The sequence below is a fragment of the Amblyomma mixtum genome, chromosome 8 (genome assembly GCF_055824585.1).
Source record: "Amblyomma mixtum isolate Tamu chromosome 8, ASM5582458v1, whole genome shotgun sequence".
Lineage (NCBI taxonomy): Eukaryota > Metazoa > Arthropoda > Arachnida > Ixodida > Ixodidae > Amblyomma > Amblyomma mixtum.
In genome coordinates, this window is record NC_143019.1 from 127126207 (window position 1) to 127235922 (window position 109716).

General features: G+C 46.4%; 1 protein-coding gene and 1 pseudogene across 1 annotated transcript; one reads left to right on the forward strand and one right to left on the reverse strand.

The window, feature by feature from the left end:
• The first annotated feature begins 10165 nt into the window (after positions 1-10165).
• LOC149334262 (wee1-like protein kinase pseudogene) lies at positions 10166-10782 on the forward strand (annotated as a pseudogene).
• A 21027-nt stretch (positions 10783-31809) lies between these two features.
• LOC149334263 (cytochrome P450 4c3-like) lies at positions 31810-95917 on the reverse strand. Its single transcript, XM_089555099.1, has 12 exons — positions 95742-95917; positions 79761-80049; positions 73688-73800; positions 70950-71035; positions 67575-67768; positions 62437-62506; positions 59958-60084; positions 53703-53891; positions 51485-51658; positions 42075-42141; positions 38092-38271; positions 31810-33486 (listed from the first exon to the last, which is right to left on the reverse strand). The coding sequence occupies exons 2-12, from the start codon at positions 80032-80034 to the stop codon at positions 33329-33331; spliced, it is 1632 nt and encodes a 543-aa protein (XP_089411225.1). The 5' UTR covers positions 80035-80049; positions 95742-95917; the 3' UTR covers positions 31810-33328.
• Positions 95918-109716: the final 13799 nt, after the last annotated feature.

Consider the following 109716-nt stretch of genomic DNA (forward strand, 5'->3'; position numbering starts at 1 on the left):
CGTTCCTTCTTTCGTCCGCCGTCTATTTGCGCTTTCTTCAAAGATGCAGTACCAACTACCACAACCGCCCTTATTGATACACATAATGGGCTCCCTGTGTTTTCCAAACATTCTTTTTTTGATTTCTTGATTGCTCTTTGTTGCTATACAAATATACGCAAACACTGCTCGGACCCATAGCCGACGGCTAGTAATGGTTCCAATAGAAAAAGGTATACATGCATGCAGGCAACAATATACCAAAATAAAGACAGAGTAAGTTAGTATACAGAAAGCTATACATCACTCATAACACTTGTATGAGCATCAAAAAAAGAAACACATATTGCCACCTATCATTGTAGTGTTTGTTCGTTCACGCTCAAGGCTGCAGGAAAGGGTTGTTATCACTTTTGTTCGTGACGCGAGAAGCGACCAGACTAATCTCGATTGTTCGCAGCCATGAAAGGCTGCATCTAGGTTTTTCCAGATTACCGTAGATGATCTTGACCTGTTATCTGGAAGTTTCCTTGCCGGCTTTAAATTGAGGGATGACGCGAGCGACGGACATTCGTAGTTCGACGACCGACGAGCACGTTTGTTGCTTACGCCGCCGCCGAGTGATTCAGTTCTTTTACGGGCGCAAGTGAGCCCAAATAAAGAGCCTCGCTTCCAAGACTGATTGGTGTCTTCCTGACCGCTGGACTGCCGTCACTACAACGTGACAATATTACAGATTATATAAACTAAAACTTACAGATCAAACAAAATGTTTAACACTTGCACAATAATTAAGGCATCACAAAAAGCCAGGGGAAAATAGCCAGTAAGTCTTTTCAAAGCATCACAAGGGTGCAACACACGAGTAGAGGATAAACAGAGTTCGCTGCACACTTTTTAATTACAAAGCTTTTTATTGCAAAAGCGATATTGCTAGCCCTTTTCTGCCGTCGGCGTAGGTCGTTCCTTCGCTTTCACGTGGCACGACCACGTGACAGCATGACGTCACGACCAGAGGAGAGAAGGGGCCCCAATTCGTCTCTTCGGCCGTAGTCGTTCCTTCGCTCGGCGCGGCGGCTACCACGTGACGGCCTCCCCGGCCCGCCGCGTGAGGGCGCTCGCTAGGAGAGGATAAACTGGGCGCCGCAGGCGCGCTCCGCTTAGTCATGTCGGAGGAGTTGTACAAGGCGGTGCTGGAGAGCCGTGCTGCGCGGAAACGCCGGCGCCGTGCCGAGGAGACAGGTGAAGAAAGAGAAAGGCAAGAGCGGTTGGCTAAACAACGCGCCTATGCCGCAGAATGGCGAGCCCGGCGGCGTTCTACAAGTTCTCTTTCTTTCAGTCGCAACAACAAGGCATCGCGCCGAACGGGTGGTGGCGTTCCTCCCTTCCTTTACGGTACGGTTAGGGTGTCCACCGAGATGACAGAGAATTACTGCGCAATAAGAGAGTAATTACTCATTGGCATCAACCCGAGCGCAGCCATACGGCTACAAAGGAAAGCTATACAGCTTTCTCAGAAACGTCGTAGTTAAAGAAAAATTCGTCCTGGTCCGGGGTTCGAACCCAGGACCACTGCTTCACCAGAGCAGTCGCTCTATCAATTGAGCTAACCAGGACGGCAAGCTTATGGTAGGACGAGAGCTAATTGATCAATAACTCGAAGTGGGAACTATGTTGGTCAAACGTTTAGGGGAATCCCCCAAGGTGGAATAGATTTGTCCTGCCGGTGCGCACATCGGTCGCGCACAAAGCGCATTACACTGCAAAAGACCTCATGCATCTCTGGCAGTCAATACTTTTCATAAATATGTACGAACGGCCGATTCTTTCGAATACATTTGCTTTATTGTCATAGATACATTTTATTTTCATAGATCAGGGATGGCAGCATTGAGTGTCACGCGTCATGAGCCTTTACAAGTTCTCGGCTGCTGCGCTGCTATTTCTATTCCTCTGGTAGGCACAGAGAAGTCTGCAATGAGGTAGCTTCTTTTATTTAAACCTTCTGTGCTGGTCTCCTTGAGCATGCGATTGTTCGAATATTTCCTGCGACTAAATGAATGAGCTTGGATCGAGGGTCGATGATCGTCTGTTGCTTATCTATAAAATACATGCCCAATATTACGTCGCGGGAACACTGCTGAAATACTACGCAGGTCGCAGGGTAGGGATCTCTCTGGACAGTCATTTGCGCTGTGCATCTTCCTGGTGGCGTAATGAAACGTCCTCCTGTGGTGCGAATTTGTGGGACGTCCCAAGCGGTTGTGATTTTCCGCAATTCAGCAGCGAATGTTCCATTCATCACTGAATAATCGGCCACTGCGTCGACTAAGGTGGTAACTTTCAGGCCGTCAATAGCCGCCGCTAAATTAGATCCCCTGGCTCTGGCGTTGCAGGTCGCTGCAAAGGTTGCGCTGTGTTTTTTGTTGATGTGCTGGCGTACATTCTCAACCTGGGTTGACCACAAATGGTATTCTCGGAAAACTGGAAAGGCAATTTTGGTTACGCAGGTGCATAAGGGTGGGACATCTCTTGGCGTTAAAAACTACTGACTAGTCTCCTTCATTTGTACCTTCGCGAAAATATTTGAGATTCTCCTCCTAAGACCATTTGCTTTGTACTTCGAGAAAGAGATACCGACTTTTCAGCATAGCTTTCCGAAAAGAAGTAGACTGGATCTAACCTGGTGCTCTTTCTTGCTCACGAAACTCCCGTAGTTACAAAAGCAGGAAAGTTGGCTGTATATTTCGATCTTTGTAAAGCTTTGGATTTAGTAAATCGCTTTTTAATAATAAGTAAATTTGTAGCTTACGCGTTAAGTGTCTCTGTACCTTTTCTTAAATATACCTGCATGAACGCAAAAATTCACTGAGAGCACTGTTATCTGGGCAGTGGTGGAGGTTGTTGCGTTCGCCGTTCCCCATCACCGTGGACCTTCGCAATCACACCATCCCGATGGCCAAGACCAGTCAATAGCCCCCCCACCGTTGCAGCCAGTCATCTGCTCCGGTGCCGTCCGGCAGCGCGACCCCGCTGTTTTCAGCGGCCACAGCGACCAGGATGTGGAAGATTGGCTGGAATCATACGAACGGGTGAGCCGCCATAACAACTGTGAGAAGACCACCGCGGCCGCAGGCCTATGCATATGTTCCTCTTGCGGTGCCTGTTGTTTCCCGACAGCGTTTCGCGCCCGCTGCCTACAATCCTTGGCGCACGGCTGACAACCGACCGATCTGCTACGCCTGCGGTTTTCCAGGCCACGTCGCTCGTCTCTGTCGACGTACTCTGCCTGCGCCTCTCCACCCCCTGCCGGACTACCGCGATACGGATCGCACCTTTCGCCCACCTTCCGAACCACCTCATCAGGGGACCTCACCTGACCGCGCGCTTGGTCGCCAGCCCTACGTTTCCCACCGCTCGCCCTCCCCTCGCCGCCACTCCTTGTCGCCCATGAGGCGTCGCCCCGTCCCCGCCGATTCGGAAAACTAGCCGCCGCAGTTCCTGGGGCACGAACTGCGCTATCACCGCCCTGCTTAAGTCCTCGCCTTTCACCGCCGAATCTTCTTGAAGTGTTTGTAGACGGCGTCAAGACACTTGCGCTTGTGGACACTGGGGCCACCGTTTCTGTCATTAACGAAAACTTCTGCCGTTCGCTTCGAAAAGTTACCACCCCATCTTCTGGACTCTCCCTCCGTACAGCTAGCGCCGAGCCCGTTCATCCTTCTGCCGCTTGCACAGCACGCGTAGTCATCGCCGATGTTTTATATGTTGTCGAATTTTTAGTTCTTCGTGCAAGCTCCCATGACGTCATCCTTGGCTGGGATTTTCTATCTCGTCACAGCACCGTCATTGACTGCGGCCGTGCGCATGTCGTCTTTTCTACGCTCTGTGATACGCCCTTCGACGAGCATTCGATTCGCCGTGATGCTAAGCTTGTTGTCGCCGAGGACACTCACATTCCCCCTGACAGTGCCGTGCTTGTCCCTGTTTGCGCCGCCTCTGTTTCTGACGCCACCGTTCTCTTCACGCCTTCCCCCATCCTTGCATCTCGCCGACGCCTCTCTATTCCCTTCGCCGTCATCGACATTCAACACGGTACTGCCGCCATCCTCGTCTCTAACACCTCCTTCTCCGCGTTCTCCCTGCTGCGTGGCGAGTGCCTTGGCCATTTTGAAACCGCCAACTTGATCATTTCCTTGGACACCGATGTGACCTCCTTCAGTCCCGACATCGCTTCCCTCACCCCACGTGGCGCTACTCCCGATCGCCCACTGCCTTCGGACATTTTCGACCGTTCTATTGACCGCGCCCTCGAAACGGCTCAACACGCGCAGCTTCTTGCCCTGCTGAACCAGTTTCGCTCATCGTTTAACCACCAGTCCTCTTCTTTGGGCCGTGCGACCACTGTCGAGCACCACATCGAAACCGGTACCCATACTCCTCTCCGCCAGCGCCCCTACCGTGTGTCACTTCCCGAGCGCCGCCTCATCGGTGAGCAAGTGGAGGACATGCTGCAACGCGGCATTATTCAGCCATCTGCTAGTCCTTGGTCATCCCCAGTTGTCCTGGTGAAGAAGGATGGCTCGATACTATTTTGCGTGGACTATCGCAGGCTCAACAAAATTACGCGCAAAGACGTCTACCCGCTACCCCGTATTGACGACGCCCTAGACTGCTTGCAAGGTGCCGAATTCTCCTCTCTGGATCTCCGTTCCGGCTATTGGCAAGTCCCGATGTCTGAGTCCGACCGTCCTAAAACGGCATTTGTTACCCCTGACGGCCTATATGAATTCACCGTAATGCCATTCGGTCTCTGTAACACTCCCGCCACGTTCGAACGAATGATGGACAACATATTGCGCGGCCTCAAGTGGAACATTTGTCTCTGCTACTTGGATGATGTTGTTGTGTTTTCGCCCGATTTTCCGACGCATCTCCAGCGCTTGCGCCAGATATTGAGCTGCCTCACCCGTGCTGGCTCTCAACTTAACCTCAGGAAATGTCACTTTGGCGCCCGGCAACTGACAATACTCGGCCACCTCGTATCCAAAGATGGAGTCCTACCTGATCCTGACAAACTCCGTGCTGTGGCTGATTTCCCTGAACCGACCTCTACGAAGCAGGTGCGCCGATTTGTGGGCCTCTGCTCCTATTTTCGGCGCTTTGTCCCTAATTTCGCCTCTATCGTCGCGCCCCTTACGAAACTCCTCAATGGTCCGGCCGACCTGTCTACGTGGGACTGTGCCTGCGATGAAGCTTTCGCTGCGCTCCGTCGTCTTCTTACTTCACCCCCTATTCTGTGGCACTATGACCCCAGTGCTCCTACTGAGGTGCACACCGACGCAAGCGGAATTGGCCTCGGTGCTGTCCTGGCCCGGCGCAAGCCCGATTTTTCTGAATACGTTGTTGCGTACGCCAGCCGTGCTCTCACCAAAGCAGAGTCGAACTACACCGTGACTGAAAAGGAGTGTCTGGCCGTAGTATGGGCTCTCATGAAATTTCGCCCTTACTTATATGGCCACCCGTTCACCGTCGTTACTGATCACCACGCCTTGTGTTGGTTGGCCTCCCTGAAAGATCCCTCAGGACGCCTTGGCCGCTGGGCACTCCGTCTTCAGGAATTCGATATTACCGTAGTCTACCGGTCGGGCCGCAAGCACTCCGACGCCGACGCCTTGTCACGCTCGCCGCTGCCCTCTCCTGCGCCATCTTCCCTGGTATCTGATTCTCTACTCGCAGCGCTCACTACTATCGACATGCCCAATCAACAACGCCAGGATCCATGGATTTCTTCCTTGCTCGATGCCCTTCGTGCACACTCTACGTCCTCCTTCCCTCGGGCCCTTCGTCGCCAAGCTTCCTATTTCGCCATCCGCGACGATCTCCTGTACCGCCGCAACTATCATCCGGACGGCCGAAAGTGGCTCCTCGTGATTCCCCGCCATCTTCGGTCTGAGATCTGTGCGCACTACCACGCCGCCCCGCAAAGCTCTCACGCTGGATCGCTAAAAACCTACGAGCGGCTACGCCAGAGGTACTACTGGCGGGGCATATACAACTTTGTTCGTCGCTACGTTCGCTCCTGCACAGCCTGTCAGCAGTGGAAGTCGTCACTTCAACCCTCGACTGCCCCGTTACAGCCATTACCGTGCCCGGCTCGCCCTTTTGATCGCGTGGGCATCGACCTATATGGGCCGCTCCCCATCAGGACCGCCGGGAATCGATGGATTATAGTCGCCGTGGACCACCTCACTCGGTATGCTGAGACTGCTGCCCTACCTGCGGCTACTGCTCGCGACGTCGCCTTCTTCCTTTTTCATCACTTCGTCCTCCGTCACGGTGCTCCGCGAGAACTTCTCAGTGACCGCGGCCGTGTTTTCTTGTCGGAAGTTGTTCGCGAGCTTCTCGATGCGTGCCACTCAGTCCACCGTACCACTACCGCTTACCACCCCCAAACCAACGGCCTCACCGAACGATTCAACCGTACTCTTGGGGACATGATCTCCATGTACATTAGCTCCGACAGCTCTAATTGGGATCAAGTCCTTCCGTTCGTGACCTATGCGTATAACACCGCAACTCAAACAACCACCGGCTTTTCCCCATTCTTTCTTTTATTTGGACGGGAGCCTTCCTGTCTGCTGGACACAATTCTTCCCTACAACCCCGACAGCTCAGAATATACTTCCCTTTCTGACATTACCCGCCACGCTGAGCAGTGCCGCCAGTTGGCTCGCTCCTTCATCGCCGAACGTCAAGGGCTCCAGAAACATGAGTCGGACCAAGACACGCCCGCTACACACTTCTCCACTGGATCATTGGTCTGGCTCTCTGTTCCGGCTGCGTCCAAATTTTCGGCCAAGCACATTGGTCCTTACCGCATCTTAGAGCGTACGTCACCAGTGAACTATATCATCGAACCGGTGACACCTTCTTTGGACCATCGCCGGCGTAGTCGCGACGTGGTTCATGTTAGCCGCTTGAAGCCTTATTACAGCCCTCTCGTCGTCTCCTCGCCTTGAGTCGCCAGGATGGCTCCCTATTTCCGCCGGGGCAGTTGGAATGAAGAAGATGGCTCATCACCGCCACCAACGACGACGAAGCGCTAGCGCCGCCCGTAAAAGGCTCGTGCTGGCAAACTGCCGCTTGTGTGTGCCGGGTTCTCGACTCGCTGGTTCCTAGACGACTTGCGCCCGGGTCTTCGTTGCCAGCGCTTCAACGTACCAATAAACCACTCTACAGCAGCAATTCTTGTTTGAGTAGTAGCTTTTACAGAAATTTGGTTGAAAAGTGGCGAACAGATGCGTGTGCCTGGATATACTCTACAAACGAGCTGTAGGAACTCTCTATCTACAGGATGAGCAGCTCTCTTAATAAGGCCCACATTATGAGACACGACCATTACTAACATATCACTTTTGTAGCGGTATACTAGTGGCCGTGCTACATAGGCAGCCTTGTTGTAACTGCTTTCTATTTCGCGATGACATAGATGAATTTCTTATATATTGTCACAGAAGCAGGTATGCAGGTTTATATTTTCCACAACGTCCAAGCGCCAGCGGAAACGGCCCGGCCGGCTCACCGACTAGCCAGCGAGCTCTCGGGCGAATAAGAGCGCGCGCCAGCCTCCTGAGCGCGACTACTAGGCGGCGCCAGTAATGTGTTGCGGCATTGCCCCTCTCGGTGGAAAAAGCATCGTCCCGATGCTGCGTCGCGAGGTCAAGCAGAAGCGTAGGCTTGACCTAGCGGGCGTGGAAGGGCTTCATCCGGTCAACGTGTACGAATTCCGACTGTGTTTGCCGTCGGGACGTGCGAACAGTTCCTTGCGGAATCACTTCGTAGGTGACGTCGCTGAGTTTGCGCAGCACTTCGTACGGGCCGAAGTAGCGGCGCAGAAGCTTCTCGGAGCGACCCCGCTTGCGAACAGGAGCCCACACCCAGACTTGATCGCCATGGTTGTAAATGACCTCCCTGTGACGAAAATTATAGCGTTGAGCGTCTTTAAGCTGCTGCGTCCGGAGTCTCATTAGAGCTAGCTGACGGGCGGCCTCAGCGTGCTGGACGAATTGGTCAGCGCCGGCAACTGATGGGAGGGCGACATCGGGCAGTAACATTGCATCCAGCATGGTAACGGCTTCGCGACCGTACACCAAACAAAACCGGCTGGAGCGGGTCGTTTCCTGGACTGCGGTATTATACGCAAATGTTGCATACGGTAGTACCTGATCCCAGTTCTTATGGTCTTCGTCGACGTACATTGAAAGCATATCGGCGATGGTCTTATTGAGCCGCTCAGTAAGGCCATTCGTCTGAGGATGGTAAGCTGTTGTTCTGCGATGACAAGTGCCACTGAGCCGCATAACTTCCTGGGTTAGAGCTGAAGTAAATGCAGTGCCTCTGTCAGTTAAAACGACCGCAGGGGCACCATGACGAAGGACTAGGTTAAAGATGAAAAAGTTCGCAATATCAGTAGAAGTGCCGCTGGGAAGAGCTTTGGTTTCACAATAGCGGGTGAGGTAATCAGTGGCGACTATAATGTAGCGGTTGCCCAATGATGACGTAGGAAACGGCCCGAGCAAGTCCATACCGACTTGGTGAAAGGGTACTCGAGGAGGACCAATAGGCTGCGGCAGACCGGCCGGCTTGACAGGCGGCGTCTTCCGACGTTGGCAATCACGGCACGTCTTAACATAGCGCTGGACAATAGCAGCAAGCTTGGACCAGTAGTACTTTTGTCGTACGCGAGCAAAGGTCTGTGAGAAACCGAGATGGCCGGCAGAAAGCTCGTCGTGGCATGCCTGCAAAACGTCGGGACGGAGCGGCGTTGGGACCACCAGCAGGTACTGAATGCCTGTGGAAGCGTAGTTTTTCTTGTAAAGGACGCCGTCCCGCAAGCAGAACGACGACAGGCCACGCGTAAAAAGGCGAGGTGGCGATGAGGCGGTTCCCTCGAGGTAATCGATGAGGGGCCGCAGTTCGGTGTCATCTCGCTGTTGTTGAGCGAGATCAGGCGTCGTGAAAGCGCCGAGAAAAACGGAGTCATCTGTTTCAAGTGAAGAACATGGGATAGGCGCTCGGGATAGACATTGAATAGGTTGGGGCAACCAAAAGGAAATAAAAATAATAGGCCCCTGCCTGCACCGCTTACACACAACAGGCTTAACCCAATTGAAAAATAAATGAGGAGGCCCGTAGGCAAGTTGACACAGTCAGCGTCACTGTGTTTCTTGCCGGACTTGTACACAATAGTGACGTCGAACTCCTGCGGCTAAGCGGGCTAAGCGGCCAGAAGGATCTTTAAGGTTTGCTAGCCAGCAGAGAGAGTGGTGATAACTGACCACTCTAAACGGCCGACCATACAAATACGGCCGAAATTTGGTCACCGCCCACACAATTGCAAGGCACTCCTTTTCGGTAGTAGAATAATTCGCTTCGGCACGAGAGAGGGTGCGACTGGCGTAAGCAATGACCCGCTCAGCACCATCTTGCCACTGAAGGAGAACTGCTCCGAGGCCAACGTTACTGGCATCGGTATGCAATGCTGTATCCGCCTCCTCGTCGAAGTGGCCAAGTATGGGCGTTGCTTGAAGGCGTGTGCGAAGCTCCTCGAAAGCCCTTTGCTGCTCGTCGGCCCAGATGAAAGGTTGGTCGTCCTTTGTTAGACGAGTCAGTGGTTCGGCTATCCGGGAAAAGTCATGGACAAAGCGTCTGTAATATGCACAGAGGCCAAAAACCGTCGAACAGAACTTTGATCAGTAGGAGTCGGGAAAGCAGCTACGGCAGCCGTCTTCTCTGGATCAGGGCTAATACCCTCAGCGCTGACGACATGGCCCAGAAACTTCAGCTGTTGGAATGCAAAGTGGCATTTTTCCGGTTTTAGTGAGAGGCCGGCCGCGCGGATGGCATTTAGGACGGCCGTCAAGCGCTTCAGATGCTCGTCGTAAGTCGCAGAGAAAATGACGACGTCTTCAAGGTAGACGAGGCACGTCTGGCATTTGAGGCCGGCTAGGACAGTGTGCATCATTCTTTGGAAGGTCGCGGGGGCGGAGCACAAACCAAAGGGAAGCACCTTAAATTCGTAGAGGCCGTCAGGAGTAATGAACGCCGTCTTTTCACGATCACGTTCATCGACTTCGATCTGCCAATAGCCACTGCGTAGATCGAGCGATGAAAAGTATCGGGCATGGCGGAGTAGGTCGAACGAGTTGTCGATTCGAGGCGGTGGGTAGACGTCTTTTTTTGCAATTTTGTTGAGCCTCCTGTAGTCGACGCAGAATCTGAGGTGACTGTAGGTACCTGTCCAAGGAGGTGCTCCGTGAGGACTACTCCAACCTGCCCAAAGCGGACATCTTTGCGCTGGGCCTGACTGTTTTCGAAGCGGATGGTGGTGGTCCGTTGCCCAAGAATGGCCAGGACTGGGTGGCTATCCGCAAGGGGAACCTGCCAAAGCCTGACCACTGTTCTCCTGAGTTCAACCAACTTCTTTGTGAGATGATCCAGAAGCCGGCAACCAAGCGTCCCTCTGCGGCCTCCCTATTGCACCACCCCGTACTGGTCCCCAACGCATGCAAGTCTCGAGCGCAGCTTCGCAAGGAACTCAATGCCGAGCGGTTCAAGAACGAGCTCCTCTCCAGGAAACTGGAAGAGGCCTCCATGTGCCTCCAGGCTCTCCCCATCCTTCCTTCGTCCGTGGAGATTAGCAGCAGCAGCAGTGTAAGCAGCAACCGGGGCCGCAACAACCGCATCCACCGGCTCATCGGCAAGAAGGCCAACCGGAGTCACAGCGTGACCAACTTCTAAAGTCGATGCAACCGCTGCTGTGACAGCTGCTCCACTACCCTGTGTCCATTCCACATCTCGGTTTCCTTCCCTCTTCTTTGTTTCACTCATGGCATTCTCCATTCTGCACCACCACCACCACCATTACTACCCAGCACCTCCACCAAAATGTCACAGAAGCAGGTATGCAGGTTTATATTTGCCACAACGTCCAAGCGCCAGCGGAAACGGCCCGGCCGGCTGACCGGCTAGCGAGCGAGCTTTCAGGCGAAGAAGAGCGCGCGCCAGCCTCCTGAGCGCGACTACTACGCGGCGCCAGTAATGCGTTGCGGCAATATATATATATAAAGTGAGATATGCATTTAGTAAGTGTAAAAAGCATCAGGCGTGTATACTCTGAAGCCTATACTGTAGAAATATCAGTGTCAAAGTGTCCTGTTATTAAAACAGGTCCTTTATGGTTAGTATGTGTATGTATACCGGGTGTCCCAGCTAAATGTAACCAAACTTTTAAAAAAGGCGAAGTGTCCTAGTCCAGTGAAACCAACTCAGGGTTGTTCATAGTCGCTGTGCCTAATCTTGAGTATTTTTTCGATCTTCAAAATTAATTAATTAGTTAAGTTTAATTAGCTAACTTTTTAATTATTGACTTCAGGAAGAAAGTGTCAATGCAAAAGTTTTGAATCACCTCGAAAAACCGCTAGTAGTGATGTTTCCGTCAGGTTACGATTTACGTAGCTTCATTTTGGCCTTAAAAGAAAGTTGTCGCGTGACCAGCTGCTCGCTCACTTCTCTGCCCCAATGTGCACCCAAAGTCTCATCGAGGAGAGGACTTCAGAAAAAAAAAACAGATTTTATTCTTTAAGGCGCGTCTTAGGACGTTGAAGTGGCACAATTGACATGTGGAAGCTTTTTCTTATTGTGCGGGTGATGGTTAAAGGCCGGTAAAAAAACTACTTTACGTAATTATTACTTTGCTGCAAATGTCTCAGTAAGCTTTCTCAAAGCGATCTACAACTTTTCCATTGACACTTTGTTCCTCAAGTCAATAATGAAAAAGTTAGTTAATTAAGCTTGACTAATTAATCGACCTTGAAGAACGCAAAAAATACTGCAACTAGGTCACGCGTCTCTAAACAACCCTCATTTCGTTTCAGACGGCTAGGACACCCCGTGTTTTTGAACAGCTTGGTTACACTTGGCTGGGACACCTGGTATATATATATATACATACTAAACATAAAGGACCTGTTTCAATAACAGGACACTTTAACACTGATATTTTTACAGTATAGGCTTCAGAGTATACACCCCTGATGCTTTCTTACACTCTTACTAAATGCATATCTGAACAAACTCGAATCATGGCTACATCGGCCGCAATTTTATACCATGTTTTGTGCAACACTGGCGATATACCTCCCGGAGTCTATAACGTGCCTTCATAGGACCCTTTACAAGAATTTCCTTTTCTTCGCTTCGGAGTAAATGTTGCCAGTCGTGTACCGCCTTCCCGAAAGCCTACACTCAACTACAGCTGGACCGCCGCGGTGGCTCAGTGGTTATGGTGCTCGGCTGCTGGCCCGAAAGAAGCGGGTTCGATTCCGGTCGCCGCTGTCGAATGTCGATGGAGGCGAAATTCTAGAGGCCCGTGTAGTGTGCGACGTCAGTGCACGTCAAAGAACCCCAGGTGGTCGAAATTTCCGTACTCCTTCACTACGGCGTCCCTGATAACCTGAGTCGCTTTGGGACGTTAAATCCCATAAACCAAACCATCAACTACAGCTGGTTACGTAATAAAATCCTATACATAAAATACAACTGTGCCTTTAGGGACGGCGTTAATGCTCATATTTTCGAAGTTGACTACAGGTTTAAGTTATTTATTTACTCGCTCCTACGCGTACCCTAACCACAGATATAGCGAGCCAATATCCTCTGGATGACTACCGTGATCCTTTACTCGATAAAAGAGGAAGACGCGTGGTTCCAAAAACTGAAGGCACGAACAAACTTCGACGTGCAAATATTTCGTGCTACAAGGAGGAAAGTGGTTGCTATGCTAAGCAAGAGGAGAAAAAGAATTCAGTATTTCACTTATAGAATAGGCCAAAGGAAATATGAAAAAAGACGCGGGAGGTTGTTGATTGCAGTTAATTAGTGAATTTTAAAAGCTACTTCACAAATATAGAAGGAAAACTAGCTAGCCCGGTGGCCTTGTATAGGGAAGTCTCAAGCGCTGATGCAGCAAAACACAATTTTGAGCTTGATTCCTAAGATACTTTCGAGTTCACCACAATCACTTCTAGCTTGGTAAGTCGCAAAGCTCCAAGATTTGATGGCATAAGTGTAAAGGTTCTCAAGAGCAATGTTGATGTGCTGGCGCCAGTAATGGCAAAGTTTTTGAATTTTACTGTGCAACTTGGTGAATACCCGGATAGTTTGAAATTAGCAAAAGTTACCTCAGCGAATAAAATGGAGGTCTGAAAGGCCCGAGCAGTTACCGAACCACATCGGTGTTAAGCACTGTCCATACTATATTTGAGGCAGTAATATCCGTGTGGCTAGAAAAATCTCTGCATTAATGTATTATAATTACGTGTTCCCAGCATGGTTTCTGATCTCTAAGATCAACGGCAACTGCGGTGATGGAACTGACGCAGTCTGTTGGCTCTTCATTACATAACTGTAATAGAGCACTAATTATATTTTGACTTTAAGAACGCTTTTGATACCATTGCGCATTCAATTTTGTTGGATAAATTGCAGCAGTACGGGCTTACAGGCAAAAACTCTTGGATTTTTCACTAGCTAATCGACGAAACAACAGTACGTCCGTACAAAGGAATCGTCATTCTCAAGTCTCAGAGCTTTGACCGATATACAGGAGGTTTCTGTTTTTGTTCCCTCTTTAGGTTGTTAAGTTGCCCTCAATTACGCGGGCATCTAAAACCATCATGTATGCTTATGATAAGTCCTGTAATAAGGGCATTTCAAATGGTGAACACCTTTCTGTGGAGTTCAAATTATTTAAGCCTCGATAATTGGGAACTCGCTGTTGTGACACTAGAGCAGCTGGGAATGAATGGAGCTCATTGCGGCCCACATACTTATATTCAGTATTTAACATGTAAACCAGGCGAATAAAATATTGACAACAGAAACAAGACGCTACAAGTAGAGTGGAAGAGGAGCTGAATGTGTAACGAAAGCAATTCATTCCTGGCTCATCTTCAGTTACACTTATATCTAGAGTACAAGGCGCATCGATCCACAAGTGAAATTTTGGCGCACGTGGACTGCTCCGCCATCCAAACGCCAGGCACAGACCACTCCTGCTGTTCGCACGCTTTCTCGCTGCCAGCACGCTATTTCGTTTGGTGCATGATTCGCCGAAAGCCTAGGCTTCTTCGAACATCTTGAAAATTCGAGTTGCTGGCGTGCGGTCGTATTAAACATACGGAAAGAAGCCGCTCAAAGCCAAAAGAGCAAAACTACTCGCAGTCAGCTGGGCTATTCTGAAAACAGCGCACGGGAAGAAAAAATAGCATGTCCCTCAAGAATTTAGCGTTGTTGGGTCTCGGGTGGCTTGGTCCAAGACCGGGATCAAGCCTAAAACCTTAACGGAGGTGTAGAGCCGAAATCCTGCGAAAGCAACAGCCGCTTGACGCCAATGGAAAACCCCCGATGTAGCAGCAGAGCAGTGAGGAAGTTATCGCGATAACAAAAACAAATGCGAAACTTAACATAGAATATCAAGCGACGCGACCAAATGAGCGGTTTTCTAGAGGCCGACGCGCTGCCGCATGAAGCTGAGGTAAAATGCTATCCCGAAGCGCTCCCACGTTGCGAATTTAATGCACAAGCATTTTTAGGCTATGTCGGCGGGGTCGTGTCACCAAAACGTGTCCGAAAGACGTGTCCACAGCAGTTGTGACATTCTCAAAAAAGGTAGCATCGAATCAGTGGTTGTAATCGAAAGAGGATAATGTGCGGATGCTGGGCAAAAAACGTTATGCCGATAGATAGATTAGTTATTTAATTAGAGCATCGATAACATTGCTAAAGTGACTGGACGGAAAAGCAGCCGTGGAAGACAAAGTAGTGGGAAAATAGGCAAAATAGTAGTAGACACATAGGCAAGATAGTGAAAATGAAGTTTGAAATGAATTGAAATGTATTTGATGTGTAATAATTAATCGAACAAAAGGTTTCTTTGACAGATATTAATAATTATTTATCAGCAAAAACCACTGGACGGTCGAACAGGCTGAACTGGGATACAGTAAGTGGACGGAAAAGCAACCCCCGTGCCAAATTTGAAAAACCAAAATTTCTGATTGAGATAAAATAAGGTACAATCACAGTAAATAAATTGATCTTTATATAAACCATAAAATAAATACGCTAATTCAGTACTTAAGTAAGTAAGAAACATAAAGAAAATGAACCCGCCGTGGTGGCTCAGTAGTTACGGTGCCCGGCTGCTGACCCGGAAGACGCGGGTTCGATCCCGGCCTCGGCGGCCGAATTTCGACGGAGGTGAAATTCTAGAGGCCCGTGTGCTGTGCGATGTCAGTGCACGTTATAGAACCCCAGGTGGTCGAAATTTCCGGAGCCCTTCACTACGGCGTCCCTCATAGCCTGAGTTGCTTCGGGACGTTAAACCCCAACCAACAAACAAACATAAAGAAAATGATGGAGATAGGCAACGGGTCGCCGCAGTGATCTCCAATTTCTTTTTTTTTTGACACGGAGACAGCGCACAGCCTGAAAGATTAGCAGCACGGCGTGGCCTCTTAGGCGGCTGGTTAGCGGTATGGCCCAGGGATCCGGTGCACTAGACACGTGCTGCACCCGCATGCACAGCGACGGAAAGCATGTACCCGGTCGGAAGAGGCGCCTGAAATTAGCTACGTATTGAAACAGGACTTCAGTTTGAGCTAGTTAGTGAACAGGAATACAATGGCGCTAGAAAACGAGGACAGAACACGCAAAAGACAGGACAGGCGCCAACTGCCAACTGATCTCATTGTCTCGAAAGAACCGCGTAAAACCGCAAGATAAGCACAAAATTATACAAAAACATCCAAAAAAACGGAAGGCGTTGGAAGGGATAAACAGATAAAAAAAACTGGCATAGAACCGCGCTGAATTGGAATCTCTTTGTCTGTTAAGGAAACAGATGGCTAAGGTCAATGTAGTTCTGTCTGCGCCCTGTATGTTATCGCGGATTTGCAACTTTAATCAGAATAAACGTCACAAACAACGTCGCAAAAAGCACGAAAAGATGCTCACAAAGCGCATAGCCGATGTTGCTATGTCATCCCTCTGAGCTGAGGCCCGGAATATATCGGAAAGGCTTGCCAGTGCTTCAATGATCAGGCTAGAGAGCACAGAACACATGTCAAGACCGGATATGGTAGCGGCATGGCGACACCCTGCCGAAGTTGCAAATACTGTCCTGCTTTCAATAAAACCAGGTTCATCCCTGGGTCAAAAGGTAAGCTGGAAATAGAAATAGTTGAGGCATACCTGGTTAAGCAGCAGGGCTTCCCGTGCGTGGGCAAGCCGTCTGTTTCTTTATCAGACGAAGAGATTGCCTTCTGCGCGGTTCTATGCCAGTTTATTCATCTGCTCCTCCCTTCCCACGCGTTCTGTTTTTTGAATGTCTTTTGCATATTTTTGTGTCTATCTTTTGGTTATGAGCGGTTTATTTTGAGTTAATACAATCAATTGGTGGTTGGCGCTTGCCCTGCTTTTTGCATGTTCTGGTCCTCGCTTTCTTGCGCCGTTGTATTGCTTTACAATAGTTCCGTGTATAGTCGGCGATTGTCTTCGGGGATCCCCGTTCTGAAATTGTCAAACTGGTGCTCGGGCGTAAAAATGAAAGCGATGAAGTTGCAACGCAGTATTCGAATGGCTAACAGTTGGGAGCACACAGAAACGAATGATAGAATGTGTATCCTACCACTTAGCATTGTACGTTACCTCTTTTTAGCGAGCTTTTACGCTCTGCGGATGCAATAGCTGTTTCTGATCATGTACGCTGAGCAAGCAGTAAGGGAAATATTATTTTTTTCCGAACCTAGACAGAGTCAGAATATGACATGCCAACACCCAGTACGGAGAAAACATCTCTTTTGTTGCAATAGCGATTAGCCGGCCCTGCACTAAGGCGATGTTAAAATAAAAACTTGTTCTTGAACATGCATGACACTTAACTCTTGCGAGACAGAGGAAGGCCGAAAGCAAGACGTTGGTCGGTGGCCCGGGCTCAAGACACTGTTCTGCTAAGTCCAAGCATCCAATGGAACGCCAGCCGAGTGGGTCGCTTCCCTCGTACGCGACCGCCAGGAGTGTCACGCTGAGTCCGCTGATGGGTCGTGTATCTAGAAACTCGGGCGTGAATTGTTCGCAGTGTGTGGTCGTGGCGTCATGCGAGAAAGGGCCTTTATATAATTGCGAAGTGCCGATCATTAAGAGCGCAACGCCTGTATATTACGGGAACCCCTCTCCGAGTATTGTCAACGTTGCGGAAGCTATAGTCTATTGCATCTGGCCACACAAAACCTGTTTCACCTAACAACCTTCAACCTTGCCCGCAATTCTCTGCTGAGGAAAACAAATTATCATATGTTTTGGGACGGTCCCAAAAAGCGTTCCGAGCGTGTCGCGACTTTTTACGCAGCGAATACCAGCAAGAAGAGCGAAAGCAACGGCCTCGCGAATGTGGTGTTGGCGGCAGCCCAGTCTCTGCTGTAAACACTGCAGTGAACCTTTTGTACTGTTTACTTTGTTGCTTACACCTAGACTCTGGCACGTGCACGTGATTTGCCTTAGCAGATCTCCGATTTCTCTGGAATAATTGTAGACTGATGCAACTGCTTCTATCGTGTTCAAGGTTATCGTTGGTGTTTTTCACTCGTTATCCTGAAAGCAATTCCTCGTCTTTAAATTGAGCGAGGCCGCGTCCAATGGCGGTTCTAGTTTTCGAATACCGCTAAGCACCTTGCTGTATCCCCCCCCCCCCCCCCGAGTTGCGCGTTTGCGGGTGAAGGGCAGTTCAATCCTTACAAAAATGCAAATTTAATTGCAAATCAACGGCTATACTTACAGAGTTTCTAAAAAGTGTGTTAGTACTCAAATCCTACCGAGTGTAGTCGTTTAAATTCCAGTTTGTTCTTAACTGATATCACCGAATAGAAAGTTGACTGGGGCTTAATTAAAACTCAGGCTGTTGTAACGAGACGCCGGCCAGGGTACGGGACGCTTTATTACGAGGCGCTCACTACCACCCTCGAACCAACGACTCCTGTGCATGGCGTCCGCACGGGGTTAAATACATTCGGTGAGACGCCGGCGCATGCGCAGCAAGGCATGGCGGATGCGATAAGCCACGAGCAGACGCCGCGATACGACACAACACAGGCAACATAAAATCAACTTATAGCGAATTTCTCACTGATTGCAGTACCAATCACAACCATAACACAAAATATTCTGGCCTCAGCTCAACAGATTTTGTTACTATTGTATCAGGTATAGTGAAGAGGCCTTCAGGTCAAACTTAGCTGCGACTTTAAAAATACTGCTCACATAATGCTGAAAGTCGCCCGGAAATGTAAAATTTAATTTATCACCGAGCGCAATATTCGCCTATACATTCAAGGCAGAAACAAGGTATGAAAATGAGCATTCAGGATGGAATTGCGTGAAGTAGCGCAAAGATAATTTCTTTGCTTTAGTTAATGCGACAAAACATTGCTCTGGAGGCAGCAGCCCTGAATATTGTTTGGTGCATGAAGGAGTACAGTATATATTGTTTCAAAAGGACCTTGAGAGAAATATAGAATATTCTGCACATTTAAACGTATGTGTACGTATCTTCTCATATCAATTAAACACGAACATGGAGATGGAAGTCTATAATCTCACCATGTTGGGCAGCTGAGGTGATAGTAAGTGATTATATCCATACATATATGCATTATATATAGGCAAGTAATACCTCGAATCCTGGAATGTACCTGGAATCGTAGGGCGGTGGTGGATTGCTTAAACGATACACCACTACGTCAGGACTGTTATGATAACTCCCTGGGAACTATGAATGTAAATTTGAGAATGACCAGCTCCGCCTGTATGGACATTAATTAACCATTTACTCTGGACGCCAATCTCTTAACGCAGAGCTTTAGTGTCCTCGCCAATTTTATAGGGATACGATAGTATCAACACTCGAAAGAGTTCCCTTGAACACGCATTACGCTTGAGGTCCCGGTCATAACACCGCCGCCTTATTGACTTCTCTTTATGCCTGCATGCGCTTCTCAGAATGTCGATCTGAATGTTCGTTGCGGAGTGCGCTGGTAGTACTAGATAGCATTATGCGGCTTAGTTATATGAGAAGTTATTCTTTAAGGTCTCCTGCAGCAGTTTTTAATAAGGAGAAAAGGTCTGGCAAAAGTTAAATACTCTAAGTCTTTGGGAAACAGATTTGCTCTGTTTCGTTCTATTCGATGTCCTGGTTCGAGTTCCGCTAGAAGCAATAGTATAGTAACTTTTTTTTTCTACTGTATGCTTTTCGGAGAAAAATTCCCGAATACTTTAGCAACGTACGGCTTCATGTTAGGTTTCGTATTCGGAGTCGTTTACGTCCTCAAGTTTGCTACTGTTCTGAATAGATGTTCGCCTCAGTTTACCAAGATTGGGAAGTTGAACGTGTTTTAAGTTTAAATCGGTTCAAGCTTGTTTCACGGGGAAGAGCAGCTAGCAGACAATTGGGAAAACAGTGATCAATGTTCAAAAGGGTTGAGGATTGGGCGAGTTGGTACGAATTCATACTGCTGTGGCACCACAAGGACAAGGACGGAGACGCAGCACTTGTGTTGTCGTCACTCCGTCTCCGTCCTTGTGCTCGTGGTGCCGCAGCAGTGTGATTAATGCTAAGTGAAATCGAGTGAAAATGAATAAACGTTTTGTCTTCATAATGTAGGACTCTTCTTGAACATGTGAAATAGCTGAACATGTGTTATTGATTTCAGACGCAGAAGTTTAGCAACCTACTAAATAAGCTGAGGGTACACCACTATCATCATGTTTTTCCTCGATCAAATCTTTCATTGATTATTGCTTACCTTGCACTCGTCAGCATGTTATAAGCCAAAATAGAATTTCGAAGAGAGCCCTTTATATGTCTCTAACAATTTCCATAGCCACCACTGGTTATCATCAACTAAATAAAACAGATAAGAAATAGCACACGTTTCAGAAAACAAATATTCTTTTGTGTAGGTCTTTGTTTGCATGCTATAAGTATAGCGTGGTAGCGGTGAACTTTTGGAAACAAAAAGAGAATTGTCAGGCTCTTTAATATTGCTAAGCGCGGAATAATGTCCAAAAACAAGTTTGTTTGTTTTTTTTTTCAGGTGCACGACACCACCACGTCCATCGAAGCACGATTAAGGTGTGCACTGACCCAGGGAGCCAGTTACGCGCCTTTCCTGTAATCCAAACTGAGTGTGTCTGCAATGTGGGCGTGGGTGCAGGATCGTTGTGCGGCTCGCTAACAAAATGCGTTTGTTCGTCCAGGTAGCAACTTACCTTCAGCTCTGTGCGAGACCTGCCGCCAGCGTTTTCCAGGTCATGAACGTTCAATATTTGCGTACCAAAAAATTTAACAAAGTGTGTATATTGCTGTTCTCACGCCCGGGAGTGCTGTTGTCGTCGTTTGCTCAGTGCTTTGATGTGGTCAGTCATATGCTTTTGCTGTACGGGGATGTCGAGCTTAACTCCGGTTCTACGAATACGCAGTCTCAAGAACCGGATGGTGCCAGTAGAGCTTTGCAAATGAAGCTCAATGAAATGTTTTCCCTGTTCGAAGGCGTCACTCACGAACTAAAAAGATGGAAATGGAACAGTGGTTTGGTTTATGGGGTTTAACGTCCCAAAGCGACTGAGGCTATGAGAGACGCCGTAGTGGAGGGCTCCGGAAATTTCGACCACCTGGGGTTCTTTAACGTGCACTGACATCGCACAGTACACGGGCCTCTAGAATTTCTCCTCCAAAGAAATTCCAGCCGCCGCGGCCGGGATCGAACCCGCGTCTTTGGGGTCAGCAGCCGAGCACCATAACCGCTGAGCCACCGCGGCGGCGGAAATGGAGCAGCCTCAACTGAACAGCTCTGTTACGGGCATTAGGAAAAGTCAGGAGACAATACAGACTAACATCGCAGATATTGAGAAAAGGCTGTGTGCCGTAGAAACTAACAGATTTGGTACTGATGTCGCAAATCAAGAATCACCGAACCTTCATCAGTATGCAGCTCGAGTGATGGAAGAAAATTCAGCCTTACGTACAGAGCAGGCAGAGCTGGAGGATAGTCTACATCGTGACAATTTTGTATCTTACGGTTTGCTTGATAGTTCTACGGAGACATGGGACGAGATAGAGGAAAAGGTGCTGCTGAATGGACCTTTGAGTCCTTCAGTTTGGGCATTACAAGTGATTAAATCGAGCGCGCTCACAGACTCGGCGTATTTTCCGATAACAAATGTAGGCCAGCCACTGTGAAGTTGTCTTTCAAGACAAAACAACAAATTTTACTCGCATGCCCAAAGTTTAAAGGGAGCAGTATCTATGTCAGCGAAGATTATCCTTTAGTAGGCCGCCAGGCGAGGAAGGGTTTAATCGAGTTTGCCAAGGCACATGATTTTAAGTTGAAGCTTCGGTACCATAGACTGTATGTTGACAAAAATTACTACGTCTATGACTTTGCCAGCAAATATGTCGTTGAACATGCTAGTCCCTACCAACGTCTATTTGAACATCAGTCTTCCGCTGGTCAGGCTACGACGCCAGAAGGTGACGCCCCATAGGGCCGTGTGAGGATCGACATCTGTGGCTGCGCATCGCATTTCGGTTCTTTACACAAACATACGAAGTGTCTTACCGAAGCAGGATGAACTTATCTCCGTTGTTGATTCAGCTGACGCTGATGTAGTGTTAATAACAGAAACGTGGCTTTGGCCAAAGGTCGATAACAGTGAACTTCTCATTTGCTAAAAAAGATTTAATATCTACCGCTTTCATAGAGGGCAACGATGGGGCGGAGGTGTTAAGATTGCAGTTGCTGATCACGTTGTTTCGTCATGTGTAGATATTTTGACCGGTTTGTAAAGGATATGGGTCAAACTTCGTGTGTATATTAATTAACTGATTTTGGGCATTTGCTACCGGTCACCATCGTGTGGCAGTTCTTTTGTAGATGAACTACATGATGCTATCAATATGATTGTTGTACGCTTTCCGGACGTTCCTATCATTTTATTCGGCGATTTCAACTATCCCTCCATCGTGTGGTTAAACTCACCTGATTATCCTAGCCCTTTCTCGACCGAATGCAGTAACTTTCTGCACCTGTGTGCAAATTTTAATCTATCACAACTTATCACTGGACCAACCCGCACTCTGTCATCATCATCCAGCGTGTTAGATCTAGTGTTAACTAAATCTCCTGACTTCGTCACTTCCGTTTCATACCTTCCCGGGTTAAGTGATCATTCATTGCTTCATTTTGAACTAAATACTTCTGTTCCTAACCGTGATAAACAAATTAAACGGATCAGGGATTATAAGAAAGCTGATTTTGTCACGATTAACCAAGAGTTATGCCTTTTTTAGATCATTTTTACCAGGGTTTACCGAGCGCTCTGTCAACGCGAACTGGAATCTTTTGAAAGAAAAGGTTGCTTCGCTCACCTATGCATTCGTGCCTCTAAGAACCGTGGCGACTAATAAGCAATAACCTTGGTGTACGCAGTCAATAAAAAGACTTGCTAGCAAAAAAAAAGCATCTATTTCGTTCTGCTAAGCGATCCAATTTACATCATCAATGGGAGGCGTATCTTATGGCAGCGGCAGTACACCGAAGAGCCCTAAAAAGGCTAAGGACTTATTTTTTAACCAAACTTCGCCATCATTACTCAGGACTAATGTAAAGCAATTTTGGAACGTAGTGCACAGTAAAGATGCATGTGGCCTTTGCTGTCTTTCCCTATCGTGCCGAGTACTTTAGAGATGCCTTACGTCGTGTCGTCGATTTAAGTGAAATCAATTTCGTCGGTCAGCTCCAGATGTCGCACATGTGGCTAGTAACTTGCAAGAAAGCGTTTGCCAAAGCTAAGCTGGTGAGCTACAAGTGAAAAACTGCTGTTGTCTGGTCATTGACCCAGAACCGAAGACCGTGAAGCTTAAACTTCTTTGGCTGGCAGAACACACAGGTGTCTACATCTGTGACTCCCTTCGAACTTGCGGAAAGGTTACTTCCATCACAGTGGAGCATTCGAGGGTTTCAAAAACAGAGGGGATGTCTACTTTGAATAGAGACATCCCACTGACTCTTAATCAAGGCGTCACTTCCAACTCCAACTACGTGCCTCATCTCTTGACAATTTGCGGTCTACAGAGACTGTTTTTAATTCCAGGCAGGCCACCCTTGTGTCTCCGTTGCCACAAGGTTGGGCATATATGCCGTCACAGCCGTACTTCCCGGTGTCATTATTGTTGCCGATTTGGCCATACTTCAAAGGAGTGTTTTGTGTCTTATGCCGATAAGCACCGCAGTGGCACCCGCAGTGGCGTCAAGTGACGCCTACACCCAGAGCAAGGAACATTGGGACAAAGTACTAAAAAGTGCTTCACTTCACGACCAGCTTCGGGCTGTCCAGGAGGCCCACGCGGCGGCGGAGAGCTTCGGGCTCTCTGTGCCTACGTGGGAGCTGCCCTCTACACCTGGAGCCTAGCCGAGTGTCCTTCAGGACCCCTACTATGGGAAATAAAGTTTTACCACCACCACCAGTGGCACCCGGGCCAAAGACGACAGTCTGCCGGAGCATTTGACGGATGCGACAAAAGTTTTGGATCCTGCTGGTGGCATCTCAGGCGTTACATCCGCAGCATGATCCTCCCACGCCTTCACGGACGTCACAACTGTCTGCAGATGTTGATCGTCAGTGCCTGGCTGAGCGCAAACCGGAAATACACAGCATCATTGATAAAACTCTTCGTGCGCGTTCCTGCCCTCTGCGTGAGTCGGAAGAAGAAAAGGGTGGTGGTGTGGCTGCAGCGCCGAGCACCTGCTCTGATGAGATTCCTGGTGCCTCTGTCGGCCGTGCCATACAGGTGGCTGATAGCCAGTCTGTCTGCTCACTCCCTGACGGCAAGTGTGGGGCGGATGTGCCAAGTTCAACTGTGTCCTCGAAACGTGGCGTGTCGCCGAGTTCTGCCTCCTCTCAAGAAGACGCCGCCCTTGCATCTAAGTAAGAGACCCACCGTGGAAAGCTAGAGAACAAGAAATGAACTCGGCGCTCCGATCCAAGAGAAAGCGTGCCATTTTCAGAGAGGTCTCACCTTCCTGATTGGCGCCCGACATCGCGGATGTTTTACTTTTGTGCACGTTGGTGATCACGGCGAACGTCCAGCAGTTGATCGGCGCAACGCTCAACATCTGTGGGCTCCTGTCTAGGCAATAACAGGTACAGTAGCGCCTGTTGTTAACGGGCACTCTACTAGACATTGTTGCTGCTCAAGAGACTAGGATCGAAAGTGAACTGGACATAAAGGTGGCCCTGCGGCCTTTCTAAACTGATTTCAATGTATGTGTGCCGCACTACCGAGTGCGACACACAGTTTCTGTTCTTCAAAAAGTGTCTCTCTATCTGTCTTTATGCACTAGGTTGACACAAAAGGGCGCCTCATATGTTGTGACTTTCGGCTGCATGGCGAATCGTGGAGGTACGTGAAAGTGGGTGCTAATCGGGTGCACCGAATTGTTTTCTTTCAGGGTATGGTAACTCTTCTAGACTGTGACCGGTATGTGGTACTCATGGGTGATTTTAACGGTGTGTGCGACCCACACGACCGTACAGGTCCAAGCGAAATCGCCAACAAGAGCACTGGAATTTTATCGGCTATCACTGCAAAAGATGAATAACTGATGCCGTATCATCACCAGCCTTCACATTTACTAGAGGAGCCTCGTATTCACGCCTAGATCGGATTTACGTTTCCGCAGGTCTCCTTAAAAGCCGTATTTCTTGTGAAGTCAGGCGTGTTTTCTTCTCTCATCATGCCATGGCCATTGTGGGGTTTGGAAAATGTGCTCGTCCTAAATTTAAGCCGCAGTGGCCACTAAGGAAGTTTAATTCTTCGTTGCTAAATGACAAGGTCTTGAAGGAGCAAGTGTGGAAAGCTTTAGAGTTTTCCTTGACCATGCCAGTCTCACTATTTACAACTTAGGAGATGTTTAAGGTAGAAGTTCTTGGCCTATTCAGATCGGCTTCATGAGGTCTTACTCTAGGCCTGGTGAGGATAAATGGCGCTTCAGAGCCTTTATAATTTGCTTGAACCTGAATTCGAGGCTCCTGGGTTGCACAAAGAATAAATTGCAACTGTAAAGTGTAACCTTCAAAGGTCCGATGCAGAACGCTTTCGAGCGGCTCGTGTACGATCCCGCAGAAATACTGCTTTGCACTCTGCTTCGCACTCTGCAAATATACAGGCCTTGCTTGATGAGCATCGCCAAGTGAGTGCCGGGCGCATCTCTGACATTTCCTGTGGTGGCGCCCTGGTCACAAGTGCAGAAGAAATAGTAAATGAGTTTTGAAAAATAAACCTCTATTTTTACTATCAATTCAGGCATTGCTGACGATGTTCATGAAGCACGCTGGGTGTCTATGGTTTCGCAACTTTATGATGATGAGTGCGCGATAATAAGTGGTTCCACAGCCTTGGGTGAGTTGGAAGATGCAATTGATCGATTACTGCTTTCAAAAACCCCGGGGCCTGGCGGCCTCGTAGAGGAATTTCGTAAGACATTTAAATCTTTAATATCCCCTGTCCTGCTCCAAATTTTCGAGACCAGTATTGATGCTGGATTTTTGCCACGGCTTTTTAGTAAAACGATATTGTCCTAACACCTAAAACTGACGATAAGGAAAAACTACGATTTGTAGATGGGTACAGACATGTCCGGTTTCGAATGTTGATTATAAGGTCTTCGGTAAAGTCCTGTTAATTCGGCTACAGCTTGCAATGGCAACTTTGAATGGACCTTATGAAACATGCGGCATGAGGGTTCGGTCAATACAGTCTCATCTACGTATAGCGCGCACGGTGTTGTAGTATGTCTTTCACGCTCAGTTAGCCGGGCTGTAAATTGACCTTACAAAGGCGTTCGATCGGTTGTCCCAGTCATTTCTTTTTTCTCTTCTAAATCACGTCAATCATGGTTCAGTTCTTTCTACTGGGATACGTCTTTGTTACAAAAACTGTTCAACGCACTTCATCGTTATGACTCACTCTCAAAGCCAGACGTATTCAGTCCTCTTTGAAACAGTATTGCCCGTTGTCGCCGCTCCTGTTCGCATATACTTGGAGCTACTTTTTCTGTGTTATAAAGAGCGCAGCTCTCAGTCGTTTCCGTATTATGGGTCACGAACTGGTATTAGCCTACGGTGTGACGTCGCGTTTTTCTGCTCTGATAAGCCAAGCATCTATGAGGTTATTCGTTTAACTGAAGGCTTCGGTTCGGTGTCAAGAGCTCGAATTAATCGGTCGAAGAGTTGCGCTCTCTGGTTTGGTATGAGGAAAACGACACCCGCCGAATATGCTGGTATACAATGGACAAGTAACGCCACCAAAGTATCTTCTAAGTAAAGTGTCTATAAGCTCAGTGCACATTACTGGAAAGACCAGGTGCCAACTTTAAAGCGCTATGATCAAACCTTTGTGCCCCACGGTCTCTCGATTTTTGGCAGGGCGACCACCTGCAGTCTTTTTGTCGCCACTAAAAATAATTATGTACCACAAATTATTGAGTCCAGAAGTATTTATGCCCATCGTTTCCACAGAGTTCTTGCAAATTTGTGCGGAATTCTTCTCAATCAGTGAGGCGTGATAACCTTTTTCGGCCTGTAAGAGCTGGCGCCCTCGGTTTAGTTACCTCTACTCCAACAGATGATTTCACGTTTCATGCTTTTCAGGGACACTACACACTAAATAGTGCTTGCATTCCTGCCGAATTATTTAGTTCATGCCTTACCGATGATCATTGTGTCATGTAATGTTTTTTTATCGTACGTATTTGTGGGTATTCATGCGTTCGGTTCGTTTCCTACTTGTTGGTATTTCCCCTGACTTCCTTTTTTCGGTGTCCAAAAAACGGTTGTAAAAGGACTTAATCTGTACGCTCTTTCCTCCGCAAATGTACCGCTCTGTGTATTTTGGTTTAACGGGACATGGCCTACTCCAGACAGTACTCAAAAAGCCTCTCTCGATATGTACAAAAACATTTTTCTCTGAGACATTACCAGCTAAATCATGGCTAAAGAAAAATAATATTTTCGTGTCTACGGTGAACTATCGCATTTAGGATGCTTCTGAAATGATTGAGCATTGTTTCATGAATAGTAAAGATGCAACACTCTTCTGGGACCTCATGAAACGGACATAATTATAAGCCTAGAACGGGTTTGAACCGGAGTTCCACTCATTGTTGTTGCTGTGTCGTACACTGACTTTTTTTCTAGTTCTTTGTAGCTTAGATGTACCATGTTATGTTGTGTGCTTCAAACTGACTCTTTTTCTCGGGCTTCGTTACAAATGTGTGCTGATGCCCTACTGTTTATGAATCTGGTTCTGCTAAAAACCATTTCTGCAGAATGATTGTAAACCTAATAGAATTTTATGCCAGAAAGGGTTTGAGCCGGAGTGCCACTCTCTCTTATTGCTGTGTTGTTCATTGACTTTTTTTCTAGTTTTTTTGTTAAGATATGTCATGTTATGTTGTGTGCTTCGAACTGTCTCTTTTCTCGGGCTTCGTCACCTATGTGTGCATATGAGCTACTGTTTTCTTAATGTTTTGAGACAGCTCATGTACATAAACCATCGCATTATTTAAAGGGTCCCTGAAAGGGGTGCCTGAGGTTGGCAAACAAATACTTGCATTATGTAGAGCGTAGGCCACTGAACGTTCATGCCGCGTACAATACATCAAAGGCGAGTGGATAATTTACAATACATTTTCAAAAACTACCTCTCCCGAGCCTCGCGGCGACCAGCGGCGGTGAACTTCCGCCCGAATCCGTACTCATTACGTCAGTTTGTGCTCTTTACGTCACAAGTGCTGGGCTATAATTGGTTCGCGGTGCCAACGTGAAATCACGCATTTAACAAACTAGAAGCTCTAGATACTTCACACTCTTACTCTTTTCGGAAACATTTCGCATTTCAGCAAGCAGAGTTGTCGTTTATATGCATGTTTACGCAGTTATTGTGTGTTCGGTGTCAGAAATTAGTACTGCACTTCCGGTTTACAATGTTTTCGTCTGCTCGTGCCGCTTGTGTCACTCCGCCGGCGCCGCCGTCGAACCGAATCGAGAATCGAGGTGCGATTTGGAGTCACCGCACTACTGATTTCTGTCGCGACCTCTGTCGCATGCGCAATCAAAATGGACCGGCCGTGCTGTGTCGTTGGTTGCAAAGCCAGGGTTCGGCAAGATGTTGCCCTTCGGCACTGTCTGCCGAAAGATGGAAGTGAGCGAGCCGTCGTCGTCGTCAGGATTCAACGCTCGATTTCTGAACGTAGTGTCCTTAAAAGCTTGGCCGACGCGCTGCACCGATCGTCGCTTGCGAACTGCCGCCCCACTACAAGCAGGGAGACACGGAGCGGTGAGCATCGCTGCGCCGCCCTACCCAAGCTCCGCTCACAACCGGTGTCGCACTTCGCCGCCGTGCAGCAATGCCTGAGCGCTGCTTGGGATGGTGTACAAATATCACAAGGCAAGATCGCCTTGTTATCAGAAATACTTCTCGAGCAGCGACAAAGCACGCCTGCTTATGTTGCGAGCTTTCGGCAATGGCACCGCTCGCGGGCGCTCAGGGCGACGAGCTCTGCTGCTGCCTGGCTGCCGTGGTCGTCGCTAGGCCTATTGCCTCTTTGGCATCGAAGCTGCAGCGGCCGGCGCTTCGGAAGTCGCCTGAGCTATAATACAAGGCTTACTCTACACATCGCTTTGCAGTCAACAGCATCATCTCACAATAAAATAATAGTATGGTCACTTTCCGCGACTCCTTCTGCAGCGAAGCGAGCGGGCGCCAGGCGAGCCGGACCCCACGTCGGGCCAGCGGCAGCTGCGAGACGGTTGTGGCAAGAAATTTGCTCGTATCACAGTCGTTACCTTTACCAGCAGCTCAGTATTGGTCAGCGATCCTCAAAAATGACACATTTTTAACATTTCTTATCCCAGGGTTTATTATTTACGTCAAGAACACACTTTAGCTCGCTTCTATGTCGCCGGCAGACGGGATCCAGGCTGGCCGGCAAGAAAATGCAAAACAGCCATGATACCAGCGAGGATGCTTCCTAGATTCGAGCAACGAAAATATGTCTGTGCAAAAGTGGATCTTTCGGCAACGACACCGCCTGCGGCAACGCCGCGCGACGAACTGCGCGCTGGTCCCAGGCTGCCCTAGTCGTCGCTAGGCCTATCTGGTTTCGCATTGAAACCGCAGCTGACGGCGCTTCGGAAGTTGCCTGCGCTATAATAAAAGGCCTACTATTCACATCGCTTTACTGCGAACTCGTCCCATAATAAAAGATATGTTCGATTTCCACGATGCCTTCAGCAACGGAGCTAGCAGACGGTAGGCGAACCGCACCAAGTAGCAGCAGCACCAAATCGGCTGTTGGATGAAATTTGCTTGTATCGCAGTCATCACTTTTACCAGCAACTCGGTATTGGCCAACGATCGTCAGAAATTGTGCATTTTTGACATGCATCTATCCAAGGGCTTGCTATGGACGAGAACAAACAATACTAGCGCGTTTTTCAGTCGCCGACAGGCCGGCATCAAGGCTGGCAGGCCGGTCCGGCGTGGCTCAGCGCCCTGAGCAGCGCGCTGTACGGCATCATGACGCTGCCGCTCTCCGCACTCGTATTGGCTCCCGCTTCCCGTCGTTGCGTTTTCCGCGCGCGGCTTGTCGCAGACATCCAGCAGGTTGGACGCAGGCGACGAGCTGCGATCGGTTGTTACGACGTCGTTCACAACGGCGCGCCGCAGCGAATCGCACACACTTTTCGCACATGTGTCCCCGCCTTAAGGCTGAAATCCCATTTCAGCACTCATCCGCAAAAGTCGTTCCTTCAGCTCGGGGTCTATAGTACGAGAGAAGCCGCAGCGACGGTTGCGAGACACAGCTAGGTGAACATAGCAGACAGCGGGAAAGCGAGCGAGCGAGCGATCGAGCGAAAGAGCGCGGCAACCGGAAGTAAACAAACCGATCTCGTCGATGACGTATTTGTGGGCGGAGCATGGTCCCGGCCTGTAATCTTTATTTTTTTATGGTTCGCTCCGGTGTACGAGTTGAGAGGGAAAAGGCTGGTGGTCATTTTTAATAGCCATTATCTCTGGTTCCGCACAAGGTAGATCAAAAATTTTTGCGGTAGGATGATGGATCGTTCAATGTCTATCAATACTTCGACTTCTCTTTGCCTACATGGACACCGTTTCAGGGACCCTTTAATAAATACCATGTTAAAAACAGCGGCGATAGCTTTGTACTCTGGACGGTATGGTTGATATTGCCGCGAATGTTTGTAGCGTTTGTTTGTTCATTCTTCAAAGCTGCCGGAACACCGCTTTATTGCTTTGTTTGTGATGCAAGACACGACTAAATTTATCTCGATTTATCGCACCCAGGCGGAGCCGACTCTACGTTGTTCCAGAGTGTTCTAGTAGCTTTCCAAGCTTTATCTCGAAAATTCGCTATCAGCTTTAAAAAGAGAGCGACCGAGAGCGGCGGGCATTCTGTTCGATGTCCGCCAAGCACGCTTGTTGCTACGCCGCCGCCGAGTGATTCAGTTCTTTGCGGGCGGAAGCCAGCCCAAATAAAGAGTTTCGTTTAGGAGCAATTCTCGCGGTTTTCCTGTTCGCCAGACTGCAGTCGCCACTACGTGACAATATGACCGCGCCTCCGCCAGTTCGAAACCCAGCAGTAGCTATATTTATTTTATTAGGCTTGAGAAAATTATCGACTTTTCCATAATGCTAGTGAAATAGTTTTTTCGCACTAAAACCTGTTCTACAATCGTTCCCACTTCGCTTCAGGTGAATCTGTCAGCAGCTTAATGCATTTTGTTCAGGTAACGAGTAGGTCAAAGGGTGATTCTAACGCGATAGCTTTAAAGGCTCCGTTGTCTAGGAAATCCGATGTCAGCGTTGTTGGGGCCGGCGTTGAGAAGGAAAATCGTCAGCATGACTAAAAACGTTTGTGTCCAGACCGCACCCTAGGAGACACGTGGGCCGCCCTTGCGGCGTCATCGCAACCTGCCCACTGGATAGTTAGCTAACTGCCCATAGTGGCTGCTGGCAGGTTAATTAATTATTGGTCGCTCGGTAAGAGCAACCTGGACCGCACAAGGCCCACCGCTGGAGGCAACGCCATCGTAGGGCAGAGGCGCATCACTTAACTGCTGCGCCACAGCACCATGAGGGGTGTGAGGGCTCCCAGGGATCTATGAATGTAAGTCGAGGATGACCTTCTGCCTATATAGGAATCAACTCAACATAATGTCACATCATACCGTTAAATCGGAGCTGAAATTTCCCCTCCGAGTTTTGCTTGATGACGTGAGGGTAATGAATGATTAATTTCCTAGCGAGATATTTCCGCTAATACTACGTCCGGACTACCCTTGGAAAGTTATTTATATTGAACACGCGGTTTACAAGTTCTATCTTTAGACAGCGATAAGATTGAACTCAAGGAAGATCAGAGTTCGCAAATACGTGAATTTCTATTGTCCGTCTTTTTCTCTCCTATAAAGGTGAGCTTTACGGGCTTTCTTTATTGTATTCGTCACTACCGAAATACGAAACAAGAAGACCATCGCGCGGAATAAAAAACTTACAGTGTATTTTATGAATTATTAAGTGTGCAGCGCTCTGAAACATAGAGAACACGAAGGACACACCCCATGCGCTAACTTTCAAAAGAATGTTCATTCAATGGATGTACATCTTTTTTTTATACAATGTGCATGCATAAGAAGATAACCCGCAAGCCTGTCACACTGCAGTTGACTTGTGCCACCCATTCTATCTATTCTTCATGCCATCAAGAAAAAAACAACACTTGCTTCGATAGCAGTACAGAAGGCATGCTCACACATTTACTTTTTAGTCTTTTTATCTGCCTTGCCTCCATGATCTCTCTTGCTAGTTGTTTCCTGTTTCTGTTAATGATTTGACATCAGGAGTGCACACCCCTGGTTCGCACTGTATGCAATCATCAGGCAAATTACCTTTACGGTTTTTTAGGTTTTCGTTGTTTTCATGTAGCCTGTCGTTTAGGTATCTTGCAGTCTGACCTACATACACTTTACCACATGACAGTGGCAGGGGGTATGCAACCTCTTCTGTGCACTCAGCAAATTTCTTCCTGTGGTTGTTTGTGCAGGTTTGCTTCTTTACAAGGAAAACATTCACCATCTTGTGTTGTTTGGCAAGCTTATTAGGGGCTGAAAAGAAAGCTAGAACATCTGATCGCTTGCCTATTTTCTTCGAATTATGCGACATCCGGTGCATATACGGGATCACTGCTGCTTTCTTAATTTTTTTTTTGGCTCGGCTTTACGCTTGTTGTCAATCATCCCTTCGGCTACCGATACCTAGACATCTTGGGATAACCCACTTCTAGCCGTTTTTCTTAATCCTGGAAACTAGCTTCCTTCAGGTGCGCACATGCCTTTTGCTCTGCCTTTTTGAAACAGGTGGTGATAATGACTCTTTTTATCAACTTCGAGCCTGCCGAATGATATGAAAGCAGGGATTCGTTAATACGAGTTGCACGGCTCCAGCATATGTGGCCGTGTTCATATACTAACTCAAGATTAAGGAAGCGCATTTTCTTGTTTTCTTTAAATTCATAGGTCATCTGAAGTGGCTGCAGGACTTTCTTAAACACAACTATTACATTCCAGGATATGTTTCCAGGTCTTCTAAGGTGTAATCAAGAACTACAAGAAAATCATCAACATATCAAAATACTATTTGCACACTGGAATTAAATAAGTGATCATTCAGGATTCCCTCAACATTTACCAGGTACAAGTTGTTTAACACTAGTGCAAGACAAGACAGAATGCAAAACCCCTTCTTACTGCAGGTACGGCTTGCCTTGCCAGCTGATAAATGTGGAGTGGGGGTAGACAGGTAAAAACTATAAAAAAAAGTCTTGTACAGACACTCCTGCAGCATTTTAAAAATTTACTTGTACCGTTAATGCCATCTTCGACGCATTAAAGCAAATCCGCGCATTTTTTTGTACTGACTGAATGAAAAAATAAATTGCAGCTTTAGAAAATACGTACTTAGAAAACTCGTAGCGCTTATCAGGATTAGAAGCGGTGGGAACCGCCCGTAGGTTTGTACTTAAGAAAATCAATAACAGCGTCAGCAGCAACTCCAGACGTCTTTAGAAAGCTGTCTTCTGCCGTGGCGTCACCGCGGCGTGAACTTTATCCTGAGGCCCGTTCCAGGCCGCAGCACCATTTCGAACGACAGCGCCACTTGGTCCCTCTGATCAAGGGACTGGACCCTGAAGCGACGGAGGATGTTGGCCACCACGATCTTCTGCTCGGCCAGTGCGAACTTCTGACCTGAAATACGGAGAAGAAAAAACTGCAGCTTAACAATGGCACTGGTCTCCAATCTGTGCGTAAACTGAAAATTGGTTTCCGAGGCAAGCAAATGGCGGAGTATCTGTCCTACATCTCGGTGAACACCTGAACCACACCGTAAGGGAAGGGATAAAAGAGAGAGCGAGGGAAGAAACGCATAAAGAGGTGCCGTGTAGATGACTCCGGAACAATTTCGAGCGCCTGGGGATCTTTAACCGGCGCTGACATCGCCCATCACGCGTGAGCGTTTTGCGCTTCGCCTCTATCGAAACGAGTCTGCTCCGACTGGGTGTAAAAGCTACAGAGATTGTTTACTGCATTTGAAACAACGCGAAATCACGTACTTTTGATAGTAGAAGACGACGATGAGCGGGCAATGCCGCGGAACATAAGAGCCGCTTGAAATTAACCTAGAGGAGTTTTTTCTTGTTTCGATCTGCACCAAACTCTGGCCAATCCCGCACCGTGGGTATGTGCCATCGTTTTTCAGGCAACAACAACAACAACGACGAAGCACTAGCTCGCGGCCAGCTGTGGACACGCAAAAGTCGATTTTTCTGGGGTCACAACCACCGGATTAGAGCCACGTAGGAGACGACGAAGAGCGGGAGTGCCACTGGATATAGCGCTCGAGCTAGGGCAACTGACAACAGGGAAAGAAAACGGGTGATTATTTCTGGGGCTGGTACCCATCGGAATAGTGCTTACGCACTAATATCCGATCTGGAATAAAGAACAGCCGCGCGCCTGGCTTCCATTCGTAGCTAACAAAGAACATATATCTGTTCGGCACAGGATTGAACGCAACAGATGTACAATGTTTCTTGGGAGAGAGTAGCTTTTTTTAACGAGATTCATTGCCTCCGGGTATCAATGGGAGAAAGTATGATGAAGGATGCACTAATTATTGAAGCACTATGAAGGGGTTAGCTGATTTTATGAAGTCCATAGTGAGCGATGGGATGGTCCCGGCGTGCAGGCAATATTTCTTTATTTATTTATTGATTGCCTGCATCGCCTGTTTCAGGCATTACAGCAGGGGGAACATCTTCGCAAGAAAAATCATATCGAAATCACATGCGCAAAACGTGGTAAAAAGCAGGGTTGCGCGGTGAAAAACCCGGTACCTTCAGATGCCGGATCTTTGTCCTCACATTCAGATATCGTACACATAGGCCGTCGAAAGAAATCTTGGTACTGTGGCCACTTCCGAGTGACGGCAGGTGTGAGGGCAACCCCGACCCGGATCCTCCGAAGTGCAACCTCTTCTGCACGGGTAAGATCGCGGAGGAGGGTTACCTCACATGGTTGGATGAGAGGCCGTGCGCGGCGTCGAAGGTATTCTTTTCTTAATAAAACAAGAGTAAAGTTGCCCAAATGAAGGAGCCGAGGCAATGTCGAGTCTTGAGTCACGAGGCCGATCGCTAAATCTGCCTGACTCTGTGAGGTGAGCAGGTGCCGTGGGACCCACTTAATATGCACTGGCTGGCGATGCGTGCAGCGAGCCGATGGATGACCTGATATATTACTGGGCAGCGGCTAACACGTCGCAGCAACCGCACTGGAATGGGGGTGACAACGCGGGCCGCAGGAAGCATAGTTGTGACTGCCACTGAGCAGAGTTCCTCTTGAACTGCAACGAGCTCAGCACAAAAGGACGTAGGAGGCTCCGTAAGTTCAAGAGTAGAGGTTTGATTTAGGGCAGGACTGCACGGGCTGTATACTGCCGTTGTTGCCTCACAGGCTTGATGCTTGCGTCTACGTAGACAAGAAAACACCCTTCAGGCAGGCAAGTATATTGTTCTTCAAATTTCTGTTGAAGCAACGATGCCGAATTAGCAGATGTCGGTCGGCGGTTATCTGTTCGCTTGTTGTCGCTGAGCTGTACGATCTTCATGAGGGAAGAACTGGCTGGCGTTGGCGGCTGAAGAACGGAGTGTGACGTAGCATAAGCCCTCAGAGCGTGCGTGGAGTGTGATAGACTGACCTGAAGGCTGCGAGCTGCTGCACCAGCTCATCAATGGCGTTGAGCTGCGCATTCTATTGTAAAGCTATGACCGGTGTGATCCATGGAAGGCATGTAATGGTCCTCATAGCATCTCGGTTAACGGCTTCAAGGCGATCCCATTGGGCTCTTGTTAGATGTTGAAACTTCAACTTGATAAACAGTACTTGGCTGGAGAACTGCCCTCGCAAATTGCTGTGCAACTTACGAGCCAGCACCACTCGTTACACGAGAAATTATTCGAATCAAATCCAAAGTTTCAATGGCTTGCCTTTTTGCCTGAGAAAGCCAAGCAGTCGCTGACCCTCACTGGTGAATCATTATGAACAGGATTTTTACCTTCAGATTTTCCTCTAGTGGGCCGCCTGACAAAGGCACATTGGACTTGAAACAATTTTACGGAGTCCCCAGCGGTTGGCGACTGGGGTTTATGTAGTTTTATGCACGGAAAGTTGAAGGCCGATGGATGATGCATAATTACAGGTAATTATAACACCCAAGGCTTTTCCTCAAAGTAAGTGGCAGGTACATCGCACGGCAGAGAGCCAGAACCATTAATGCACACTAATAGAGCGTATTTTGATCACGCACAATTCTTTATCCTGATTGCCGCATTCGGTGAATGCTCGAGCGTGAATTCTGCGCCATTCACTAAGTGACAAACAAATGAAATGGAAAGCAAAAGTTGCGAAGAGCTTTCCTCCTGCGAGGGAAGTGACAAACAAGTGAAACGGAAGGCAAAAGGTGCGAACTGCTTTACTCCTGCGAGGGAGTTGGATTTTGATAATTTCCATGAAATCTGCACACACGTTTTTGAGAAAAGAGACTTGGATGTGAATAGGTTTAGCGCGCAAGAAAGACCGCTGATTGTTTGTCAGGAAGGAATATGCTGGCGGTATCTCAGCCTGGTCACTGGACGATCTCGAACTGCGGTTAGATCAGAAAAAATAGGCCGCTTGGCTTAGAATCAAAATATAAACAGTAATAAAGCGAACAAAAATGCGGCCTTGTACGACATCTAGCCCCTCAAATGACCTCGTGAGCTTTAATTTGGCAATTTCGATCAAGGTTAGCGGTGTGTTAATACCAGTTGTGAGGTTTAGCCAAATAACAATACCATGGAGCCTCAGTTTTATGAAGGCTTTCTATATTCCTTCGCTTGCGTGGCAAGCACTTGTGTGGAGTTGCAGGATAAAGAGAACTATTGGCTTCAATTGTCTTGATATAAGTTTTAGGAATTCAATGCCATTTAAAATTTCCACTCGCTGCATGTTTGCGGGCCCTGGCCTTTACCTTATGTGCTGCGACCTGAGAACGACGCTCGCACTCTGCCCCATGCATGCCCGCCCAAAGCTAACATTGCCTCACTATACCCCGTGCTGCGATCCGACCACGTGACCGACACAAGCTGCTATGTATAATCATAGGTCCCCTGCTTCCCACTTTCGCCTCGCTGTTCCGGCTGCAACGCGCCGCGTCGGCAGAGCGTTGCGGTTGAGGCGAAACGCAAATGGTCCCCAGTGCTATGCGTGGTCTCCGAACGTTAAATATCCCCATGTGGTTGACATTATTTCTGTGCACTGCACTACGCCGCCTCCCTCCCTCTTTCTTCTGTGAGTCCCTCCTTGAACCCTTAACTCAGGGCGTGATTGGGGCGTCCACTCAGGAAGTCCGCCATTTGGTTCCAGAAAACAAATTTTCATTTTTTTTCACCTCGCGTTTTCCTGCACAAAAGGCGGCCATTTTCTGCGGGATGTCAACGCACGTTAAGATCCGCAGGTGGTGGTCGCAATTATTCCGCGGCCCTCCACTGCGCGCCTTTTGTCTTCCTTCTTTCACTCTGTGGTTCATCTCCCCCATGACAGCGTAGTTGTAGTGTCTATGAGGAGTAAGACAGTTACTGTGTCTTCCCTTCACTCGTAACCAATTTGTGTATTTCTGCTCTTTTCTCATCATAGTCCTTCACTAGCGTGCCCTGCTGCTGCGTGCTGTGTAAATTCTGAGACACCTGGACGGAAGTCCATGTTGCGCGAAGCAAATGTGCTTTGAGGTAAATTAAACGGATGACGCTACGCCAACGACACCATCTAACCAGGGAACGCGCCAGTAACAGCTGTAGCTGCTGATGCGGCTTTCAGCACTGGCGTGCTTCTTAGGTACCTCATAGGCTGACTTTCGAAAAGCACCTTCTTTAAAGGGACACTGACGACAAATACAATTTGTCGCGCATACACAAAGCCCTGCGTTCTAATCGCAAAGACACTGCGCTTAGCAAAAACAAAGGTATCATAAGCTAGAAGACACCTCAAAAATAAATGTAGATGTTGCCTTCACCGCCATATTTCGAAAATAAAATTCGTCTGTCGACACCGCTTGTACACACCGAGGAAGACTCATTAGCTCTGGGCTCATAACACCAGCAGACATGATGTAGTGAGAAACAGAGAGTGGGGCGCCATAACCGGTATGATGCCATTGTTGGGAGCTTCGCGTATATAACCTGCTGCGGTAGCCAATTTGCTGAAGCATTAATTGACACCGTGACATGGGAGAGCCAAGAGCTTGAGTGCGCCACCTACCGATGCAGTTCCTCGGTCCCGCCGAGAAAGGTACGTAGGCGTACGGGTGGCGTCCCTTGGCGTTCTCCGCGAAGAAGCGCTCCGGGTGGAACTCCTCGGGCTTTGGAAATACTTCTGGATCCCGGTGCAGAAAGTACGTGGCTATCTGGATGATGGAGCCCTTTGGAAGCGTTGTTCCGCCTGCAAACATGATAGCAGCGAGTTCGGGGATCATGTGTGCAACCCGAAATATCGCGAAAACGGTGTGAAAGTAAAAATAAATGTGTGTGGCTAGTTGCGTTTGGTCCCTTTACTTACAGCATGGACAACTTTATAGCGGCCCTCAAAGATTTACTTCGCGGACAGGACAAGGAAGCTCTTCCAATCTCTGAAGCCCATCTGGAGGAACCGTATGCGGTGGCTCAGTGCCTTTGGGGAGCGGCTGCTGGTCCCAAGATGGCAGCTTCGATCCCGGCTGCGAAGGCCATATTTTCATGGTATCAAAATGCAAAAGCAATACAAGTGTGCTATGCGATTGCATCGCTCGTTGAAGTCCCTCGGGTGGTCTAAATTAATCAATAGCCCTCCCCTACGGAGTGCCTCGTTGAGAATCTATCAGTTCTCGAAGTTCTGAGATCACGGTGGTCGGCGCATGTACTAGGGGGCAAACACGATCGGTGCGCGTTCTCCGCTGCGGCGGGCGGTGAGGGTCAACACCTAAAATATTCTTACATGGTGGGGACTACTCACTAGTGCGTTAAAAATTTTCGCTTTGAATTGGGCTAGTTTTCAAGGAAAGTTGCCAAACATCTTATTATGTTTTTGTCAAGCCACTTTGTCTTCCGGGCACACCAAATTAATTCCGGAAATCAGATAATCGGTTGAAAACATTTCACAGATATTAATCAATTTCGCTTCGTAATGCAGATTCGCCAGCTTTCCCTTATAGCTCTTCCTAGTCGTCTTCAGCTAGTTTCTATGAACTTAATAAGCTCGTATTAGGTCTGTAGTATCAGACGTCACAGTATTCCAGCCCATGTCTATATATCAGGTTCGGTACTGGAGACAGTATTAGATGAGGCTGGCCAAGTAGCTCGTATTCAGATTGATCTTCTGAAGGCATGCGACAAAATTCGTCAGGATTAGTTTGCGGTCATAGAGAGTGCATATAGTGGTGTGCAAATACGGGCTTTGGGCAATGTTATGAGTTGTTGTATGGGAGGCATAAGCCTATAGCACTGAAATCATGTGTTCGCCAAGGTTGTCCTTCGTCGCTATTCTTGTTTGCCCTATATTTTGAACACATTTCGCAGAGTGTTATTAACAGAGTATCTATTAATGTATTTTCCATGGCTAAATTTGAACCTAAGGGTTTAGCTATGCTGATGACGTCGCCGCTTGTCGTGTTAACTTGACCCTTTACATTCAACTGGACACATCTCGCATCCAAAGTGATTGGTTCGGTCAATTGAATGCGAGGCCAACTCCTTTTGGTGGCCTAAGCGGGGCTGTGGCACCGTGCAGCATCTTGGGTCCATCCTCATCAGGTTTGCAACAGTAGCGCCTACTGGGATCCAAAATGTTACTTTTGAAATTGGCCGGGAACTCTTAGTGTTCTCTCGGGTCAAAGTCTGCAACATCTTCTTGGTTCCATTTGTTGCAGTTTGCCAACGTCCTGCAAACCCCGAATTGCGGGAAAAAGGAGGTGCGAGTATTGCACAGAGAATTCGCAACTTTCGTGTGGCGCTCTTAATAGAAGGCCCTGTGTCCTGACAACCTACTTCTTAATTTAGAGATCGCTAGAGCAAGCCTTGTTCACTTTTTGTGCATCAACTTGTTTTGCGTTTTATTTTTCTATTCAGCAAACCTTTCTTCTTTAGTTTCTGTGCTTACTGCGCTTTGGTGCTCATTTGTCTTACTTTTTCAAACTGACTAGCTCGTGAAGGGACTCTATGGGTATTCTATAAGTAGTTGTTGACAATTTTATCCCTGAGCTTTTTTAAATTTTCTGAATAGCCACTCCAGAACGCAGCTGGCTTCAGTTCTTACTGAGTCTTAGCTCATTATAGCGTTGAGATGGCAACCTCCTCTTGAGGCTCTTAGCACCTGCATTTTAAAGCGTATTAAGAAAACGCGCATTCATTCGGCTTCAAAAACGTTCTTTGTCAAATAGCACGCACCGACGCTGCCTGTCATGGCATGGCTTCACGCCAAGCAAAGCTTTTTGCCACTGAAGGTGAATTGCCGCTCGTGGAGATTAACTACTGGTAATTGTTTTATCATGCCTCGTGATGCTATATTCTTCTGCAATGTATTAGAATGAACGCTTAAGAAGGAGACTGAAATGAGACTGTGCAGTATTAGATTTTTGTCTGTTGAGGAAAACATTTGCTTTCTCGTGACCTCTTTCTCTTGGTGGGACTATTCAGTCAGTGCAAGAGCGGTACGATGAATTGATATGCCGAAGCACGACGACCGTCGAAGACTGTTAAGATTTTTTCCTTTTCAACACATTTTTGATTAAACAAAGGAAAAACTGACAGGGTTTTAACGTGGTTTAACCCAGTAGACATGAGAAAGCATTTGTTTATCCTGGTTGTCTCATGGTTTTGCTTTGTTAGGTCGTCGGCACGTCTGGCGGAGATATTAGTTCGATAGTAGACTTAGTTCATGAAGACGACGATGTGCAATACAAAGCGCGAAAGTATGTTGCAGTTTAATTCGAGGCTCAAAGGCTAACAACAAGAACAATAATATGAGGCAGGATCGACTGCGGCGATAGCACAGCCCTCTCGTGCAGTGGCCAGCAAAGCGGATCTGTTCGCACAGTCACGGCTTCGAATCCTAGTCGCGGCAATATTTTGTTTATTTATTTATGATTTGGCCAACGCTACCCTCAAGGAGAAGCCCCACAGAAACTCGGTAAACTGGTTAGGCCTCGTAGTGCAGCCCCTTTCGCACTAAAGGAAATGCGCCGATGGCGGAGTTGCCTAATGCAGCGGTCAGCGAACCTGATCTTTGCGCGTCGCCGTGGGTATGCTTACGGTATGCTATGCTATGCTTTTTGCTGCTGTCTCTTAGCCTTGTCCCCAACACACGGCCGCCGCCGGGTTTTTGTTGCTAGATGTCGTAGTTCTAATGCATTAGCATAAAGCTCTTCTTAAAACCAGGGAACGAGCTCTAGGTCGAACTAGGTTCACTGTTTTTCCAGTCTAGGTTCGGACGGCAAGTAGTTATAAAAATTCTGGTTCCCAGCTTCCTATATTTAAAACAAGACAGCTGTGCTCGAATAACAGCTTAGGTATTTGCTTGATGAGAACATGTGCTGAAGCTCGACGCCCATTTCAATGGAGACAAAACGCTAGAACGCGAGTGCTCAAAGCTTACTGTTGACTTAATAAAATTAACGACTTTTGGTAGAAGTATTTCTAGCGCCTCCCCCCTCCCCTCTTACAGCAAGTCTCATATAAAGTTGCTTTCAAATGGGAAAATAATTTCATACATAAATAATTTCTTCCTTGCAGTACGAGAGTAAGAAGGACTTGCAAAATGTCTGTAAAATGTATTTGCAGTGCAGAATAAACTGATTGATTGATTGATTGATTGATTGATTGATTGATTGATTGATTGATTGATTGATTGATTGATTGATTGCGCATAACTCAGCAAACATTCTCGTTTGTTACATTTGCCACCATTCTTTGCTGGAGGTGCGCATGATGATGATGATGATGATGTGTGCATCTTCTCGCTTGATTGTTCTGTTTCTTTTGCTTTAATTCTTATTCGTACGAAAACCCCATAGATTAAATATTTCCTGTCGGTAATTAAGCGTTTATCAGCCCCGGTGTCAATGGTCTTACAGTGATACCCAACTTCACCATACAGAATGACTGCAGTGCGTGTAGATATTTGTCTCGATGTGGCCACCAACTAAATATGAAAAAGGAAATGGCCAGCAGCGAAACATAAAAAAAAACGAAAAATAAAGGTATATTTCTTACCCACGGTGAAAGCTTCCGTGCAGGTTCTGCTGATGAGTGCTGCTGATGGGTATATGCGCTGGGCTTCCTGAAATAAGAAACAGAAAGCACTAGATGGTGAACGACATTTACTTTTGGTCCATCCGATGGTTTCCATTTTGAAGATATTAACGTAAACGCTGCACGCAGTAAAGGATATAAAGCAAAAAGAGTTCCTGACTATACACTTCTCTTGTACCAGGCGATGAAGCGGATGCAGCTGCATACTGCGGTGGAGTAGAGCCGGTAGTTTGACCCAAGCGACGTAAGTGTTGCAACAGACCACTAGCAAAGTCAGATCTGTACTGAAGCACCGGCGTGCCTTCTGGGGCACAGTCCGTCCAGCGCGTAAAGAGAAGCACCATATTTCCTCGCAAAGCAGATTTTCAGAACGCGACTTTTATATTCATTTCAAAAACCGATTTGAAGCTAACATTCTGCTGCAATTATGCGTCTCATTAATGCGTTTTATCAGCGCAGGTCCTTTCAAGTCTTCTTGCCTGCGCCGTCGCTTTTTTTATGCTTTGGAGGCTCGCATGGAAGCAGCTTCCCTGCGTCGACGCCTCGCCTCTTTCACTGGAGCTCCACAGACGCACATTGCAGGCGGCGTCGCTGCGTCTAGCTGCTGTTTGCTCTACCCGCCTGTGTGTAGGCGCTCACTGCGTGCCGACGTATCTACATCGCGGGTCAGTAGTGTTCGAATGCCTCAAACGCGGACCCAGACGAAGCAAGAAGAGCAGTGTCGTTGGAGACGGGCCAATGATTCATGAGCCGGGACGTTTCTCCCGCACTCATGGTCTTCTTTTCAAGGCATGCTTTCGGTTAAATCCCGGTGTGGCTTTCACAATAGGTGCTGGGACAGCTGTTTGCCGGACCGTCTCTTCACATTCAATTCTCGGCGCAGGGTCACATGAGCTGCGGTGGTTACGTGCTACGCTTCAACACCGCCAACGCAGAATAAGGCGTGAGCAACATACTAACAGCTGCAGTGTGAACAGAAACGCGGCTTATCGGGAATAAACTTAATTATACTAAGTTCAAGATGTGTGCAACATGCCGCGTGCTCATGTCTGAGAACTACGATGCTTATACAGGGTGTTTCACCTAAGACTTTCTGCAATTTTTAAAAATAAGCTATTTGAATTAGATGCGCTTTTTCTGGCATAGCATTGTCAGTGGTGTAGTACATCACAATGCAGCTAAGATGTGCTAACTAGCAGGCTTGTTCACCAATATTTAATAGTTAACTTTTAAACTATTACCGTTGGGCTCCTTAATTATTGAGAGGCATGTAGCCTACCGTAAGTAATGTTCATATCCGTTTTTAGAATTTCGAGAACGCGATTATCCTCGGTGCTGTGGCCCAACAAATTTCGCCTTCATCGCGCCAAAATACATGCGGTTTGAGAAGCTTGCAGGCAAAGCAACCTCTCCAGTGAACCTAACTCGTCGAAATAGCCAAAATTTGACCTTAGTCCGCGACTCCATTGGCGTAAGATTGCGCCGTTACTTGTTCGATAAGCAAACGCTGATGGCCTTCTTCAGAGCTATACAGTGCCGCTGCCCATTCCTTGCGCGTTTTCTGAGTTGTGATATCAGTGACATCACCAGTGACCATCAGTGAGCATCAGTGATATCAGTGACCATCAGTGATATCAGTAAAGGTCTGCCGTCTTCCTGAAAATCTGCATTTTGATTCGATTGAATCCGGGTTTACGGCATGTAATATTTAAGCACTGTGAAATGCCTCAGTGCGTTATCTACGGAGGTAAATCTCTTTGTGTTTACTCAGGTTTTTGACAGGTGCGGGATATCTCTGCCGGTCTAATCTCAGGTGTTGTAGTATCTAGTTGTATGCTGCAAGTGGATCGAACTGCTCCGGTTCCGAAATACATCTCTCGAAGCCCCGGGGGAGAAAATCTCGCGCTGAGTTGTGTGCCAGCTCGTTCCCCTCTATAGCTTGGTGTCCAGGCATGGATACCATTTCTTTGACTTCAGTCTAGGCTTGTCGGGGTTGGAGGATCAAGGACGCAAGCGGGAAAGCCCTTAATGAAGTTTCGGCAGGCTATTTTGAGTCTTTGAGTATGTGTTTCGAGGCGGGATATCTTGAAGTGAGAGCTATTGCCACCTCTTCTGCTGCTGTGTCGTGGAGGACTGCTGTAATTCCATTAACTGTCTGCCCTTTGTGGACAACCGTCACTGTTCCTAGTACATCTTCGGGACCAGCGGCGTCGACGTACAATACGTCTTCTTGCATTCCGTAGTGTTTCTGGATTTCCTTCACTCTTGCTTGTCATTGTGCCGGGTAGAACGCCAGGTGCATGTTCCCTGGAAGGCGAGCAGCCTTCAAGCATCCTCTCCAGGCGCTTCAGAGGGCTGCTTTATTCAGACGTGCACTCAATATAAAGGTTCCTGAGGACCCTTTCGCCTACCTGTGTGGTTGGCAGTCGGACGACTTCAGCCGTGAGGTGTGCCTGGATTAGTTCAATCGATAGTGCTGTCTACTCATAAGTTGAGCAGTCACTTGGTTGATGTCAATTGGCTGAAGATAGCTCTTTTATAGACCATTCTAACTGTGGTGCCGTTATGCTTTATATGAGGTTTTTTGAGGCGAAGGTATGGTGCCACTTATAGAATACGGCTGATAACCAGTGTCGGTATAAGGTGAAGGGTGTCATTTTCCTCCATTACGTGTTTCTCGGCTCTCCTCCATTACGTGTTTCTCGGCAATTCTTCGGACAACTTGCGTAGCTACGTCCCGGCGCTTATGTAGTGTGAATGAAATGTTGCCACTTTGTTGATGTGAAGCACAAGAATTTTGAGCATTTCCACCAGACATATCGGGGTGTTATTGATCTGAATTTCTATAGTGTCTTGATTATTCCCGTGTCAAATGACGCGCACCTCTGATTTTATAACGAACATGCGAGTCCACAGGCTTGTGCATAGGTTTGCACAGTCGTTGCCGCTTTCTAGAGAGATTCTTCTGTTGTGCACATGCTGCCCCTCGTGGTCCATATCGTAATGTCATCCGAGTGCAACGCATGACTGATGCCCGGTTTCTGATTTAGTTGGGAAGGGACATCGATCATGGCTATGCTGAAGAGAAGTGGGTGTTTCTTGTTCGCAACTCAGCTTCATGAGTGCATTGCGTTCCGATGTTCATTTGAACCTCCCGTTCAGTGAGGAAGCTGTTGATGGAAGCGAAAGTCGGCGTTCCTCATTTAATTACTTGGAGATTTTCCAGTATTGTCTAATGCTGGACATTATCTCTTCAGGTCTAATGCCAGAATAGATCTGTTGCTCTCTTTCCGTGTTTGATCAATAGCTTACGCGCGAACAAGATTTCGCGCGTGTCCGCGCGAACAAGTTTTCAACTTCCACGCTACCTATCGCGCTACATACTACTAGAATGCTAAAGCTTAACTGCTGGTACTGTTTATTCCGGTACCAAATCATTTTTGCACACCATTTATTCCAACCACAAAGCACACGCGCATTAACGTATCAGATCCTTCGAAATTAACATTAATTATTTTCTTCACATATAGGGCAGTGCAGTGCCGTTCTTGCGGCGAAAGTGGGCAAACTCGTTCAGACAGTAAACGGCGACTACAGTGTGAAAGAAATGCAGCATCGCCTAATTCCAGATTTGAAAGCGAGGCCATGGACTCCATTGAGATAGTGAAGTGGAGTTGGCTGTCTTCCAAAAGCCGATTGTTCGCGGAAGAGACTTGTTCAAATGCAGAGACAAAGGTGAAGGAACCGGCCTACCAAGAACAACAGCAGCCAACTGCACTATCCTCGGCGCTCGGTTTGAAAGCGGCACTTCCTTAGATACACTACTATCTGTAATGTCACCTCGCTGCATTGGTCTAGCACCCTGAAAGAATTGAATACGTCGGCTGTGGCGACGTCAGTAAGTGCGCTGTGCGGACAACGCGCGACAAAATAACCGCTGCTCTAAGCCGCACTCAATTAAAACTGACTGTAATGGGAACGACCGGCAGCCGTTCACGCGGTGGACGAAGAGGAGAACGAAGTGCTGTGCTGGTTTCGATGTGACTCCGGGGTGTGTGCCTGCCGTGACGCGTCTTTGGTCAACGGCCTCCGACCTGTGCTTCGAAGACGCACCTGTACACTTGGTGGAGGTGCTTCGATCCCCGTCCCGGTGCTCAACCTGGAACTCAGGAGCGGAACGCTACTTGCACCGCCAACAATGCCAAACACTTCGACGCAGTCGTCGCCGGCCACCCCTGCCACCGTCCTCTGTTCCGGGGTCCAACGACAGCGCGACCCTTCCCCATTTAGCGGTACGGACGACCAGGACGTCGACGACTGGTTGGCGACCTACGAGCGCGTCAGCACTTACAATCGGTGGGACGATTCCATCAAGCTGAGCAACGTGCTCTTCTATCTCACAGACGTTGCCAACTTATGGTTTCGTAACCATGAAGCGGACCTTCCCACCTGGTCATCATTCAAGACTAGCTTCGCCGACGTTTTCGGCCGCCCCGCCGTGCGGAAACTCCGCGCCGAGCAACGCCTCCGTGCTCGAGCACAGCTACCGACCGAAACATTCACCGGCTACATTGAAGACATTGTCGATTTGTGTAAGCGCGTGAACCCTTCGATGTCCGAGGCTGATAAAGTTAATAACATTCTTAAAGGCATAGCAGATGACGCTTTCCAAATGCTCCTGGCGAAGAACCCCACCTCCGTCAGTGCCGTCATCGAGCTGTGCCAGAGCTTCGACGAGTTGCGCAAGCAACGCGCTTCTACGCGGCAGTCTGGTGCGCCTCCCGAGAGTCTTGCTGGCTTGGCCCTTGGTCCCTCGTCTCCGGACCAAACCCTCTTCATGGAGCGCGTGAAAGATTTTATACGCGAGGAAATCGCCCGCCAGCTTTCTCTTCTCCATCACGCCGTTCCAGACCCTGTCTGCCCTACTGCCGACCTAGCGCCCTCCCTTGCGCCGACTATCCGCCGTGTTGTTCAGGAGCAGGTCGCTGCAGTCCTGCCGTCCAGCCCCCCGCCTCCTCCTGTCGCAGCACCACTCACCTATGCGGAAGCCGTCCGACGGGCACCGCGCTCGCTTGCCTCTCCTACGTACCGCAGCAGCCCTGCCTATTATGCTCCAACCCCATCCATGCCACTTCCGCCAGCCTCGTTTCCTCGCACACGACGACATCCTACGAACCCTTGGCGCACCGCCGATAATCGGCCCATCTGCTACGCTTGTGGGCTTCCAGGGCACGTCGCACGTCTCTGCCGTCAGCGCTTGCCTCGCTATGGGGATGCTGCGCACACGTACGATCACGGATACGATCACGAGCCGACCTTGCCCAATGGCTCTTCCGGCTCCTCTATGTCTCGCCCCCAGTACTCGACTCGCCGCTCGCCTTCGCCTCGCCGCCGTTCCATTTCCCCAATGCTTCGGCGACCGGCGACCGGGAACGACCGGCAGCCGTTCACGCGGTGATTGATTGTGCTCGTGCTGAACTTGCGCTATCTTCCGTGTGTAACGTTTCCCTGTGCGACCTGCCTGTGCCCTCCGCTAAACTTCTCGTAGCCGCCGACACCACCATACCTCCCTTTTCTTCTGTCCTCGTCCCGCTCTTACCTGCCTCTGCCTTCAGCAGCCCTGTTCTCTTCACACCCACTACTGCTGCCACCCGCCGTCACCACCTTCTGATTCCTTTCGCCGTTCTCACGATTTCCGGTGGTCACTGTGCCATTTATGTCTCCAACCCTTTTGCTTGCCCGTCCTCTCTCCTTCGCGGCGAATGCCTCGGTCGTATCGAAGAACTGGACTCTGCACTTGCCTACGAGTTCTCTGATCACCGTGCATGTCCCGAGGTTGCTCTCCTGGACATTTGTGCGACCACGCCCGATCCGCGTCCCGCCGACGTATTTCATCGCGCCATCGCTACCGACCTTCCGCCCGCTCAACGTGACCAGCTACTGCAACTTCTCCAACGCTTCAGCGCGTCTTTTGACCTTTCCCAACCTTCTTTGGGCCGTGCGTTCGCCGTCTCTCACGAAATTGACACAGGTACGCACGCCCCCTTGCGCCAGCGACCGTACCGCGTCTCGCCCACAGAGCGCCGCGTCATCCGTGAAAATGTCGACGATATGCTACAGCGCGGCATCATACAGCCTTCTCACAGCCCTTGGGCCTCTCCTGTTGTCTTGGTGACGAAAAAAGATGGCTCCATCCGGTTCTGCGTGGACTACCGTCGTCTCAACCAGATTACTCGCAAGGACGTTTACCCTCTACCCCGAATCGACGACGCACTGGACTGCTTGCAGGGAGCGGAGTATTTTTCGTCCTTAGACTTACGCTCTGGATACTGGCAAGTCCCGATGGCTGCTGCTGACCGGCCGAAAACCGCCTTCGTCACACCAGACGGCCTGTATGAATTCAATGTCATGCCATTCGGCCTATGCAATGCCCCAGCCACATTCGAGAGAATGATGGATAATATTCTCAGCGGGCTCAAATGGGAAACGTGTCTGTGCTATCTGGATGACATTGTCGTTTTTTCCAAAGATTTTTCTTCCCATTTACTTCGCCTCCAGCGTGTTCTCACGTGCCTTACTGCAGCCGGGCTACAACTAAACCTCAAGAAATGTCACTTCGGTGCCACGAAGCTGATGATATTAGGTCATGTCATCTCCAAAGATGGTGTTCTTCCTGACCCTGCCAAACTTCGCGCCGTCGCTGACTTTCCCAAACCGACCACCTTAAAAGAACTTCGCAGTTTTGTAGGCTTGTGTTCATACTTCCGCCGCTTCATCCGGAATTTCGCCTGTATCATCGCCCCTTTAACGCAGCTTCTTGCCGGCAGCCCGAACCTCTCGTCTTGGTCACCCGCCTGCGATGCCGCATTCGACACTTTACGTCGCCTTCTGGTCTCCCCGCCAATACTGCGCCATTTTGATCCTGACTGTCCGACCGAAATTCACACTGACGCCAGCGGTGTGGGGTTGGGCGCAGTTCTTGCCCAACGGAAGACTGGGTATCCAGAATATGTTGTCGCTTACGCCAGCCGCACTCTCACCAAGGCGGAATCTAACTATTCAGTGACAGAAAAAGAGTGTCTGGCCATCATTTGGGCGATTGCCAAGTTCCGCCCTTACGTCTACGGCCGGCCGTTCTATGTCGTCACCGACCATCATGCTCTTTGCTGGCTGTCCTCCCTCAAAGATCCCTCTGGCCGACTTGCCCGCTGGGCTTTACGTCTGCAGGAATTTGATATTCACGTCATTTATCGCTCTGGACGCAAGCACTCCGACGCCGACGCACTTTCCCGTTCACCACTTCCTTGCGATTCCGCCTCTGCCCTCGTCTGTGCCTATGATTTCTCGTCGTTCGGTGTCCCTGATATGCTCTCCGAGCAACAGCAGGATCCTTGGATCAACTCACTCCTCACCTTCCTCTCTAATCCCTCGCCACCTTCTTCATCCCGTACTCTTCGTCGCCAAGCCCCCCATTTTGCCGTTCGTGATGGCCTCTTATACCGGCGTAACTACCTGTCCGAAGGGCGGAAGTGGCTGTTGGTGATTCCTCGCCACCTCCGTGCTGCGATCTGCGCCTCCTTCCACGCAGACCCACAATACGGCCATGCCGGTGTATTGAAGACGTATGCTCACCTGCGTCTGCGATATTATTGGCGCGGTATGTACCGCTTCGTACGACAGTACATTCGGTCGTGTACAGCCTGCCAACGTCGCAAGAACCCTCCCCGCCACAACACCGCCCCATTGCAGCCGTTACCCTGCCCTGCCCGCCCCTTTGACCGCGTCGGCATTGATCTTTACGGTCCGCTTCCCACCAGTTCGGCTAACAACCGCTGGGTAATCGTGGCCGTTGACCACCTAACCCGCTACGTAGAAACGTCGCCTCTCCAATCTGCGACCGCACAGGACGTTGCTTCTTTCATTCTACACCGTCTTGTTCTTCGTCACGGCGCCCCGAAAGAATTGCTCAGTGACCGTGGCCGTGTTTTTCTATCGGAAGTCGTCGCGGCACTGCTCAAGGAATGCAAAATCGTTCATCGCTGTACCAGCGCCTATCACCCCCAAACCAACGGCATGACTGAACGGTTCAACCGCACTCTCAGTGACATGCTCGCTATGTACGTTGATACCGCCCACTCCAACTGGGATAAAGTACTTCCTTTCGTAACCTACGCGTATAATACGGCTACGCAGACAACGACGGGATTCTCTCCTTTCTTCCTCTTATATGGTCGCGAGCCTACCTCCACAATGGACACCATCCTTCCCTATCGCCCTGATTCTTCCGAGACAACATCCTTCTCCGAAGCCCACATGTATGCCGAAGAATGTCGACAACTTGCGCGCTCTTTCACCACACAACTCCAGCAGCACCAGAAGCACCCTCGGGACCCCTTGGACCCTCCCGCGTCATATCCCTCCGGCGCACTCGTTTGGCTCTGGGTGCCTTCCTCCACTCCCGGCCTCGCCACGAAACTACTTTCCCGCTATCACGGCCCTTACCGCGTTCTTCAACAAACTTCTCCCGTGACTTACATAGTTGAGCCCCTTGACCCCTCCCCGGATCATCGTCGCCGGGGGCGTGAAACTGTACACGTCGAGCGTCTTAAGCCCTACTACGACCCGTCAATTCTTTCGTCCCCGTAAGTCGCCAGGATGGCTTTTTTTCGCCGGGGAGGTAACTGTAATGGGAACGACCGGCAGCCGTTCACGCGGTGGACGAAGAGGAGAACGAAGTGCTGTGCTGGTTTCGGTGTGACTCCGGGGTGTGTGCCTGCCGTGACGCGTCTTTGGTCAACGGCCTCCGACCTGTGCTTCGAAGACGCACCTGTACATGACAAATATCTTACAATTTCAGGTGAGCAAAGCACCTACGACAATCTCCTGCAGCATCAAACCAGTTGCGCGCGGCTAAAAACACTATTTGTTAATCAGCTGAAACCCTCGTCATAAAGAGAGCGATAAAGCAGCGCACCGGTGGTTATCAGCATGAAACAAACAAACAAGCATTAAAAATCTTTCCAGCAATATTCACCAAATATCCCTCTGATGGTTGGTTCATTTACTTCCAAAAGCGACTCATGCTAAGAGGGATGCCGTAGTGGAGGGCTCTGGTTAATTTCTACCACCCTGAGCTCTTTATTGTAAACTGGTATTGCATAGTACACGGGCCTGTAGTATTGCGCCTCCATGGAAATGCTGCCGCCGAGGCCGGAATCGAGACCGCATCGTTCGAGTCGGCAGACGAGCACCATAACGAGCAAGCAACCGCAGCGAATAAAATTAATTGCGAGAACGCCGAAAACATAATGTCTTTCCGGACTGCTTTTTGTAATCATAGCCCCTGAACAATGTAACCCTTAGTGCCTCACCTTGAGGTCGCACTCGAGGTACTTCATCTGCTTCAGGTCCTCGGAGGTGACGTGGCGCTCTTTGTCTTCTCCGAAGATTAGGTCCAGCTCCTCGTGTATGAGTTGCTGCTCCGCTGGCTGGTGTCCAATGAGGAATAGAGCCCAGCTGATCGCCACCCCCGTCGTGTCGTGGCCCTTGAACAGAAAGCGCGACGATTTCGCTTGCTTCAATTGGGTTCCTGTTTAGAAATTTTAGTTTATAGAACTACGCAACTATTTCGCATCCCGTAAGTCAGACAGAACATTCAATTTGAATTTGAAAGATTGAGGGTGCGGGTGCCGCTATGCTCTGTATTCTTTTTTATACGTCTTAAACCTGACCATTAGCATGCAAGGTATTAAGAGCCAAAAAGAGCAAAATACTACCTCTACATTATGCCAGCCAAAATAGCGACATTCAGACGCCAATGTGTTGGTGTGTGTGTGAGCATGTGCGTACGTACATACGTAAGTGCATGTGCGCTTGCGTGTGCGCACGCAGGCGTACGCGTGCATGCGTGCAGTGTGTGCATGCGTGCGCGCGTGCGCGTGCCTGTGTGTGCGTGCGTTCGCGCGTGTGCATGCGCGTTCGACAGCGTCTGGGTGTTGTCGGGAAATGAGAGATGAGAATCTGTTGAAAACTGGCTGAGAGTCGCCAGTTCGCGCCCGTGTTTTTTTTTTCGCACTGACCTCGGTGGCAGTAAAGATAAATAATTTGAGCGAGAAGTGTCGGGTACTGAAAGTTTGCTCAGATCAAGCTTTGTGTGCAGGCGGCATGCGACAATGAATGCATAACGTGCGTAACGGTTTGCAGCGAATTTCGACACTTGGATTAGAGGAGTAGCGGTCCAGTCTTCTAATTTACACGTTTAAACATACGTTTCAGTAATGCACGGGTTATACAGATTATGCATCTTAATACTGAATCTTTTCTGAATTCTGCTTAAAGCCTTAAGTCATTCAATCATTTTTTACGAACGTCTACCCGAGATGTATTCCCGCTACCACGTTGTTTCCATACAACAGTGTCTCGGGAATTCCAGTTGTGCCCTTCAGCATCCTTGTGGATACTGTTATATTCTAGCAAAGAATGCTGAGCTAGTTCGTCAGATTTACCGACATTTCCCATGTATCCCTCTCCACCTATGATCACAATCTCACAATACAATATCACAAGTCCCCCACTATTATCGCAACACACGCCGTAATCTCCCCTGCTTTAGCTGGCTTTTCCAAATACCCCTTATTTTCGTTACCAACCTTTCTTTGCTGCTTGCTCTGAGATTCCACCTTAGCCTAGCTTATCGGCGCTATGCTTTCTGTCTTTTTTCTTTCCCTTTTCTTGTCTGCCACGCTTAGGTTCTAGATCATCGCGTCCCGTTTGGGTAAGCTGATATCAGTGCCATGTCTGGTGGAACAGCAGCACGAAAAGACCGTCAGCTTTATATCCTCTTCATACCTAATATAAGCCCCACGAAAAACTTCATACTCATGTGTAAATAGTTATCATCATTGCCCATCATCTTTTCGGTCGCTAACGGCACTTCTCGAAAACATCAACAAAGCCTGTTCCCGACCTCCCAACTACCTTTCTTACAGCGCCATTAAGCTCTAGTTTGGCTGTGACCTTGTGCTTTGTGTTTCTTTCATTGCCCGAGTGCAGCATCTGGCAAACGCCATTGTTGTTAGCATTATAGATGCGCTTGCAGTCTGCGATAACAGGTGTGCTTGTGAATAAGGCGCATCCTAACAGTCAGCGCTGTAATATCTTGCCGTTCTTTAGGTGGATCAGTGCGGCCAGCTAAGAGGCTAAAAGAACAGTTCTCAGTTACATCGATACATCTCAACTTTAATTGCAGGCTCGACGGAACATGAAACTTGTCAGTGATTAACACTGCTATAAAGTGGCAGCCTTACTTCCCTCCTTAAGTGCCTTAAGGAAGGCAAAGCTCATCAAGAAACGAAAAGCGTAATTTGCTTGCAAACACGGCGTTGGAGAAGAGGTCGCGGATTAAAGCACAGAAGGAATAGCCTGCTGTGCGGTGCTTTCCACCTGTTTTACTGAATTATGCAATGCATCCATCGCATCAGGCCTAAGGGCTAATATCCGAAACATTCTTTGCTGGACTAGCGCTTTGCTGCAGAAAATACGTGCATGGTTTTGCGCTTTCGGCGCGTAACTTGTGCCGTGCGAGCGTACCCCGAACATAAAGGTGTCGACCTCTTCTCTGATGCCTTCCTCCGTGATGTTGTTCTTGAAGTGTTCCAGCAGAAGCAGATCCAATAAGGGCCAGACTTTCTTGCGCCCCACTCCGGAGCTGTCATCTTCGAGGCTGATCTGGCCACTGTCTACTTCGCTGCGTAGCGCTTGCTTGCGTTCGGCGATCACCTGTGGTAGCGCAAATGGAAATGTGAAATACAGATTAAAAAATGTACACTGCACATGCGTGTACTGTACTCAAAGCGACTTTTCATTTTTCTAGCATAATTAAACAGAAAGTGAAGGCTACAGCCCCATCACTGTCGCTAACAGTTCCAAAAGCGATGTCATATCATTTAACCTGAAGTCTCTACCAATGAGGTCATTTTAAAAATAGATGGTTAGAGTCATTGAATAAGTTGTCGAAGTACAGCAATCCTCCTCTCCTCGTCCTGACTGATATTTCCAGCACTGCAATCGCATCCATGTTCCTTATTCATCCACCCCCGCAAAATCATTATTTTAAGTGATATATTAAGCCTCTGAGTATATGGCTCAGTGAAATTCAGAGATAACGGATACGGACGCTTACAATAAACGGGAAATTATAATTTTGTTGCTCTCTGAAACAGAAGCTCGGGATCTCGGACATGCACGCTGGTCCTAGAGGAAGGCGTAGAGTCTTTGAAAGGCTCCGCTCTATGGAAGTCCTTGCAAATCATAGCGTTCACTATATATATATATATATATATATATATATATATATATATATGTGTGTGTGTGTGTGTGTGTGTGTGTGTGTGTGTGTGTGTGTGTGTGTGTGTGTGTGTTTCAGTAATATTCTAAATTCATCAACACCACAAAATAAATAAAAATAAACTAAAAATCCCCTGTGTTACTTGGTTGCTGTGCTCACACACACACACACACACACACACACACACACACACACACACACACACACACACACACACACACACACACACACACACACACACACACACACACACACACACACACACACACACACACATATATATATATATATATATATATATTTGTTTGTTTGCTTGTTTGTTTATGGGGTTTTAACGTCCCAAAGCGACTAAGGCTATGAGAGACGCCGTAGTGGAGGGCTGCGGAAATTTCGACCATCTGGGGTTCTTTAACGTGCACTGACATCGCACAGTACATGGGCCTCTAGAATTTCTCCCCCAAAGAAATTCTGCCGCCGCGGATATATATATATATATATAAGATGAGGCCTTGGTAGCCGGACATGATATCGTCGACACAGCACCCGCAGACAGCTTTTCCCCGCCGTTTCCATCGTCCATTGAGTATCGCGTCTGGAAACCAAGCGAAACCACCAGCGCGGCATATCCGCTTCGACTATAAAAGGCGCAGCTCTCCTGGCATCATTAGGGGGACGCCACCGCGCTCAACATGGTCATCAATACCCCTCTTCTCGTGCAGGTTAAGGCCGATTCACACGACGGTCCGTTCGCCTGCGGCCCGCGCACTACGTGTTCATGCGTCACCACGTTGAGACATGCGCTGTCGGCCCGCTGCCTGGTGAGCGCGCCTCGCCTCTCAATGTGGCGCACGAACACGTAATGCGCGGGCCGCGGGGGAACGGACCGTCGTATGAATCGGCCTTTTGTTACTTACCGCACTCCGCATCCGTGAGCACAAAAACGTTAGAGGGCACCACGGAAACCGCATTGGAGTAATTCGAAAGCACTGACATCTCACAGCCGCCTCTAATTGCTCCTGCTTGCCTCTAGTTACTCCTCTTTGCCTCTATGTTCATTGTGACGTCGCGTCGGACAATCGAATAACATAATTCACCTTAAACCACAATTAATGCACCTCACTCTCTTAATTAATTCCCATTTTATTCACAATTCATTCCATTCGCACTTAATTCACTTAATTAACAAACATCATACCATTAATCCGGAATTAATCCACTTCGTTCACACTGAATAAATTTAATTCAAAATTGATTCATTTGATTCACACTTAATTTTATTGTGATTCCCTCTATTCACCTTTAATTGATTGCAATTTATCATCAAGTCCATTATACCCACATTAATACACTTTAAATTACAATTAATTCAGTTTAATTCACTCTAATGCACCTTAGTTCATCTTCATTTAATACTGGCGCTTGCATAAATTGTTATTATATATTAAATTTCGATTAACTCCAAAGCCCCCATCGTTTCACCTCGGTATTCATTTCAGATATTCAAATTTCGCGCCGCGCCTTGGCTTCGTCCACTTTTCCGGTCACGTGGGCCAATCACATGGAAGGTCACGTGGAGGCGACACGTGGTACGCACTTCCGGTGATCCAAATTTTGCGCCACTCGCGCCCTGACCGCGCCCACTTATGGTCGTTTTCTTGGCTCTAATTAATTAACTAATGATCCGATTGGCACCAACTTGTTTACCTGGCATCCTCACATCACCCCCTTAGATTAGAACCATTTTTAGACGATATCTCTGCAGTTCCCCGCCACTGCTGCCGCGGACACGTTTTGCGCACACGAAATCGTCGACACAGCCAAGAAAGGCTTTCGCCCTAATAATCCATTCCTGGTTGCGGTCTCGTGGACCCTCGAAATACTTGTCTGCTGCCGCAAAACGCTGCGTCTCTCATGTTTCCTTTGTTTGAATGGGTACGTTGTTGTCCTATTGCTTGTCCCCTCAGGTGATATAAAGCTGAATCACGGACCTCCTGCATACCTCGAATCTATTAAGAAGCTACATCATGTCTAGAAGAATCTCAGAGTACCATATTAGCCGAGTTGTCATGAGTTCGGAGCACACAGACCAACATGGTAAACCTTGTTAGCTGACTGTAAACATGTGTGTACACTTTGCCGCCGCGGTGGCTCAGCGGTTATGGTGCTCGGCTGCTGACCCAACAGACGCGGGTTCGATCCCGGCCGCGGCGGCTAGAATTTCTTTGGAGGAGAAATTCTAGAGGATCGTGTACTGTGCGATGTCAGTGCACGTTAAAGAACCCCAGGTGGTCGAAATTTCCGGATCCCTCCACTACGGCGTCTCTCATAGCCTTAGTCGCTTTGGGACGTTAAACCCCATAAACCAAACCATAAACCATGTGTGTACACTTTGGAAAACATTTTGGGAATGCGAATGCGAGTACTCCCATTTCCAAGCTTTCATCAGAAATCAAACATCTAGTCGATAAATGCAACGACGCTGATAACTGCCTTCGTAGATCGAACCTAATCTTTTTGAAATTCCGGATGCAGACGGCGAAACTTGGACCCGATCCGAAGAACTTCTTATTTCTTTGTGCTCAAAAGAGCTTGGAATCTCAGCCCACGCCGCCGATATTGAGCGAGCCCACCGCATGAGTCATTACAAGGCAGGCAAGAAAAGTCCAAACATCGTTATATTTGCTCACTTTTAAGTCCAATCAGCCATCCGTACCGAAACACAACAGCTACAAATTTTTGCATTAGAGGAGATTATTCAGCGAGCTTCCGATACGCACGGAAAAGGTCTTGCGAGCATGCTCATACCACGAATTCTACATTCAAAATTCTTTTTGACAACTGGTAATGGACAATAGGCAATACACTTACGACGCTGTGTCTTATTCTGTGATAGAACTTGAAATATAGGCACCACTCTACACCTCATGCCCCCCGCTGGATTCCCGTCACCAAAGCTTCTTAGCTCCCGCGAAGGCGTGCCGAGTAATCAGCCCATTATCTTTCTTTTAACATATATCCGCAGTTATCTCTCCAGAAAGGAAGCCGTAGAAGTGGTACTAGAAGATACTTCAACAGATATGGCTGTTTTTACTCAGTCATGGTTGGCGTTAAACATCCTGCATGACGAACTTTGCGACACGTCTTTTACTGTTTACATGTGTGAAAGAGTGGGCCGGAAGGGCGGTGTCATTTTGGTTCTTGTTAAAGAAAGCTTGCATTCATCAGCCGTAGAAATTAACGGTCAGCATGAAATATTTTGCCTTGAAATATCCTCCCTCGTAAATAAGAATATAATGATCACCTTTTACCGGACGCCTAAAAGTGACAGTTCTTTTGTTTACGAACTCTACTTCGTTTCACTGGAACTGCACTCTCACTTTCTTCACGCTAACTACTTACTTTGTGGTGTCTTTAACCTTCCTTATATTGACTGCGAAACCTTATCGACGTCTTCCTGTCAGTCGAAAGATTTACTTGATTTCGCCCTGATGTTTAACCTTGCTCAAACAGTTAAAATGCCTACTCGTGGCGATAACTTTCTTCATTTCGTTTTTTGTTCAACTGCAGAGTTAATTCAGGCACCATCATGCATTAATGGCTTCAGTAATAACAAAATATCAACCTTCAGCTTCGCTGCTGCTATTACTATCCGCCAGCCTACCACCAAATACATTCGAGATTACAACGAAGCTGATTTCCGGGCTATTAACACATATTTGAAAAACTTTTTCCTCTTCTTCCTGCCGCCAGCATCTAACAGGTCCATTGCACATAACTGGCTACTCTGCAAGCACAAAGTCCTGTCGCTCATCGAAAGATATGTCCCTATCGTCCGTGCTCGCAGCGATTCGAACAAACCCTGTTATAATAAATCTCTAAGACGCTTAGCAAACAAAAACAAAACGCCTATTCCGTACCGCCAAAGTTCAAGCGTCTGCTAAAGTTGGCAAAGCTACAGCAAGTGTCTGAAGGAATACATAAGGTTACTACGAAGCTACAAAATGATATTTTTTCGCCATGACCTCGAAGATATCATCCGCGTTAACCCAAAAAAGTTATGGAACTTGGTCACTCCTGGCAAAAATCGTTTACAGAATATTTCCTTGCCAAATGAAGATGTCTTTCATGTCACAGAAGATGAGAGGTATAATCTTACGAATTCGTATTCCACGTCAGTATTTACCCAAGAACCCACACACAATATTCCTGTATTACCCGTTGCCACAGATCAGGCAGTTGCAATGGGTAATATAGGAATGTTGTGTGCGGGTTCTTGGGTAAACACTGGTGTGAAATACAAATTCGTAAGATTAAGATAGAAGTAAGGCGCAAGTCAGCCGAAATAAAGTGTTCTATTTAGAAGCAATGTTCTCTGTCTTCCTGATCTCCGGACTGCAGTCACCACTACGTGACAGTACTTAAAAATATCACGAATAAAGCGTGTGTAAAAGACCGGTTTTAAAGGACGGCCCTCAAGAAATTTGGTTTCTAGGCAACCCATGAAGATATTAGCATAATTAGGTCGCATTTATGTTCCCGTTGAAGTTCCGCTAACCTGAACTTACTGGGTTGCATTAAATTCAAAATTGTTGAGCTCTCGATGCATTTTTGACGGCAGTGCTCATCATAGGCGGTCATTACGGACTGAACATTATCCATATGAGGTATATGTCCAAACAGTGAGGCCATATCTAAGGTTACAAAAAGCGCGACTTGCAAGAAAATAAGGTGCTTCAAATCAGAAAGGAGGTCAGTGATATCCTTAATGAAAGAAGAAAACTCCGGGGAAATATTGTAAATGAAGGAATCCACATAACATTAAATATTTTCAGTAACTGTTCCACACAGGACGCAATGGGCCTGGGTTATTCACCTTTTGTATTTTCGGTAATAAGTAAAATCTATCGGCAATTAGATTAAGTGGAACTGGAGACTGGGGCGTTTTATCTTTAATTTTTCCAACTATCTGGAGCCTTTCTAGCATGTCAATGACTACTGATTTATATTGCGACGTCGGTTAATAATCAAGGCGCTTATAAAAAGAGCCATCATTCGCGTAATTGGGAGGTCGTTTGTTCGGATCCCACGGCGTAAAGAGTAAATAAAAGCTCTCTTAAACCATACAGTCGAAGTTTATATGCGTTCAGATATGTTTTTCTTGTAGAAAGAACATAGTACAAATATAACGCAGTACGGTACGCCATTCCCGCTTATAAACAGGTAGATCATAGAGAAATAAGTAGCATTTATGCTTCTAATGCTCACCTGGAAAGTCCGGCGGCGTTACTACGCCTAAATACGAGAGCTACAAGTCCCCTTCAAGTGTGATTGTAAAGGTTAGGCGTATTCCTGCTCCCTAAAAGACTACCCAAACTACTTCAAATTGAATGCGCTTTTTAGCAAAAAAGATAACCATTTAACACGCACAAAAATTGCAGGATTGCATTCTTCTGTGCGCCTTCGCATAGATTTTATTCCTGTGCGAGAGCACTGCGTACCTTGCGCGTGAAGGAATGCAGCGTGTGGAGGCACTTGCGGTGTTCCCTGCCCATGGAGGTCAGCCCGTATAAGAAGTCCACATGAAGTAGGGGCCTAAAGACACGTTCCACGAACAGCTCGCCTACCCTGAAAGAGAGGGAGGTGGGCGTTACGAATTAAATATGCATAGGGAGGGTTAAAAGCGCGAGGATACAGTGCGGCGCTGGGTGCTATGACCGGTTGCCATGGTAAATGGTTCCTTCTTTTTATAAAGAGAAGTCGCCATGAAAGAAAGGGTACTCTGAAAACACCGTAATAAAAGAAGCTCGCTTTATGACGGCCATATCAGCTTAAATATGCCTATCATATCCTGCATGATTAGCAGAAGGGAAGTTCTAAAAACATTTCAAAATTCTGGCACTGACGGCAGTGCTTTGCATTCAGATTTGGACTGGGGAGAGAAAAATGCCGAGTTTTCATTCGTGTTACGTTCACGGTTTCACTCACAGAAGAGGCATTTCCCTTTCACAGCCCCGAGCCGGTTTCACAGCATGACTGAGCACACATCAACGTCTTTCAACGAAGTAAACTGATGGCATGCCTTCAGTGTATTGAAATCGCAAATACGACGCGAAAGAATTTCATTTCATCAGCTATCAGGCAGCATTATTCTACTCGGTGTTACCTTCCTCTAGGTGTTGCGTATGTATAATAAACATCAGTTTCAGCAACGACCTTCGTTAATAGTACGGCGGAGGTCTATAACGTGCCCAGTGTATGGGTTGTTAACTTGTTGGGAGATTGTAGTCGACTAATGAATATTTGTTTAGGCGAACAGAGATACGTTTGTGCGAAAAATGAACCTGCTAGTATGACCTCTGGCTACCAACCACAAGAATCGCAAGAAACGACATTACCATTCCTCTTTTGACAGCACATAAATACGAAGCGCCACCCGAATCGCAGATAAGTAAGTGAAAAGATTTATTTCCTCTCGAGAGTATCCGACATCGAGTCCAGCTGGCGGGTACCTTAGCACAGGGCTTCAGTTCGTCAGCCACGACTTAAGAGTGCTTTGCCAGCAGTACTTTACGAAAGTCTTCCTTCTCGCCAGCAATAAGCGAACGAGGGCAAAGAAAAATAGACAACGCCAAACCTTCTTTTCGTCCGGTCATGCGTATGGTATGGTGCACTAGGGGCACACGACAACGGTGTTTGTAAAGGTGATGGTAATAAAAACTTTAATGGATGCACTGGAGTGGGCTTTAAGGGAGAGAGGAGGTTTCACCGCTCCCTTCCTAGGGTGGTAGTTCTTATTACAGGACACCATTGGCAGTAGCCGCTGCCTGCGCTCTTTGAACCAGAGCCCTCTGGGAATCCAGGTCCAAGCAGTTGAGCAGGGTCGCTTCCGAGCCCTCAAGCATTGGCTGATTTATTCTCTTTATTGCCGGATTTTTCTGGCCAGCCTGCACCATATATTATGCGTTTGCCCACTTGTCAGAGAGAAAACTTACAGTACACCGAAAAAGTCGGGTCTATGTGTTTTAAAATCTCGGGGCTCAGAAATCACCCCGTTTGCAGCATTCTCAGGTGTCGTTCCACAGTTCTATTCAGGGCCTTGGTGAGCTCTTGAAACGTCTGCCTAGGAAGGCGCACGTATGCTTTGATGTCCGCATAAGTAGCAAGCGGATTCAGTACAGGAGTCCCGAAAGAGTCTGGGAATGCAGTGGAACTCTGGGGGAGAGACGCTCGTGCGGCTGTGTGCGCAGCTTCGTTCCCTTCTAACCTCTGGTGTCCGGGCACCCATAGCAATTGTTTTCTTCTATGGATTGAGGCTATGTTTCGCGTTTGCCAAAATTCTACTGGCAAGCGGCGCTATTCTTCTTATATAATTTCGACAGGCATGTTAAGGATCAGGAATTATGTGTGTGGCGTCGGAGTGGCTGCCAGCGCTATCGCCACTTCCTCGACCAACCCAACTTTGCCCACCTGCTTCCCCTCGTGTATTATCGCGACGGTGCAGATGCCCTCCTGCGTAGGGGCCGCCGCGTCTACGTAATATGTGCCATATTTGCTACCGTAGTGATTCTCTATAGCTCGGGCTTCTCTTGTCCCTTCAGTGTGCTCGAGATGCATGTTTTGTGGTACTGGTGTAACTAGTCGTTCATTTCTCAAGTCTTTGGGAATGTTCCCTCTGTTTTCTGTCGTAGGTGGCAGCGCTATGGACAGATCCTCAACGACTCGTCTACCAACCTTGATCGTTGATGGCCGCATGATTTTACTTGTTTGGTGAGCTTCGAGTAGCCCTTCCGGCGTGTTATGCATTCCCTGGTGGAAAAGGCGATCAGTGCACGTCTTGGAGAGGAGTCCAAGCTCCTTCTTGATAGCTACTCTTACTATTGCGTCTAATTTCTATTTGTGACTCTGCTGCAGTTTGAGATAGGGCCCTCCATGTGTTATTCTGCAGCCAACTTTACGCGATTTGCGTATACGACTTACCTATTCACTGCTGCTACGTAAGGGCTATGTTCGTTGGTCTGCGCAGATATTGTCGTTCCCATAATTGTCTCTGTAAACGAGAGGCAACAGCATAATACTGATTACTATGCATAGCACTGCAAAATTGAATTATTTCTCGGTACGCGCCAACACTGAAAAAAAAAATTGCTGGACTTTAACGCAGTTATACGTAATGAGAGGACAGAATGATTGCCTCCATCGCTCCGGAGAGTCAAGCACCCGACGGCTCCGACTAAAGCGAGCGCAGCAAGGCGCACGCAGTACACAGCTAATCAATCACGTGGTGAAGTCACGTGCACACGGAGGCTCTACGCAGCGGAGAGGCGAGCGACGCGGCGCAGGCGGAACTCGCCTCGAGCTGTGACCAGTCACGTGGTAGGATGCGTGGCGTGTGAAGCCTGGCTCAAGTTGAAAGTCAATTCTCGTTGGCCTTGAATGTTGCCACTCGGAGAGTGAAGCTTTCGCTCCAAAACAGATATATGTTGTTATACGCTACTAAATACTATAAATGCAATATATTAGCGTAATGTTCTTGCAACAAAAATAATTAAACAAGATACTGATCAAATTTGATGACGTGCTTACACTGATTTCTTTAGTCATGTTTAGCTGTTTACTTTTTTACGTGAAGCTAATTGTGCGCTTTTTTTTTCAGAATGGACTAATCCACCCCAACAAGAACCCAGATAAATGCACGAGTTTTCTATCCCCTGATACCTCAATGCTATTCAAGTTATCTGACATGTTTCACATGCCACTTAGAGCGACTCTTCATCAGCTGGTACAGAACATTTTTGGGCGTAGTTCAGACAATATCCCCATGTTCTGGAAAGTTGATTTCTGCAGAAAAAAATGCGCAGCTCAAAAACTAAAACACTATTCCTTCCCCCTGCAATTGCTTTTTCTCTAACATTATATACATTACAAAACCGAATGCTAGGAAGCTTAAGGTCATTTTTGTGCGGTAGAATGCTCGCGTTCATTATGTAATAATACACTCCTCTTCAAACACGGTGTTCGAATACAACTGCACTGCAATTTCAAATCTTTCAGAGCTGCATAGGGTTGCATAATCAGCTTCCAGAATCCATGGCAACTGAGCATGACCCGAATAATCAAAGGCTGTACTCTTATGAACATCTTTTTTTCCGAGTTACTTATACCCCCGTTATCCGTACTATGAGCACCATTTTGATCTGACCTGTACCGCAGGATGTCCACGGTGTAACAATAAGTGCTCACCCCTCCGTTTTGAACTGCCCTGTCATAATTTATGTTGGCCGTTTTTTGCTGTGTGATAGTATTGTACTCTTGATTCTTGCTCCCCCATCTTATCTACTACATCAACTAGGAGCCCTTAAGGAACAAAAAATGATTATGATGAAGATCAGGTAAGAGGCAGCGCCCTACTCCTTGAAGCTAGAAGGTGCTTCAGAAAGAGAAGTTAGAAAACAAATTTAACCAAGAAGGTGGCACCCTAAGTATGTGGTAAATCAGTACAAACAATTCAACATCTTATACTAGAATGTGGCGGTACCAATCCAAATTTCAATACAGGCCCAGTCAAGGTTCCAGAGCCCTTAGGGTTTGGAGATAACGAAGGCCACGTGGATGAATCTCTGGTAGAATTTAGCAAAAACGATTGGAAGTTTTCTGGCTGGAAAGCAAGGCAGTGACGTAACGTTACTGGTTCAGGATTAAGTATTTCACTTTAAAAAACGGTGAATTTATAAGTGATACAATTATGTTTAACCGAGTGCAAAAAAATAAGCTGAGCGTGGTGGAAACCGCCATCACCCCCGTTGCATTTCCAAGTATACGCTGTTATATTTTAACCATTCATCCACTCCTGACAGTGCAGTGCATGTTAAATCCTCAAAAACAGCTTATTTTAGTAGTTTGCGGCAGTATCCATCAAGATGTCGATACAGGCACAGTCACACTACACGAGGCACTATGATTTCGAGCTAAAAAGCTAATTTTTTCTTTACTGCCGGGCTTTGACGCATAACATTCAACAAAACAAACAATCAACAAAAGACACTAAACTCTATGTACATGCACGTGACACTGTCGTGGTCAGCCAGCATGAATCTGGCTTCGTCAGATTAAAATTCACGCAAATTGCACAGCGGCTTCTGTCTCGAGAGCCACTCTGGAGGCTCCACAGCGGCTCTCTGGGCGGCCAGAAACCAGTCCATGTTTTCCCGAAAGTAGCAGGTCTTGCGTCTTTGTCACAATGGTAGCCTGCCATTCTGGAGCGCCATATACAGTAGAGACCTATCAGCATTAAGTCAAACGGTACCCCATCCTCATTTTCTACAGATAAGTACCGAATGCCATACGGGTTTAGTGGTAATTCTTTCTTTAGGGTTCGCTGCAATACATCCCAAAAATAAACCCTTCCAACCGTGTAATATAACAAGGCTAATAAAAATAAATCTGCGGTAGACGTTAGCAAGATGCGATGAGAGGCTTAGCTGCTCCAAAATATGGCGGTGACGTAAGAATAAAAGTTTAGGACTAAAAACAAATCTTACACGAATCAATACTACTGATAAGTAAAGAGAAATGGGAAATTTATAGCGATTCTCGTTAAATTTGAAAGATTTGTTGACCAAGGTAAAAAAGAGAATACGGAGCTTGGAGACACATGCGACCACCCGTTTCAAAGGGCCCGCGCATAACATTCATCCATCCACCCATCCATCCATGAGGGACTGCACCGTTCAGAGAACGGAATCATGATCTGCCGATCTATTGATATCCGTCCCAGCGGTTGAGAAGTTAGTGATGGCGAGAAAAGAACTGAAACCACATCCCAAACAGTCAGAGCTATGAGGTACAAGTTTATAGCATGGATCTTAAGAGTACATTTGGTTCATTCTGATATTTCTTCACCGGGATCTGGTGATTTTTTTTTTCAAAATAGCTTTGCACGGACATTTTGCCGCCGTTACGTCGCTTCTTTACTTTTGATCGTTTCGGGGAGGAAACAAGCAGGCATCTAATGCTATTGACGCATATTTTCACTCCATCTCGGTTTCTAGATTTGACCTCCTTAACAAAAACAAATAAAGCCAACTTTCCCAAAATTTTCTATTCTCAACGTGTTCTTTGCCAATCCTGTATTATTCTCGGAACTAAGAAATTTTAAGCCAATTGATGTGTAATCAATATACGAGGTCTGTTAGAAAAGTATCCGACCTTTGGCCGAAGAAAAAAAACTTGTATAACTGGAGCGTTGGAAACCTAATCACCTTCAAAGTAGTCTCTTTGGGACTCCACATACTTCTCCCAGCGGTGCTGCCATTGTTGGAAGTATTCCGAAAAGGCCCTTTTCGGAATGGAGTTTAGCTCAGCTGTCGCTGCAGCCATAATGTCCTCTGTTGTCTGAAATCGCGCTCGTTCCAATGGCCTCTTGATTTTGGAAAACAGCCAGAAGCCGCAGGGGACGATATCAGGAGAGCAAGGAGTCTGTTGAAGTACAGAAGTCTGGTTTTTCGCCAAAAAGTCCGAATCAAGTGCGAGGAATGTGCAGGAGCATTGTCGTGATGAATGCGCTAATTTCCTGTTGACCTCAACTCCGGTCTCTTGAGCCACACAGCACCATGTAGGTGACGGAGAACATCCGTGTAGTACTCTTTGGCCATTGTTTGACCCTGTAGGGTGCGTACTCGTGGTGTGCCACACAGAGGGAGTCAAAGAAAGCAGTCAACATCACTCTGACATTGCTGCGCTCTTGGCGGGCCTTCTTTGGTCTTGGCGACGTGGCATGCTTCCACTAAGACGACTGGGATTTGGTTTCCGGGTCGTGCCCGTACACCCAAGACTCGTCACTAGTGAATATGGTGTTGATGAAGTCGGGGTCACTGTTTGTGGAATTCAGCATGTTCTGTGAGACTTCAACACGAAGCTGCTTAAGCTGCTTTTGGTCCACCGTGAGCAGCTTCGGCACGAATTTCGCCGCAACTCTCTTCATGGCCAAATCTTCGGCGATAATGGAATGTGCAGAAAAATTGCTGATGTCCACCTCTTCCTCAATTTCTCGGATAGTCACACGACGGTCGCGCATCACCACAGCGTTCACTTCGGCAATGACCTGGTCATTTGGGCACGTTGATGGCCGACCGGAGCGTGGCTCGCTCTCCACCGATGTGCGGCCGTCTTTAAACCAATTGTACCACTTTTTAATTTGTGTGCTGCTCATAGCATCTTCACCGACAGCCTTACTGAATATTCCGAACGGTTTCCACTTGGCTGTCGTCCAGTTTCTGGCAAAATTTGATGCAGTAAGGCAGCTCCTGTCGCTCCGCCATTTTCCTTGGAATAAAAAACCGACGACAGCACTGCGCACTGCCTCACTCAAACGCTGCGTCCCAGCGACTGACGCTATCGGCGGGCGGGAAAAAATTCATGCATGCGCATGAAGGTTCAAGGTCGGCTGATGCAAGCGCGCTTGTTTCATATCCATCAGGTGTTCTAAAAAAAATTAAGTCGGATACTTTTCTAACAGACCTCGTACATTTATATAAATTGATTCAGGCAATTCCTCCTGCATCTCAAGCAGTCTTCGAGAAGGTCTGGTTTGGTTTATTGGGGTTTAACGTCCTACAGCGACTCAGGCGATGAGGGACGCCGTGGTGAAGGGCTCCGGAAATTTCGACCGCCTGGGGTTCTTTAACGTGCACTGTCATCTCACAGTACACGGGCCTCTAGAACTTCGCCTTCATCGAAATTCGGCCGCCGTGGCCGGGAGCGAACCCGCGTCTTTCGGGTCAGCAGCCGAGCGCCGTAACCACTGAGCCACCGTGGCGGGGTCTACGAGAAGGAGCGTCGCAAATGCAAACCTCAATTTTTTTGCTTTTTGACTGTGCCCCACTCATCTGAAATACAAGGATAGAATACTGATTTGTATGTTTTATTGACTGATTTGTCGTTTAGGTATTTAAGTCATTGGTTTAATGGCGTATCGAATACAAATAATTGACAGGCAGTGAATCTATCTGCAAAAACGTGATTTTCAGGCGAAGCTGTCATGGTTCTGTAGGCAAGGCATATGCAGGAGATCGACATTATTACGAAGAATACAACAACTTCCACGCGAGGCGACTTACTGCATATGATGTCCAGTGTGCATAAAGTGACGAGAGGCACGAAGTTAAACGTCTTGTTCGCGCGGGATAGCTTGTCCAGTTTCGTGGCGAGTACCATGGACTCGGAGTTTATGGTGGGCATGAAGTCCTCTAAGATTCGGAAGTGGAACGATGGCGTCAAGAGGCGCCTCCTGGAACGCCATTTTTCTGCAGTGCTGAAAATAAGCAAAGGTGATAGAAAAAGTTAACACTATTAAGGCTTTGGATGTAGTTACATAACGAGAAATCTTGTGCCAGGGGTTTTAGGGAGCACTTTAAGTAATTTTAAACAATTAATTTTTGTTGCAAAAGTGAGGCTTTTGGGACTTAGTATTACCAGTCTAGGCGGGCACCTGAAAGCCGCTAAATATCCTTAAGTAGTAAGGTCGTTAACTAATGTCTCGTAGCTAGGCAACTGGTTGCAAATAGAAATTTGTAATCGGTCGTTAGTAATAGGCATATAAGCTGGTAGAATTTCGAAAACACGATTATTCTCGGCGCTGCGGAAAGATAAAATCTGGCTAAATCGCGCCAAAATACAAGCACTTTCAGAAAGCATGCAGGCAGAGCAACCTTTACAGTGCACAAACTAGTCAAAAAAGCCAAATTTTGTCGAGCCACAGCGCAAAGGGTAATCACGTTTTCGAAATTCTAAAAAGTCATGCAGCAATAATTAATGACCCGCTACAAATCTCTAGTTGCAACAAGCCGCCTAACCCTAATAGGTAAAAAGTACATTGTTAATAATTTGTTCCCCAGTGTACTACTTAAGACAGTCACCTGTTTTTTGGTGTCCGCCGACACAGCTAATGCTAAGCTGAAAAAGCCGCATTTTTACCCAAAAAAACTTGTTTTTGAGAATTTCTGAAAGTCTTTCTTCAAAAACCTTGTATAGCTAAAAATCAAGCCTGGAAGACCTAACAATTATCGCGTAATTATATGATCTCACTCTGGGACACTTTCACCTTCGAACGTGTCCCTGTTGGTCCAACTGGGTCCTGCAAAGCTTTGCAGAACAAGTAGACCATCGGTCACAGCAGTAGTTCTGAAATGAGCATGGGCGTCACTTCCTTGGACCGCAAGGTGTTGTTGTTGCCATTGAAGGAAAGTGCGCGGGCCTGTCCCCTGACTCCAGCAGAGCCACGATTACTGCCACACGAAGAGAGAGGAGAGTTGAAAGAGATAGGAGAACAATGATCGAAAGAAGAGACGCGCGTCCCAACAACCGCGTCCGATGAAGTGACGATGCCAGCTTTAGAAACTGATACCCCAGTGGCGACGAGCCCTCGCCGCAATAGCAGAGAGCCCCTATATCCCAGCTCAGAAAGGCAAGACTAAGTAGCAGGCATCCCCAGCGTGGTCAGCTGTGCCTTCCAAACTTCTTCGACAATTCTAACAAACCGAAGTTATCGCTTTCATCGGGAAACCATCGTTCTGACTGTTGCCCTGTGCGTTCAATCCGGCAATCCGAAAGTAACTTCTTGCGATCTGCGAAGTTCTGGGAGTGCTGATAGGCAAACGTGGAGTTCATACGGGGCGCTGCGGGTGTTCCACTGCGCACCTAAAAACTGCTGCCGTGAGCTGATTTGCTGTCGGGAAACGCAATACCATATTCTGAACTATCAGAGGGGGCCTTGAGTGTGCTAATGCTCTTTGCCTAAGCGCTGTAGACGTTAGTTGACGTCGTTAGTTGATGGTAAATTACGAGTATAAGTGTAAACTTTAACCGTTAAGCTCAAAGCATCTGGTTCTCTAGCTCTATTCTTTCTCAAATAGGCTTGCACAATATGAGACCCTTATTATAACAATGACAATGCACATCTATTGGACATCCACCATCTTCCTGTCAAATTCACTAGCTGTATACTGGTCCATTTTATCACCTTGAACTGCTTAACTTGGAACCCCTCCAAGTGCGCCGTCAAGTTGGCAGGTAGAGATCCTTTTAACGTGACGGCATAAAGGGTCGTCGCATTGCACGGAAAACCGGCGGCGGCGTTGTGTAGAGAAAACATGGATTGGTCCAGAAGATATTGACGTCACAACCATATCACCTAAGAGCTTTTTGATTTTACCAGATGCGAAACTTCCCATAGGGTCGGTGTATCAAAAATAGCGGTCTCAGGATCGCGGAACTGGCGGTAAATAATGTTAACAGTGTTCAAGTTTCATGGTTCGAGATTGCTAGTAAATGCACGACCACCAGGCAACAAAATCAGTGAAAAAGATGCACTTACAGAGAGCTATAGTTATGACAGTCAGAGGAATAAATTCCATTGACCGCTTCAAAATAGCGCCACCATCCGGAAGCACTCTAAAACTGACTTCTGGGGCTAGTCACTATTTAGCGCGGAGTTTCTTAGCTGTTATGATCGAAGAGCGCCGTGTGACTTTGCGCGGGTAATTCAAAACCCACAACGATCACACTGTACAAGAGTGATGACTTCACCACCGAATTCCTAATTGGTCTACAGGGCCATGACGCCAATCCACCAACGTTACGCAGTGTTTCTACAGAAATGAAAGCACTTGCACTAAAAAGAAAAATGGAGCCCGTTGCACTACCACTCCAACATTCAGCAACGTTCGTTCGACTTATGTAAACGGAAGCCTAGCGTGCCTTGTGGCAAATAAAAATTAAAATGAAGACAATAACATAATATAGGCCTTTAAAAAAATAAAGTAATACAAAACAGAGAAGTTTAAAGAAAAGGGTTCTTGTCTACGAAGTGATATGTAAGAGTACCTGATGCCGCTGAAGACACCATTGAAATATGAGATCATACTCGTAAGGCTGAGCTTAAGTGTTTCCCGAATTTTTATATGCGCTAACACAAGGAACAACACTTGTGACGTGATACTTGCATGATTTATGCGCCCCAAAAACCACGTAGATTCAACCCCTCTTAGGTTTGGGCCCATATTTCGGCAGAACCCAACTTTATCAAAAATCCCAATTTGCCCTCACAACACACCAGTAAAACTGTTTTCCTGCATTGATTGCCTAATCTCCGGATCAAGAAATATTTGATCATCTCTTGCTGAAGAAATTGTTGTAGCCCCCTCCTGATTCATTGGGCAGTGGTCGCTATGTATAGCAAATGACTAAATAAATGAAACACCTGCACATATTGCGTAAAGACAGACTTACCTCAATGAAATTTTTGCTTATTCTTCCTAGCGAAAGCGCACTAGTTTTAACTATTCAAACTTAAGATCATTAATCAGTATTTACACTGTCGTTTGTGTACATTTGAAAATATATTTATTCGCCGATCAAGCAATTAGAACTAATAAAATGAAGGATGCATTTGAAACGCAACGTGATCTGAATCCTTCGCAGGCACTGAGCCTTACCTGGTCAGTAGTCCTGTTCCCAGCCAACTGTGTAGTAACTGGTATTCTTGTCCTTTCGTCAGAATCTTGTTACTTGACAAAACCTCCTGGAACACGGCATCCAACATTAGCACTGCTGAATGTAACCGCTCTGCTTCCGGAAAGGTCGATCACTATTTTGGTGAGCACGACCTTCCCTGCAAACTTTGGGGAACAAGAGCCAAACGGTTGCTGCGAAGTGTTGGTTGCATTCATGTTCACTCTCGGCTAAAACTATATATTTCAAGGGGCATCAATATAGGGCACGCTGCACAGCTCGTGACACCCCATCATGGGGTCCAAATTTTTCATGTTCAGAGGAATTCTTCATAGCCAGTCGGGAACATTGTATATCGCCCGAGGCTACAAAACCCCCATTTCACGTTTTTGAAGGAAACACCCTGGAATCTTTAGTTTCTACCAAGGCTTTACATAAGGTCCCCCAAAGTTTGAAAATTCACCTAGGTACTCGTTGGCATGGTTTTAATGCCAGAATTTTTTTTTACGTCTACATCTTAGTCTCTCTTTGTACGCACATTTTGCCCCCCCCCCCCCCCCATCTATAGCCCTGTAGAACTAGTGAAAATGAAGTATGCAGGAAAAATTTTCAAATGTCTGCAGCGTTATTAAACATGTTTTTCGCTGCGCAACTGCAAGCGTCCTTGGATATCGCTTCCAACCACTTGGCTATCTCTCCTTAATTTTTTAATTGTATTATTGATGCATAATAAAGTAATTTGGATTGGCAATAAAAATTAATGAGGGAAATAGTGACCTGCCCACACCGAAATTTAATACCGTCAGAAAACTGGCAACGAACACAATGGAGATAAGATAACTGAATAAAATCCCAATGAGGATTTTATTCTCTTATCTATTGTCGATACCTCAGGCTGATGAATTTTAGCCCCACATTATAATGTGACACTTATGAATATAAGACTGGCAGTCACCTCGGTACTGTATTTCACGTCTGGCACAATTATAGAAGTAGCGGCTTAAGCTGAAAAAAATTAAAATTCTGTAGAAACACGTAAGGGACCGCTTACGTGCGAGAATGCACAAGCATTATATGTGGAACTGCACAAGGTAGATGAACAGATAAATGTTCCGCATGCTTCCGATTCTGCCATGCCCAGGGACTGCGAGGCCTGTTTATAGCTTGACTGCGCTGTGTCGACAACCAGGAGACCAGATGCACAGTACTCTGCGCATGTTGACATATAATGATGATGCAGGCACTGCCAAGAGTAGGACCATGGTGGGCGAAAATCTTTGTTCACATTTCGAAGAAATGCATAGTGGTAATGCGAAGATCCATTGACCAAGATGGCGAGGCACAGAAGTGAGATTCCGGTGCAGTGTCAGAAAGTGTTCAGATATCGTCTGATTTTCGTGCCATGGTCGGCGGTAGACGGCGGACGGCAGCTTTGGCGCTAATGGTAAATTTAATGCTTTCGCATTACGAGGCGAATTCTTTCAACATGAACGGGTGTATCATGTATCCGATTGCCTTTCTGACGAGATGTCAACGTCTTTAAACTCGCGTAAGCAACTAATTCCGTTCGAACCTAGTGGTACTTATTTCTTTAAAGGTATTCGTAAAATGTGTTAAAAGGACAGGCGCTCCCAGAAACCAAGTCTTGTTCTATATGTTCTGGTTTGCGGGATGTTACCGGAATGCTTCACTGTCCCTGTTTTGCCATCTTCTTCATCGTCAGAAGGTCGGCAGTAACCTCGGCAGCCCTGGACAGAGGGCGCACCCACATGCGCTCCAGCCACCATACTCACCAATAAATGTTCACTCACTCTTCATAGCCACCTGCAGGTCGCCGCCCTATCCACGTTGTAACCACGCTTATTAGCAACTATGATTCGATACTGTGATGGGTGATTTAAGTGCGTTATCTGTAAAATATTCCATCGTCTTTAAACCGAGTAAACTGAAAGCGGCGGCAATTGTGACCTTTTACAACCCCCGAAAATATTTGCTTCTATTACGGTGCCGAGTTGTTCCTGGCCGCGAGCACGAGTTAGCTCAATAAAGAGTTTTATCATTGACCGTATGAGCGTGTGAGCATATATGCCGCGATGGCAAATGTGTCAGCACGCCATCAATCAAACTCGGGGAAAGCGCACATTTATATTACGTTAGTAGGCTTTCCACGGGACGCAACAAGCATATGGACGTTTGGTCTTATTTGTCCCGTATTCACCATGTGGGATGCCTATCTTTTTTATATTTCTTTAGTCAATATTTATTGCTCTCACAAGCACTCGGATACATTCGAAAGGAGCGAGAAAATGAGCGGTTGTCTTTTACGCCACCCTGCTTTGTTGCGCTGCTTTTCCGTTGAAGAATATCGCATCATTAAGTGCTACGGAGGGTGAAGTTTATTGGTACATGAAGAAGGTAGTTAAAGCGGGAGAAGCCATAAAACCCTGGAAAAGAAGACAAGGTTTATGTATGGTGCGCTTTGCGAATACAAGTGTTGTCTTAATCTTAGCGGTCATGAGGCTCTACTTCCGTCTCGGAGTTTCAAGCTTCTGTCACTTAAATCGCTTGCCGCCATATGTGGATATATGACAGTCATTTTCTCAGTACTAGAAGAAAAGAAAATTCTTGTTACTGCGCCGCGTATAATGCACAGCGTATCTCGAAGAAAGGTAACGCGAAGCCAGACTCAGCCATGTACATGCATGTTAAAAGAGTATATTACCTCGACGTACTCCGCCTTATAGACATCAAACCAAGGCGTGAAGCCAATGTACATTAGATATCGTCCATGTTTTTGAAAAGTGGCATGAAGTCCTGAGATTGCAGAAAACACCACTGAAAAGGAAACGGAACAGAAATGTAGTTAGCGTACTGGCGAGTGCCGTGGCAGTATTGTTAGCCGGGCTAGTTGGTAATAGTTTATGGTGAATCCTTGTGCTCAACCGAACGGGCACTCATAGAGAAATGAAGAATCGCCAAATAAGTCCATGGAAATAACTAGAAATTAAAGCCAAGCGAACAGAGCACAACAGCTTCTCCTTTTATACGAATATTTTTTTATTTGGAAAAATGCGTAGTTTATCATCAGTTTTTCTATAGCCTTTATTACTTAAGAGTAAACTTTACATGGACGAAGGAAGGCAAAAGACTAAATTTGATGACTAATTTTTTATGATCGTTACAGACTCGTACAAAAATGGCATATCAAAGCTCCAAAGAAATTGCAAGATTTCAACATTAGCCCCTGAGTTTAAGCCGCCAAAATGCTATTCTGGGTAGACGACAGAGAATAGGGAAAATAGCCGCCAGAAGAGGACTGCTCAAAACAGCAAAAGATAAGAAGAATATAGTGAAAAATAAGAGTCTGACTGAATCAGGGTGTAACATTGAAGATGATACAAGAGCATTTTAATACATTTAACGAACGTCATTATCTTGAACACAGGTAAGCAGATAGCTAGTGCATAGTACTACTGAGAAGGTCGCGGAATAGACAGACATAGTATTCGTTTTATTATGGTAGTGCGACAAGTTTCTTAATTTGTGACTCATAATACGCTCTCTTCTACGCATAGGCACTATTCACTCTCAGATTTCGCAGCTGTGAAGAGGTTCATGTGTTACAACCCTGCGCTTGGCAAGCCTCCACACCGTTGCTAAGTACGAAAATAAAAGCTCTAACTAAGGTTGCTCGCCAAAATATGCTGCACAAGGGCATGCTAGCGGCGCGCTTAGACTCTCTGATAAGGGCGACGAAGGGTTCAAGCTTAGTCTTATGTGCTACCCCGCTTACAAGAACACATGAATTAGAAGGATATGGCTGAGTACCTCCCCTCCACGATAAGATAGAGGCTGGGCCGTCTAGATCCCCTCGTTAGAATCGTCGCGGCTCCAACGGAGCGCCATCATGGTGAAAACTTAACAAATATCAAAGCGATTAAATGAAATAAATGACCAAAAGCTACGCTGTAATTATGCATTGCCGAGTATTGCAATCTTGCAGTAAGTTTTTCTCTTCCCCGTACTTTCACCTCATCCACACGAACCGACCTGTCTTCCGTACCAAAAGACGATTTTTACCAATGTATAAAACCGGACTGGACCCTCTATGACAAGCAGAGACATTGATTGCGTGTCGTCCTTGGACCCGCTAGAAATAGTGGGTGCTCTCTGCGGAAGGAATTTTTCTCTGGCTTTTGGATCTGAGCAATGCGCATGGAAAACACGTGCAGGAGTACAATAACGGCTCCCAAAGCAGGCTCGCAAAGCAAACATAAGCGCTCATGTTGTGCTGAAATGGCCACGCCTGTTCTTTATATAACTCGGCCACACTGACTTCACGATGTAGTGCCTACAGTTGCGTCAGTGGTCGGCCTTCGAACTTACATCGTGTTGACTGCGGTATGACAGGCTGAGCGTGGTCTGAACGTACTTGACTCCCAGACGCCACAAGAGCGCCTCAGACAGTCTCTCCAGGGAGCTTTAACGTTTTATCAATGGATAAAGTAAAACGTTTGTGGAGTGAGCTTACCGGCTTAGCGCACTATTCAGCGTAAGCTATTATAGCTTTGGTTTCGGTTTTTGGTTTAAATTTCCCTGCCCAACTTGAATAAAGTTTGAATAAAGCGCAGGGGCATCAGATAGAATTCGTTTTTAAAATATCATTCAAAGAGGACGAAATTGCTGGGGAAATATTTTAAGGGCTGATTCTGCCTCCACGCCCCAAGTGAACAGTCGCTGTGCCACAGGGCCCCAGGCGCTTTCAAGTTACTCGCTTTGACTTTTTCGCCTGGAGCCATTTCGTTCATAACGTAAGGAATAAAAGCACCCTCAACCCTTCTTACATCGTAACTGCCTCGCCACCACCGTCTAAAGGTATACTGATTAGGCCCGGACGATATCGACCGTGATAAAGAGTTATTTGCTCTGAAAGGTTTTGATGGTTTGGTTGCTTTATGGGGTTTAACGTCCCAAAGCGACTGAGGCTATGAGAGACGCCGTAGTGGAGGGCTCCGGAAATTTCGACCTCCTGGGGTTCTTTAACGTGCACTGACATCGCACAGTACACGGGCCTCGAATTTCTCCTCCAAAGAAATTCAACCGCCGCGGCCGGGATCGAACCCGCGTCTTTCGGGCCAGCAGCCGAGCACCATAGCCACTGAGCCACCGCGGCGGCCCGAAAGGTTTTGAATAAAGTCATAGATATGTGTTACGGTGCAATTATCGAAGACAGCCTGCCCGCCGCAATCACCGTACTCAACCTATAGGAAAGGCGAGAAAGATATTTGCCGCCTCCTTTGTAGTAATTTCGGTCTTTCTCGTGGTAGTTGAAGAAAGACGAGTGATGTGTCAGATAGCATGTGCTCAAAATCCCTCTAGCCTACAGGCGCTCGGCCAGCAACATTCGACTTGTGAGCCACCAGCGCTCGTATGTGCAGTGTCCTAACCACGTATGTTACCTTCGCGCTGCGTGTCCCGCAATTAACCATGCATGACCTCATAAATTGTCACCGCGTCTTAGCAAGCTGTTTTAAACTTGCAGGTTTTGGGGACGCCAGGCAACTCAGACTGAAATTTCTCGAACGGCGAAGTACGGCGGGTACGTCAGCGGCGTACAACACGCGATCGATGGACACGCCAGTGGTGCGGTCACTGAACCGATGACAACGAACACACTTCAGGTTTGAACAGAATCAAAGGTTGTTTCTTAGGATGCGAGGAACGAGTAGTAGCAGTTGTTTATTTAAAAATAATATTAATCGTAAAAGAAAAGAAACAATTTCCTAGCCCTGGTACCTGCCATCGCTACGGGCAGCTGGGACAGCGGAAATAAAGGGACTGTAGGGAGACTGGAGAAATGAGAGGTGAGGGGACCGGCAGAGAGGATAGGGGGAGAGAGCTACAATATACAAGTAATCTATTTACACTATCCGAAGAAGAGATCGCAAGGAAAGCGAGAATCCACAACAACGCATTGAACAGTACCAGGGCGAGTCTAAGGTGACTTAGGCTAGCGAATGAGCGGCGTCACTGATAACCAGAATGGCGTAAGGATACGGCAAACAATGCGTATGACAAACCATTCAATATTTTTTATGACATAAGGATGCGACCCTTTATGCCACAGGCACAACCAGAACATTACGCTATATCTGCCAGCGTTCTTTCTCAATATTAAGTTAACACGTCTTTAAGACGGCACAGAAAACGCGTTGCAGTAAAAACATAATGGAGTTGAAAACGGAGCGTTCTGCCGCTTGGCATATGAAGTGTCATGCGCGATTTGCACGTACTGGGCTGGTAACGATGGCGCGGCTGTGACTTGTCTTCGTGCCAGCAAGCGGGGCCTCGATGGGAGGGAGCGCAAAAAACTTCCAGGACGCTTGCCATTGTGCAATGTAAGATGCGTCAATAGCGATGACGTACTTTTCATTTGCGATGTACTGGTGTAATGAATTTCGGAACGACTGCAGATATCTACAGTCATATGGCACTCTTCACAGCTTTCAACGCGTACTCGCTCATCCTCTATAGCACTCTATTATGTACTGATTTCATGTTCCTGAACACCTGCGCAAGTCACTACAGTGATGCATTCGGGCATAATACCTTTTCAAGCTCTAGCAGCCCTATCGCTGTAATTACAGTCGTCTGCAGCCGTTTGTTGGAATCCGATGTAACCTGACAGGAAACGTTTTCAAACACCCTTTTATATCCCACAGTGCAGAACGCTGCAAAATTTTCTGCCCATAGGGTAATGGAGACTACAGTCTGTGGCAAATGCTTAGCATTTCCGGCCTTCTGAGTGACACTTACAGAAAGCCGCTGCACCAGGACGATGACCTGCATTTGGTTTTCCTGCGTAATCGCCCAACTACCGTACCGGTCATGTTCCAGATACTCCCATCCCAAGATAGCCACTGAGCGCGTCATCAGCATAAGTACCCAGCCCGTCTTGCGGATTCATTTCAGCTGAAACACGGCTTTCCTTTTCAGCGTGCACGTTTTTTCGCGCACAAAAATTTATGCCCCTGATAAGCTCATCAGGGTGAGCAGACAAAGGCAAGCATTTCTCGTCCAGTGGTCCAGTATTTCATTACTATCCAGTTTCTCTTTTGTTTAAAAAAGAAAAATGGCTCATGCTGCACAAATCGCTTTTGTGCGCCCGGTTGTCCCTAGAGAGGTGTGACAGGTCGCAGAAGATCTGAAGCCGACGCACGCCCGTGACTGAAAGGTGGCTCGTAGCTTGTGCTAACGAAAACACGTTGTTAGTTGCATGAAATGAGCTTTTGGCAGTAGACCTTCCCCTCCACACCATTTAACGAAACACTATAATGTATTCATTGGCGTAATGAATGGGACTTTTTACGGAACAGACAGACTACTTTATTAGGTAGTAAAAAGTGAAATTTTCATTTAATTCGCGTAATAAACGCAACCCATTCTTTACAGCTGATCATAATAATGAACAGTAGCAAGCGACCTTTTCTGAACGCCGAATGAACAACGAAATTCAATTAAATGCCAACGCTTAAATGTCAAAACAACTTAACCACACCCCACGAGACGAACACTGAATGACAATATTCTGTGAGGAATCCGAGAATAAGTAGAAGCACCAGATAGTCGCAAGGAGTTTGTTTTTTCAGCAAGTTTAAGGATCTTGATAACTTTTTGCAACTGGGCTTCACACTCTTAAGCATGTGAGTTACGCGTGAATCAAATCTAGTTGCGCTGTTGTTGGAGAGCATTATGGCCCGCTGCACGTGTTTTACGAGCACGTTTAAAATAGATGTTGTTAACTACGCTTTCCCACACGGAAGCCACGTTAAAGAATGCGCTTTCTTCACTTCAAAAGGCGTGTAATATCGGATGAAGCATTTATATCCTCTACTTTTTCTTTCTCGTAATTTCCCCTTCAAAATTATTCTGAATGATTTACCTAGCGCAAATAAAGAGCGTTGTCAATTTTCATAATTTTCGCGGGAACAAAACCTGCGTTCATTAAGCCCGTAAGTGCGGTAGATAAGATCAGTGCTTTTCTCATCGCTGTATGACGAGTGCTACTACGACAATGACCGCCTTAGTTTTTTTGTGTTTCTCTACACATGCAGGCAGTGTTCACGCTATTGGATTAATCTGCTCCAAAGCTAATATTTAGACAGGTTGACTGCCAACAGTTTGATGACAATATCACAGTTGTAAGTCTTGAAATAAGACGTTTTTTTTTCGTTACAGAACACTTGTGCAATCTCTTCAGAAAGGAGTGCTAGTAACAGGCAAAGTATTCTGTGGGGATATTAAACAAAATCAGGGGAGGCGTGGCATTGAACTATTCTTTACGGGCGTACACTTCAAAACTAGCATAATTTTCAGTTTTGCAGAGATAATATTTGAAACAAGCATGTAGTTTCAACAGAAAATTGGCTTTTAGAAAACTTGATCAATGGTGCAGTAGCTGCCTGAGCTCTCAGTGGGCACCTAAACCACGCAGTCAGGGAATGATGACAGGCAAGAGTGACAGCAAAGAGAAAACAAGGTGGAACAGTAGACGGACCTGGCATGATTTCGCATACCTCGGGATCTTTAACGATCCTTATATTCCACTACATGCAAACAGTGGGGATAGTATGCCTCGTCTTTCTCCGTGTTGTTATAATGAGGCATTCATTGAAATGCGCCTGGTCAACAGGCCACCTGTATGCTGCGTTTAGCAAATGTGATACAAAATGATCAGCTTCTAGCACACCGACATGGCGTTGGTAAAAGCAGCCGTTAGCACAGCGGCAACTCACGGGTGCTGAATCCGACGGGGAAGCTCGGCTGATTGCAGGCACTCGTCATGATCCATATATGTTGGAAAGGAAAGTGCTGCCGGATCTGTGGCACGTCGCTCAGCTGCTTCACAGTCTTCGAGTGGATCTTCCGTGCAGCCCACAGAAGGACGATGGCGAGTACCGTGACGCTTGCCAGCGTGAGTGCTGAGACCCTGGCGAGGGCAATCGCCGCTTGAGCCCAGCATCCTGGAGATAACAGGTTCCCGACGTCGCCCACGGAGAGACCCGGCATCGTAGCAAATAAAAGCTGCAAATAGAATGCACGGAAAAGAGTTTGAGTGAGTGAACATTTTTTAATGTGTTTGAAATAAATGTGGTGATAAAAATCGGGTTCTTAGAGCCTCGTCAATTTAGTGTTATTACTTGCAGGACGATCGATGGGTGGCCATGCAATTTCCGGACAGGTCTGACTGATTTCTTTCCTTTTTGTTTTTTTTTTGTGTTCGCGCATTTCTCCGCTCTAAGTACGACTTGCCCTGTTTTTATAAAACCGTCATGCAGCGCTTGTTGTGTTTCTTCCTTCTTTCGTCCGCTCTGTGTTTCCTTTTTTTTCAGAGATGCAGTAGCAACTAGCTCAACTGCACGCAGTGCCCTGCCTGCGGTTGCCAATCATTTTATGAAATGAAACAATAATACATGCAAATTGATTGAAAACAGATAGAATCTCGCATTTCACTCCTTACCAGAAGTGAGCTATTCTGTTTTTTCGAAAATTTTACTCCTCTTTTTGTGAGTGGCGCAATGCCTATCTTAGCACCGAACTCGCGGCGTCTACACGGGTGTCTGTGATCACCATGCAACGTAGACAAATGAATAGACGACAGGAGCACAAGCATCAAGACAAGCAACAAACAACAAATGTGCAGCTGCTGAAACCACATCCACTCGCCATCAGGGCTCACAGAGTTAGGCCCACACCCTAATTAAAGTTAGGGCCACACCACTCGGTCGCACACCGAGAGCTCATGCACGACCACACCTTCACGAAGTCCGCTGTGCTTTACGCAGCTTTCTTTAATATGAATGGATCCGGCAGATGCCAGGAAAGTTTCTAAGATGTGCTTCGTTGCCATGATAAAACGTCTGTTAAACTATGCAAAGGGTGTCACCATCAAATGGGCAGACGTTATCACCGCCGGTCTGATCATTACTCTGTTTATCCCGTAATGCGAAACCGTTGAAAAACTCGTTTAATGGTTATTATCTCTGTGTAATTCCATGATTCTTGGACTTAACTATGAGGCAACTGTGCAATACTGTAAGGTATCGGTATGGAAATATTAGAAAAAAATGCCCATTCTTTCTTTCTTTTCAAAGTTTTTCCGTCGTTAGCATAGAGTACTTAATATTGCCATAGGCAACCAATAGGCAAAGTTTTTCACGCAGGAAAAAAGTTGATAGCAAAAATGAAAGCCAACGTTTCTATAGTGGTATCTTAAGATACAAGAAAGTATTCTGTTGATAAACAACTTCCCGTTGAACAATGCGCTTGTCCATAATTTGTGGACATACCTGATCACTTACGGTCTTCATTTAGGAAATATAAAAAGAAAACGACAGATTCATTATGTGGACGATTACAGCGCAGTAAAATTCGGCTAATATTGAAGGCTTCTAAATCTTCTAGGAAAACAAAAGAGCCGCTTAATATGCATGCACAGTGAATCAAGCACAAATTTAAAAGCGCTACACATTTGGCGCAACATGAACAGCGCAGGAAATTTAGGTGGTTTATTACTTGCGGTTATCTTTTTCTTGAATTCCAGGCCGTCGCGGTTGCTCACTGGTTATGGCGCTCGGCTGCTGACCCGTAGCAGGCGAGTTCGTTAACGGCCGGGGTGATCGAATTTCGACTGTGGTGAAATTCTAGAGGCCCGTGTACTGTGCGATGCCCGTGCCCATTGAAGAACCCCAGGCGGTCGAAATTTCCCCAACCGTTCACTATAGTGTCCCTCACAGTTTTAGTCGCTTTTTATCGTTTAGCCCCTCTTAACTGTAAGCTATTTTCTTGAAATCCGGCATTTAAGCGAAGATGTGACGCTACTACTCGCGAGCGGCAAGACAATAATCGGTGCGGCTTTTTAGCAGATGATATCAAGAGCGGATCTTGCTAGGTGGGCTACGTCATTATAGGCCGGAAGTAAAACCGTGCCGCGAAGTACAGACGAAATGCATGTTCTGTCCATGTGCGCGACGAGAAACGACTGCAAAAAATAATATAAAGAAGTGTAAACGTTTTTTGCAAGTTGGTGAGATATTCTTTGCGAAGACTGGAGCAGGGAGAAAATATTAATAATAATAATAATAATATTCTTTATTCAGTATAAACCGAACATACATAAAATGGAAGCGCCGAAGCCACGAGTGGACATGGGCGGCGACGACCGCCAGCCGCGGCAATCTTCGCGCTACATCACAGCTCCACCACAAGCAAAAGAAATTACAAGGTGAAAATATGAAGAACAAAAAAATTGGCACAGAACAGTATGGAAAAGCACTGATAAGATTTTAGTACATGTTAAAGATTCTCTAACGCTTGAACAGCAACACAGAGTTTTTTGCGGGTGTTTAAAGAAAATAAATCGTGTGGTAATTTGTTAAAGATAGCTGGCACGTAATATTGTCTAATTGTTTTGCCGTAGTGAGTGCGCACTCTCGGTTTATGATAACGAGGAACATGTCTCAACGGTATCGGTTTCGTGTTTAAGTGCCTGTATGCGCTGTTTCAAAAATATTTCCGTACTACAATTTGTTTAAAAAGATTGTGAAAAGAAGGCAAACCGGCTGCAGTAAAGACACAGTTGGGCAAATTTTACTGCGGCCAGTAAGGAACGCTTGTAGCCATGTTTTTTAAAATCCTATTAACCTGACATTTTCATTTGAAAGAGCAGTTAAAAAAACAACACATGCCGTGTCCTAAGACACTATACCCGAGAGCATGGGCGACTAATTTTCTAACAGAAAATGGCATCATAGTTCGCAAATTAAACAACAAGCATGTAACACTTCTGAGCTTCTTATAAATGTGAGTCATCTGAGTATTCCATGCCAAATCACTGTCTATCTATGTACCAAGATACTTAACCGACGGGATGCTAATTATAGGTTGACAAGAACACAAAGAGCATTATGAAGTCTGTAAATATATGGAACATACGCTTGGTACATCTTTATCTGGGCTACGAAAACAAAGAAGTCTGGAGTTGGTGCTATTTATTTGTATCAAATTTGAGGCAGACCAATCACTAACTTTAATAGCGTGCGTCTTCTTCCCGTACATGTTTTTGTTGGTAGCCACGCTAGGCAGACAGGGAATCGATGCACCAAAGCGATACCGGCATCGTTGATACGAGTGCAATGGGGATAAGGTGGTTAGTTCTGTCGCAGCAAAGCTAGCATGTTTAGAAATGGTAGACGCCTATTGTTTTAAAGCTTGAAGGGATATAGTAACCTGTAGGAATATAGTTTGAACACACTGATGATTTCGAGCTGTGGAAACAAATGTTTTGTTGTGTGTCGAATACCAGTCGAATTATTGCGTAGTATGAGCAAAATATCAGCAAAGTATGAGGCGAAGCATCAGCAAAAAAGAAAGGCGTGTACGTTTCATATTCATCTTTTAATATGCATCAGCACTAAACATTTATGAAGTCTTCTATTTTCATTGAAGGCTGCCATATTAACGATCCTTTGGCGTTCTTGCATGGGGCGTTAGTGGAGAGTGGGTTCTGCAATTTTGCCGTCCGGAAATGGGGCTCTGGTGTAGGAATGAGAACAAGGAGCTTACATAACAGGTACTGTACATTGCAGTACGCGGATACTACGCGCTTTCCAGCCCCCCCCCCCCCCCCCCCCCCCTGTAGGCTTCCCAGAGTTCATGCAGGCGCGGTCGAGCACTAATCGGCTTCACATTTGAAAAGCAGAATAAGCCACATTGTTTAGTTACAAATCAAATATCGGTCGCATCAAGGGACCCAAGCAAATCTGAGCGGGTTGCAATAATCGCATGGCCCTAAAGCATTTCGCAACAAGACGGTCCTAATAGACAGCGTCCTTTGTAGTGTTATCGCACAGCAAATGTAAGCCTCCTGCAGCAGCCACTCTGAACACACTGTCTGCATAAGCAAAGTGGCAATTCCGTCCTTCTCCAAGCAAAGGAAACGCAGTGGCCTTCCCAAAGCGGCTAGTAAAGAAACAATCGCGATATCGTACCGTCGTCAGATTACCACAATCATGAAGAGAGCTCGCGCTTGCTGGACAGATGTTAGCCATTGAGTATCTATTGCCTTTAAAAATTCTTTCAGCAAAAACAAAAGTTATTTGCCAAGCTATTCATAAGGTAAGGCTAAAGCCAGACACCAACGACATGTTGCTGGGAAGCGACGCCAAGATGAGGGCTTCAATCCCGTTCCTTTTCTTCACTCAGGTTCTGCTCGGATTGCTGTCAAGACACTCAAGTACGTGCCATAGAAACCTATCACCAATTCCGGCTGCTGAAATCGGTATCATCTTCCCGCCAAGTCAGCCGGGTTCATTCCACGAGCATTACGGCAACCTTACCAGCAGCGCTGCTATTTCGTTGGTGAATCCGCGAGGGGCAACGGCAACAATGATAACAACCAGTATAAAAGTGGCTTCCGACGAAGCAGACGGCAGTGGGCTCGGCAGCAACGCCATAATGAGGGCTAGAAACCCGTTCCTTTCCTTCACTCAGGTGAGGAAACGCTACGGCAATTGTTTGCCTAGTAGTAATATTTTTGCTGCCGTGCGCTCGAACCTTGCTTGAAGTGCTGTTTAGCGTAGGTATATCACTGGGGTTTTCGCTGCTATTGGAAAGAGATATTGAGTCAAACCCCGGACCAGAACCTTCTATCACGGAGCAGGTAGAGTTTATCTTGGCGGACATTCAAGAAATCAAAGCCAAAAAAAAATGAAACGAATCACAAACTCAACTTCGTCGAGACAGTTAGGAAAAAATAGGCAGCCAGGAAAAACAAGTCTGGGAATATCTGATTAGAGTAAGTGATCTAAAGAAAAAGCTGTCACTCGTGACTAAAAAGATCGATGACTTAGAAACTAGAAGCTCGCGATCCAGCGTGATTGTTTTTGGCATAAAACAACAAGAAGAATAACAAATAACAGAAATAACAGAATAATAGAAGAAATAACAAGACAAAGTACTGAACACAACAGTCAAAAAGATATCCTAGGAAATAAACGAGGTGCACATATTTTGGATTGAAAGAATTCATCGGATCGGCGGTCGCAAGACGGATCGGAAAACTCTGTCCTTGACTTGGTGTTTGTATGTGATGATTTTCAGAAGAACAATATTAATGTTGAAGTATTAGACGGCATGTCGTAGCACAAATTATTCTTATGTAGATCCTGGGTCAGAAATAACCGCTGGCTCTTAAGGGTCACGGACAGGAGACGGCAGAAAGTTAGGTGGGCGGATGAGAATAAGTAGTTTTGCGGGGATACGGCGACAGCAGGTGGCAAAGGACAGGGTTAATTAGAGATACATGAGAGAGGCCTTTTACCTGCAGTGTGCGTAGTCGGGCTGATGTTGATTATTATTTTTAATAAACCACTACTACTTACGACTGTTAACAATAGTGCCAGCTGCCCGGTGGACCGTTTTTCAAGCGAAGCCGATAACTCTGCTATTATCTTGCGATTGGAGACTACAGTTGTGGAGCTGAATCTCAAAGTTTGGTTCTTTCGTCTCCATAAGTGTGGTATCCGGCCACCGAATATTAATAGAGGTATCGGCTTCGTTTGATAAACAGGTGCTCCACAAACTTTTGTCCCGACTGCACCTTGCCAGGGTAATTTGTTCAGAAAAAGTGACTTAAAAACATGGCTTCGCTTTTAACAAAGCAGATGATGCTGCTATTGCTACTTATCATACTCATGAGTATCAGAATTTTTATAATTTTTAAAACGGAGAATCCAAAGGCTGCGAAAACCATTAAAACGCCAAGAGCTCTGGGTATCGCTCAAACACAGATTCTCTGAGAAAGTTGTTAAAGGGGAAAATACGTAGCACAAAACACTATATTAACAAGACCAAAATGCACAACTTTATCAACCCTTGTCGAGAATTCTCACCACATCTCTAGTGTGTCACACCGTGCGGAAAACAAAGGCCAGGCACACGCCTTTATTAACCATTTTCAGTCACAAAAACACGTAATGTGAATGATACATAACAGTGGCTTGCCACTTTTAATGTAGGATAAAAATTATTAGATTAGCCCGTAGTCTTCGAGTCTTGGTTGGTGTAAGTGCTACTGAAAACTGACGCCACGAAATATACGGTCCGGATGAAATCCCAAATGCAATCCTGAAACGGTACTCTGAACCCGTTAACAAGTACCTAACCCTTTTATTCTCGAAATCATCACACAATAGCCGGCTCCCAGGTGAGAAGAGATTAACTAAAATTGTCTCATTTCATATATCGGGCAACACTTTCTCCGTGGCAAATTGCGGACCGATATACTTAACTTGTAGATTCTTTAAAATACTTGAGCATATAATCTTAAAGCTCATCACAGGGTTTCTTGAAACGAAGCATGTACTTCATGCAAACCAACATGGCATTCGCCACGGATCACCCACCTCATTAAACTAGCTGAGATTTTTCATGACTTAGCTCAGGCTCCTAACAATCAGTCACAAATTGATATGATGTTTTTCTATCTATTAAAAACATTTGATCCGGTCTCACAAGCAAAACTGTTCTTCAATCTTACATACGGAGAAACATCAGCAGGATAGGTGGTTATCTATCCGACTGGCGACAGTTTGTTCAGTCAGGTGGCCATACGTCCGATACAGTTGAAGTATTTCCGGTGTACCTCAGGGCACTATTCTACCTCCGCTCCTATTCTTACTGTTGATAAATGGCACAGCAAACAAAGTCGACATTAAAATTCGGTTATTTGCAGAAGAGTGAGTGCTTTACCAAGAGGCCAACGATACTATCAGGAAAATTAAGCTCAATTATGCACTACACAAAGTAGTGCAGTATTTTAATAACTGGTAGATGGTAATTATTAAAAACGGTTTAATATGTGACAAAGAAAAAAAGAAATGAGATTTTTATGCAGGCTGAACAACATCGCAATGCGTGGTGTACCTAAACACCAATATCTGGGAGTAATAATTTCTTCTGACCTGAGCTGGAGAGCGCAAGTGCAAAAAGAATCGGCTCCACAATACAAAAGCTGTAATTTCATAAAAGGGTAATTTCATAAAAGAGCCTTCAGTCGACTCTTGAGACAAAACGACTTGCTTACGTCACTCTTACCAGAGCGACATATGAATATGCGAGTATTGTATGGTTCCTGCGCCACGAAATATAATATCGGCAAGCTCAGAATTATCGAAAGAAACGCGGCAGGTTTTCGTTATAATCGATACCATCGTACCCGTCACTCAATGAACTTTTACACCGCGCGGTTCTTCACATGTTGACCAATCTAGAACAGCTGCAACGATAAAAATTTCTATACCTACTACTTCACAACACCTTCAAACTAAATTACTTGAATTTTGTAAGCAGGAAGCGCTGACGGGAAACCAGACATACGCACCCAAACAAGCTGCAGGAACTCAGTGCACGAACAACACATTTTGACTCTCTTATTTTCCGCAGATAGTAGACGAGCCGAAAACACTAGAGCCATGTACTATTCCACAGCCAACGTTTGAAAACGAGAAGGCAGTTCTTTTTTTTTTAGCATTGTTGGTGACTGTAATTATCATTCGTGTTGCGCTACTATCTCTATATTATGGTTGTGGCTCCAACTCAACAGTCACATATAGAATTTTATGAGCTAGTCACCTCTCCCAACCCTGTGATAACACCTTTGGGGTTGACAGTATATCAAAATAAATATCATAAATGAATGTACGAAAGCCTAAGCAGCAGTGCCAGCGTCGCTGTGGGCCGAACACAGTGTAGAGTCACACATAATTGAGCTTTTGAAATGACATGGGACAACACAGAGACGACACTAACAAACAATTTTGCACACCAGTGTTTGTGTCGTCCCTGTATTGTGCCAAGTCATTTCAAAAGTGCAATTATGTGTGACCATGTTAACTACCACTAGCCCAATTTGAAACCCTCTTACAGTGCAGAGGCGATATGTCTACCCTTCGGTGGTACCGGTGAAGTGTAGCGTCGTTGTAGTGCTCCCGATGAGTATGAAGTCCTCTCGTCTGCAACACTACCGCCACCGCTCACCAGGTATTTTTTTCCCGAGTGCAGATGCGCCCAAGGATTCTTCATATCACGTTAGATTTTTGCGACGTGGTCTTCGTTACTCACACGGAGCCCTCTGTTAAATGCGTTCAACTCTGGGTAGCAGCGATGCCGGTTTGGTCATCGTAAGTGGCGCGTAGCAAGGCCGCACAATCTTTCCCATCAAGTACGCTAAGGTTCAACGCATCCGCATATCGGTTGCGCCCAAAGCGTATTGCCATTGACAAGGCCTCACGCAGCTCCGGAAGCCAATATTATGGCCTTGCCTAGATAAATATCTTCGAACAGGCCGTTCTATCAAATATGCTGGCAACTGCGCCCAAAATTGAGAATTACGCTAAGACACACTGTATCTCAGGTGTTACGGCGGGAATTACAAGGTTAAGTAATTCAAGCCTGATGTGGGTGAGGTGTGCGCGGCCAAACTCGATAAACGCATCCACGTGTTTGCAGGAGCGCTTCTCTCAATCACAGGCGGAAACGCTTCGTTAAATTCCGTTTGCATACTCACTGTATTCGACCGAAATTCATTGGTGACGACTATTGGTAACATCATCTTCGGCGACGTGAATCATGGAGAAAATGACATCCACATTTCGTCCGAGGTTCTCTTTCTATAGAGGAAGTCGGTGCAATAAGCAACGACCCGTAGGAAGTTAACGGACCTCGTCTTCATCGCTACCGCAGTGTCAGGACAATCAAGAAAATTACCATCCCATTCTTCGATCAAGAAGCGAGCAACTTCACGCTAACTTAGAGCTAAAACTTTCTGATATAAATATGCCCAACTTGTGCAGTGGTATTGCGCAGCCTATGTATTGATATTACTTAACGCTGTCCTTCGCAGCATCGTTGGATCAGCGTGAGTGAAGGTTTTTGCTTTGATTAAATCTGTTATTCGTGTTTCAGTTCAGTTCAGTTCAGTTTATTTACCTTAAAGGCCCCCTTGTATCGGGGGTATTACATAAGGGGTGGGATTTTAATGAAATGAGCAAACAAAACAGCGAATATTATTCAGCACTGAAGGTGATCGGTTACATGTTCTTGAAAAGTAGAGGATAAGCGATGTTGACGATGTCAGGGGGTAGGCCGTTCCAGTCCGTTGCTGCTCGAAAGAAAAATGAAGCGGAAAAGGTGGCAGTATGCGATGGCGGCCGGGCAACTTGTAGGGGATGACTGGTGCGGTGAGATATGCGTGCGGCAGCTGTGATATACGGTGACCGATTGAGGGAAGAATGAAATAATTTGTGATGAAGGGTGAGACTTGAAATGCGACGACGGAACGAAAGGGGCGGTAGTCCTGATAATGCTTTCAATGAAGAAATGCTGACGTCATATGAGTATGCAGAGTGGATGAATCGAGTGGCACGGTTTTGGACAGCTTCTAATGCATTAATTAAATAAGTTTGGTGCGGGCTCCATATGGCAGAGGCATATTCTAATTTTGGTCTGATGAGCGATTTATATGCGAGTAATTTTACGTGTTGAGGGGCAAGGCGGAGATGGCGCTTGAGAAAACCAAGTGTTTTATTCGATGCTGAAATGATGTTGCCAATATGGGTGCGCCAAGATAAATCACAAGACAAGGTTTCATCTTTTCGTTTCCGCTCGTTCAATGTAGATAAAAAAGATAAACGCGAAAACCGAAATGTAGGAGGAAATCAAAGTCAAAGGTTCGGGAAAACATCATCTGCTCAGGTATTACTTACAGGGCAAGGGTAGCAGTCGCTGACAAAGTCCAAGTAAAATAACATTTAGGAACCTGTACGGGTTCCTTGTTCACACTAAGGGTAACTGTAAAAGCAGTTGATATATAACCCTTTGTACGACACCAGGACCAATGCTCTCCGACTTGCTTCAAGTGCCGGCAAACGAACAACGGTGTCCATCAGTACCATGTTTTTACGCGCTGAATATTACTGAGCTGTCAACCAAACCGTTTATAGCTTTTTCATTTTTAGCTCATATGTCGCATTAGTGTTTAGCGTTTTTTTACCGATGCTTACGCGAAAAATAAAATTTTCAAAATTGCTGGCCTTTTAAGCCTTTTCTGTCAGTAAACTGCCTCATAAAAATTCTTCAAATTTTTCAAATTCTGACGGAAATTTTTTCACACGTTGATAGCACTCAGGTACGGATACATACAATATTTAGTGTATTTTTACGAAGTCACCGTAACAAATATCTAACCCTTTTTTCGACAAATCCATAGTCGAAGGGGCAGGGAAGTAATTTATAGAGTCATTTTAAATGCTATTTTGGCATTAGTAGTCATGTGGGAGATGCATACAGCGTGTGCCTTATAGAGGGTTAGTGCGCAGAACATGACGCAACCACTGTTTGTAGACGGGTGGCATCGTCCCTTAATTCCGGTTCATGGTATCAATCATCGCTTGAATCAATCGCTCAAGCAAAAGGCGTATCGTCAAGTTGCGCTGTTCAGAAAAAATTGCAGCGTTGTCCTAGACGATATCATGCGGGTGCTCGGACGCTGGCGCGGCAATTGCATTCGAAGCCAGATCGCATTGATGTTCTTTGATTCTACTGATCAACTTTATAGTTTCGTCGATGTACAGATGGTTGAAATGGTAGAATTCAATTTGATACACGGGGAAAATGGTTATCTGGCAGGGGTCCGGCAGGGGTCTGGAAGCTTCCAAACAACGTGGCATCAAAGAACATCATTACATCCTGTGTGTCAATCCTGTGTGTTGCGCATTTTTTAAATATAAGGTCGAAGCATTAGCCACATTCGTGGCAGCCTTTCCAGTTAAAACACATGACGCACAGTATGCAAAAAATTGGAAAGGCCGCAAAAGGGCGACTTGCTGATATACACAATTTTCCTGAATGGGTCGCCTTGTTTGTGGACTTTTAATAGAGCATGAATTGCACGTGTTGAGCCATTTGTTCGCAGTAGCCATTTCAGAACCAACACATACCAAAAAAAAGCAAAAAATGGAGTTAAACAATTGACGTTTCGCGACCCGTACGCGTCCCTTCAAATATTAGACGAAAAGCGATGGCAGCGAAATGGCCGTGCTTATACACGCGAAGGTCGTTGCAATGAGCACGCGTATGCTGCAGGCATGGGCCCACGTGTCCGATTAAGTATGTGCGGAGTTGGCTGATTGTGGAATGACTCTAGGAGTAGACGGGAAGATAGTAATTTCCCGCTGGTAATGATGCTGGCTGAATCTCAGGCTGCAGTCTGACCGGTGTGTTTTTGGTCATCTGCCAAGGCGTTTGAGTCGGCGCGTCGCCTGGCGCCGTTTTTTTTATGGTCCCTTAGCCGCGTCCTCTTACCCTAGATTCGCCGAAGTATGCTCTGTCGTAATCACGACAAGGAATTACGTAAACTACCCCGGGGTGTGTTGTGCAGCCAGTAGCCGGAAGAACAGCCTGTCGTGTGCATAAACTCGAAGATACCTTCCAGAAGTTCCTGTGTTTCATTTCGTAAGCCACATGTTGGGTAGCATGGAAAGGGGGCATAAGCTATTCTGTCCTCCAGCAGGTATGGCATATTTTCGTCGTAGTCTCTTTTGTTATTCAAAAAACAGCGCGAACAAACGGGGACGAAAGGAAGAATACACAGGAACAAGCGCTGTATCACCAACTCGCATAACTCGCATCAACTCGCAACTTGCATAATGTATCACCAACTCGCCCGCTTAGCTATCCTGTCTCTTTTGTGTACCAGCCAGTTGCATTGGCTTTGTCAGCAGGTATAACATTGCAGCTCACACTCCTGAAGCCGCGTTGTTTTAAACTCATACCCTGATGTCCTTCCGAAACTTTGAAAGCACTCCCGATGCCAAATGTGCGTGCTTCGTGCAAATGTTCCAAATGTGCGTGCTTGTACGGTGGCAACCAGTTCGCAGCTTTCTCCACAGAACAGATTGCCTTCGTTCTGTCTGGCGCATGATCGGTGTTGAGAGATATTGAAATTCCGACCGCGGGAAAGAATGAATGGTTCTGCAGTTGTGCGCTGCTACGAGCAAAGTTTCACGGAGTGTTATTAGCAGTCTTCGCTCCATCCCGCCGGCAAGTTGTTTCCTTTCTTGAGACAGATTGCAGTGGCACTTCCTCAAATTGCCAGCAAAGTTGGTGTGTAGCAAACGTCATTAAAATTGCCTAGAACACTGTGTTCCAGCTGTCGTGAGCCAGAAAAGCTGTCAGTGTCCAATGTTTTGAAGAAAGGACCAAGATAAAGCTGAGGCCCGAACGATAAGGCACGCTATGTGGCGATCAGCAGTTGTCAGGTGTTGGTGGCAACAGCAAACTGTCGCACGCGTTTGGGAACATTTCATGGGAAGCATTGGCCGAGTACAATGACTGTCGCTGAACGTACGCAGTGTTGCATCAGACGAAAACAAACCTGTTTCACGTAACATCCGTTAACCTTGCGTGTAAAACTCATGTGCACTTATAAAGAGCGCATATCTTTCTCCTAACAAGCGGGACAGCTGGCGCAGCTAACTAGCGTCGAAATCTTTTAAGCTACGTGAAAAAACGCATGGCCTTCTAAGTGCATTACTAACCTTTTTTCCGGATGTTAAGGAAAATGACACTAGCAGTGCAAACAGCAAAGGAGTGCACGGTGCTTTACTAGAACGTGCAGGGTCTTCGCACTGAATCCGGTGAATTCTTCTTGCACATTACGCTATCGAATCTTCACAATGTCTGCCTTGTCAAAACATGGCTAAACGAGGAGTTTAAGTATGGAGCATATTTTTTACGACACCTACGATGTATTTCGCAGAGAAAGAAATTGTAGAGTGCTCACTGTGATCTTTTGGAGGCGGTGTGCTTATCGAAGTAAACAAATGCCTTCATGCGACCAGATTTTATGAACTAGAGGTGTGCGCTGAGCTTATTTGGGTGCGCGTAAAATATTGCGATAGACGTAACTTGCGATAGACGTAACGTGTCTTTTTATCCGCTGGAATGTCTCACAATTGTACTAACAGCAAACTGGCCCAGCTTTCTACTCTTAGTAACTTCTTTAATGACGCTACTTTTCCCTTTTGTGACCGATGTATGAATTCATTTCACGGTCTAAAAGACTAAGAGGAACCATACAGGTGAGTAAATATCGCGTGTTTTAATTTTCAAGTATCTAGCGCACCGCTCCTCCAAACTTACCCGCAACTTATTCCTTCCATTGGCTGCAGCTTGTGGGACTCCCCCCGAAATTACCCGAGCTTACCCAAATTTCTAAGCGAGCTTACCCGAGTAACTCGGGTTATTTCGAAGCACAAGACAAGGCAAGATGAGAAGATTCTTCTTCGCGGATGGTACTTCTGGAGTAATGCTTTCGCACTAATACCGCAGGCAGTGGAAGAAAAATCTTTCGAAGGCTTATACGAACGTTTTATAACTTTTAAAGCGCACGTAAAAGCTGACTATTAGCGGGATAAGCGTGGACATGTTAGTTACGCTCAAGTAAACATAATCGATGATCCTACGTTCTTTAGGCAATAAGTGCGCTCGAACTGCCCATCACAATTTGCGACCGCTGAAATGTGTTTTTTCAGATGAGATAAAGTCTGATCCGGGCTTCATTGCGCATGCGTTCGCTGGTCATTTTTCACAGCTGTACTGGGCGCACTCTCGAGCTTCCAGCTTTATGCAGAACCTTTGCGAGGAGTTCAGAGACGACTACAGAAAGTAGATTGAGGTTGAAAGTAACCTCGCCCGCTCCACTAAAGTACCGCGGGTAGATATGCATTACCTGCTATTTCATTGCATGATGCCTGCGAAGCCAATTTTCTTCTAAAACGAAAACCATCCATTAGTTATGAGAGCGCGCCATCTTACATTGTTAAGGGTAGCGCTATGTTCCTTGTGGATGTGCTGTCATTCTATGCAGATCGCAAATGGCATTCCCGAAAACTGGAAGACATCAGTGCTTATTTCGGCGCATAAGAACGGCACTTCTCTTGATGTTAAAAATTGCTGACTAGTTTCCTCGATTTGTACTTTCGCGAAAACCATTAAAATCGTTCCCCGCAAGCCACTTTCTTTCTACTTAAAGAAAAAAATATCCAATTTTCAGCATGGTTTTACGAAAAGAAGATCGATTGAATCTAACTCTGCGCCCTCTGTTGCTAACGTAACTATAGCAGTTGCAAGCGCAAGAAAGTTGACTGTGTATATTTTGAACTTTCTCAACATTTCGATTTATTAAATGACTTGTTAATTATACATACACTTGGAGCTTAAAGGGTGCGTGTTCTTTTCTCTATTTTTTAAGCTATCTGCATAAACGCAATAACTATGTCTACATTTCTGGTGTGGAACCGCAGACATACGCTGTAGTAGACGATGTTCCGCAATGCTCAGTACTTGCGCCTTGGTTGTTTAATATTTCTGTTTACAGCTTAACCACTGTTTTTAAAGGGACACATATGATTCGGTATGCATATGATATAAAGTTTCGTATGTCTGTTTCTGCTCTAGAAGGTTGTGTCGGGTTACAGAACATATTGACAGTTCTTAAAAGTTATGTTCTAGAAATGGCTTTATTTTCAACCCATCCATGATAAAAGGTGTTTAGTTTACTAGGCCGCACTTTGCTGCTTATATTTATTGCTCTGTCGGCATCCGGAATTTGGGAGTTTACGCGGACTCTTGCTTGAAGTTTCATGAACATGGTAACGGTATTATTCATTCTGCCTCCTCAGCATGTCAGTTCACTCTAAGGATTACACGCGGATTCAGGGATCCTCACTGTATGTTACGTCTGTTTTGTTCACTTGTGCACTCTAAGCTTCAATTTTCACTTGTTTGGAATTGTAATGGCGTTGTTCTCCGTCGTCTCCTATGCATATGCTATGACAGATACCTCGGCCAGCGTTTTTGTTGCTAGTTTACAAGAATGGCTAAAAGTTGTGACCTGGAAGATTTCTCATCTCGGAGAGTGAACGGAGATCTGATGTTCTTTTGTAAACGTATACGTGGCCTAATAAATTTCTCTCGCAACTTGGAATCAATATGTTTCAATGCACTGAAGAAAAGGCCTCGGTGCTATAACATTTTCAGGGATGGACTACTTTCGTGGACTAACCCAGTTGAATGACCGCAGTTATTGTTGGCAGTTGTCGTTGGACAGTTTAGCTGAGGGCAGTGAAGGCATTCAAGTACTCTTTGTATCGTTAAGTAGCAATTATTGTGTGTATACCACAACCAAGCCGTTTTTATTAACTCTAGATGCGCAGAAGTTGTCGTTGTATCGTTAAGTAGTATATACTGTGTGCGTACCGCAACCAAGCCGCTTGCATTAACTCTAAATGCATACAAGCTCTCTTTGCAGCTTAAATTAGCGCGTTGTGTGCCATAAAAAAGGCGCCATAAAAAAGGTTGCGCACAAAGCACCTTTCACAATGCCTCACGCACGGACACTAATATTATGGTCTTGCTTTGATAAATATCGTCGAACAGGCCGTTCTATTTTTGGCGTACCACGACCAAGCCGCTTGCATTAACTACTGATGCATTCAAGTTCTCATTGTAGCTTAAATTAGTGCGTTGTGCGCCATAAAAAAGGCGCTACAAGTTCATGGGCACGGCAAGTTACAACATTACAAACATAAGGAACCGCTCATCGAATTTTGATGTCAGGCTATGTTTTGTCGTAAAAATAGGTTTAAACTTCTTACCTTGACAGATTTGAAGAGGAAAGCCGAAAGACGGCGGTCGGTGGCCCGGGCTTAGGACAGTTCTGCTCAGTCCAATCATCCAACGAAACGCAAGCCGAGTGGGTCGGTCCCCGCGTACGCGTCGTCGCTGAGTCCTCTGATGGGCCGCGTATCTCCAAAATCGGCCGTGAGCTGGGCGCGGAGTGTTGCCACGGCGTCATGTGAGAAAGGGCCGTGATATTACCAAGTCCCGATCGTTAAGGTGCGCTTATGTGGCGACCTCTACTGGAGGCACGGCTGGCTCAGGGACGTGGATTGCAAGCGCCACTTGAATATTTCATCGGAAGCACTCTCCGAGTATTGTGAACGTCGCGGAAGGTATACGGCATCACATCAGGCCAAAAACAATACTCATTCGCTGAACCACATTCATCCTCGCCAGATATTCTCCGAGAAAAAAAAATCATGTGTTTTCGGATGTATACAAGAAACCCTACGAACGCGTCGCAACTGTAAATGAAAGAAGCGGCATCTCGGATGTGGTGCTCTAGATTTGATGCTCCAGTGAGCACCTTTCTTCATTACCTTTTGCGCAGAGGGTTAGCTGTAGTACAGTTTGTACCATAAACACTGCCGTGAACCTTTTCACTGTTTCCTTTGTTTCTTGTACATAACCTCTGGCTCGTGCATTACAATTTTATCCGCCCCACCTGAGTGCCGATTTCATTGGAGTAGGTGTAGACGGCTGAAACTCTCTATCATGTTCTAGGTTATTGCAGGCGTTGTTCACGTTTTATCAGAAAGTGCTTCGCCATCTTTAAATTGAGCGAGACAATGCACAAAGCAGGTTCGAATTTTTTACTTCCGCTAAGCACACTTGCAATATCGCGCTGCCGAGTTGCGTGGTTGCAAGCACATGGTTGTTCAACCCTTGAAAAAATGCACATTCAACTTCAATTAAATATTTATGGAGTATTTATGGAGTCTATAAAAAGTATAATACAACTAAAAACTGACTGAATTTAATCCCTGAAATGTCAGTATATTCTTGACTGACATGACGCACTGATCGCAAATTAAAACTCAAGCAACAAAAAATTGATTTACACTTAACTTCAGATTTATTGCAGAACGAACCACAAGCATAGCTTAAACAATCCTCTCCTCAGCTGAACGGATTCTATTATTATTGTATCACCTATAGTGGAGTGGTCATGATGTCAAAATTGGCCGTAGGTCGCGACTTTATAAACACTGCTCATCTTATCGCGGAAGTCGCTTGGCATTGTAAAATTTAATTTATTACTTAGAACAATATTCTTTTATTGAACCAAACCAGAATCAATCAATGAAAATTAGTCGTCAGTTATGAATAGCGCTAAGTTGCGCAGGGATAAATTTCATTCGGTCAGTTAATTTGACAGCACATAGCTTTGGATACCACAGCCCTGAATATTGCTTGGTGCATGAAGGTGTAAAGTATAAATTGTTTTACAAGTGCCTTTAAGTCGACATTCTGCACATCAAAAATGTATAGTATACCTAACCTCTCAGATCAATTTATAACATACATGGAGATTGAAGTCTATCATCTAAGGATGGGCTGCAGCTGAGACATTAGCAAACGCTTATATCCATAGATGCATGCACAAGGCAGTGCAAGGAATATTTGTGCGCCTTTTAAGTGCGAGACCTCATGCAGGTAGCACATGCATGGCAGTCTACGCATCAGTTGTGCGGTGCTCCAGTATTCCTAAATTTTGTATAAGCATGACATTCAAAGTCACTACCTAATAGTGTATGCAAACTAGAATCCTTATCAGTTTAGTAATTGATGTCAATACGTTTTTGACTAATATAACCCAATTGCAAGTCACTTAACAGCAGCTCAATTAAAACTTAGCAAAATCCAATTCATGAATAGAACAATTTTTCTCACTGAATATGGAGCGAACTACCACAAACTCAGGCCAAACGATTCTCACTCCAGCCGAAAGGATTTTATTCCTTTTATACCATTTAGTAGAGAGGTCACAACGTTGAAGCTGTTCGTCGGTTGTGACTTGGAAAATAAAGCTGATGTTATGTCTAAAGTCGCACAACAAAGTAAAATTTAATGTATTACTAAACACAATATTGCTTTATGGCAATGAAAGAACTGGGCTTTGTAAACTTCTCTTCAGGCTGGAATAAAGTTGCGCAACGTAGCACAGAGCTAACTTAGGTCTCTGTATCATAAATGTGACAGTACAATACTGTGGAGGTAGTAGTCCTGCGTATAATAGGATCATTTTTATTGACGCATGGAGTATAAATAGACATGCTGTTAAAGTGCCTTCAGAGCCCAATATTCGGCCCACCTATTCTAACGCAAAAAGTAGACATAAGTTTTCATATGCCGCCGCGGTGGCTATGTGGATATAGGACTCGACTGCTGACCCGAAAGGCGCGGATTTTATCCCTGCCGCGATGGTCGAATTTCGATGGAGGCGACATTCTAGAGGCCTGTGTACTGTGCGATGTCAGTACACTTGTTGACCGGAACAGCGCGCACTAAGACACGGACAAGAAGGGAGACACGACACACACGAGCGCTGACTTTCAACTGGTGTTTATTGTTCGGAACGAGGCATATATACACAGTTCCAACAACACAAGGAAAACAACCATCCATTCATAGATTCATAGTCAATTCATGCATGTCACACTGAACAAGGACGATAACAACATTATCATTTTCCCTTCACTAAAAATGCCAATTCTTTTGAACTCATCAAAATGAGTTACCAACTTGCCCAAGCATCTGTTTTAACAGTACACGTGGTTTCCGCCTAGGTGGTCGAAATTTAGCGTCTCTCATAGTCTGAGTTGCTTTGGGACGTTAAACCCCTTAAACTAAACATGGGTTCTCATATTAATGTAAGAAGTTATAATAGTCTCGGAAACCAAAAAAACAGAATCGGGGAATGATTATGTTTTGTAGTTTATAGTGTTGTTAGTGGCAAATTAGAAATGTGAAATATAAATATTTTTCCTGAAATATGATTCACCAGCCAGTAGAATAAAAAAGAAAAATATTGACGTCCAGTCTGGATCGAACTAGAAAATTATAATATGAGGCTAGGTAGCGATTTTACCAAATACAGCTCATATACTAAAGTTAGGAAATGCGTATGCACCCATAATGAATTCGTGTAATGTAACGAATATTTTTCTGTTTTTAGCATGAGACATCACGTAGTTAGGCACTTGCATGGCAGCCCGCTCATGAACCGCCCAGCGCTGAGGAAACCCAACAATTTGTACGAACATGGCATGCAAAGTAAGTATGAACACTAGAGTGCACAAAGCGTTATTAAATGCGTAATGAGCTCTTCGTCACAACCATTGCACTGAGTAAGATAATAAGCAGTAAAATGGAAATTTTGCAATCAAAGCAGCCATGTACAATTAGTATACAACTATTTTGAAAAGCGGTTAGGAGTTGTTAGGCCAGGACGAGACTTTTAGCGCTACGCCCTAGGTCTAACTGCGATTTTATAACAGTTCGCCATAATTATTTTCTCTGACACCCATAACGCAAAAAAGCGTTGCGCCCGCGGACTTCCCAACGCCTTTAAAGTTAAGCGCGCCGGCCAATAGTTCGCGTGGTCGGAGGAAGCTGATACGGGGACCAAGTTATTCCTGTTGCCGTTGTGCTCGGACGTGAGTTGCGCGTTATTGACTTCAAAATCGCTCCTTCAAGGCGTATTTGAGTTGACTAGTGATGGTATATTTGGGCACCCCTTGTAGCTCCCAGCCCTTCGTGCCTTCACTTCCTGGTCAGAGCCGTAGCGCTGCGCAGGAATGCGCACAAATAAACGACGGAGCACAAAGGTGAGAAGAAACGCTAATGACGACGCACTGTCGCCTGCGTTTCCTCTCGACATTGTGTGCGATTGTTTCCGCGGTACCAAAATGCACTATACATTGAGTCACTACCAAGCTTTCCTGTTTTTGTTCCCATAGTATTCGTTGCGACCTGAACACTGTGAAAATAACCTAAAACCATTGTTCAACGTAATTTTACGCTGGTGCCTGCACGCATGTTTTTCAGCGTGAGTATTCGCCGGCTGTTGTTTGACGAAAGCGCGCGCCATTGGCCTCCTTAATCTTGCATTATCCGCTAAGCGTGTATGTGTACATAGAGTCTTTACGTCATTTCTTGAGCTTAGAACACACCTCTGCAAGCCGATTACATCGGCTGTCGAGCCCTGGGGGATGCTATGTTCGCTCTGCTTTCGACGCTGGTATTCACCTGTCGTGGTTGCCGGTAGAGCGTGCCATTCGGTATCTGGCGCTGCGTAATCCGCTATGAGAATAAGCCATATCAGGATACTACATCTACTAGTGTTCGCTGCAACGAATTATGCAACAACCGACCGAGCGACACGCGCTACTCGCTACTGTGGCAGGCGTATATTAGCGATGGAATCGAAGGAAGAATGAACAGGCCGTCCTCCAAGGCTGAACAGTCGGTGCAATCACCTCGCAGCACCGTGTTGCAAGCTCCAAACGGCAGAGCAACCAGTTATATGCACGCGTATTCGCGTTAAGTGAGGACTGATATGGCTCTATCAACGAGTAAGCTACTAATTGATCACCTGTGTAACCTTAGTAACGTTGCCTGCTGCTGCAAAGTACTAATGGTGGCAGGCAACCGTGAAGAAAAGATCACTGCTGGATCGCCAAGGTAACTAGCCCCAGAAGGGCGCTTTATAGCCTTTCCATACAGCTCTTTCAAATTTAATAGCTTCGAGGAGCCTAAATGGTGCAGTTACCATGAATACTAGTGTGAGCAAGTGATGTCTGCTTAGGCTTTGTTTAAACTTTTTCTTGTGTTTGTGTGAAACGCGTGCAGTGTAAACTCCGGTAAGTGTTCGGCATTGTGGATACTTCATCTGCCATAGAACGTACAGACGGACGTTATGAGGCTAAACAGATGAAGAATATGTTGTTAAATATGAAAGAGGCCTAAAAAGAACAGTCATTCAAGAGCGTGTCTCCCCTCTCGCGATGTAGGGCTGTCCTCGTTGTGGGTGCTCGTTCAACGTGTATTGAAGTTGCACACGTAAGCAAAAGTTTTCTAAAACGTGTGTTCTTAGACCTCGGTGTTGATATCAGTGTCTTACACTCTCTGCTTTTAACCAGAACGTCAATGGCATATGTTGGCATTTCCCTTTGAAATCACATACGTGCGTCTCTTCTCAAAAGGCGCCATCAAATAATGCCACTTTTATGCTCTGTTTGAAGTGGTGGGCTACAGGGCAGAATTCTGGGGCTATATAAAGCACGACGACAACCCTGTCATCATTCTGCTGTAATGTCGGCGTCACATGTCCCATACCCCGTTCCAAGAAAAGCGTGTCATTTTAGTTGAGGGGCAAACGATAAAAGACATTATAGTGCGTTTATGCACGCGGGCCAAATGTGAAATAGTAATTAAACTGCCACTGCTGGAATTTGTGAGACCCAGGAGGTTCTACAGGTAACCTAAAGATCACAGACAGAGGCTTCCGACAAACAAACATCAGAGAAATGTGAGATTAATCACTTCAGTGCTTGAGCGCTAATAGCGTTCGTTATCCTCAGATTCCAAGGGGGAATATTATATGATTTCCGTCCAACCCGGTCGTCGCCTGGGAAGTCTTGCGGATCTGCCCGTCGTGGGAAGCATCATCGGCAACCTCGCTCACCTGTCCCGGTGGCGAGGACCGGCTCCTGATACCCATAACGATTTCGCTTCAAGTAGAGCGGCAGTGCTCTGCCACATGGCAGCCTCCCCCCCCCCCCCCCCCCCCTTGACCCTGTTGGTTTATTGACCAAACTCGACTCGAAGCAAGCGTCGCCACGTCTTCTGGTAGCTGTGGTGCGTGTAAATAACGGCTCACATCAATTCCACCGCCGTCATCAAAAAAGAGGGGATTTTTGCTACCCGCTGGCGCCGCATGCTAGCTTTAAAATGTGCTCTTGTGTGCGCCGTCCGCCCTTGCGGCTGCTCGTCCGCAAATATTTTTTTCTCCCCGCCAAAGAGAAAGCAGGGTCAATGTCTCCGCCGCTGTCATTGTCGTGAGAGCGGGATTCCGCGCTACGCCGACGCCTTTTAACGCCATAGCGTTAAAGCTCCCGTTATGCAGGAAATCTGGCGTCGTCGGCGTCGCCGGCGCTGTGAGCGAAAACCTCCCGTAGAAGCAACCACGAAGGCCATCTAGGTCATACGACTTTGCGGCGTAATCACAACCTGGCCACCGGATTGTGAGCAAACTGACCACAGTGGCAGATGGCAGTTAAATTAATGATTGCCCTCTCGGTAAGAAAGCAAGCGTCCCACAAGCACTACCTGTGGCCGCAACTGCCGTCGCAGGGCAGTGACGAATTGCTTAACCGATGCACCACTGCGCCGGTAGTGGTATGATGACTCCCAAGGATCTGTGAATGTAAAGTCGAGAATGTCACGTATGGGCATTAATTAGGTATGGGCATTAATTAACCTATTACTCTGTCGCGTCACACCGTTATGCGCACTTAAGTGTTCCCTCCATTTTTTTTGTCGCTACGGCAGGTGTCAGCTCACGGGGGAGTTTCCTTGAAAATGCACTCAGGTTGGAGGTCCTTTTGATAACACTGCCGACTAATTGAGTTTTCTTGATGTCTCTGTGCGCCTCAAAGATTTTCGACGTGAATATTCTCTGTGAAGTGTGCGGGAACGGCTGGATCGCATTATGCGGCTCGGTTATATGAGGCTTGAAGTTAAAGGTCTCTTTCGGCAGTCTTTTCCAGTCATAAAGAGAAATCGTCTGGAAAAGGCCAAATGCTCGAAGGCTTTGGGAAACAAAGCTGCTCTGTTTGGTTCTGTTCCACGTCCTGCTTAGAATGCCACCGGCAGCAATACAGTGGTAACTTTTTCCTATTTATACTTTCCGGAAAAATCTTCATCCGTACTTTAGGAACGTACCTCAAAGCGCGAATAAACAGCCCACTGACCCAGGGAGCCAGTTACGCTCCGTTCCCTCACTCAAAATCAATGGAGTCTGCATGCATATATCCGCTCGAATTTGCCGAGTCACGACCGGTGCTCCGCCGCAATGTTCTCCAGCAGTGTTGTCAACGCCAACGCGCGTTATTTCAGTGCCGCGTTTCTGCCGAAACGTTGTCAACGCCAACTTTTACTACCGTCACACAGCTCACAGCACAATCTCGTCTTTGTCACGCGAGGTGGGGCAAGTTTGTATCTCCACCGCTGCGAACTTACGGAGAGAGGAGCGTTGGGCAGGTTGGCCCGATTAATGATAACCTTGGCGCCAACCAAAAGTCAAGCCACCTAGAGTAATATGGCCGGTATCCACTGACCCAGGGAGCCAGTTATACGCACTTCCTTTTTTTTCCGTTCATGACAGTCTCAGAGGCTTCCGTCAACCAGCGGGTTTTGCGGCTTTGCAGGTTAATAGTGCCTTTCGCCATGGATGGGAGCTGGGGAAGACGACATACAATCCACAGCGCGAGAGTTGGCAGTTTAACACAAGGCGTGATCGGTTGTGGTGATAGCGTAGTGATAGCGTAGTGCTCTCGTGCAGTAGACAGTGAAGCTGCTCTGATCGTGCCGGCGTTGCTTCGAAACCCAGTAGCGGCAATATCTATTTTATTCCTGCGTGTGTCTGAAAGACTTCAGACAAACGTCGGCTTTTTCAGAATGCTAGTGAAATTGTTCTTTTCCACTAAAACTTGCTCTACTTTTGTTTCCGCTTCTCTCCAGGTTAACTTGTCAGCTGCAGAATGCATTTCTTTCAGGCTGTTACGCGTTCAAAACATGATTATTTTTGATTAGGTTATTGTAATCAAAGGTTAATTTCCTAACGAGATATTTTTGGTAATATCATCAAGTCTGGAGTAGCCTTGTAAAATTATTTATATGCAACACGCGGTTTAGAAATTTTATGTTTAGATTTAGATAACGACAAGATTGAACCTAAAGAATAACAAATTTCGCACATATGTGCCAACTCTAATCTCTCTGATCACATTTTTTGTGAGGATGCAGTAAAATAATATTCCCCCATAATCAGCAGGTCAAATTTCTTGTAGATTCCATTGGCGCCTATTAAATAAGAGGCCTAGATAATGACAGTGCTCGAATGAGCGCTAGAATGGGGGCGGTCCAAAATTTCAGTTTGAAAGCTGTGGACAAGAATCCTCGTGCAGCAGTGACTATTTTCAATTAAAATGAATCAAACTATCGATTGAAGTGTCTCAAGAAAGGAACCATCGGGAGGTTGTTTTTCTGTTCTTTTTCTTCGTGACACCTTACGCTGCTTTCGATCAGGCAGAGCATCACAGAAGTGTTTCAACGTATACCGTCTACCTTTCGTTTAACGCCGCCTTTTCTCACATGCTAAGGTAAACTTTACGGGCGCACTTTATTGTTTTTACCGCTGCTAAAATAGAAAACAAGACCAAGGCGCCTGCATTCTATATTTCAATGAAGGGTAGTTGCAAGCATGAAATGCAAGGCTGGGGCCATTTTTTCTGATAATCTAGAAGAGAACGGCAGATCAGATATGACAACAACAAAAAAATAACGACTTCCTTGTTCTGTCCTAGTTGTGCTTCCGATCTCTTACATCTGTAGCGACCGGCGCGGCCAGCGCCGGCCAAGTGCCGTAGATGAGGAAGTCTCGCTTAAGTGGAGGCACGCAGCTCCGCTGACTCCCGCCTGCCTGCTCCGCTTCCTGGTGGCGCCGGGCGTTTCTCTCTGGTGAGGCCGGTCCACGTTCGAGGGGTTTTGACCAGGCTTCAGGGTAGTTCTGCTTACTTGGGAGATGTGAGTTTGCTGTCGCGCTGTTCGTCGGCATGCCTATCACCTCCCCGGGAGGTGCTCGGCAGCTTGGTTCGCCAGCTGCTGAGATTGGTGTCGATGCGATTCCGGTGGATCTTGTAACGTTAGGCAATATATTGCTGACAATGAAGAGCCCTAAAACGATCCGAAAATCACTCAGGAGTCTAACAAGTCACTATCTAGACATCTCTGAAGTCCGACCTTTTGGGAGGCATGGTATTGTTTGCAAAATCAGCAAACATTGAGTGCATGTCGGATCTGCTCCACTGTAATACAATCACTTCTATTCCGGTTGAAGCCTTCATTCCTGAACAGCTTGCGTGCGTTAAAGGCATTTTACCTGTAGTGAACCCGTTACCTACCACTCAACAAATTCTGGAGGAGTTCGAGGATCCCGGAGCGAGTGTTACTTCTGTATGCCGCTGCTCGCATGAGGCGGCTGGAGTGCTTGTTACTACTTAGTCAGTTACAACCACTTTTGCTGGTCGCACATACCACTCAGAGTTGACAGAATTTCCGACCACAAGGCCGTTCTTGCCTTCTTAAATTTTTCTATTACTAAACAGAATTTAGTTTTTTCCACATTTCCCTATTTTAATCAACCTGATGACGTTTTAGTAATTGACACCCTAGCTGATGGATTTCAAGAATTCGTTGCACTGAGTTCTACATTTGATGTCAACACATTGGCGAGCTATTTCGAATCCTTAGTCACAAAATATATTCAGAGTTTTATTCCTCAGAAAACAAAGAAGAAAAATATGAAAATTCCCTGGATGACACGAGATATACTAAATCTTACACTGCGTGTACATAGGCTTAGGCGTACGAAGCGCTTAGACAATCAGGCAGCCATGACACCTTTCATCAAAGCGAAAGAAAAGCTTCGATTGAAAATGAACTCCGCTAAGGATTTTTTCTTCCGAGTGCAGCTGCTGGATCTACTAAAGACTAACCCGCGTAAATTTTGGTCATCTGTTTTTTTCACGGGATACGACAGCTACTACAATGAGGGTTAACAATGAATCGACTAATGGTCTATTTCATATATCCAATGCGTTTAATGAGTACTTCCACTCTGTATTTTCTTGTGACAATAACGTCATCCAACCAGTCACCATTGCTCGTAGTGCCGTGCCATAAATTATATTAATATCAGTGAAGAAGGTACTCTGAACCTAATTTTGAAACTTTACAGTATGAAATCTGCTGGACCTGAAGGTATCCCGAATTTGTTTTCGGTACGCTACTCATTAGGTCGCTGTCGCTACCTTGCTGTCATATTTCGCGATTCTCTTGCTTCCTGTACAGTACCTTCATCCTGGAAGATGGCCAAAGTCGTCCCTCTATTCAAAAGCGGTGACAAGAAAACTATATCCAATTATAGATCAATCTCTTTAACCTCTCATGCATGTAAAATTTTAGACCACATTATTTACAAACACATCATGGAATGCCTCGAATCACATCATTTATTAACAAATGTTCATCACGGCTTCAGACGCGGTTTCAGCACTTTGACACAACTTAACGAATTTACTCACGACATTTGCAGTAACCTTGATGCAGGCAATCAGATAGACGCAATATTAATAGATTTTTCGAAGGCATTCGATACAGTGATTCCCTCGAAACTTACGTATAAACTTGACATGATCCTCAACAACTCCCGCCTTCTCAATTGGATTTCAAGTTTTCTTTCCAACCGTTCTCAATTTGTGTCCTTCAACCGAACTACTTCTAGGGTAGCAGACGTGCCTTCAGGAGTTCCACAGTGTTCTGAATTGGGCCCATTGCTTTTCTTGATTTTTATAAATGACTTACCTTGTAACATCACCTGTAACCTACGTTTGTATGCTGATGGCTGCGTGTTTTATCAGAAAATTTCCTGCCTTGATGATCACTTACACCTTCAGAAATCATTTTCAGAATTCAGCTCTTGGTGTGCTACATGGCAAATGACTATTAACATCCGCAAAACCGTTGTTAATACTTTCACTAATAGAACGGCAACTTCTGTGTTTATTTACCAATTAGCAATACCCCCATTCAGAGTGTGAGTCAATACAAATACTTTGGTCTTATTTTCACTCCCAATATGTCATGGTCCAAACATATAAATTTCATAACCTCAAAGGCACTTAAAAAGTTAGGATACCTCCGTCGCACAATAAAAGCTGCTCCTAGAGATAGGAAACTACTAATGTTTAAATCGCTAATCCGTACACTACTTGAATACGCCTCCCCTGTCTGGAACCCGCAAAAACAACGCGAAATTAACCAAATCGAGGCAGTGCAGAGGAAAGCCGTCCGCTTCATATGCCACAGGTTTGGCAGAGATTTTTCGCCTTCCACAGCACTTTCATCACTGGGCCTGCAACTACTCTCATCTCGACGAAGAACTGAGTCGTTAAAATTTCTGTGTTGCATTATTAACTCTTCCTGCCGGACCTCTGCAAATGATTACCTAACCCCTGCTATACCATCTAAAACTAGAAGTCACCACAGCCTAAACATCATGCCTTATTTTGCCAGCGCGGACACTTTTAAATAAAGTTTCTTTCCGCGTGTAATCGAATGTTGGAATTGTTTACCCGGTTCTACTCGCTCTCTTCCTTTAGAGCTGTTTTAGCGGCTGTTGAATAGTTTTTTCGTTTTTCTTGTTTTCACTCATACTGTTTCGGATGTTTGCCATTGTTGTGCTCCATGTTTTTCTACATTGTTGTTCACACCCATCCCTGCAATAGCCCAATAGGGCTGCAGTATGTATAAATAAATAAATAAACAAATAAAATTTAGCCAATTGTCTATCGCGTGTACCCGCTGCATCCTCGTCCTCTGATATTTACCAACTGTAGGCAATTCGGACACAGTGGTGGAGCCTGTAAGTCGGCTAGTAGATGCCGGGTGTGTGGTGAAGGGAGCTCTTCAGACAGCCGCACCGTTTGGACAACCAAGCCTCTACTTATGCAGTTACGTCCCCAGCGCCAATAATGCCACTCGTGAAAAACGGTCACAGGAGCTAAGTTTGTTGGAATTAATTGAACAGAATCGCTGCTCCCGAGCAGACGCTCATGCATTCATTAACACTGCAGAAAACACTGTAACGTCAGCGTTGTGCGTTCCTCTGCTCCGGACCTGAAGGCAACATTGTCTGCCTCGAATGTGTCAACAGTCGAAGAAGCACTTTCAGTTGTGGTCGAGCGTATGCTTAGCGGCTTCACTCAGGCGTTGTCTGATATTGTTGCGTGTCGGGCAGTTTGTGAACCTTAGCCTGCAGTGCCACTAGCATCAGCTTCACTTCGAGCCTGTGCTGAAAGTTTAACTGGAACGTCATCATCCAAACTGCGGTCTCGCGTCCCGCCTCTCGATAGCGTCCTCGTCAATCTTTCTCGCGACAATGTTTGCACTACCGATGTTGAAATGACTTGCCCTATGCAGAAGCGTCGTGCTTCCACCTCTCCCTCCAAGTCCTCCGTCCCCCAGGTCAGGACTAAAAAAGGGCCTTCTAAGGCCTCCTCTAAGTCTTATATGTTATGAGAGGCTGTTACAGCCTGTATTCTTGAATAGTCATCATGGCTGGTGTAAAGGTTCTCCAATAGAATTGCCGCTCTATTGAATCTTTCGTTCCAGATTTAAAACTTCTTTTATCTTCTCATAACCCAGATATAGTGCTCTTACAGAAACTTGGCTTTCCTCGCTAAGGTTATTTTCGTTAAATAGGTTTCATGTTTTTCGAGCGTATCACATAAATGGTAGGGGCAGCGGGTTAGTCACCCTAATTTGTTCAAAACTGTTCACCGAGCATCAGTAAATAAAAAATGTAACGCTTCCTGACTGAGGGCTTTTAGCTGCAGATCTTTTCCGCACTGCTCCACTGTCACAGTCGCTAACGTCTATTTTCCTGCAAGGGTATACTGAAAAGACTTTAGAAAGCTTACTTGCCAACTCTAAGATGGTCATCATTGCTGAGGACTTCAACTCACATCACGTTGTCTGGTGTATCTACACTGACTCCCATGGTCAGATTTTATGGGAATGAATGTCGGCTAATGATGTGCTTTGCTGCAATCCTCGGGCCATAGCCTTCACCCGTAGAAATTCGCGTTCAGTTCTGGGCTTGTCTTTAGCAGCAGGTGGGATTTGCATAGGGGCGTGGTCCCCAGTTGACACTGGTACGTCTAGTGACCACATGCCTATTACTTTCACCATCTTTGTGAGCGCACTCCGTGATCATTATTCAGCCCGAAAGCTAGTTATCTTGCAGCCTACAAATCTTTGCGCGCCTCGCTTACATCTGATCCGTGTTGCTGTAGTAACTACAGGGCTCAGCGAGCGTTTTCTTCAGTTTTGAAGGCTACGAAGAGTTCGCTGTTCATTGTGCGGTCTGCTGTTTGTAATAAATTGTCATCCCCATGGCGGAACGATGCGTGTGAGACAGCCTTCCGCCGCAGGAAAGTAGCGTGGAGGAGTCTTTCGCATAACCAGAACCCTGCAAATTGGACCAGTTGCAAATTTTTGTCGCTTTTTTTAAAAGAACTATACGAAAGGCAATATATCACTACAATTAATATTTGACTGCGTTTTTGTGAAACCCAAACAGTAGAAAGGCTTTGTGTCGTTTTATGGAAGAGAATGTAAACTCCTCAACCATGCAGTAAAACAAGCTCGCTTGTGCTGTCTCCTCATGAGGCGAAGATGAGAAGATGAGAGGATGAGAGCATCGCACAAGGGCTCACAATACGTTTTCAGGAGCAGCATAGAGTCCCTCTATTCGCCCCCTACCCCTGTTCAGACTATGCTGCGGTTGATAGATCAAAGCTACTAATTAGAGTTTATTTCATGCATTCCTCGGCCCCGGGTTAGGACGGTGTCACGGTCGGTATGTTGTAAATCTTAGCTCAAGAGTTCACTCAAGACCTTGATCTGGTCAATGCATCATTAGAAGCTGCATGGCTGCCACACTCCTGGAAGGTGGCGAAAATAGTATTACTCTTAAAAGCTTCAAAGCAAGGAGTCCATATCGATAATATTCGACCGATAACTCTAACATAAAATTTGCTGAAGGTCATGCACTGCCGCATATCAAACCATGTTTCAGAAGTCAACGCATTGAGTGCTGCC

Bases quoted from the DNA above. Each gene is read 5' to 3' on its own strand.
- LOC149334263 (XM_089555099.1), bottom strand. From the start codon at position 80,034: ATGCCGGGTCTCTCCGTGGGCGACGTCGGGAACCTGTTATCTCCAGGA. The intron at 73,801-79,760 runs GTGAGTTGCCGC...TTTCCTTTTCAG, and splicing joins CCCCGTCGGATTCAGCACCC to TGGTGTTTTCTGCAATCTCA. The intron at 60,085-62,436 runs GTAAGTCGTATA...CCTCTCTTTCAG, and splicing joins TACGTAGCAGCAGTGAATAG to GGTAGGCGAGCTGTTCGTGG.